Source organism: Lagopus leucura, unplaced genomic scaffold (genome assembly GCF_019238085.1).
Source record: "Lagopus leucura isolate 7727_CA_CO unplaced genomic scaffold, USGS_WTPT01 Super-Scaffold_100001, whole genome shotgun sequence".
Classification (NCBI taxonomy): domain Eukaryota; kingdom Metazoa; phylum Chordata; class Aves; order Galliformes; family Phasianidae; genus Lagopus; species Lagopus leucura.
The window spans coordinates 59,794,144-59,938,322 of record NW_024962262.1 but is presented as its reverse complement, the minus strand read 5'-3'; the positions used below and the strand labels follow the sequence as shown (position 1 = coordinate 59,938,322).

Sequence of the window (144,179 nt, the reverse complement as noted above, 5' to 3'; positions counted from 1 at the left end):
GAATCTTTCAGTCACCAGTGTGATATTATGAGCTTGCACTTAGACTTTTGATGAGTATTTCACAGTGACAATATAAGCCTTCTGTGATAAAACTAAGACTTACTGACACTCAGCTTCAAACTTTGGCAATAAAATTGGATGCCAGAGGCAATAATTAAATAGCTTGGAAAGCTTAATAAAGAACTATTAAACAACTCACAGAAGCTAACACGATAATTATTGAAAATGAACGTAGAAGAGCAACAAAAACTGCTGGAGTTTAATATGCAATATCAGAGTGTATATCCTGGCTCCAGGCCTAGTAATAAAAAAGCGATTTCCAAAAGAGGCAGAAATTATAAACCTTAAGACATAGCGAGCATTCAAATTGTATTCTAGAAGAAGAAACTCTTCATTCTTATCCATTCTTTTTGGTTGTTAAATTTATTCAGTCTTTCTAAACCAATACATTGTATATCTTTAAGTATTTTTAATCTTTAGATTATGGTAACTGTAATTTATGGAATAAATTAAATATTCAGGCACTTAGAAATTGCAGCTAGATTTTCTTTAAAAGTGGGGAATTAAATTTTGCTGATTTTAGAAATGGCTCAGATCAGTCTGTGTGTCTGTTAGAACTATAGACTGCCTTTCTTTGCTTGAATCAGTGTTAAAATGGAAGGAAACGGATGCTTTTCCAGTGGTTTTGCCAGGTATTTTCTGATATGATCCAGAAACCTTGGATTCCATCCCGCAGTCTGAAACAATATGAGTTGCAGTAGTTCTGCTTGTTGAACAAAAGCCTGGGATCTTTCACCATCTCCACATTCCCAGTTTACCCTTCCATTGCTTTCCCCACGTGGCCATTTCTCCCAGTGCTCGCTGCCCAGTCCCAGCCTCCACCGATGGGAGGGCCAGCTCATAATGATGGTGAGGAGAAGTGGCTGGTGCTGAGGATTCAACACAACTTTGCTGTTTTTTTCCGGACTAGTTCAGGTCTGGTCCCATTGACCGTCCAAACATCAATGGTTGGAATACGTGAGTTGATCACCTTTAGCATTTCTTTTGGGTAGTTCTTACTGAAAAGACTCTACATCATGTTCCCTGAAACTTTTCTCTGAGGAGAACCAGAGTACAGTCAGAGGAGATGGGCAAGGGAGAGTTTCACTGCAAAGTTCACTCCCAATTGAAACTAAAACAATCATTTTGATACACCGCAGAGCAGAACAAATGGCTCATTAAACAAAGTTGCTTCAACTGGAAGCCGATGAGGGAAGTGAAAAGGCAGGCTAACATCAGAGAAGGAGATAGTGGGAAGGAGCACTGAAACTGCTCAGGAAACATGGAGAAGCAAGGAGGAATTGCAGGACTCTGTGGCTAGATAAGATAACCAAGAAGGTGGTGGAAACAGACTACAATTGAAACCCCAGAGAGGAAACTGGGACTGGTTGGACAAGAAGAAAACAAAACAACAGAGCAGGAGCGCAGAGTGAGAGGGGAGAGAATAAATCAACTGGGTAAAGAAACTGAGCGTAGAGAAAAAGTGAATGCAGATGGTGGTTCAGGTAGTGAGCTCGGGAATAGGTTTCTTCAGTAAACCAAAGGTCATGCTTTTATCTGACCTGGAACCTAAACAACTGTTTTTTCCCTTCAGCAGGACATTTCAGCTGCCAAAGTAGAAAGATGCCATTTCATTTGTATGGATATTTTCTGTCTTAAAGTTCATTCTATGAAGTCATTTCAGGGAAAATCTGTATTCTCTGTATTTGTGAGTCTTAATGCTAAGCAGTGTATGATTATATCCAGCCTTTGAGTGAATGAGATTCACAGGCATTTTGAAGTGACTTCTTCTGTTACTAAATTTTAGAGACCGAAGAAACCACCACCTCCATCAGCTCCTGTCGTCAAACAAGGATTAGGTAAGTTATAGCTGATACTGTGCAGCTCATGCCAGTGAGGACATCTCAATCTAAGTAAATGTATTCAAATTTAGAAAGAATTCATCTGTATCCAAATTGATATGCGGGAAGTGTACAGACAACTAATAATCAGAATCAGATTGCAAAAGGATGAGGTAACCTCAAAAGACTGTGATATGCTTTTTAAATGTGTTGCAGGCAGCCATCTGCACCATTTAAAAATAATGTATTTTGTCCCTTGTTAATTGTTAGCAAGCATGATACTTTAGTTATTAGAAATGCTGTTCTATTCTGACTGGAGTTGATAGTGTGCTTGTCTGCAGTAGGGGCAAAAAGTGTTGGAGCCTAATACTGCATGCAGTAGGAAACCATCTTCCCTTTTACCTATAGACCTGGTCTATTCTAAGGAGATCTTTTCCATACGTAAGACAGTGTTAGAGAACCTGGCTGTAATTCAGTGATCCCATCAAAGTTGCAGTCTAGGTACTGCAGATCTGCATCAGTACTGGAGCCAGCTGTCTGTCTCCAGGTTCTATGCTATAGTTAGATTCTTGTTTTATAATACTTGATAAACAGAAAGGTGAAAGGAATTATCTTGAATCTGTCCATGTAGATAATAGTGTTACAAATGTATGAAGGTGCTGATTATGTTTTCCACATGTGTGAGTGTTAGTAAAGCTGTTTTTGAGATATGATAGGCTGAATTGTATCTAAATATTGAGAGTTGAAACCACTTTTATTTGTGGTTTAAAAATAACCTCTCAATACAAAAATCTGCACGATTTCTTAACTCTGCATGATTTTTTTTTCTGTGGAGCTCAGAAACAGTTGAAATATCTACACATTCGACAACTCTGGCCTCAGAAACTGCATTCCTATTCCCTTCATGTTAAATCACAAATCACGAGGCATGAGGCGCTCTCGGAGTTTTCATTGGTGTTGCAGTTGTGGTGGAAGCGCAACTATGGCTGGAATTCCCTAATCCCTTAACCCCAGTGCCTTAGAGTTCTGCAGTGGCTCCACCACTTTCCTCACTGTTGGTGCATGTTAGAAAAAACAAAACAAACACAATGGATCTTTTTTGCTGTCACGGTGGTCTGTTCCCACTCTCAGTGCTTTAAAAAGTACATTTCCTTCTCCTCCAGCTTTGATCCATTAATAGAATAAACAAGTTACACCAGAGTGTAATTTGCTGAGAACCTATAGGTTATAATTTAAATGATTTAATTTTGTCAAGTGGTTCTTTGACCAGAGAATCACAACAATAAATATTTGGTTTGCGTATTGGCAACGGTGGTTTGTTGCAAACATGGTCTGGAGACACCGAAAAACAGATTTGGTTTCAAGATCATTGATCTGATTGTGTTGAGGGAGAGCAGTGTAACTTTGCCATCTAGTGGTGGCTGCATACTGAAGATGTGTGAGAAACAAAAGTTACAGCCTGATGCCTGTTTCTGAAAAGCTCTGTAAATAGTTATATTTATTTCAATTTTTACTCTTGTCTCATGTTTCTGATGTAAAATTAGGGGGTATTCCTTTAAATTCATTGTACACATACAAACTTATTTAAATATTTAACTTAAAATTAAATATTTTACTTAATACAAAGTTTGATATTGATTTGAGTATTTAAATACTTATTTGAACCTACTTTTACACGCTGACATCTGACACATTAGCCACGCTACCATAATGTGCCTCTTTTCAGAAATAAAAATGGAGAGAGTAACCAAGGCTGCTGCTGTTGTTTGTTCTCATAGCCCACCTTTGGCTAGTCCTGACAGATTATGCACATGGCGTTCTTCTGACATGTATTGAGAGACGGAAATCATCCTCTGCTATCACTTTATCAGATAATCACTTTACCAAGATGATAGTGTTTTACCACATCCTCACATCAGGCTTTCCTGTTGATAATTTCCACTAGGGTTTCTGCATGGTAACCAGCCATAATATTTGACTGAACTGTCAGTTGCGATCTAAATAAGTAAATACAAATATATTCTGATGCAGAGGATAAAACTATTGCAGAGAAATAGAATTGGTCTTTCTAGTACAAGTGTAAAGGAACTTGTACCTAAACTGAAGGGTGTCCCTGGGAACTTGTGTGGAGCTTTCTAGAATTTCCTCTACATCACCATCTCTCGGCAGCTTAGTCAGGGTCATGGAGCCTGGGAGCTGATTAAAGCAGGGTCGCAACCCAAGCAGGGAGCACACCTGAGCCTGAGAGCCCATAAGTGCTTGTATAGCCATTATTTTAGATACTACTAGAGAATGTCCTTCTGTGCATTAATGATGAACATTAATCTTACTGTAATTAATAACTTTGGGCTTCTGACATTTTTTTCCTTGAACCCACTACTGTGTACAAGATTATCAAGAAGTTGACTCGTGCTTAGCTCATAACAATGCTTAGCACTTGGTTTAGAAATGCTTGAGTTGGTTTCTGTCAAGAGTTCTTCCTCTCAGGAGCGATGTAGTTTTATGGCACATCAGTGTTATTTTGGTTTCTTGATGTGATAGGTTGTACAAGTATTGCTCATCCAACAGTGCAGTTACATAAAGAAACAATGGCCTATAATCACCACTGATTGCAATTTGCACTGATGAGTACTGGTTTCTAGGAACCAGCTGCAGCAGAGAATTGTGACCGTACATTCAGAAAATGTCAATTTACTTGAGAACTACGTAGAACTGAACAGACTGAGGCAAAAAAAAACACGCCTTGTGTTCCCTGCCCTGCCTCCTCTACTTTTCTTGGATGTCGTTACTGCTATTTTTATTGAAATACTAAGAGTGTTACCTAAAGCGGTTTTCAACACCGCTAAGTTGAAATGGTATTAGCACCTAGTGGTTAGCCAACGCAGTGGAGCCAATATCCAATAAAATATTACTTATAATATGGGGACTGGAAGATTGCATCTTGTGTGTGCCAGGAAATTTTTGCAAAGTCTTCCCGTTGTTGCTGCCACTAGTTCTCATGCTCCTTATAGCAACAGAAGGCAGTGTGTCAGGGTCTCTAACACAGAGGCAGAAAAAGGCAGAGGCTTACACCTCTAGGCCAAAAGCTGTCACATAAAATAGTTATGCAGAATACTGTTGGTACTGTATTCCCATTCTTCTAATGTGTGGAAGTGAACAACTAGTGTTGGAGGTACAGTAGAACAGGCTTTTTTTTAACTTAATGTAAAATAAAGCTTTATATGCGTATTAAGCATTTTCTTGGCAGAAATGCCCAGTGAATTGGTTTAGTGATTTCTTAGTGATTTTCCTCACTGTTGAATTGCTCTTTGCTTCAGTATATTTACAAAGTTAAAAGACTGTTAAAATATTTGTCCACATTTAAAAATCTGTAATTGTGTCCTGTATGTGTAAGCAAATATATGAAATTAGATTTATGTTCAGTTTTAGCAAGAAATGTCTGAAGTAGGAGATTGTAAAAGGCCTTAGAAATTGCAAAATTGTATCTTGTGTGGCCTTATGTGGTGGCTTGTTGGCTTGGTCAGAATTCTGAATTCTCCATTCTTTGACAGGTACCACAGATCGAAAACAAGAAGTGAAAAAGGTGCCTCCTGAAAGACCAGAATGTCTTCCTAATCGAACAGAAGAAAAAGGTATGAAATGTGCTCTGCTGCTTACCCTCCTCAGACAGACAGGGCTAATGAGGCTGATGCACACCCTCGTTTCCTAGCCCCACAATACACAGTTTTCATGAACTATATTGTTAGTTTGTTTATTTCCACCCTGATAGATCTCTGATAATATGCATTTTGGAAAGGATCGCACTGGTATTTCTGAGCTAAATTCAGAGTTTTCAGTTGCACCAATCCAAAGGTGTTAAGTGATTGCAACCTCAGCTGAAGTCCAAGGGAGATATGCTCTCAATACAAAAAATACTTTCTAAAGCTACATGCTCAGTAAAACCCAGGTCCTCAATCAAGCATGATACCTCATATCAGTGCGTATTTTTTCTTAACTTTTGTATGCATTGGTTCTCTAGTTGAAAACTATCAACCCTGCTTTTATGCATCCCAGAGAGGAGTTGCAAAGATATTCTCATTAACGCTTATGAATCATTCCATTATCAGAGCCACAGATGTCATAGGCAAGCCTATGAAGAAGTAAAATAAAAGCCTTCAAAGCCAGGTTTAGAACTCTGCAAGACATGAGGTATAGTACCACACAGAGCAGTGACAAGTGAACGAAACCTTTTATAGTTTCAGTGTAAGTTCATGGTGTGTTCTGAGTAGTTTGGGAAAATAGTTATATTGATCGTCTAATTGAAGATGATCTCATTTCGTGTGTTTAAGTGGACTGTTTGATTGTACAGACAGGTTTAATTATGGGTTTCTTCAAAGTGTTTGAATTTGCAGTCAGGCTCATGCATGAGCATGACTAACTATATAACATGCAGTTATAATTTAGTGCCAGAACATTCAGACTTTGCACCAAGAGCTGTTTCTGTACAAATATTCTTAGCAGTCTGACAGATATTCTAGCACTTCTGTCTGCATAGCTTTACTTCTGGTTATATGCATTATTTCTTGTGGTTATCTTAGGAGAAAATCCCTTTGTTTTCCATTTTGGATTAACAAAGCCAAATGTCAAAAAAATGGTGGAGGTTTGAATATGTTGCTGTCCCAGGGCATAAATATCTGTATCTTTTCTAAGTGTTGAAGAGGCAGTGGGAATCATACCTACATTTCTGAAATGCCGGGGAGTGATGGGAATTGTTTCGTTTGAAAATATGAGCGAGCATGGGAAACTTCCTTTGCACTGAACACTGATGCACTGCTTAGCCCATCTCTAATACATAGTTTAGTACCTTAGACACCTACACAATATAAATAGTCATAGGAATAAATGTGTAAAAATTACACAGTATAATCATAAAGCTTCGCTGTTACAGAGGACCCAATAACTGTGTCAACAAAAAGTGTGCTGAAAAAAGGATTTGTGCCTGTGAATAACAATCACATACTGAACTGTTCCAAATCAAATCTGAATCCGTATTGGACACTGGAGATACCACATACTTTTATGTCTCCATAAGATTACATAGTAGTCCACTGTATATCTCTGCACCATTCATTCCTATGGTGGATAGCGTTTGGATCACTTAAAAAGCACAGCAATAAATTGATCCTTGGGTGTCCAAATGCTGTTTGTTTATCAGATAAACACACACTATTGCATTATGCTAAGACTTTATTTCAGTATTTCTACTAACATTTCCAGAAAAGAGAAGTTTCTGTTGATTTATGATCCCCTCAGACTGACACATAGAGCCCACCAAGAAACACACTTTTATATTCTTAATACCTCTCAGGTGTATACAAAGACTTAATATTTACAGCACATTATTGACACTGTTGTCAAGGGAAATAGGGTGTTGACATAGTAGGATACTGGGAGTGAAAGTTTTGCCTTATCCTCAAGAGGAATCAGATTTCCTATGCTGGCAAATACGTTCAGTTTCTTCTGTGTTTGTTTTGCATTGTGAACTTAGAGCATATTATTTTGAACAGTTATTAGTGTGTAATATGTTTGACATACTTTGTATGTTTGGCATTGAGTCTTAGTGCTGTGGCACCTCCTGATAATCTGTGCTGCATGTGATCTACGTTTGAACTGGGAAGCTGAAAAAGTCAGAATATGTCTGCTTAAAAGTCTAAATAAAACATCTGATTTTTCAGAGCGGTTTTACATCCTGCCCAACATGTCTGAATTTTAATGCTTGTTTTTTTATTTAACTGTGGTTAAATGGAACATTATTTTTTTTCCCTCTCAGAAATCCTATTTCTCTTCTTTGTTCAATAGAAAATCCAGAATTATTATCTTTCTAACCTTCTAACTTAATATTGGTTTTATAAGCATTTAATATGAGTTGCACTCAGGGGAAATTGTTGCACGTGATATGTAATTTCTTGTTGCTCTTATTTTTCACATACGCTCTGAAACCAATGAGTTACTAAAATAAAGATGCCATTCACATTCAGATACTGCGTACAAATTTCAGCCATGAGGTATTATGTTCAGAACATTCAGGCACTGCAGACTGGTTTATGGCAAACATTTTAAGTAGAGAATGATTTAGGACAGAAATGGAAAGGAAATAGGATTATTCCTTGTATATGATGTGTCTACACTTGAATTGTTACTGTTCAATTATAGATGTGTTGTGCAAATAAATTCCACTTAATAGCCTGTGTTTTTTTTTCTCTGGAAATAATTGATTTAAAGAAAGATCAGAGAGAGAGCAAAAACAGTTAGACTTGCAGAAGCCTTCAGTTCCTGCTATACCTCCGAAGAAACCACGGCCACCCAAAGCAAACCCTGTGAACAGACCTGGTACCTTGCCTCCAAGAAGGCCGGAAAGACCAGTTGTGCCTGCGACTCATGCAAGGTATTGTTCTTCCTCTGTCCAGCGCTTTTGGAATTAAAGGAAAAATCACCTGTATAGAATTTAGATTTTGCAGCTAATGCCACAGTTTGCAAAGAAAAATAATGCTAATAAATAATCTTTCTAATTATCTGGCTGCATCGTATCCATCTCCTAAAGAACAGCAGTTTTAGCCCAGTCATTACTAGTTCATCTCCACCGGTGAATGTAGTGAAAGAGAAATGTCATGGTTTCCACTGCAGAATATGTGAGAAACATCTACATCAGTGTGTTGTGCTGCTGTTGTTTTACTTAGTCTGCCTAAATTATTCCATCTTAGCCAGAGCATTAAATCATTGCCAAAGCTTGGATTGTACTGAGTGAGGAACGGTGTTAGACAGTGTACTTGTCAAGCACTGCCAGCTTGGTTTCAGTCTGTTTCCCTTGATCATTGTAGATCAATTTTTTGCATGCTACATGTGTCTTCTCAGAATGTCCTTTAAGTTGATGCTACTGCAGAATTCTTCTGTCAAGTGATTTAATCTCTGATGGTGGTTGTTATTCTGTAGTTACATGATGCTCCTTATCAGAGATGGTTACAGCCTTTAAGGAGCACTGGAAGTCTAGGCTTGTGAGCACATCTCTGCTCACACTGGGAGAAGCTGAGGTGGAACTTAAAGGCCCCACCTATAATCCTAATTGTGTCTACATGGCTACTTGATAGTCATTAGATTCTTGACTGTGCACTGCAGACCTTCTTTATGCAAAGTAGGTAGAAATAGGTGAAGACCAGAAAAAAAGCAATTTTATAAATTTGGCTAACTACATGCCTTGCAGAAATAGTACTGTAGACACAGAAATAATTTTACTATTGAACTGTTAGAATAATTTGCTGCCATGGAACTAGTGGAATTAGTGGAACATTGACATTACCAAAATGGAGTGGAGGGTAGAGTGGAATAAAATAAAAATCCTAGGCATCAATTCCCTTCATTCTTCCACATAGGCTTCATTAAACATGTGCTCTCAACATGAAATCTGAGACACATAAAATAAAGAGTTGATGCCTGCCTTGTGCTGCTGCTTTCATCTCATTGAAGTGCCTTGCTGTGTGTCTCTGAGAACATAAACTACTAGCCATGTACTGCTACCACAGCTTCTGTTGGACTCCTTGGCTCTGGACATGCTTGCCCAGGTTTTCCACAGTGTGGCCCAGACCTGCTGGCTTCTTGACCATGCTTGAAAAAGCAAGTGCTTGCTATGGCCTTTACATTCAGCTGTGATATGTTACTGGCAAGACCAGTACCAGTACATATTCTACCATACTTGTCACTGGCTAGATAATTAACAGGGTAGTTATTATTTTGCTCTGTCTTTTTCATGGAAGATTTTAAGCATTATTTTAGCTAGAGTTGTGGGTGGGTGATTTATTTCTCTTCTGTTTTCCCATTTTCTAACTACAAAATTGTTAGTAAACAAACTGTGTACTTTTAAAGATATTTCAGATTTCTGGTTAACCAAGTGAAACAGCAGATCTGAACTGCAATCCAGTTTTGTTAATTATCCAAACACTGCTATTTCTAGCATAGAGAAAAATACTTCATTCTCTTTATTTAAAAAATGTTTAAAGTTTTATATTTGAAAGAGTTCTGCTTTTTAAGGTAGTTAGATTAAAACAGTAGAAGAAAAATGATTTTTAGAGTGATGATGATGCTATTCCGATGGTCATAGTGCTAGTGTTTTCACTATGAATTGCTTTATCAGCTAATTCAAATTAATGAATGTATCTCATACAGCTGTTCTGCCTAGTAATCTTTAACTGACAAGGGTGTCTTGCAGAATGAGGACAGAAAGTTGACAGAACAAAAAAGAAATGCGAAACTCCAGATGAAAGGCATTTTAATAAAGGCATGTTAAGTCAATTCAGTTTAATAAGACAGTAAATGTTTTATGGCACTCTGGTATCTGTTTCCAGAATCTGAAAGACCTAAGGTGATTAGAATAAAAATAGAACCAGCAGAATTTTTGCTGAACCTAGTGGGGAGAGGTGCTGTATATTTATAAAATGATTCCCATGAGATTACCATTGCTGCAGGTTAGCAGAAGAGTGTTTTTTCTGTTCCAAGTGCCTTCAGTCTCATGCATCTCACTGGGTTTTTGTGGTAATAATTGTTTTTTCTTTTAAACGTTGTTTTCCTTCCTTCAAGGCAGATTAGGACTTCAAGGGCAATAGAGAGACAAAAACCATGTGAGACAGAGCATAGCTGTCAATTTGCTGCAAAGGCTTCACAGCTTATTTAGGTGTACATGCGATTACACCGTTTAGTGATGAATCAGTCAGTTCTCCTGAGAAGGCAAGCCCTGAAGACCTACACCAAGTGCATTTTCACTACTAGTCTAAACCAATCTTGAGTCTCTGCTGCTGAAAGGGGCAGGTTCCTTTTCCTGGCAGCGCATTCTTGTACCTCCCTTATGTTAGCACCAGCGTTTGTGCAGACATTCAGCCATATGGGTCAGGGAGTTGCTCCAGATGGCAATTAATCACTTTGCAAGGGGACTTCTATTAGCGTGGGCTTTCTTTCAAGGCTCATCAGCTGTCTCATCAAGCTGACAGCCTGTCTACATGGGCAGGAGCAGAGAGAGGGAGATGCTGTGTCCCAAAAGAAATGGCTTTTGTATTCATATGGGTGCAGATTAGCATAATAAACCTGTTGATTTTTTTTGTCAGTGGAGTGGATTTGGGTTGGGTTTTTTTTGATGATGTCATGTATCTTGCCATCATCAGTATTCAAATGGTAAATGCTGTGATTTTCAGCCCTGAGTCACAACATATTAAGAATCTACTCCAAAAGAGTGGTCGTCCATTTCCTAAAGTGCTTCTGACTCACATGTTGCTCTCAATTGGCTGGGAAATACATGTGTGCAAAACAGAACAGGCAGTCAGATGCTCATTGTTGTGTGAGCCAAGAAATTATGTTGTTTCTTACATATTTATATATACATATGCATTTTTTGATAGGTGAAAAACCAAAAGATAGGAAAAATAATTGAGCAGGTGGATCATGTTATTTATCATCTCAGCAATTAATTTGTGATTCCAGGAGTGTATTGCTTCCTCCCTGTTGCAGACAACCTGCCAAATTGATAGTTGTGTCGAACAAGGGTGGGGTTTTTTTCAGGTCATAAACTGTCTGTACCATCTATTTTGTTTAATTAGATTCACTTAATCTGTGACAAATGTTGAGACTCTTTATCTACCACTGCCTTCCTGGATTCTAAAATAAGGTTTCTAGATGCCTTCTGTTTCACTCATGTGCTGCCGTCACAAGTGGAGGTTCAGGCCTTCTGACTATTAGGCCATCAGACTATTAGGAGTTCACCTGTATTTTACTTTCAATTGGTGTTTATATGAATGCACGTCTGCCTGGGTTGTTCCAGGGATGGTCAGTATTTTTACCCATAATTCCGGTACATTACATTCATCTTAATCGTTTCACTGCTATGCTGGGAATAGTTATTGTGGAGAAAAAATGAGATACTTGTGACATTTTAATAATGTTAAATACAATTTACTGCATTAACAGAACCACTGTTATCATGGAAAATGCCTCAGGGACTTGTCCGTGAGACCTGTGCAATGCTGTGCTGCTCGCCTACTACTGGCCTTTTTTTTCTTAATTGTTTCAATAGTCAGATTATTTTTGTAGACTTAGTAGCTGTGAGGGGAGTAGAAAGAATAACCTTGTTGCTTATGTTTGATCTCCCATTTGATTTCAGAATTTCTATAAGGTTCATATCCATAAGGTATCACATCTCTCAACGCTTGTCTATTCCAAAGACGTTTTCAGGCACAGTAGGTGATCTTGTTTCATTGAATCTGTGAAAAACCATTTTCATAGTCTAGTCTCGTAAGTAATGTGCAAAAATAAATGACAGTCTCCTTTTGTTGGAGAAGCTGCATTTATGAGTAAGAGCTGTCAGGACACATAACACTTTGCGAAGGTTCACCCTGTCTGCAGTGCTCTGGATAGCCCATCGCTGTCATTTACTCCAGCTAATTAATTACAAACAGTTACAAATAAGATATTGAAGGCTGTCCCTTTGCCCTTAAATTTCCTTCACGTTGAGATGCTGTGAACATTTGGAGAATTATTTAGACACTGCAATGTCTAAAATAGGCTTTTTTGACAGGTGTTAAGGAGAAATGAGATAAGGTTAATCCATACGGTATGTTTGCTTACTGGAGATTGCTCTCTCTGACACATTGCTGCTACTCTGCTGCTACAAGGGAAGAATATTTCCCTCTCTCGGTAGTAATTGCAGGTTAGCTATCAATTTACTGTAACCTATGCACAAACTCCAATAAAATCTGTCCTCTTCTTGATCCAAATGTAGGAGTGATAGTCCAAAAGTGGAATTAGTGGGGAGTTTGGTGTCCAGTGCACTGGAGAAAGACTCCTCTGAAAGAAGCAATGACATCGGTAAGTTATAGAGCTTTTTATAGTTTACCTAAGAAATTTATGGTGCAAGTCTGCTTTTCAGAGACTTTGTTATGATCCAAAAAGCAGACTGAGAATTTGGCAATGAATGTAAGCGATTTATGTCAATTTTTGGTTGCAGAATTGTGGAATCATTTCTGATGTACTTTAAAAGGTTTTGTTTGGGTTTTTTTTCTGTTGAAGAACACAAATAGAAACATGAAACAGTGAGCTGTTTTGAGTAGAACTGCTGTTTTTGTTTAAAAGTGAAACAAGTGAAAAGGCCAACGATGTCATATTTGTTTAACAGATGTAATGTTAGTTTTGCCATGATTTTAATGCTGCAAAATGATGCTTTTAATGTAATCTTTGCATTTTCTAGTACAAAGGAATAGAGATCAAATTCATGCCGATCTGAATCAATTCTACTGAAAACGCTGATAAAGAGAAGTCTAAATTTCTGTTTAAAACAGTTACCACACAAACAGTTAAATCAAGAAATCACCTTGAAAGGAGTAAAGATAGGCTATTTTTCCATCTTCTCTCGCCCTCCTTCTTTCTGAAGTTTCTGTGCAGGAGATGTTTGCAGAGAAGAGTGCTGCAGTAAGTGGCACCCCGAAGCAAGGTGCTCTCCTCCTGTCCCAGGGCTGTAAGCAAAGCCCATGACAGCCATCTTCACCTCCACTGAGAAATCCAACAGTGACAGCTGCTGCTGTCGCTCTGCGCAGTCACAGCTGTGCTGTGAGAAAACCCATCCTGTAAAAGGCAGAAGCAGGGTACCTTGAATGCATAAGCATTGCTACCTTTCACTGGCAGCACTAAATGTTCTTTCGATGTGGAGGTTTATGCACAAACTGCTTTATTAGTGACCATTTCATAAAATAGGAACTTTTTAACTGCCAAACCTGCCTTCTCTTCATACTTGCAAGCGTAGCTCAAAGTTGTGACTTTTACTTGAAATGTAAAAATAAAATGCTAAATTAATTTCATATTTATGAGCATTCCAACATCCATATGTCTGCTTTTTCTTAACCTTCTGCTGTTGCTCCCTGGTTTATGATAGTAACATTATTCCATAGAACCAAGTAGTGTGTACTGTTGGGTTTTTCTTTGTAATAAACATGGAAAGATAGAAGCTTGAGATAAATTGCATTAATATTTTTAATTATAAATATAAATATGAAAGAACAGTGTGGAAATGCAGTCACGTTCTGCCATTTATAAACTAGCTCTGTTTATAAATTTGCTTCAAAGCCAGCAAGCCTTTGCGTTCTTGAAAGAGAGAGCTGATTGATAGCAAATAGCAAATAACTGTGTGATGAAAATAAACTCTTATAATTCTTGTGCGAGTTTCTTTGAAACTGATATCAGGATAAAAGCATGGAGTGCTTTGTTTTACTGTATGGTTTTGAACAACCTATAAAAGAGTAGGTGGAAAATGTCATTTGTTATGGTTTTTGTTCATTTCAGGAACTAAGTTGTTGTTTGTTTTTCAGTGGAGAGTAGGAGCCAATAGGAGTCCATAAACCAAACCACATATACAACATTTTGCAAAGGGCTCAGCTTGTGACCTCCTGTTACCACTTACAGGGGAAACCTATTGAGCCCAAGGATAGAATAGTGTGAATACTTAGATAGGTATAACTCGATAGGGGTCAAACCCGAGTGGCATTTGCAAGGGCAAGTCATGTCATCCTAGCCTGTTAGACAACTTATTAAAGGAGAAAAAGAAAAAAAGTGATGATTCTGGAATAGAAGTTGACCTGAAGGTCATAACTCATATGAATTTTCAGCAGGTTTTTGATGGCTCCTGTTAAAATATTGCTGAAGAAATAACCTTTTAAGAGAGGATAGGACGATAAATTAAAACTCGATAAGCCAAAACAATTTACAGTGTGTTAACATCTTTTACTTTGAGGAAAGGACAGTCTGCAGGCCACTGTAATTGCAAAGATTTATGATAAATATGCTAGATCTTTAATTTATTTACAAGAAAACAGAGGGTTGGTGCAGTCTTTTGGCTAAACGAGTAGTGAGTAAAAACAACAGATGACTGTATATGGTGTCCAATATTTTCCTAAGCAGCAGTGGAGAAGGCATTGTGAGTCCAGGTTATAGCTGGCTGTTGTATGTATTACTGGTTGCCCAGTCCCCACGCACTCACTTTGTGGGAAAGGCAGCCTGTTTCTCTCGGGTTCATCCTTCCAGTCAAATTGGATCTGGTTAAATCTAATGGTTGTATGTCTTTTCATTAATCCAGTTTCACACAATTAATTAGAGGGGACCTACGTGACAGACCTGGTCAGACTTAGCTGCAGCCTTTGCAGAAGACTGAAGTTAAATGGCCTTCACGGTAACTCAGATATATGCCCATTCTGGTGACAGGGATACTGCCTATATCTTCATGAACACAGATACAATTCCAGGATGCCTTCAGCTCTCGTAGAGAAAATGGATGAAAGCAGTGTTTAGCTGCAAGTTGCCTCATCCTGTATCATGCTTATGCTTGATATTAAGGGTGAGTCATGGTCTGCAGATAAAAACAGCTTTCCTGGCTTCTTTGTCACAGTGAGGTTGTTGGGCATTGGCTGTCACTTTCTCAACACTTACGTCCTACAGCTGCTTAAAAGCCCTCCTAAAGGAGGAAGGGTGAGAACATGTGGTGTCCTGCCAATATGTCATCTCTCAAAATCCAGTAAGTGAAGAGCAACAACAAAGATGATAATATAACCAGCAGCTGAGAAACAATATGCAGAGGGGAACTGAAGAATGTACGTTCAAAACTTGCCTACATCCCCCATTCCAGATCAGTGGCAAACACTGCCTGCTTTGGGAAAGTTACCTTACTGTTTTCTAAGAAATATCAAATCCCTAGAAGTTCTGCTGTCGGTGATCTAAATCACATTTAGATACATTCTCACTCAACTTTACTTGAGAAGGCCACAGTTGCTTGAGCAAGGCTAACGTGATGTGTAATACTGCACATAACATTCTGTCAGTTGCATTTATGAGAGGTTATTTTTATGCAGATGCTAGTGCATGGCTTGATTTCACTAGCATGTTTTGCTCAATTCTGACTTGACATTTGAATTTTTTTGATGATAATACAGCCTTGACTACAATTTTGCAAACTGTATTGACAAAGGCAAGACCTGTTTAGCAATGTCGCTGCTGATTGTAAACATAATTGCAGCTATTACTACTGTTGTTCATGCCTTTGCTTCTTTCTGCGTTCCTTACCAAAAGCCACTGGAAAACTAGCCCTCAGAATGTAATATTTAAGAGGAGCCATTCCCTATTCCTCCTCACTTCTTTTGTTTTCTTTCTCCCTGTTTTCAGTGATGCCTTTACTTTACTTTCCACACATATTTCATCCAGCTTTTCCTATTCACATCTCTTTGCCATGGGTAATTCTTCTTTATTTCAGGAGGGTAAGGCCTTTTATTTTCCATTTCCTTCCTGTCCTGTGTTTGCTTTAGTTGACCGTGTGTAACAAACATAAATACTTTGTTGAACGGCTGATGTGTACTTGGCAGTTACATATTTTTTTAATTCAAAGTAGAAATGGAATGTACTGTGACAGGAAGTCTTGCACTATAGCAGTGAAATGAGAAATCATTATAGTTCCTTTTATTTTCGGGTAAGAAATTTGAGTGATGTAAGTGAAGTGTACAGTATGCATACACTGTTTGTCAATGCTGTGATTTCATTAATATGCTCTTACAGGCAGATGATGTCATCACAAAGTTTAATGCTTGCATTCCATTATGATGCCCTTAAATGTCAGAAAATAAATGTTATTTAGCTACATGCTCTGATGGTTTTCTAGTCTGAAATGGGGAAAAAAATATATAGAAATTTGAGAAGCATTCAGTGACTTTCAGTGGATCTTGCACAGACGTGTCACCCAAAACTTGCCTCTGGTATTCCTGTGATTAAATCACAGCAGTTAGATCTGTTGTAAGTCTCATGTCCAGACTACTGTTCCAGAATTACAGAGGCTTTTGGAACTTACTTTGAAGTGCTTCTAAAGCAACAAAAGCCACATTGAAAGTAAATCCTTTTCTACTGACACAAGAGCAGTCTCTGAAGAATTGTGTTGATTTAGTTGGTTTAAATTCATGTCCTATTGCATAACTTGAATTTTAGATTATGCAATTGATTATTTAATCAATTAATAGAATAGATTATGCATTGAATATTTAGATTATTTCTTCTTATGTACACAAATAGCTGTTACTTCTGAGGACCATTGCAATGACAAAAAGAAACAGCTAACACATGCGCTAGTTTGCTGACCCAAGCACTAATGATTACTGAACAAAATACTGTAGCTTTGGTACCACCTCACATTTATAGCAACAGAGATTTAAACAAAGTGGTTACAAGAATAAGCCACAAAGAAATAAAAACAGTGTATCTGTTGTGGGAATGTTCAGGTAATCCACACATGAAGCAGTTTCTGCACTTTGCAAAAGACTGATCTGCACAGATACCTACCATGTAGAGCCAAATGGGCACAATCCTTCCAGTATTTTTCCTGGCTCTTTACATGTTTTGGATAGTATTTATGAAAGCGGTTAATAATCTTCAGCAGTACTAACAGAAGAATCATATGTACTCACTGATTCCTGCCAAAACATTCGGTGTCGGTATGAATTTTAAGAGTTTTCTTCAAGCCTGGTTGACATGAGTACATTTTTCAGCATTTCCTCAGACTTTATTGCTCAGAGCATTTGCTGAAGGATCATGGAGCACCAACTCAAGCCCTGTTATCAGCTGTTCTCTTTTCCTGTCCCTTCCCTAAGCCAGGTGCCAACATGCCTGGAAAGGTACTTAAAAATACCCTACTTGAAATTATCTAACAAACACAACTTCTTCAAAGTTTCTTTGAGCTGTATTTGCAAATGCTGCAGAACTCAACATGTTCTAACAAATAAGTGCTCGTATTTGCTAAGAGAGATGATCACTGTGCCTCTACTGGAATAAAGTGATCTAATAAGGCTTGGCCCACACCAGGGAAAAAAGCAAAGAATTTTTCCAGTAAAAAGTTATAGAATGGAGCAGCCCAAGCCATTCTGCGATTCTGTGATTTTTGTGCTTAAATCACAGGTCACTATATTGTAAGACAAAAGTACGTTGCCTGAAGACACGGAGTAAAAGTTGGAAAAAGGAAAATACTGCTGAATATAAAGGTTGGAGGACAAAATATGGTTTCTGTAGTGAAGACAGTAATCTGCCTAGAACAATTATTTCTTTCTGTGCTACTGTTCATGTTAATTTGAATATAGCAAAGCAAAGAAGCAGAACTCAAAAGTCACTGAATCCAAATTACCCATAAACCTAGGTGTGAATTATAAACATTGTGATCAGTGTTATGCTAATAGTCCATTACGTAAATTAATTAAGTCTTTTGCCCTGGCGGGTGCTGAAGAAAAAGCAGTCACACAGAAACTTGAATCATTCTCTATGTGTGTCAAATGGAGGCGCCTGAAAACAGCATATCCATTTCTTCTAGCTCAATTTCCTTGACCTTTTAGCTCTTTCTTGGCATCTTCTGAATTGTTAAAAATAAAATCCTGATGAGGACACTGGCAAGTGCTTTGCTAAGATCATTATGGCAGCTTTCTACATTCTGCTATTAAGCCAATAAAACTTGGGGCTGAAATGTGAAAATCAAATCATATGTTTTAGGAGAGGTGGCTGTCCAGTGGCTGTCCAAGGAAGCCAGGCCAGCATAGGTTTTTCCACCCAGAGCAAAGAGTCGTGGGCAGACTGACCAGACAGTCTTATGCAGAGCAACTCTGTGGCCAGGGAACCCTCCTGCTAGAAGTGAATTAGAAAAGAGTCAGCAGATTATCCTGGGTGTGATCCTGCTACCATGAACCTGACTGAAAGTGCAGCAGCGTTCCTTGAAGGGTGGAATGTTGCTCAGCAGGGAGAGATGAGCAGAACCTGAGTACTTGAAGTAGTTAAAACAATTCTGGGCTTGTGAAAATTCCCAGTAATATTCGTATTCTCTGTTGAGTTGCTTTTTAATTATCACTGTGTATTGAACTGACTTTAATGCAGAAGATCTCACTTGCCATATCTGTCTTATTTGATGCAGGATAGCTTTCAGGATTAATGTGTTTAAAGACAGTACATCATTTAACTAGCCTGTTGTCAATCCTTTAAATGTATTGAATATGATAATGAAATGAAATCTACCTCTGTGATTTTTTGTGACGTTGTCCTCTTCAAATGAATTGAATGCCACCTTGGCCTCATTTATTCCAGCCCTGCTGTATTTCTCTTCTCCGAAATCTTGCCATTAGCATTCTGAATATGTTGATTCTGAGATTATCCATCACTTTCCACTTCGTTTTTCCCAAGGTGAAATTTCTGTGCTAATTCAGAAAGCTTTCTATCTTCATTATGTAGAAATGACTTTGCCCAAAGACTGAAAAAAAAAGCCAGAGTGGGGCGTAGGCACAATTTCTGCTAGAATAGTAAATGAATGCCTGGAGGAGGGGAACAAGGAAGGAAGTGTAGCCATTTAATTCCTTCCTGGGAATTCTTCCGGAGGGATTGGAAGTTGTTTTCTGGGAAGGTACAAATCTGAAAAGCTCAGAACTTTTTCCTCGAATTTGTTTTTCTGAATCTGGATACTGTTTGAAAACACGGTGGCCATGTCTTCTAGCAAACACAAGAGTGGTGAAAAAAATCCTATTCTTAAGGGGACAGGAAATCCTATTCTTAAGGGTATGGAAAGATACCAGGGAATAATTTTTGCACAGTCAGTATTTCTCCAATTTATTCCTATAGCTGTGTTTGCTCAGTAAGCTGGGCGTTTTTTTGGGTGTACTACACCAGTACGCATAAATTGCCAGCTTGACCACCAAAGCAGTAAGAAAGCTCAGTGCATCTATTTATTTGTAGAACAACTATCACCTCTTTTTTTTTATTAGGATTTTTTTTTTTAATTACAGATTATCGCTGTTAATTGAAGGCTTTCTCCTGTCTTCTGTGTGTTTAAGAGAATCTTCTTTACTGGCTACTATTAACAGACACAGAAAGCTGGACCAAGGCACCCTTCAATTCTGTTGGATGCTGATGCTGCCTTACTGGCAATTAACATGCTTTGAATATGGTAGATCACATTTCAATGGCCTCTCATTTGGCCCTTCTCAGGAAAGTTTTACAGTTTGATTAGTCTGTAAATTTAAGCTTGCAGTGCCTGATGACTGGAGAAATACTCTCCAAAATGGATGGATGCATTTAATAACTTTGGTAAGTGTGGTCTAGTCACACCTATATAGCCTGGCTTTCTGCTAACAATAGAAAAATCAAATAACCTCTGTAAGTGAGTTAATTACTGAAGCTGCAATATAGATGACAGTAAGGCAGCGGTCTTTTTTGTGGTTTTGTTCCTCATTTTCTTCACTAGTATAGCAGGTGGGAATCTCTGTGAGTGCTCAGGGAAGGTGGTGATTATCTTCAATGCAGAAAGGATTTGGGAGTGAGAACCACATCTAAATAAGGAGAACAACCTGGGAGGAGACGATAAAAGAGCATGTGAAGTTACTGGAGATGGGTTTACTGTTTTAGCGTTGTACCAAGTGCTGTCCCTTACACTTAAATAGAGTCTCATTTGCAGTGTCAGCTGAACGGCTGTGATTTTACCAGTATGGCTGTAGATTTTACCAGCGGAACCTTTCCAACATCTGCTCTGCTCCACTCCTTTTCTAAAATTCAGCGTAGGAATGGGCTGCTTTAGTTTATTTTTCTGGCCATCAGGAATGCATTCAAAAGTAGAAGAAATGGAGACTTATCATCTTTCTTCCCATTATTTCTTCTTAGCAGAAGCTTTGCACAGGAATGTTTGTGTTTCTTGGTATTCATAAAATGTGCGGAGTACATTTCATCTGTGAGTGCCCATGGGTCTTCTGAACAAAAATATGTACCCTCGTCTGCTGTTACCAATACATTTTGCAATTGAAACATGATTTTTTTTTATTTTTTTATTTTTTACTTTTTAATCAGACATAGAAGTCTAGGTAACAGCTTACTTAGGCCAAAGAAACACACTGTGTTAATACTGTCACTGTTGGTTTTTTTTTTTTTCATTAATGTTTTCCATTTTTAGGATAGATATTTATCCTGTGTAAGAACAGAGAGAGAGTGGCACTTACAAAGGAAGTGGAAAACGAGAAATTGTGCACTAGAGCACTCACATGTATTCTCATGGAGATAACTGCAGTCAGTTTACTGCCCTCATAGCAGTAGCCTCCTTCTCCTCTCAGCTTTAGCAGCTGCTGATCCTTTCTTCAGCACAGGTATTTGTGCGGTTTGGCACACATTTTTGGAAGATAAGCTGAATTAAAACTAGGTCAGGAAAAAAACAGTGAAGATGGTTAGGTGGGGAAGAGCAGCTGGGGCAAGCAGAGTGCTGCTTCAAGTCACCATTTGTACTTGTGTATGTGAATTTCACGTGTTTATGGGAAGTCTGTTATTGATGGCAATATTTTCTTGCTTTCAACCTAACACACAGTAGCAAATACAAAGACAATGCATAAAAATACATTGCTGATTTGCCATGTGATCTTAAGAAGGCATTTAGCTATCTCACACATCAGCTTCAAGCTGGCAATTCTGGAAGCCAAACCCTATATTTAGGCTGATGTTTCTTCCAGAAAATAATTATTTTACTTCCACTTCTCCTCTCCTGTAACCCTGGAGGTCTGTGTGCTTTCTTGTAGTTTTGTGTAATCTGTTTGGGTTAGCTCATTTTTCTTTTCCAAGCATTGTAGCTTCACCTAATACTTGCATTCATTCAAAGCTTTGGACTACCAAATTGCTATTGACTGACTGTGTTGATACCTCATGGCAAAGGCTGCAACAGTCAATAAGGAAGCAGTGAGAGAAATACCTGGCAGACGACAGTGGTGTCACTGGTTATATATAGGAAGAGTTGCTCTAAATAAAGTTTAGAGGTGAATAACCTCTGACTATTTCAGGGCTATTGAAAGAGGTGTCTCTTTTTTTTTTTTTAAACCCTTTTCTAAATCTCCCTGGGATGGAAAAATGTTCCTGAATCAAGAACGTCTAATCCCACTTGTTTCCTAGCTGCCAATTCGCAAGTACTTGAATTCATTTAAGTGTCCTTCAGTGTGCATTGTTTATTGCACAAACACAGGTTTGTTTTTCTGTTATGTGATTTTGTACCATCTTTGTAACACAGCAGTAATGCTTGAACTTCAGAGACTCATTGTTCTGCAGCAGATTGGAAAATTAAGAGCACTGTTAAATTACAAGCTGTATTTCCTGCATGTATGCAGTGAAAAATGGTCTCTGAGTAATAAAATTCTAGCATTTGATTCATGCCTGAAAGTAATTCTTCAGAATTTGGATTTATCGTGCCTGGACTCTTGTATGTTTTCTCAATCATTTCTGTTTAACATACGCGATAGGGCGTTCTGAAATTGAGGTGACTGAAACTGATATCACCCATAAAAATAGATGAAAGGTGTTAAGCCGTTTGGTTCAGACACGTAATCATGAGCTGCAGTATTCCGTCAGCCTTCGCATCATTCTTTCACATAAACACGTGGCTGGATTCAGCAAGCACCTTCCCAGTGCATTTTATTAACCACAAAGACAGTCGTGGGCTTTTTACCTCTTCCGGAGCCTGCAGGAGTTTTTGCTTAACCTCTGAACTGCTGGAGATAATCTCCTCATCTTCAGCTTCTGGAAACTCTGCTGCCTCCAGCTGCAGGCATCCAGAAACCTGCAGCTCCATCCAGCTCCAGCACGCACATTCTCTGATCCTGTGAGCAATTGTGGTGCTGCTAGCAGCACTGGCTATACAGCATGTGAGACAACGTGTGTGCTGTATTCTATCTCCAGCTGTTTGGAAAAAAAATTACTAATCCTTCTAATAGCAAGATGGAAATTTTGAAACTGCTCATTACCATAGGATCTGTGTTGTCATTTCGCTCTCACTGTGCTGAACGTAAACAAAACCAGAGGCTCCTCTGCTCATTTCCCCTTTGTTGTGTTTGAGGTGGAAGGGCCCTTGTGCATAGCAAGAGCAACTGGACTGCAGCTGCCTCTGACTTCCAGGTTCTTTTAGTGACATCATGTTGTCTAAATGTGCTCAGGATGCTGTAATACAATGGAAAAAATGGGATTTGGTTTCTTCGAAATTAAAAGAAAAGAAAAAAGTGATTTTTTTCCCTTTCAGAATAGTTGCCAGAAAATCAAATCAATTCTGTTTTATTTTTAAGACTTGGAAGGTTTTGACTCTGTAGTACCAATTGCTGAGAAGCTTAATCATCCAACTACAACCAGACCAAAAGCTACTGGCAGGCGACCACCCTCCCAGTCTTTCACATCTGTAAGTGTAATTTGATTTTTAAAAGATTTTTCCTGAACTTTTTCTTCTCTGTCTTTCTGTTCCCTGATGCTTTTAATCCATTTACACAGCCATTCCTTCACATGTACAGTGAGGCAGAGAGATGCAGGAAAATTTGTGTCTAAAGGCTGCCAATGTTTTGAATGCTAATGTTTAAAACATTCCCTCCCTTGTGAGATTTGTACCCTCCCCTCCCCCCTTTGGGTGCTGCCAGGTATTCCTTGCCAACCATGGTTGAGGCCAGAATAAAGCTCTATAAAAAACCTTTGGAATAAATTAGTTTGTGCAAAATATCAAGGATTTTAAAAGCATTTCCCAAAGGAAGGATTTCCCTTTGGGCCAGTTAGCAGAGTTTGAGGACAGCAGACCGTTGATGGTCTTCAGCAACTCTCCTCATGCATCTCCATCAATCATTTCTTCTCCTTAAGCTGACACCTGCAAATAAAGGGGTGACTTAAATTTCTAGTATTTTTAGACCAGTTGGTCTCAGAAACCTTGCTTTGGAATCTGCAGCTCAGTTTTTCTGTCTTTTTTCTGTGGGGATTGGGGATTGTTTTTTCCACACTTCCTGCATTCTGGAATATGAGAATGAGAACAACTGCTGATGATACCCATGTTCACGTGGCTGAAGAAAAATGAAGTGGGGGAAGTGTAAAGGAGTGTTGTGAAACTAATAAAGAACAAACAAAAAGTCTTTCAAATTTGTCTATGAGCACAAATATACAGAAACCTAGAAGAAGTTCAGAGACTTTTCTTCCCCTGACAAATCCATGGGTAAATGGACAAGGGACAGAGAAAAACCTTCCTTGTTTCACCTTTGCAAAGAGGCCTATGGCAGGCCTGTACTGTGCCATCAGTGTGCATAGGCAGTAGTGAGACTCCTCAAAAGAGCAGCAAAGCAAGACCTGCACTATAGGCAAAGCAGTGGCAGGGCTGACACCCCACAGCATGCAGAATATCCTGGCCAAGTAAGGTAGACAGGAAGGTGCTTTAGTCTTAGAGTATAATGCAAGGCAAAGGTGGAAATTCACATTGAATCCAAATCTCTAAGAATTCCTCATTTCATCTAGCCCTGCAAGCAAAATAAAAGATGGAAGGAGGGAGAGTGCTGATTTTCAGGTTGTTACTTTGGAAATTATGACCAACAAATACCACCACCAAACCAAAACCACATTGATGCTTTTCTTATTCCTGTGTTCAATCCTTATACAGTGAAAATATCTGCTTTTTTTCTTCTCTCTACCTAGTCGTCCCTTTCAAGCCCAGATTTCTTTGACTCACCAAGTCCTGAGGAAGAGAAGGAAGAGCATGTTTCCATTACACACAAAACTATTGAAGCGTCGAAGAAATCAAGAACTGTTACAATATCACAGGTAAATTAATTGGAATTAATTGTTCATCCTTACTGTGTGGGTATTTTAATTTTTGAAAACATTATTCACATAGTTACTTTCAATAGTAATTCTTTTAATATTAACACAACAACCACTTTTGTAACCGGTCCTTTAAAGTAACGTAGAAGTGGTAAGGCCATTCTGTGTTTGAAAAGTCTGAAGTGAATTGCAGAGTTAAATGCCTCCATAAACATAGTATGAAAAAAAATCTTTCTAGTGTAATTGCTCTTCACAGATTCAGAGAAGCTGGGGAAATAAATGTTAGAAACAAAGGCCTTTTTTTGCAGCTGTAAATTGAGTTTACATGAGATGAGTCTTTGAGCAGAGCAAATAAGTACAACTCTTTGGGCCATTCTAACAGTATGTGAATTAAAATTTTCAAGTATAGTCACTTTTTATACTGGTATAACTGTATTTATCATATAGGCTTGTGCTATTCTTACTTTGTCTTGGTAGAAAACTGTGAAATTATCAAATACTATGGAAGGAATAAATAGATCAGGCCTTAGAGTTTGGTGCTATAGTACATAAGGATACCTTGGCTAATAAAAATACTACATTGTAATATTTATATTTTTAATACTATTTGTATTTCAAGACTTATTTGAAAGATGCAGTCACTTCTGTGATCAAATTATAATGTTTTGCTATATAGCTCCCTCTTCTGGGTGCGTTTGAATTAATGAATATTCTTGGGCCAACATTCGTAAATGATATGCTGGCATGGCAACAATGTAGATCTTGTTCCTCTAAAACACCAAGACTGCTATAAGAAAGTGTCTGGCTGAGGCTTTGATCCAGATGGATAGATGAGATGTGGCGTAACATGTTCAGTGTGCATGGCACCAGTTGTGCCTTGCTCACTTGCTGCCTGACATCCCCATTCAGTTCAAAGGAAACTTGCATCAGGTTGTTGAAGGATTATTATCCATGAAGAATCTGGTTGCAGGTACATACATTGCTTCTCAGACATTCATACACGTACGTAAAACGTTAAAGGGGCATCATTAAGATCACAACAGTCAAGCATTCAAGCCACCAGGATTATTCATCTCTCTTGTGATTTATAATGCCATTTTTCTATATCTGGTTGCACTGTTTGTTTCACAGAAGACTTTCTTCTATGCAGTGTTTGTCTGGGGCAGGTTCTGCACTCAATCACTCCCATGTAGTAGAGAAAACAGTTTTCTACAGAACTTGGTGGATCCTGCTTTTCTCTCCTCACCACTTTTTCTCTAGTTGTCATCTGATTGCTAATTTTTCTCTGAGTTACTTTGTTGAGTTAATGCCATTGCTCTAGTCCTCTAGTTTTCGCTCATCATGTATCTGTGTTTGCATACTATTTGTTCTCAGTATCTTATTTGCTATTCAGTTTCAGTATCTCTTTTCCAATGAGAGAATTCAAGGGGCTGTCTAGCACTTTCTCTTACTCTGGCCCAAAAATCAGAATTTAGTTAGTTCTGGTGCACATCATATAATGCCCACATTAGCATTACCAATAATATGATGAACAATTAAGACTTACCTTACTTGCCAGTGTGACAACTGTACTTTTACACTGTTCTGTGTGTGCAATGAAGTAACGGATCCTGTACGGTAGGTGTTGTCTATACCTTGTCTACTAAGTAGAGCACTGGATTGCAATTCAAGAAGCACGGGATGCTTTTGAGCTAAGCCAGAAATTTTCAAGGTAACCACACAAATGTTGCCTGTTTTTTTGGTTTTTTTTTTAATTTTAAGGCAATGACAGATATAGAAGAATCCATATCCAAGGTGCTTAATTGAAAACCATAAATGTAATCTGCAAAAAATGCAATTTGGATTTTTGGCCTTAATGTTGTGCTTTGCAGGAGACATCAGTAAATGCAGGCACATTCCTACAATCTTCTATGAGAAACAGTGGGTATCTGTCCTTGTTTCATTATACCGCGGGGTCTAAGATCTTGGAAATGGTTTTTGCTGGTTAGTTTTAGCAACTGTGGAAACTTCCACTGAAGCTGTCTGAAATAACAAGTCCCAGCTAGACCCCCTCTGATGTAGAAGTACAAAGATAATTTACCTACTTGTTGCATCTCTCATGCTTTGACTCTGGACTTTCAGCATTACTACAGAGCAGCAAAGTAAGTACTTAATGTTTGTTATAGGTCTGATTTTCATGAAGGTTTCTCCTGGCACTTTTTTTTTTTTTTTTTTTTTTTTGACAGGTATTTGATAATAAAACTCCATTGCCTCCGAAGCCAGGAGGTTTGGCTAGTGGCAGTAATGTACAACCATCTCTATCCCCTTCACCATCACCTGGATTTCATTCAATTGCTATGGGAACAACAGGCCACAGGTCAAATTCCCCATCCCTACTTGGTGCAGAAGGAAAGCCAAAGACTGAACACTTGAGCCAGGGTCAGACTGCCCTGGAGGAGCTGAGAACACAAGTTAAGGAGCTAAGAACTATCATTGAAACGATGAAAGACCAGCAAAAGTAAGTACTGTAAGTCATCCAGTAAGTGTGGCATCAGTGTCTTCTGGAGCTTGTCTTCATATACATCACTCTGCACTGATTGCAGATGTTTGTGGAGTGTTGAATAAGTTAAGTTAGAAGGAATTAGCACTGAATAATTTTTTTATTGTTTAATGTGCTAGTAACTATCTGGAACTCACCATGCACTGATCTTAACGAGAGTGCATTTGTACTGGTAGTAGTACAAATTTCACACAGGTTCCTAAAAAGTTAGATCAGTGCGTTGTTTCATTCTTAGTGCACGTTCAGAGGAAGCTTGTATTTCAAAAGGCATAACTAATTTGTAATTAGGACATTTGAAGACCTTTGGAATTATGACTCTGCATGTTATCTTAGGGCTGGACAACTTTCTTTAAGCTTCCTACTTCAGTAGGAGAAAGGTGCTCTGTCACATAGTTTTTTGCTATTCCTGTGGGAGAATGTTGATGTTTTGGAAACTGTAGCCCAAGTAGGAAAAAGAAAAGGGGAAAAAGAAAAGGGAAAGCAGACTGCAGAGACTGTAGCAGAACATGGGTGTGGATGGGTTTTGAGAAGAGCCATTGCAAGAGAGCACATCTCAAACTGGAAGTAGACACCAAGCCCCATGTCTTCACCCTGTAGCTTGGCTCCTGGTCCTCTAGTTTTCCCAGCCTTTCTTATATGGGCTGCTCCCACCCAGTGGCGTCTGTCACAAGGTGAGCTCATTTCAATGGGAATGTGGGAAGGTTACATTGTATTGTTGGCACAAGAAGCTCTTAACTGGCTTGAATATGTTACAGGATGGGGAGGTTTTGTGTTACCAGCCCTTATAACCTACCAACAGCCAGTCTATCTACATTCTATTTGAAAAAAAGGCAACTGGGTACTGATAAAATATTGATACAGCTAGCCAAGAGCAAAAGCTGTGGATGCAGGACTGTTAGAAGGAAAGATATTACTCATATTATTAATTAGCAGGAGGAGAGACTGCCCTTTTATAGATAGAGTTACTTCTTTATGGTATGTAATACACAAGAGTATACTTACTTTAATTAGTTCTTTGGGGATAAAAAAGAAATTAGTAGCGAAGAAGGGAAAATAAGTTTCCAGGAGGCGATCCTTTGTGTTTTTCTAGTTTCAATATTTGCATTCCAACTTTGTTATTGCATTCTTTTAACAGAAAAGAGATTAAGCAGTTGCTGTCTGAATTGGATGAAGAAAAAAAGATCCGTCTACGATTGCAGGTACGTAAATCATTTATAGTGCCATGGAAATATTGGCAGGTTTGATTTAGCCTCAGGTACAGGACATAAAGCTCTGATAAGATGCTTAGGTTCCAGCAAATCAAAAGCTTTTACCATTTCTGAAAGGAGGTACCAATTCCCTTCATCACCAGCCCAAGTAGACGAATACCAAGCAAAAGAACACAATAAAGGCTTCCAAGCATATTTCTTTAGTCTCAATTTTAATGGTCTGATTTTGTCACAAGTGGAATAGTGCATTTTTAAATGATTTACTCTCTCCCAAAGCTTTATATTTTGTATTTTATATTTCACGTTGCAAGATTTTTATGTCTGTTTTATAGGCTGAATTCAGGTTGCCTTCACTAAAGCATCATAAATAATATAAAAGATGGCGTTAGGATTAAGAGCCAGTTACTGCTATCATAGTTTGTATAGTACCTAAGTTGGCAAATTGATTTAGTGTTTCCAAGCAGTGTTCTGCCCTTCCTGCATAAGGGTAACGGAGCTGCACCTTTGGTAGGGTCACAGACAGTGCAGCTTCATCGTGGAATGACTTTGAATCTGCTTTTCCAGATTTTGAAGTGTAATGTACTTGATAAGAGCTTTAGTATTGATTATGTTTTATATTTCTATGGAATAGGTCAACTGTACTTTATCTTTGTACTAGGGATAGAAAATCGAACTGTAATTTCACTGGGCTGCTTAGAAGAGGACTTGGGAACATAACAAAGAGTGGCAGAACAGGGGATCATCAATGTCTGTGCTCCAGGGCTGTGTAAAGAACTTCATGCATGCAAACACATAAGCTTGTAGTAGCACACAATTCACGTTCAGCTCAAATTGAAGTAGGATCAGAGTTTATCTCAAGGTGGAAGGGACCTAAAAGGATCATTGAGCCCAACCTGTTCCCCGCCCAGCGCCCTGTGGTGCAGCCCCTTTCCCTGACCCCCAGCTGCCCTCCCCTGACGCAGCTCCACGCCGTTCCCTCGGGCCCTGTCGCTGTCACACAGAGCAGAGCTCAGCGCTGCCCCTCCGCTCCCTGGGAGGAGCTGCAGCCGCCGTCAGGCCTCCCCAGGTTTTCCTGATCAGCTATGGGTGTTTGCAGTCAGTGGCAGTTCAGTTGTGCTGGGTGTAAGTGCCTGGGCATGGGCACAGTTCAGTGAGTTATTTCCTGGCAGCAGGTTGCACAGGCTGTGGCAGTCATCACTGAGAATTGAGAGAGTTCAAGAGGTGTTGGGGCATGGTCAATGACTGTGCTTATCTAGCTCTGAAGGGAGGAAGCCATGACCAGTCACCTTGTGCAGCTGAGAAGGTCACCTCAGTTTGTGAAATCTTTGGAAATAAGGGTGATATAAAGGCTGTACTGACACCTGTGGACAGAATGAAATATGTGCTTTTCAGACTGCACCGACTGTGCCTTAGTTTGTTAAAACATCTGATTTCAACAAATTTACTTTTTTGTTTTTTCCTTTCAGATGGAAGTTAATGACATAAAGAAAGCTCTTCAATCAAAGTGAATACTTGATAGATGGAATGTTGCATTATTCTACATGACTGAGACTCAAATTTATGCCCCAGCCAAAATAACTTTGTGCCAAATGATTTAAGAATTGCCTCAACATCCCTTTCTCAAAGGATTAGCACAACCATTTTTGATAGCACAACAGAAATACCAACAGTGAGGAAAAATCTTCCACACAAAGCGGTGCAGTGTGGCACTGGTTGTGACTGAAATCGATCTTCTTGTGCTAAAGGCTCTCTACTTCAAGATCATAGGTGAAATGAAAACTCAGGCAGTTTAGTCCATAGTGGTACTATTTTGATGATATTTTTCCATAAATAAAGTGTATTTCAGATTATCTGTTTACAAGCTTTATGATTTTGATTATTTTTTGTTTTTGTTTTTGTTTTTTAATTGTCTTTTGTCACAGATTTTAAAATGTTTGTACTGCATATAGCCAGGAATGAATGTTAACGCTGGGGCTGGAGGGATTATTTTTGCTTCGAGATAGAACAGCCTACTTCTTGTTACAGTTTTAAGTTGTTAAATATGCAATTTCATGTCCCCCAACCCCCTACAATGAAACTTAACGTTGTGTACAGTAATGTATTTAGGAGAAGAAAACCATCAGAATAAGATTCCGGTCTTTGCAATGATTTGTGCCTTTCTTTGCCACACACCAACGGGAGCTGGTTGCAGGTCAGGTCTCCATCACGTAGCTACCCCCATCTCCCGTCACCGGTGTCCGGTAGAGGTCACACTCGCCGTGTACAGCTAGCTGCTCCACACAACCAGGTCCCTGCCAAGCGGTGGGACAGTGGCACAGTTGAGAGCATCTCTGTCTTCATCAGCTGTGGCTTTTTAGCTTTCCCGTTTTCAGTAGCCTCTCCTTTGGTTTTGAATGTTTATCTCCGCTTGGTTTTCAGTAGATGATTTCAGCGCCAGCCTCCGTCCCCAATTTTGCACAGAGTGAACAGAATATGCATTATTAAAGCAAAAATAAAGAAAAGTAAACTATAAAACGTGAATAAAAAGTTGTATTATTTCCTGCACAAGGTTCTCCATTGTGTGCCATTGTTTCATTTGCAATTTATGAAGTGCTGTTTGCTGCATAATGTTGTAAGCTTTCTGCCATTGAGTTATGTAGAGTGAGATACTTCAAGCCCTGCTTTGCAGTGAGCCTTTGTCTTCCTAATTTTGTGGAGCCTGGTGCTTGCTTTGTTTCTTCCAGTTTCTGTTTCCATTCATTCACAATAACTTCTGGTTTCCTGTTAGTGGTTTTGTGTGTTCTTTGCTAGCAGTGGAGCATCTCATACCTTGTCAGCAATCCCTGGTGAGTTTTTACAAAGCATTTAAGGTCATGGATATTTTTGCACAGCATGGAGTGAGTGGGTGAGTGGTGATGTTGATACTGCGGAGTGACGAAAACACAACAAAATACTTAAAGGCTCTGTTTGTCATCTCACCAAATGCTGGCGTTGGCTCTATCCAAGATGTCCGTTATCACAACTGACCAACCTGCCTGCTGGGAACTGGGTGAGAAGTAGCCCTCTGTTGGCCAGTCATGTTCTCACATGGCTGGCAGAGCTCCCGTAATCTTCTTGTATGCACAGCTATATAAAATACACACATTACCATATTCAGATCTTACCTTATGGAACTCAGCTGGCAATACTGAACCTCACTATTGGGATCATTTCTTCTACTGTGGAATGCACTTGTTTTGTATCTGTGGTATCTGAGATTAAAAGATCTGATGATGAAACTTGAGAATATTTCAAAAAGTCCCAATACTGTTGCTCAGTGTTCTTAAATAGAAGCACTAATAAAATATCACTCAAATGCTCTTATTTAACATTTCTAAATAATTACATCACTTTTTTATACAAAGAGTGATAATCCCAACATAACTTTCCAGCAGTAAAGGTTTGTGAGGTCGATAGCAGTGAGTAGAAGAGGAGGAAATAAAGAGTAAGAATTCTGTTTGGGTTTGTAGTGTTATATTTGCAACAAGTATCCACGCAACAGTTCTAGCTTCCTAGTTGCATTGCAGGAAGAAAATAAACTATTGTATCCATGGTAAATAAAGTTCTAATTCCTGAGTTGTATCTCAGACATGGAAGGGACTTCTCAGGAGCGTTCCATTTTTTGTAAATGCAAGTATGACGTTGGCGAGGAGTTTTCTGATAGCAAATCACATTGATTTTTCTCCCCTGTCGATGTTACCTTGAGATGATAACTTGTCACTTGATAAATCCAAGTGAAAAGTCCAGCGTATCAGTGAATGAAGATTGAATAAGATTTGGTGAAAATGCTTTGCTTTGCAAGTTTATTATTATGGGATAAGAAAGTTCAAAGCAACACAAGTTTTTCTGCATTTCATTATAACAGGAAGTATTTTACACAGTACGTGGATTTTTCCCTTTTCACAGGGGATCGCTTATGAATGAAAGCCATGGATGTAAGCTGCTGCTTTAAAAAATGTCTGGGTTTCTATTTAAAGAAAAACAGAAAATGCTGGTGAGCTGCAAAGTGCTTTTGATGTGACAATGATTAAATACTGCTGTTTAAAGTGTTGTGGGAAATGATTTTTGTTAATATGCACACAGTGGTCTTGAAGGAGACTTCTGTTTCCAAGCAGAAATATGTGCTGGTATGAAACACTGGGATCACGCCTTTGGATGATAATGTTACTCATCTCGATTTGGAAACGTGTCAGATCGATAAGAAAACAGTTGTGTTGTTCTTCTAATGTTTGTTTGTTTGTTTTTCAACTGTAAAAGGAACTGATATTCTTAACATGGGACCACAGTGCTCAGTTTTACTTGGAAATGTAAATATTCAAGGTGTTCCTTAAGTTTTACTAGTTAAATTTCATCTTCCGGCTACATTTTTGTTATTAAAGATCCATTCAGATCTTTAGAACTTCAGATCTTCAGAACTGAGCACAGGCAAAGGCTGCAGGTGGGTGTGGGCTCCCTGCCCACGCTTGGGACCTGGAAGGGAGTGTGAAGTCCAGTGTCTGGAGAAAGGCCTGGGGGCTGGGAAAAGGGAGAGGCACATGGAGGAGGGCAGTGTTGCCCTTTGTGGGTAGGGTGCATAGGGATAAGGGTGAAGCCGCTGGTTAGGCAGGCGAGCTGTGGTTCAAGAGCAAAGGGGAGGGCTGTTTAAAAGTGGAAGCAACTGCTCTGTGACTTCTGTTTAGGGGTGGCTGTGGTTCTCCTTTGGCAGAGGGTCTTCTCAGTGCTGACTCCTATTCAGAGCAGTTGGGGTGGATCTGAATTCTCTACCAAATACCAGCTACTTTGTCTCCATGGTTATTAATACCACTCAGTCAGAAATTAGATGTCATTTGGCACCTTTGGCCTCAGCTGACTCTCAAACCTGGCCCAGGAATGAGCAATCAATTGCTCGTGTCCCAGCACGTTCATTCCTGCCTCCTGCAGCTGCTTCCACCTCTACCCTCCAGCCACAGCCCCTCTGTTTGGGAAAATAACCAACTTCCTTAGATAGCAAGCCTGAAAGCATGGGGATGCCAGTACTTCCAGCCTGGAACAGATCAGCTGGGCAAACAAGACTTTTTGTTTCTTGTTGTGTTCCTCAATACAAGTTTTTTCTCTCCTGCTTCATCCCAGTCAGAGAAAGGTGAACATGCTTATGTGGAGGGACCCATCAAGCTGCTCTTCAGCTCCTCAGGATGAGGTCTGGTATTTTGTGAGATCACTCTGGGGGCTTTTCTTAGAGGATGTGAAAAAGAGGCCAGGAAGCCATCCCTGCTGCAGGATGATCCCTCACTGGGGTTTACCTCTGCAGGGGTTGCTGTTCTTTCTGAAGGGCATAACACCAGTGAACTGCAGGAGATAGAGCAGTGCAATAGCCTCTATGCCAGGTTCTTTCTCCTACCATCAGATAAGAAAGGATAAGTACAACAGAGCACCTGCATAGAAATTGCTGCTGTTGCATAATTTGGCTACTCCAGACTGAAAGAGCCAAATTAGTTGAGCTCTGCTGGAAGCACAGATGCAGCCATTTAGCAAATAATAGCACAAGGCACAAGAAACATGGCATACATTTTGAGACCCAGCAAAAACAGCATTGGCTGGAGGAAGCTGGTTCATTAATGGATGTCAAATCTCTCGCCAGGGGCTCAGGATGTTTGTGCTGTGATTGTGCAGCTGGCTTGGCATGTGTCACTGTGCTCAGGGAATGGAAAATTTCCTATGCCCTGACCTGAAGCACCTGTTTACGTCAGAAGCACAGCTCAGTAACCTGTGGGTGGGGAGTTCTCCCACAAAAAGGATATCACACTGCTGCCAGTGCTAGAAGCTTCGGTGTTGGACTTGGGTTAATCTGGTTATACTGAAGTCAACAAGGTTGATTCGGTCTCATGCCGACCCAGAGTTCCCAAGAGAGCAGGGCAGCAGGACATGGCAGGAATGCATCAGCATGAGCCTGTCCAGCTGGGCGCAGTCTGAGACAAGCCCACGTTCTCCCATTCATGTTTTCACTCTCCTCCCAGGCTTCATGTTTTCTCAGCCTTCTTCCACCTAATTATAAAAGGCAGCAACCTCAGGCAGCAAACCTTCTGCTACCTTGAACCTGGTGGTTTCCTCCTGTAGGAGTGTATGTCCCAGTGCTCCTGTGATGCACAGGAGGGAATCTGCCCCCTAAGCAATGCATCCTACTGCCTTTGCCCACCTGAAGCTGCTGATGCTGCAGCTCTGGTAGGATTGCTGCCTTTGGCAGGCTCTGGTTGCTGTCTCCTTTCAGGCAGGACTGGGCTGTCACTGTGTCTGTCTGGGACAGAAGGCAAATGGGGTGCTTTGCAGGCTGAGTTCAGGTTGGTTTCATGCTACAGAGGTGAGTGCATGCCATAATGGAATCCTGTGGGAAGTAAAGGTATGTGACATTTGTCCTACATGTGCGTGCATGCCAGAGCAATAACCCTATATTTTGCTTCTTTGTTGCTGTGTGGATAACTGAGTACAGAGCAATAGCAAAATCATTCAGTTTTCCAATTGGATTTGAACCTTGAGATAAAACAATGCTATCAGGAAGCACAAAGGATTTTACCCCTGCTTTGGGTAGTCCTACTGCTAGCACAGCCTCAGCACTCATTTCTTCAGAATATCAGCCACGATTTGGAATTTCCCAAACGAAAAAGAGTAGACATCTCTCTTACAAAATTATTAGTAAATCCTGGATCTGTTCTTGTGAAAAGGTCAGGAATGTTTTGTGCTTCTTCAGAGTCTTGGAGCTGACCAGAAAGCGAGTTACTGTTTAACTGGGTGCTGTGACCCTTCCTATTGCAAAGTGCAGGAGGAAACTCTTTGATACTTTGACAGGAATGTGATTTGACACAGTGATGGGCTGCAGGTCTCACTTGTACAGCATTTTAAAACTTTGCTGGAATGATTCCTATCATGCCAGCAGGTAGAGGTCTGAAAAAGGGCTGCGCTGGAGTGACAGTGTATCTGGCCGTAACACTTTCTAATTGTACAAGGCTGATGGGTGGTTTGGCGGTGGCTGTAATAGCCCTGAGCACATGACACTCTCCTAGCAAAGAACATATGTAATACAAGTTGACAAAGCAGAGAAGACAAAGTGTTTGGCCTCATATTTTGTCTTGCTGCAAAACCAATAGAGCTCCAGGAACAGCTGTAGGCTGATGTGCTGTAAATGTGTTCAGGTCTCATCATTAACAGCACAGAGAAGTGCCCAGAGCCAAGCCCCAGTATTAACAGCAGCCCCATGCTAACAAGTTCACACCTACCAAACAAAGTCACCATGTAGACAGAGAAAAGAGCTGCCAGGCGTTTTCAAGAGGACCACTGTTGCTCTCTTCCTCATTAGGGGCCTCAGCTGTGCTCTCAATGGTTATTGCCCACTTTTCTGCTGATCCCACACTGCTCCTTCATGGATAGAAATTACTCTTAGACTGAAAAAAGCCCCTGAAGTGGACAATGGCAGACTCTTTCATATGCCAAGCCAGCATTTAAGAAACATTGCCATCTCTTGGCTGCCTTAACAAGAGAAAATGCAAATACAGTTTAAAGGTTCCAGTTGAAGTTGTAGTATGTTTACTTAGAATCATAGAATCCTTAGAGTTGGAAAGAACCTTTAAAGGCTATCTAGCCCAGCTCCCCTGCAATGAACAGGGACACCACAGCTACATCAGGTTGCCCAGGGCCTGATCCAGCCTCTCCTTTAAACTCTCCAAGGATGGATATTTTATTCATAGAATCACAGAATGCCCACGGTTGGAAGGGACCTCAAGGATCATGAATCTCCAACCCCCTGCCACATACAGGGCCACCAACCTCCACATTTCATACTAGACCAGGCTGCCCAGGGCCCCATCCAATCTGGCCTTGAACACCTCCAGGGACGGGGCATCCACAACCTCTCTGGGCAGCCTGTTCCAGCACCTCACCACTCTCTCTGTAAAGAACTTCCCCCTGACATCCAACCTAAATCTCCCCTCCCTCAACTTAAAACCATTTTCCCTTGTCCTGCTGTTATCTACCCTTTCAAAAGAGTTGATTCCCCTCCTGTTTGTAGGCTCCCTTTAGGTACATAGCCTTCTTTTCTCCAGGCTGAACAAGTCCAGCTCCCTCAGCCTGTCTTCGCAGGGGAGGCACTGCAGTCCCCTGATCATCTCTGGGCAAGCTGTTCTAGAGCCTCACCACCATCACTGTAAAGGACTTTTTGCTTATATCCAACCTAAATTTATCCCCTTTAAGCTTGAAGTCATTTCCCCTTGTTCTATCACCACAGACTCTGCTAAAGAGTCTGTCCCCTTCTTTCCTGTAACTTCTCTTTAGATACTGAAAGGCCACATCTGAGCCTTCTCCAGGCTGAACAGCCCCAGCTCTCTCTGCCTGTCCTCATAGAAGAGGTGTTCCATCCCTTGGATCATTTTTGTGGCCTCCTCTGGATGGTCTCCAACAGGTCCATGTCCCTCTTATACTGAGGACTCCACATCTGAGAGCAGTACTCCAGGTGAGGCCTCACTAGCACAGAGTAGAGGGGCCAGATCACCCTCCTCACCGTGCTGGCCACACTTCTTTTGATGCAGCCTAGGATTTGATTGACTTTCTGGGCTGTGAGGGCACATTGCTGGCTCTTGTCCAGTTTGTCATCCACCAGTATCCCCAGGTCTTTTTTGGCAGGGCTTCACTCAATCCTTTCAACCCTAGTTTGTATTGGCAGTGGATGTTGCCTCAACCCAGCTGCAAGCTCTTGCATTTGGATTTGCTGAACCTCATGAGGTTCACCTGGGCTCACTGCTCAAGCCTGTCTAGGTTCCTCTGGACAACATCCCATCTCTCTGGTGTGTTGACTGCACCCCACAGATTGGTGTCATCAGCAAACTTGCTGAGAGTGCATTCAACCCCACTGTCAGTGTCACTGATAAGAGCATTGATCGCAGCACTGACCTCTGGGTCAGAGACACTGAGCCATTGACCACCACTCTCTTAACAATTCTGCATCCAATTCTTTGTCTATTGAACAGTCCAGCCATCAAATCCATATATTTCTAGTTTGGAGGAAAGGATGTTGCAGGTTACTGTGTCAAAGTCCTTAGATAGATGACATCAGTAGCTCTTCCCATGTCCACTGATGCTGTGACACCATCATAAAAGCCTACTACTTATCAGTCTAAATGTACAAAGTTTTCAGTGGTACCTACTGTAAAAGTGAGTACCAACAGAACAGATGAGGTTTTTGATTTGTCACTTCAGAGGGATTTTTGCCTCTTCAAGATCGCTTTTCTTCTCGCAGTACCAACTGATAACAACATAACCATTCTGATTATGGATGTTTAAAATGTTTTTAAGCAGCATGAATGTCTTGTCTTTTCCTAAGTTTGTATGTCTTATACAGCCTTTTGTACCTGGCATGTAGAGAAATGTAAGATTAGTCAAATCATGGAGTCTAGGTGTCTCCATGATGCTTTTAAGTGAATTCCCTGCTATAGTCACATTTTGCTGGGATTTCATTAATCAGCAGAAGGAATGAGCCCATTGGCCCAGGTGACCAAGTCATGGGTATTCTTTTAGTGACAAGTAACTTGGGAGAGGATGAAGGTAGGAACCTTGTCTTAGAACAGTCCAAAAGAACAACAACACAGAAAGTACTGAGCAATGACAGATAAAGAAGTTGAGGATACTTTGATCAGGATGAAGACAGGAAAAATAGTCAGACTCAGGATGAACATGTGATTTTCAGTGAGTTCACAAATGTTATACCAAGCTACTTGAAGTTCCCTCTTGTTCCTACAGGAAATGCATATTTCTGACCCCTCTGATCTGCTCAGTTGGAGAGAGACCCAACATGAGAAAAGACCTGTCAGGTTTAGGACTGCAAAATAGAAAACATTAATCGTGCGAGAGGGCCATATGAATGAAGAATTGTAGTGCTTACGTCTTCAAAGTATTAATGTCTACCAGCTGAGTACTGCATGCGGGCATGGCTTGCTTTTCTTCCCATCAGAAGTATAAACTTCAGAAAGGTTATGGGAAGTCGTGTGAAATGTATTGAAAAGAGATGATGAGTGGGTTTTTTTTTTTTCAGTTGGACTGATGATGGGCTGAATTAGCCCTGCACACAAGAGGAGATCTGAGCAGAAAGCTGCACTAAGAGACTGTGTCCTTGCACCAGCAGCTGTTTGCCCTCATTCTCTGTCAGCAGGTCAGATGAGCACATGAGGCCTTGTGCTTTCCAGTGAAAAAAACTAATGCTGATTCAGTGATTGTATGGTGTTTAGAGTTCATGCCAATTTGGGGCATCCTTGCAAAGCAAAACTGCCTGCATGTTAATGCTTTAAGCTTGTGGCATTTGTAGGCCTCTTTGTGAGGTTCCCTTGCAAGGCTCATCCATGCTGTTTAGCTGCCATTGCATATCTACAATATTTTGAATCTGAGATTTTGAACAAAACCAAGCAGCTTTGCTGGACTTCTTAAAGGGAATTCACAGGGTTTTATTTAGACTCTGGTAAAGCTTTTATTTGATGACCTTAAAAAAGAGAACAGCTTTTATATGAATGCATAATTAACAATAAATAAGTCTTGTTTTCTTGTTCAATAAATACAATAACAATTTCCTTCTCATTCCTGTAAGAGCAGTATCTATATGGTTACTTGGATACCTGCTCACTGTAAATGAAAGTAAGTGGACAGCAGAGTAGAAACGGTACTACCAACAAGTTAATTAACGAAGTGTTTACCATTACCACTGTTTAACATCTTTGTCGATAACATGGAGGGTAGGATTGAGTGCACCCTCAGGAAGTTTGTGGACAACACCAAGCTGAATGGTGCAGTCACAGAATCACAGAATCGCAAGGTTGGAAATGACCTGCAAGATCATCTAGTCCAACCACCCTCCCAGCCACTTGAGGGAAAGGGATGCCATCCGAAGGGCATTGACAGGCTTGAGAGGTGGGCCTGTGCAAACCTTATGAAATTCAAGAAGTCCAAGTGCAAGGTTCTGCATCTGGGTATGGGCAATCGCAAGCACAGCCACAGACTGGGCAGAGAACATATTGAGAGTAGCTCTGTGGAAAAGGATTTGGGAGTGTTGGTTAATGAGAAGCCCATCAGGAGCTTGTGTGAGCTCAACAGGACCAGTGTGAGCTTGCAGCCCAGAAAGCCACCTGCATCCTGGGTTGCATCAAAAGAGGGGTGGCAGCAGGGACAGGGAAGAGATTGTCCACCCCTGCTCTGCTCTCATGAGGACCCATCATCTGCAGTACTGAGTCCCAGTCTGGAACCTTTCCCCCCCTCCCCCAGCAGAAGAAGGATGTGGAGCTGTTGAAACAGGTCCAGAGGAGGCCACAGAGATGCTCAGAAGGCTGGAGCACCTCTCTTCACAAGAAAGATTGAGCAAGTTAGGGTTGTTAAGCCTGGAGAAGAAAAGGCTCTTAGGTAACGATTCAACTTTTTACTTGCAAAGATACACTACAACCCCCCCGCATCCCCTCCAAAGTGAATTTCCTATTTGTTCTCACTCGGGTAACTTGCAAGACCTGAAGATACTGGTATTCAGTTGAAATATCAGTCCTACATCAAAGGCTCAGTTGCAGTATACAAAATGAAGCTTCTTCCTTTAAAAATACTCCTTGTTCCCAGCTACAAGGAAAGTCTACAAGCACAACAAATGGCACCATGTTAAACTACTGAAAACGAATCTTCAGAATGTAGTAGCTTGTTAGAGAAAACGCCAGAGGAACAGTAAGGATGTTGCATGGAAGAAGAGTGAATATAATCAAGAGAAGAGGAAAAGACTCGTTGTACATTAAATATCTATGAAGAGAGACTGTCGCTCTGTTCCAAGATGAAGAGACAGACCTCTCAGCATGGAATGCAAAATGATGCCGAATGTTAATGTCTGCAGAATGAAACCCAAAGACACATCTTCTTTCTACAAGGAAATAGGATTGTGATAATCTCTAGAAGGCAGAAAAGGCTTTCTTATTATGTCTCAGCAGCATCCCCTTAAGTAATTCCAGCCCACATATTTGTTCCAAATTAACACTTCAACAACTTTCAAGATTACAGGGAGCACCACAGCACGCCTCCATTGTTCTGAACCCATTCAACTGCAATTTGTTTTTGCATGTTAGCTGCTGAGAGCCTAAGAACACACTTAAGTAAGATTTTCTGTATAAATAATCCTTTAAATTTTACAATTTTATTTTTTATTCCAGTACCAGCTCTTCAGCTAAGCTTTCTTATATTGCAAAAAATACAAAGTAGGGTTTGTGCTGGGGAGGACCATAGAAGTGCATACTAGCAATATTTGTCAGCTGAGGGCTGCCATATGCACACTGAGGTACTTCCACTCATGGATTTAGATTTTCCTTCTGTTGTATCAGAAAACTGTTGCCTTGCTGGTTCAAGGCTAATAGAGCTAAAGGTGTCAAATAGAAAGGCTTACTCATACCTAGAGAGGAAAACTTCCAGGAAGGGGTTGGAGCTCTGTCAGCCAAAGTAGATAATTTCTCCAATTCTCCATACTCGTGCTTTTGTAAAAAAAAAAACCAGGAATCTCAACCTCTGTAGCAAATATAACAGCTTACTTGCTCCAAACTCTCCAAAATGAGGGACAGATTTGCCTCTTATGTGTTGTTTCTGCATCCATGTTGAGCCACATTGCACAGTGCTATCCCCATCTTGGAGTGTCTCTCGGAACAACTGGCTACTGGAACCCCTCTTTTGGTCACAATGGTGCCAGACACCTACAGAACAAAATAGTGTGCAATAAGTTGCTTTTATTGTATTATGGCATATGGTAAAAATATAGATTTCAGATAGCAGTAGGGAGAAAGGCTGCATCAGAAGGTAAAGATGCTGTCCTCTTAAAACTTGTTTGTAGCCCTAAGTGAAAAGTGAGGTGAATAGGCTTTCCAGCCAGGCTTGCTACTTCCAATCCAAATTCATTCAAAGCCTCAAGGTTTCCACAGTTCCTTTGGTCCCTGACCGCCCTGATTTCAGTGCATGCCATGGTGCCCTTCTGACAGCTAAGATACAAAGCTGAGAGAAGGACTTGGCTGTCTCAGTGGACAGTAGGGTGATCATGAGCAGGCAGTGTGCCCTCATAGCCAAGAAGGCCAATGATATCCTGGGATCCTGGGATGCATTAAAAAAGCGTGGCCAGCAGGTTGAGGGAGATGATCCTCCCACTCTGCTCTGCCCTGGTGAGGCCACATCTGCAGTGCTGTGTCCAGTTCTGGGCTCCTTGGTTCAAGAAAGACAGAACTTCTGGAGCAAGCCAGGAGGAGGGCCGAAGAGATGATGGGGGGCCTGGATTATCTTCTGTATGAGGAAAGGCTGAGAGAACTGGGGCTGTTCAGCTTGGAGAAGTCTGAGAGGGGGTCTTATCCATGCTTACAAATACTTACAGGGAAGTTGTCAAGTGGATGGGGCCAGGTTCTTTTCACTGGTGCCATGAAGCTGGATCATGGAGCCACAGTCACGGGAGATTTGAAAGAAATAGGAGGAATTGAAGGATGCTTTGTTTCTCAAGCTTTTGGCACAGGTGGTCCATCTGGGGTCAAGACAATTTAAACGATAAGTGGAAAGATAAGATATTAGGGAAAGGGCGTAATACACTGGGCTGAGGGAAGAACGAGCAGCAACCAGTGGTCTTTGCCGCTTCGGGAACAGCCCGGAGATTTGGGCTGACAGCAGCAGACGGACTCCGGCTTTGCGCGGGCATAGGGCGCTGCTCAACCCCTCCGAACGCAGCCGAGCTGGGCCGCCTCTTCAAGTAACAGCAGTGACCGCGGGGAGCGGGCGGTGCGCGGAGGCGGATTGCCCCGCGAGGGGCGGGGAAGGAAAGCGAGGCGCGAGGCGCAGTCGCCCCGACGGTGCCGCCTCCCCTCAGTCCCGCTCTGGTGGCGGCGGGACGCGGTGCGCCCGGGGCTGTGCTTCCGCCGGCCCACAGGGCTGCCCCGTCCGGGAGGGCGGCGTAGAGTTCGGCCTTCGCCTCGGCGCCCGGGCGGGCGCGGCTGGAGTTCGCCCTCGGGCTGGCGATGGGGCGCGGCCCCGCCTGAGCACCTGCCGGCAGCCGTCATGGAGAGCCCCGCGGGCGGCGCGGCGGCGGAGCCCGCGCACCCCGGCGCGGATCCAGAGCCGCCGATCCCCGGCCCGGCCGAGGGCGGCGGGGAGACGGCGGAGGGCGGCCCGGCGGCCCCGCGGTCCCGCTGTCTGCGGGCCGTGTACGTGCTGAACGACCCGCCCAAGGCGGGGGCTGGGGCGCGCAGCCCCGAAGCCGGGGCGAGGCAGTGCCTGCTGCGGGCGTGCGAGGTGGAGGGTGCGCAGCTCGGCACGGTCAACTTCGGGGAGTTGGACTTCGGGGAGACGGCGGTGCTGGACGCCTTCTACGACGCGGGTGAGCCGGCGGGGCGGGGGGCTGCGGGGCGGGGGCTGTGGCTCATCTGCAGCGCGCACCAAGCCTCGGGACGGCGGCACTCTGGCTGGTGTAACTTGCTGGCAAGCGTTGCCCGGTTGTCGAACTGGCTGGGAGCTCAGAGCTGGAAGCTGCCACTCTGCTGGTCCTCCAGGTGCCTCCTGCTCCCACTTGTTGCTCTGAATAGCAGCAATGCAGCCAGCAGGACAGAGCGATCTGTACTTTGCTCTGATGAGTGCTGTGTTCGGTTTTGCACCCCTCAATACAAGAAGGACATCGAGGCCTTGGAGTGTGTCCAGAGAAGGGCAACGAAGCTGTGAGGGGTCTGGAGCACAAGTCTTATGGGGAACGGCTGAGGGAGCTGAGATTTTTTAGTTTGGAGAAGAGGAGGCTCAGGGGAGACCTTATTGCTCTCTATAACTACCTGAAGGGAGGTTGTGGTGAGGAGGGAGTCAGCCTCCCAGGTAGCAGCAATAGAATGAGAGGGAATGGACTCAAGTTGTGCCGTGGGGATTCAGGTTGGGTATTAGGAAACATCACTTCTCAGAAGGAGTGATGAGGCAGTGGCACAGGCTGCCCAGGGAGGTGTTGCAGTCACCACCCTTGGAGGTATTTGAGAACTGTGTGAATTTGGCATTGAGGGACGTGGTCAGTGGACATGGTGTGATGGGTTGGTGATTGGACAAGGTGATCTTAGTGTTTTGTTCCAACCTCAATGATTCTGTGATTCTAAGGAAGTGTAGAAGAAGTTGACCTGTTGGTGTTGCTTGCTGTCCAGGCTCCAGCTGATTACAGGTCTCTTTTGGTTCAAAAGGATCCTGCTCTCTCTTCTCCTGCCAAACCACTTGAATGGTTGGGCAGCATGAGAAAGAGTCATATCCTTCTGAGCAAGCAGAGAGAGGAAGTCCCTAAGTCAATAGATCTTATTTAAAGTAATTAAAATTAGTGTGTGCACAACTTCCAGACTGATTTTTCTCATAACCTTATGGGCAGACTTCAGGAAAATGGGGGAATCCTCTGAAGAGGAAAGTTCCTTGAAGTCCACATTTATGTCATCTTGCTCAAGAATACACTCTTGGGACAAGTTAAGGAAGACTTTTTAAGACTTTGTTCTCATTTTAAATGCTCATGTGATGAGTCCATTTCATCCTTCAATAAGTCATCCACATTGAGAAACAACACATCTTTTTGGCTGTTTACTAACTTCTCAGATGGGATTCCATTATGACTCTCTTAGCAGGGTTGGAAAGTGTTCTCTAATCATAACATATGCACTCTCTATGTCTCTTAGGACACAACCACAAGCAGCACCTTCTGTGTATCTCCCCTGTGTTTCTTTGTGTTATCCTCCTGAAGGGAAGTATGATACTGTACTGCTGGCCTCATCAATGCTAAATTTTTTTTGACAGTCCTACTTATGTATAGGCACATACTTCCTCTGCACTGCACTGAGAACTTATTATGAGACAGTTATTCATTTTCTTAAGTTCCTGCATTATTAAATAGGTGTTTCTTGCATGGGATTGTGCCTAACTTTGCCAACTTCTTCGGTATTCAGGGCATCTTGGAGAACTGAGATCACTTTATGCGTGATTAATGTAACTGTAATACTGAACTACCTTACCACTGGATACCACTGTGACATTGTTATCTCTGCACTTAGTTGGCAAATGTTTTACATCCCTTTTCTATCTAATTTTTTCATCCATTAAAAATCAAATAGTTCTAAACTGAGAACTGTTCCAAAGGAGACTGTTCAAAACAGGCCCTGCATTCATACCTTTTCAGTAGCAGTGTTTTAAGACCAGTCAGGGGAACAGCTCTGTAATCGATGCCCTAATTTAGCAAACTTTTAGGTCAAGGCATCTTGTCATATTGTTGCCTGTGTTAAGAGAATGAGTCACTGTTCTCAGCCAGCCCTGCAAGCTGTCCAAAAGCAGAGGGGTTTATTTGACCCTATGTACTTTTTTGGAAAACCATGCAGAATGTTACTGCTATGTTAGCATTTACGCCCTGTGGAGAATTCCAGATTAACTGCCATCAACTACAATGCAACCCTGAAAATGCGGGCGTCCTTAAATAAAAATGAATACATTTTTGAGTATGTATCAGCTGTTATCCAAAAATGTGGAAGCTGATAATTGTTTTTTTACTCATAACATTCTCGTTCAGCTATCCCACCATTTCCTTAGTCTCTGAAAAATCAGCCATTTTTAGTTCCTCTGTTTTCATATATACGATTTATTGCTGTCATATTCTTTTTGTAGAATGTGTGTTGGATTGGTGCTGTTGGCATCTATTCAGTTCTTAACAAAGACCATTATAAATGTCGCGTGGTTAACTTAGTGTTCAGAAACTGTCTTCATTAAAAACAAAGTCCAGAGAGATGTTAGCCATTGTGATACTGATGGGATGTAGTGCAATGCATGTTTACTTTCTGTACATCATGGGCAGAACTTGAAGAAGCAGTTCCTATTGCTCTGTTATGATAGTTGGGCTTTTTTAATAGTTGCTTGCTTGCCTTTTGCTTTGCTGGCTGGAATCCTGGCCAGCACGTATCTACTAACACTTAATGACTGAGCAGTGATGTCTTCACGTTCTGAATGATATCAGTAGGATCTTTGGTTGAAGCTCTGTCTGCTATCCTGCTTTTCCCACTCTGCCTGAAGTTGTGGCCATTTACTTTAGTCAGAAGACACCCTCCTGAAGCAAGATGATGTATTTTATTTAGTATGAATCTCTGATAGTGTGATTATTGGAGTTGGTGCCTTTTTGAGGATAAAACCAGAAATCTTTAAGGATGGAGTGCAAAGAGAAAGAACAACAGGAAACTCTTTTTCCTGTCTGCAGGCAGAATTTCTGGTAGATTATTTCTCAGTAGGCCATTGAGAAGAGTGCTCAAAAGCACTTATATGCTGTAATGAGAGTAGGATGTCCTTCTTTTCTTCTTGAGCTTACTCATTACTGACTTCCCACCATTTGAAATCTTATCATGAAGTGTGATTTATGTCTTAGGTATGTTAATGCAGACCAGCAGGTAATGCAAAATGACTCTCATCTTCAGAAATCACTAAACTTTCTACGGTGCTTTGATAAAAGGGAACTTGTAAGTTCTACAGCTCCTGTGAGAGCAAACTCGTGATAGATGGTAAAATTAGGGCTTGTTAACAAGATGATGAGCTCTCTTTGGTCAGGTTGTTCTAGAAACAAGCAATCAACAAAGTAATTTATGTCATACAGAAGTGAGTGTTGGTGTCTATGGAACAAAGAAGCAATCAGGGGGAGGCTTGGAATATTTCTTGGATCGTTTGGCCATGATGTTTTGAGATGATGGCAGTTATTGAAGTCAGCAGCATTAAATTTGTCTGAAAGGAAGACAGACCAGGCAGAGACTGAGCTACTGATGAATAAAGCTAGGATTTGCCTGAGAAAAAGGTTACTCCTGCAACAATCCAGGAAACAGTATGTCAGATAGTTTATCGGTGTAATGGAATATTTTGAAGTTCATTTCTGTTGTTTTGCTACATACGAACTTTTCTTAGCAGCATCCTGCCTGGTAAGGCAGCCCCAGATGCACTGTTGGATATGCTGACACCTGTCCAGCAGCCCTCTCCACTCAGAGCCAATGTTAGACTGGAGAGGGCTTCCAGACAGAGCCTGAAAGGTAGGTCCTCCTTACACTCTATCACAGTTGTAACGTTACCCTGATTTCATGTCCCTGAAACTATTTTTCTTCAAGCCATGAAAGGGAAAGGCAGCTTGTCTGTTCTGGGTCCTGATTTTCTGACTGGCACTGACTGAAGCCACGTTGTCACCCATAGCCAGCTGCTGCCCTGAAGCCCTCTTCCCTCTGAAGGCTGGCATCCTCACTGCAGAATTGGCAGGAGTGCTTCACACTTACAGTCAGAGGCAAGGATGTCAGGATAAAGTAAACATTTATCTTCAAGCTAATACACAGTGTGGTAACTGGTATAGCTGAGCTGGAGGCACATGTTTGCCTTGCTGACTCTGCTGCAGGAATTGTGATCTCTAACGGGAAGGTGAGGACAACAGGTGAGGGCAATAACCTTAAATAAACGTCAACAAACCTTGCTGCTGCAGTTTATCTTTGCTCTTAGGTGTGACAGTGAGTGGTGGGAAGGGGTTAAAGGTTGGCTGAGTGTCTGATGCTTACTTCAGCAGGCAGAGGTAGCAGTTTTATTGAGGAATACTTAGTATTTCTCTTTTCATTTCTTCTGCAACTGGCCATGTGGCTGAGGGTGTATTTTCTTTTTAAATCTGAGGAGATATGTGCACAGGGTGATATGGAAACATGAAGAGAAGCAGTAAACCCATCTTCAGAGCGGGAAGGTGGTAGCCAAGAGGCTGGGGCTGACTGGGTTAGGTGTTGTGCTGCTTTAATACAATAGCAGAGCTGTCAGGACCTGACCCTTTATCTCTGTGTGATACTGCATATGCAGAACAACTCTGGGAGACTTCAGCCAAGCACTTCATTGTGCCACCAAAGTAAAATATTTTGCTAACAAGACTGTAATGTAGTAGCAGTACAGCCCTTTTATATCCAAGGACGTGAGGTAAATTTTAAATGACAGTAGCAAGCTTGATGCAATCCATCAAGTGTTTATGTTATTGCATTCTGATACATCCAACGTGCCGTGATGTAACCTTTACATTCTGAATGTGTATTTTTCTTTAATGATATTGGGTTCAACTTCCAGTATGAAGTCATCTTGCAGGAATGCTTACTTGAATTCAGAGATTTATATGCTTCACTCAACATTATTTTCACTGTCAACAGTGAAACATAGCTGTATATCAGCCTTATTGCTCTTTTAACATGTAGCTTGAAGGGCTTCGCTTTGGTTCAGCTTGCCTATAGGATTATGAAATAGCTCTCTTGATGTCAGCTGGACAATATTAGAAACACATAAGCAAGTAACTATAAGTAGGTTGTGTTGAGTTCATTCATGTTCCTGTGCTGTAAATATCTGCAGGGTGGATGTCAGATGGATGGGGGCCAGGCTCTGCTCAGCAATGCTCAGTGACAGAGCAAGGGGCTGTGGGTACAAACTGGAACATAGGAAGTTCCATATGAGCATAAGGTATGTGAAGGCAACAGAGCCTTGGAGCAGACTATCCGGAGAAACAATAGAATCTCCTTCTCTGGAGATATTCAAATACTGTCTGGATGCTATCCTCTGTAAGCTGCTGTAGGGAATCTACTTCAGCAGGGGGTTGGACTCGATTGGACTTCCTTGGAGGGTTGGACTTGCTTGGGACTGGTGCTTTTAATATTTTTATCAGTGACATCAATGATGGCATTGAGTGTACCGTCAGCAAGTTTGCTGATGACACCAAGCTGAGTGGTGCAGTTGACACAGTGGAAGGAAGGGATGCCATTCAGAGGGACCTCAGCAGACTTGAAAGGTGGGCCTGGATGAACCTAATAAGGTTCAACACGGCAAAGTGCAAGGTTTTGCTCTTGGACCAGAGGAATCCCAGGCATATACCAGACTGGAAGGAGCAGTCCTTGAGAGCAGCCCTGCAGAGAAGGACCTGCGGGTCCTGGTGGATGAAAAACTGAACACGAGTAGCAGTGTGCTCTTGCAGCTTGGAAAGCAAATGGTATCCTGGGCTCCATCAGAAGAGGGGGGGGGGACAGGAAGGTGATTGTCCTTCTCTGCTCTCCCTTGTAAGGCCCCACTGGGAGTACTGTGTCCAGGTCTGGAGCCCCCAGTACAAGAAAGACAGCTGTTGGAGAGGGTCCAGAGGAGAGCCACAAAGATGATCAGGGGACTGGAGCACCTCCCCTACAGAGACTAGCTGAGGAAGCTGGGCTTGTTCAGCCTGGAGTAAAGAAGGCTGCGGGGTGACCTCGTTGCAGCCTTTCAGTACCTAAAGGGAGCCTACAAACAGGAGGGGAATCAACTCTTTGAAAGGGTAGATGACAGCAGGACAAGGGGAAATGGTTTTAAGTTGAAGGAGGAGAGATTTAGGTTGGATGTCAGGGGGAAGTTCTTTACAGAGAGAGTGGTGAGGTGCTGGAACAGGCTGCCCAGAGAGGTTGTGGATGCCCCGTCCCTGGAGGTGTTCAAGGCCAGGTTGGATGGGGCCCTGGGCAGCCTGGTCTAGTATCAAATGGGGAGGTTGGTGGCCCCGCATGTGGCAGGGGGGTTGGAGATTCATGATCTTTGAGGTCCCTTCCAACTGTGGGCATTCTGTGATGATCTTCAGCAATCTACTCCAACCTCACCTATGCTTTGTGTGTTCTGTCACGTAATGCTTTTATTACCTGCTTTTGTTTTATTTATATCTATATCTCACTTCTGTTTTATCATGGAATTACACATGGTTATTAAGCAAATCACAGGTGTTTATGTATCCCTAGTTAAAAAGAAATGATATTCCTGTTTTGCAGATGTAGAAGTTTGAGGTAAGGCTCTTCTAATAAGGAGTTGGTGCAGAACTGGGGGAAGAACTCCAGATTTTGGGGGTTCTTCTGCACTCTGCTCCAGTGGTGGCCCCTAGTTCTAACTCACTGGCTGTTCTGTGCTGGCTGCAAATCCACATCTAGCTAACCTGTGGGGCATGCTGCTGCTCTGGTGCAGGCAAAGGAGCAGCCCCTAGCACTGCCTGCTTGGGCTGCTGCCTTTCATGCTCCAGTGATATTACATGGCTGGAATTAGGCAGTCAGGTGTATAGGGTCACTTTTTTAGGAGAACTTCAAGTTGGTGTACAGCTTGCTGGTGAAACTTGTGAACATGGTAGGCTCTTTCCTTCATGCTTCAGTGTGTATGTGAGTTGCTTTAGCCTCATGCAACCTTTGAACTGCAGCGCGTGTGCTTGAGACCAAGCCAAGAGGGAGCACAGCTGTTTTATCCTGCTTCCAAGCACAGGCTTGCTGTAAACAGCATAGCTCCAGTCTCTGCTGAAGTCTGTGTGGTTCAGCTGGCAGCTGCTGGTGGGCCAAATATGTACAATTTCACCTAGCCTGTTATCTTTCAGAGATGCTGCAAATAGCTTCACTTTTTCCTTGGAGGGTGGGGTGGCTATGGAGGTGTGCCAGGAGCAAAAGCTGCATTGCTGTGGTCTGTGAGGAAGCAGCATGAATTTTGACTCTTAAAAGTTATGGATCACTGTACCATAATAAACCATGCTTGCTTTTCTACCCTTCATAATAAGTTAGCCTCACAGAAGTCAATCGCTCTGCTGTAGAGTAAATGCTGAAACTTTTCACTGGTACAAAACCCAGAGCTCTCCCTGCTCCATGGCTCAAGCCACAAGACTGCAGATCCTTACAGTCACTTGCTGTTGACTTTTTCTGCCAGTTTGAAGTTTTAAACTAATTTTCAGAGTAAGGAATACAAATATTAGTGAGGGTTTTTTTGTTTGTTTGGCTTCGGGCTTTTTTTCTGCTGAGTTTTGATCTGTGATCTGTACTCTGCTACACCACGATAAGTGTGACAGAGCAGCAATCCTAGGAAGAGCTGGCATGAACTTGGCGTAAAGCAGTTTGCCTTAGCACTGCAACTAAACTCTCATCCAGTCTACAGAAAGGGGCAATACATAGTTCAGAAATCGTTAAAAGATCTTTAAAAGGAGAAATTTACTTAGTAGAAAAATTTGCATGTGATAATGATGACCTTCATAGTATCTGCAGCCATTTTTTTTTTTTAATTAATAATTTTTATTTTTATTTACTCATCATCCCCACATCTGTAGAAACTAATGTCCTTCCACAACATACAAAGAAAAACGTGCTTCTGCAAGAAGTGCCAGAGACTTCATGAAATCTACTTGGCTGATTTCAATTAAGAAATTTGACAGCAGATTCAGATGTGTGATAAACAGAACAGTCCAACAAATCGTCATCAAAATGCAGTTAACAACAGTTGAACAATTGAATTCACAATGAAAAAGCAATTGTTTTGGGTTTTTATTAAATACTTGGTGCTTTTCTTCTTCTGTTAAGCAGAGATATTGTCAACATACACGCTGGGCTTCATTTTATGACAATTTATGTATATGTATATTTTGAGCCATCCTACAGTCTAATAAAAGATGGAGAACACATTTAAAGGCTTGTTATAAGATCACTGTTTTATGTAACTGTGTCTGAACTGCAGCATGGAAGTACTAATATTCCTCTGATAGAGATCCTGTGATAACTAGCTTGGAGTTACATTACTTATTTACTTTTAGTTATGCTCTATTTTGAAACAGGGAAATTTTGTATGGGTGCGCTGTGTTAATTAACAGGCAGTGTTCATGCTAATGTTCCAAATTTGCAAGCTGGAAGTAATAACTCATATTGTATTTATAGGATAGTTAAAGTACATAATGTTGGTAATTCGCTTTGGAAATGAGGCCCTCTACTGAAATCCTAGATTTTATTGATCAGTACCTGGAAATAGTGCTTCCTAATTTTTAATGGGCGTTGCACATTTCTGAAATTACAATAGTCAGTGGTGGATAAGGATTTTTACAGTAATGCATGCAGCGTTTAGGCGGGCACATAAAGCTTGTGCTGTGTACAGGCAAGGTAAAAATACCAGATTGGATCCACATCTGCCCAACATCCAGAATACTGATTCAAGAACTCTGTCTGTACATGAGTGGAAGCTTTTTGGCTCACAGAGAATGTTGTGGTTTTATGTAAACTTTATTTGCATTTCCACTTTAACAATGCTGCCTGTCTTCAATTAACAATTTATCCATTAATGTTGTACTTCCATGTGGGCCCTAAATGGAAGTCTGAGGCTCTATAAAGAGGAAATCTGTGATATAGTTTTGAGACCGATGCCACAGTTTGGTATGGACAAGTACAGATCTCTAGTGATGGAGGTGTTTCTTGATCTTTGTTTTTAAATAAATGATTTGGAAGAAAATAAGGGATTTAGAGCAGGTAAGTCTCATTTGTCTTTGTATGTTACATTTTTCATTCTTTAAAAAAAAAAAAATTAAAAAAAAAAAAAGCTCTTAAATAGCTTTACACAGACCTATAAACTTTGGCGTACCAAAGTATTTCTATTTCTTTCCATGGTAGAGCCTTGTACTTTGATCAGTCTTATCTCTAACGTTTCTTTGGACAGAAGATAAAATGCAGCATAATTTTGTTTTTTCACATGTTTTTGATATATGTCGTTGGCCAATTTGTGATGTGTTCGGGATGTGCAGATTGAGCAAGTATGTGCTGCTTCCCATCTAAGATATTCAACCTTATATGATGAGTGACTGAAGTCATTTAGGTTGGATAAGCGCTCAGAGGTTTGGAGCTTATGTGAACCTCATTGGCCTTGCAGTTAAGAAGAAAGGGAAAGCCATTCTTGTTGAATTTCATACTCTTCTTAGTTGTACTTAGGTCAGGTAATCCCATAAAGAATTTTTTTTTTTTTTTAAATTGTACTTCAATCCCTTTCATTGGCTCTTATGACTCCGTTGCCTCTCATGACTCAGTGTAGGAAGTGCCAAGGTGAATGAGAAGTTACATCAAGTTAAACTTTCTTATTTCCCCCCCCCCCTAAACTACAGGCAAAGTTCAAATCATGTTCAGGGCTGGGTGCCTTTTTCTGTATGCTCTCTTAACTGGCAAGCTCAGCTCTAGTAAACATTGCAGTGGAAACAATCTCATGTGACGCTTGGCACACAGCTAGTGCTAGCATGAAATGCCTGCTTTTAATTTATTCCACTGCTTCTCTCAGCTAAACAAGGTGGCAAAATGGCTGACTGTGCAGAAGTAGTGGGCTCTTTGACTTGCTAGGGAAATTTGGGAAATAATGTTATCCTCACCTCAGGCACTGAGGTTAGGGCACCACAATGTAAGAAGAATATAGCAAGCATCCAAAGAAGGGCTACAGAGATGGTGAAGGGTCCAGAATGTGACACGTCAGCAGCTGAGGCCCTGTGTTTGCTCAGCGCAGAGCAGAGGAGCTGAGGGGAGGCCTGACAGCGGCTGCAGCTCCTCACAGGGAGCGGAGGGGCAGCGCTGAGCTCTGCTCTGTGTGACAGCGACAGGGAACGGCGTGGAGCTGCGTCAGGGGAGGGCAGCTGGGGGTCAGGGAAAGGGGCTGCACCACAGGGCTGAGGGCGGGGAACACCATGAGGGGCAACCCAGAAGGCTGCCAGGGCAGTGGGCACTGCCCCAAGTGCCAGAGTTCAACGCTCTCAGACATTGGGTTTGGTTTTGGGTGGTGCTGTGTGGAGCCAGGGGTTGGACTCCATGATCCTTGTGAGTCCCTTCCAACTTGAGGCATTCTGTGGGTCTGTGAAAAGCATGTACAATATGAGATCTGCTCCTTATGGCTGTCTAGCACCTATATCAAAGCTTTTAATACACTAAGAGTATGTAAGCAGGGAAAAACTGAGCAGGTTTCTTTCTCAGGTAATCTGTGGTGGATAAATATTTTTGTAGTGTTCTGGATATGTCGATTTGAAATCCTTTATCAGCCACTGCTCAGGGCTTTGGGAAAAGTGAGAAATAAGTGACTTCTGGGAATTTCATTTGCTTAATGTCTGTGAATAACAAGAAGAGAAACTGATACTTGTTCTTTAAATACACTGTGACAATTTTTGAATGATGCTTTGTTAGTGTACATTTGGATATCAAGGTTGAACAAGCATGTGGGAAGTGTAAATAGCTGTCTCTTTCAATCTGCTTGGGCTGTTAAATTGCTCAAACACTAAGATCCAAATGATGAGATCTCTCCCTCAGTTTCGAATCCACGAGCCTGAAGGAAATTGTGTAAATAGTGATCTCTTGTGCACGTCACAACGTTCGTTTATTGGCAGCATGAAGACCTTGTCAGTACTCACTTGATTTGATTATGGTTGGTAACTAAAGATCTGTGGCTCAGATCAGGGTGAACTTTTGCAGGAAGGATGACCACTGAAGGGCTGTATGCTGTAAATTTTCCAGTGAATGTGTGTACACACTTTATTTTAACTGTGATTTCTCACACCACTGTGTTACCTGCCTCAAACTTGAGGTCATGTTGTTCTTAAAACACCAAAAACTGCAGTATGAAATCATAGAATGGCTTGGGTTGGAAAGGACTCCAAGGATTATAAAGTTCCAACCCCCTGCCACAGGCAGGGCCACCAACCTCCAGATCTGGTACTCGACCAGGTTGTCCAGGGCACCATCCAACCTGGTCTTGGACACCTCCAGGGACAGAGCATCCACAACCTCTCTGAGTTAAACACAGACTAATAAAACTAGTTTTAGTATGAATGCCGTTGGCTTTCAAGGAAATGTAATGCTTAGATTTGTCTTGAAAGGTAATGTTTAGTGAGAATTCAATGAATGTAAACTTCATCCATAGGCCAGGAATATGCAATTTCTGGGAAATTCAAGCAAGAGTTTGGTGTTCAGAGAAATCTTAGCAGTGGGTCTAATTTGTGACAGTCCTTCTGTTCCTCCTTCGGAGGCAGAGTAACTGCAGGTCTAGTGTTGATGATGAAGAACTGTAGTTTTTCTCTAGTGGCCAGTTCACTGATTAGCTGGTGGGAACATCTGCAGGGAAGTACCTGCTGAGATTTTATAATTCTTGACTGAAATGCATTAGAAGTTGAATGTGGTACTTCAGAGAAGGACTGCTAGGCTCTATAGAACACCTCATAGCACAAAGCACCTTACATGCCATTATTTCTGACTCCCTTCACAGCTAGTGGAGAGGAATGCGCACTTCTGAGCTACAGTTCTTTTCATATAATCATGAAATCCTTAGAGTTGGAAGGGACCTCTGAAGGCCATCTAGTCCAGCTCCCCTGCAATGAACAGGAACACCACAGCTACATCAGGTTGCCCAGGGTCTTATCTAGCCTGGCCTTGAAAGTCTCCAGGTACAGGGCACCCACCACATCTCTGGGCACTGGTTTCAGTGCCTCACTACCATTAATGTAAAGGACTTTTCTTTATAACTAACCCAAATCTACCCTCTTTGAGCTTGAAACCATTTCCCTTTTTCTATCACCACAGACTCTGCTAAAGAGTCTGTTCCCTTCTTACCTGTAGCTCCCGTTTAGATACCGAAAGACTGCTGTCAGATCACCTGAAGAGGAGCCACAGGAGGGAAGGGGACAGGCTAAAGTAGACTTCTGATGGATCAGACAAATGGTATTTTAAAAGTGCTTTATCTCTCTGCACTGACAATGAGGGGAGTGAAAATGATCTCATGAGACCAAACACCTGTCTTGTGACTGACCAAATGGCTGCTGAATCTTAGTTTTGGAATAAATAACATTAATTGAGACTAGCATGAGTATGTCCAGGGAGTCTGACTATTCAGACTCTGTTTTGGTACATGGGAGCACTAAGCCTTCTTAACTTGGCATGGGAGGATGCTTAATACTGCCAAAAGAACAAGTTCCCCAACATGGTTTCAGAAATGACTGGATTGTTTTTAATTAAACTGTTTGTAAGAAAAAAAAAAAAAAAACAGAAACACAAGCACACAACCTCAAGCAAATTGGCAAAGTTGGAAAAAAATAAGACTGAGAACAAAGGTTTGTTGCGGAAAACAGTGAGCAATTTCTAAGCTTAGACATACACAGTTTAGAGTAAATTACATATTTTCTAACTTCTGCAGTTCAATAATGCAAGAAAAGGTTGTCTAGGATCAGTTCTTTTCATGCTGTTAACATTTTAGGAAAAGAAGAAAAATAAATTTTTCTACCCCTTCTGATGATGGGTTCTTTTCAGGTGTTTTGCTATTCCAATATCTTCTAGTAAGGCAATGTTTTCATATTCATGCTTGTGCAGAGCTTTAAAAGTGCATTCTACTTTTGGATTTGCCATGTGTTCTATTAACTATATTAATTTTCTTCGTGCACCAGTTCTTGAAGTTGCACAGTTGTATTGTGTCTCGCAGAGTTTGAGAAACACTCTTGGAAGATCAGTTAAATATAAGCACAGACATTGGGCACAAGTTTTGCTTTTCTGGATCAGTAGAACTGCTTTCCTATTTTAGAATAACGCTTTGCCTTCTTTGAAACGTACGGTTTTACAGTGAATTTAGTTGTATTTAGGAAACATCTAATAATGTTTCATAAAGCTTTTGCTTTTCATTTCCAAGGACTTTGGGAGAACCTTTCCTTCCATTTAACAACACACAAAATCTTTAATATGCTATTGAGGGATTGCAAGATTGAGATGATGTATCTAATTAATAAGGAAGCCGCAGGACATAAAAGTAAATGAGAAAATGAATTTATTTTCTATATCAATCCCTAAAACTGGCAGTATTACTTACCTGCTGTAATTTGTTCTGCTGCTTTTAAATGAATTGTAGTTTCTTGTGTGTGATTTAATTTTTGTGGTGAGCGGGTTCTTTTGACAATAAGGAGTACATATCAGTTATAAATATGAATACTTCATCATGGTTTAGAAAAATTAATAGTTTTAAATACTCGTTTCTCCTGAATTGCAGTAAACACCACTGGATCACTAAAAATACGCTCTGTTTCTGTTTTTGATGTGTGTCCTCTGGTACAGATGAAAGAGGCAGTATCTGAGTACTGCTGTAAAGTAGCACCACAGTGCTGACAGGATTAATGGCTGTAATGTTTGGGTCTGAATGTAATCCTGTTCTGGATCAGTCTGGATGAAAAGGGTGCTTGTGCAGAAAGCTCGAGATGAATGTTGGCCTCTCAATCTGTCCATGCTGCATTTTGGGTGGTTGTCTGGTGTTCACTGTATCCCAAGGGATGGTTTTGCTGAATGAGAATTAGTGGTGCTGAGGCTATTTGAATTCCAAAGCATAAAAGGTTGCAGGTGAGAACTGAACTCAAGAAGAAGAAATTTCTGGTTGCGACTAAACAAGATATTTAAAACAAATACAGTTTTTGTGTTTTCTGCTTATGTTAAAATGCTTTCAGGCATTGCGAGCGTGTCGTGCTGGTTGATTTCATTACCAGTTTCCCTCCAACTACATGTGCCACTGTTTCTTCCAAGCCGACTGCTTCTGCTGACTTCTACTCTGAACTTCAGCTATTACCACCTACAGTCTGGCTATCCAAAAAGTCGGCATTAATTCTTGATTGACACTTATCTGTGAGGAAGGAAGCTGAACCTAAATTTGGAAAGAGAAGCCTGGAAAGCGTTTTGTTGAATTGGCCTTTCTGACACGGAGATGGGAGTAGAGGATGAAGAGCGATCAACTTGTTTCTGTTCATAAGTTGTGCTTTGCTAAGCAGGTGCTTGTGCTGTAATATTAATTTTATGTATCTCACAGATCTTATAAGTATGGAAATTCTTCTCTCTTTGTAACCATCCTATATATGTCGTTGTACTTCAGGATCCTTTATTTGTGTTTCAAGAACTGTAGAAACTGTAGATTTTAGCATCAATTGCAAGCAAAGCATAAGACAACTGAAAGAAAAGTATTTGTGATTCATTAGTTGATACACTACATCAACACTTGGTACACTAATAAAAGAGATGTAGCCCTGAAAACAGTAGTTCTGGGGAATGGTCACTATCACTGAGTGCTGTACTTGCAGTGCCCACTGCACTGAATGTGTCTCAGGGAGCTGCTTCTTTAATTAGCATTGATTATTCATCATTTGTTCTCCACTCGTGATCATTTCCTGACCTCACCAGACTCAAGATATGCTTCCCTAGCACCTGAGTAAAGCTGCTATGTAAATAGGTGCATACTCTCTCCTTCCTGCTCCCAGCACACTGCTGTTCCTGCTGGAGGGGTTGTGGAGACCACTCTGGGAACACAGGATCTTCTCACTGCTCTGCTCTGCTGCCACCAGCACTTCTGATGCTCTGCTTTAGTCAGATGGTGTTCGCTTCTGTTTCATCCCTTGGTTCCCACAGTCAGACTGGATCTATTTGGTCATCTTCCTGGGGCTGTTTTTTCCATGTACGTGTATATTTTTGTGATACCACCTTCATCTTCCCTGCTAGTCTTCTATTTATTTTACCTTATTCACACTTGTGTTCATGAGATGTGAATAAACAGGAAAAACTCATCCTCTTTTATCCTTTATCAGTGTTAACTGCTGAATAATACTCCTTTTTAATGTGGACATTTCTGTGGTTATGCCCATTTAATGTGGTTCTGACGCAACTGACAGTGTAACCGAGCAGCAGACAAGAGAAGGCAAATTTCAGATGTAGGCTTGCACAGCTATGGGCTGCGGGTAGCCTTGTTGCAGTAAACTGTTATGGGTCATTGCTCACATGATATTGGAAAATGCAGTATCTGTGTGCTGTGTGAACACATTGTCTAAATCTCCTCACCAGGAAGGAGATTTTGACTCCACAGCACAGTTCCACAAAATGAGTTTATACAGGCCCTAAAAGCAGTCCAGAACTCTTTGACTTCATCTTTTTCTTTGAGTTAATGTGATTCTAGGTCTGCTTGTTATTTTGTCTAAATGTTTATTTTATAGATCACTTATGTTTTCTCAATTGATTTTGGAGGTAATGTTGGAGGTGAGGATAATCTGGATGAGGATGTGTGGGTGAAGGTGGGATTTACTGCTTCAAGCCTGCTCAGTTTGTATGACCCTGTAGCATGAGATATGCTAGGATTAGCTCTGCTGTAGAAAGCTCATTGAGCAGGAATGGAAAGGTGATCAGTAGGTAGTGCAGAATTTGAGGTTGCTCAGGGATAAGGAGAATTTTCTCTCTTTACCATGATTTTATTTTATTAATTATTTTTCAAATTATCATGTTTTAAGTAGAGACATTTAGGTTTTTAGGCAGGTCATTTCTGCGGACTCAAAAGCCCGTCCTTGTGCTTTAACAGGTTAATGAGAAGTCTTTAAAATACCCAGGTGGAATTGTACAGGAATGTATATTCACTGCTGGATTTACCAAGAACTTGCATACTGAGTATGAGGCATTGATTCTTCTGGTAGGTAACCTCAGTGAAACCCAGGTGAACTGACTGCTTTGTTTGGATTTCACACAACAGGCCTGGCCCGCTCCTGGGTTTTTCGTTTATTAGTAGCTTCATTCTTCTCCGTCATTCCCTGTAGATACAGGAGCTGTCTGTTAGCAGCTTCAGAGGTGCAGGATTTACTGCCCTGCTGAACTGGGACTTTGGAATCTGTTTTGTACTTCAGACTGTCCTGTGGTTTGAAGGCCCAAGCTTTAGTCTTATGAATACTTTGGATGTACATTTAGCTGTCTGTCCCCCAGCAGTGAAAGCAGTCAGTCATGCAGACACAGACCTTCAAAAAGCTTTAGACCACAACTCTCTTACGTGGCACAGAATATACAAGGATCAAGGGAAAAACAGCTTAAAAAAAACAGTGTCTTTATTCCAGTTACTTCTTCTGTCTGTGCTGGTCTTTAGGCTCACATAAAAAACAGACAGTGAGTTCCAAATCTTTAGTCTGTATTTCAGCTGTTCTGCATAGTACAGGGTATTTCTATTTAGCTCTCTGTATTGGTCATCTTCACTGATGCAAAGTTTCTTACTTTCATTTCTGACTTGAGTGCTACCCAGGAGCACTATGAAGTCTTGCTCAAGCTGCTTGTAATTGAGTTCTGTATTTCACTCTGCCCTGCACCTCAAAATGTGTATAGCTTTTAAAAGTCAATTTCACAAATTATTTGTTTTTCTACTGTTTAGGAATTTCCTCTGTTGCAAGATTCAGTGAAATTAAACATGGTCTTGTGATTTTCCTTAATTTTCATCTGCCTTATTCTCCTCAGAGGTTTCACCTGGAGATTCCACATTTTCCATCTTAGTGGGTATTCAGACTGTCAGGCCTGGCTTGGGGAGCAAAAGTAGAACTCCTTCTTCACCTGCAGTACACCTGTTGCAATGATTTCAAAACTGTGAATTCACAGACCGTGCCTCACAGTTATGGTAATACTGTGATCATTTTCTGGATATAGTATCTCTCAAGTGCATGGTAATACTTGTACTATGAGAAAATGATCCTTAATTGAGTATGTTGATTTTGTACTTACAAATGTGTGTGTGATTTCGGAATTCATTTTAAATTCTTTGTAGTAATAAATTGGGTTTAAGAATTTTTTTTTTTTTTTTTTTTTTAGCACTTTCCCCCCTTCCTCTCTCATTTCAGATGTTGCAGTTGTGGATATGAGTGATATTTGCAAGCAACCATCACTGTTCTACCACCTTGGTGTGCGTGAAAGCTTTGACATGGCAAATAATGTTATACTCTACCATGGCACTGATGATGACACTGCCCAGTCTCTCAAAGTAAGGTTCTCTCTTCAAAATCTTGCTTCGTTTCAGAAATAACTTTAACTACCTGATTCTGCAAACATTTGTGGCAGAAATTTTCATTGAGTGAGTGTGATTTCCTAATGGCTATTCAGCAAAATCTTGTTAAGAATAACAGCTACTACCAAGAATAGCAGTGGTTAGAGTAAAGTAAAAGCTTGTTTATAAGAAAAGATCCATGCTGCAGTACTGGGTTTGCTTCAGATGGTTTGACTTGTACAAAATCTGCACTTTCACTTCTAGTAATGATGGTCAAAGAAGTAATGTATTGCAACCTACTCTGAACATTCAAGTATTTCTCTCAGCTGAAGTTAGTATCTCCTAGTTTCTGAGAAGCTAAGATTACAGGAATCTTCTTTTTATTTCTCTCTGATGAAGAAGGAAGGAATAAGGAAGAGATCCTAATCAAATCATTTTACAGGCCTGTTGTTCACTATTACAGTAGGGAAACATGCTGTACGCTGAAGTCTTTTAAGACTGTTCTGGCTGCAAATCCTATCATGGGATATTTCTTTCACAGCATAGGTTCTCTTTGGTTTCGCTCACATTTAGATTACTCTTTTGTACTACCACTTACTGATTCTTATAATATCATCCTTTTTCTTGCTACCTTCACTGAGAACAGTGTTGTTCATGCTGTGTGAGGTTTTTCTCTTCTTTTGATTTATTGCTTTTTATGGTTTTAACATTTTTTTCATGCTACTGATGTCCAAAAATCTATCTTGGAATTCTCCAACCTTTCCCAGTGAAATAAGAATATTTAGTTGAATGTTAACTGTGTTAAAAGCTGGGTCCTGTCACAGCTTCTTTTTCTTTCAGTGTCTTCAGTTTTACTCTGAATCTACTCCTTTCTGCAATTGTGTTCCACATATACATTCACATTTTGTGTAATCTGAAGTCACGAGACCTCTCACACCCTTTGCTCAAAGAGATACAACAAATATGTGTCAAGGCATACTTGCATCCCCTTTGTTGCTCTAATAATTTCTTAAGGGCAGGCATACAACCTTCCTCTTGCAGAGACAACATACCTGACTGCAGTTTTTATTTTTTATTAACTCATTTTTTTAAATCCTTGTCTTACGTTGTATCTCAGGAGTTATGATCATCTTGGTTCTCCTCAGCAGGTGCCTGAGTTTGGGGAGCCCAAACTAGTCATCTTTTACATATCTCCACCTAATGAGGTGAACGGCTTTGATTTCTGCACTTTGTGCCAAGCGCGGATGCAAGCATGTGCTCCGTAACTGGAGGGATGAATGACCTCCAGACTCGCATCTGTCTGTGGGCCAGGTCTTCAAACAGTTCACTGCCAGAGCTTGCAGACCTTGGAAGTGTCAGTTCTGGGTCTTTTTGTTGAAGAGTGTGAAGCTCAAGTACGAGGCTGGGGACCTCACAACACTGGAGTATGACTGCATCACATAGGGCTGGAAAAACTGTTCTCTCTCTTAATTTCTCTTCTCATGGGAGCTCTGCTAATGACACTGAGCCCTGCTGTATCTCTTATCTCATAGTCATTTGTATAATCACGTTGGTCAACAGTCCCCTGGCATACCTTACTGAGTGATCAAAATTACTTGATTAATTGATTTGAGTTGTTGGAAACAAGTTGAAGAGATCATCTGGTTGAACACCAGGGTAGTTTTAGCAGGATACTGGGGATATGGTTCTGTCCTATTCTGATGTTCTTGATACTTCTTTTGCAATCGAGCTCCAGTTTGCTGTTGAATACCATTCAAATATATAAATATACTTTTTGTTGTAGGAATACTTCAGAAGGTAGATAGGGATTATTCTTGGGATCCTTCAGGGAAGAACATTTCGTGATCTCTTGACACATTTCGTGGTTTAGATGCTAGATAGTTTTCAGAAGAGTTCATTTTTTTTTTCCTTAGAGAGAAGTTTTTATCAATAGAAGATAAAATTTTATTAGAGATATTTGCTTAGGTAAGGACCTGTTTACTTTTAGCTTTTCTTTCAGGTGTTTATTTCAGATGACTAAGCCTTCAATCTTTTTTTTTTTTTTTTTTAATATTTTATTGCCCTAAAGAGTTTGCATTAATCAGTAATTCCGTTAGGTATAGATACCTTGAAGTGAATAGTTGACTATCTGTTATTTCTGACTAATTTAGCCAGTTTTTTTCCCTTTGCTTTTAGGAATATATTACTCTACTTGGATTTGGGTTGCTTTACATGCCCAATAAGAGTGTCTAGCCTAGCTGTTATGAAGGCAGTATTCTTACTGTTACTCCTGCTGGAGTAGCTGTGAAGTTCAGGCAGCCTGACTATTTAGTTTACTTCATAGAACACATCCTTGAAATTCTCCCAAGAGTTGTATCTTCAATTTCTTCAGTGTTCTTTCCAAAACAACCTATTTCTAAGCACATAATAAAAAGGCTGGATTTCAGGAGGTTCATCATTGTGGAACTAAACCTTTTAGACTGTTAGTAATGCTCAGTCTGATGGTATATACATGAGCACCATCGTTTCTGTGCAAGTGGTTTTGAGGCTGTCGGATGTGTGAAGTTGCTGAGTAAGAATGATCTTAAATTGCCAGAGCACATACAGTTAAATTACTTCAGTAATTGACCTTGCTTAGAAACAAGTCTGCCTCTAACATTTGTAAAGTAGCTTATCTGGAGATCTCTTTATTTCACCAAGCAGTGTTTACAGGACATGCATGCCACCACAAGAAGGAGAAGGTTACTTACCAACAGCTGGAGATCTTTGAGGTTTGGTTTACATTAAATTGTCATCCTCCTCATGGTTTCAATCTCTCTCTTTAGATTTCAGGGTCAGAAAAACTAGGGTGCAGGAGTGTTTTGGGCTGTGCCCATCCAGGTAGGAAAGGAGCCTAGGTATCTTCAGGATATTCTTTGAGAGAAAAAGTGTCCAGCTTTAAATGCTTTTGATTCACAAGTGCCCAGTAGGCTTATGGAGTGCCCCGCTTGAGAAACTCCAGTTACTGGCAAGTACAAGTTTTCTTTATCTTCTGAGCACTAATTTAAATAGGTTTATTCTCTGAATCATTAATTCTTTCTGAAACTGAACTATGGAGATTTTTTTTGACATTGCCCTTTACTTGGAAGTTGATATGGCAGTAAAAGGAGGTTATGAGTTGAAGAACACATTTGTATGTGTGCACATTTAGTTGGTGCCTACCATTTAGTTTTATTGAACATAATTATTCTCAGTAAAAATGACTGTTTTTATTCTCTTTTTTTTTTCCAGGATATGGTATCTCAGAAAAATACAGTAAGTATTAAATCTACATTCATTTTAAAGCAGAAAATGAATGCTACAGTTGAAGCAACTCTAACAACAAAGTTACCAGGTTTATATATGCTCTTTATGGTACTAGGAAGTCTGTTTTCCTTGCACACGGTACCAGCTAATGAATCTTACTGATTTCCTTTCAAAAGAAAAGATAGATTAAAAAAATTACTTTTCGTTAGGAGCTCCTGTTCAATTTCTAGAGAAGTTCCAGCAGATATGTTATATGGGTACTTTCATAGATAAAAATGTAGACTTGGAATTTCAAAGTCCGTTTCTACCTCTACCACTTTCACTCATTTGTATGAATACGTATGTGTGTGTGATACCTTATTAAGGCTGTACATCAAGCAGATCTGACCACTCTGTACCCATCTTCTTCACAAATTCACAGGTTTTGCTGAGGAGTGCAAAACCTTCCTCAATTAAAAACATTTTTAACTTTAATGCAAGAAAAACCAAATAAGTAAGTAAACCTCAAGAAAGATACAATTCAGTAGTTATTTTAGGCTTACTGTAATATACCACAATGTCTTGCACACATGTATTTTTTGATATTTTCCATTAGTGGTTATTTTCATTAAACACTGCTATAGTGAGGGCTATTGAATTCATAAAAATCTTGAACCTTTATACGTTTCCTATATACTTTCATTCTTTTCTGAGGTAATCCTAAACAGGATGAAAACAGTAAAATGGCTTTTGATTTTGTTAAACTGATCTTTTAAAAGAGAACTAAAAGAGATAACTTATTAGTTACAGCTGCTTATTTTGAGTTACAGTTTATACTTGGCTGCAGCAAGTATATAGGCTAAAGATAGATCAGGTTGAGTAAGTCCAAGTCCTTTTCCTGTCTGTTGTGGTGATCTTTGATATCTTTGATCTGGTTTCACTGTGCAGTGGGAACTGCATTTCCTAGTCTGCAGCTCTGTGGAAAGAGGCCTCAGAACAGCTTGAAGTTTCCTTGTGAATAATGCTACTTCCATCTTCAGGCCATAATTGGTGGATGTCACAAGTGTATGCTTTCCCCTCCAGAGCCAGAGGGAGAATTGTGACAAGAACCATTTAGGTGGTGCAAAAGTGGAGTTCAACCTAGTGCCATGGAATAGCAGCCTGCAGTCTTTTTTTTTGTCTGATTCTCTCCCCACAAGGGAGTTAGGACCTCCTTCAGCTTCATGTGGAAGAGAAGAAAAAGTGGATTTGATAAAGTTTCCTGCATCAGACCTGGAAACACCAGGTTAGCAAAAAGCGCAAGGAGGGATTTTGAAACTGGCATCCTGATCACTCCTCTAAAAAGGTGGGAGGGGAGGAGTTGTGTAGCCTACTTCCTTCAAGTGCTTAGATTACAAAGACCATTGTGAGTGAAATACAGAAGAAAAAATAACTGACTTAAAATATCAAGTATGGATTCTTGACTTTTCATATTACTCAAAGTTATTTGTATTCTCTTAGATAGTAAATTTATTGTAATGTGCTCCCATGTTGCACTTTTTAATCTTTTTTTTTATCTGAAATAGCAGTAAACTGATTAACAAGCTAAATAATTAATAAGTTCAAACTTAATCCTTTTCTAAGTTGGAACTGGCTTCAAATAGACAGTTGCTCTCCTTGCAAGCCACAAGATGTGTCTGGAGAGGCATGTAGTTTGCTGCAGTCCAGAGTTGTGCTACTGGTTTAGTGCTTGATAAAATATATCACATAAGAATAGGAGAACTGGGAAGGTAGTTTCCTTCCACTGTCCAGGAATTAGGATTTCCAGGGTAGGAAAAGATGGGGAATGCCATTTAGATTGACTCCTGCAAACAAACAAAAGTTCTGTATCAGTTTTTTTGGAGGGCCATTGCTAATTAGGGTTACTGTGCTAGATAGGTAGTTACAGAATTGACATGAATTTACTACATCGGGTGAGGTAAATAGTCATGTAACCACTGCAGTTTCATTTCTAACCATTACATATAGCACTTAATGTACTCTGCTACGAGTCTGTACTTTCACATTTCCTGGTTGAACTGATCTTTCTATTGGTATGCCTCCGTCACAGCTGTGATGTAGCAGAAAGAGCTTACGTGCACTCTTCACTGGAGTGTGGAGATATGTTGGAAGAAGGATAGATACTTCATCTGCTAAGCCTTCCTCCAGTCCAAAGGTAGCCACAGGTATACCGTTACTGGTTTTATGAAGAGAAGTCCTCTTGCTGCTTCAGTACTCTGTGTCTGTGCTCATGTAATGAAAGAAGGTAATTGAGATTGCTACCAGACACATTGCACCATTTTTCCAGCAGCAAGAGTGAAACTTTCTGCATGCAGTTCTGCAGTTAGGATCTTTGTCTCAGGTTTTCTTGCCCTCACCTTTGCTACTTATCCTGCAAATCTCAAATCATGTACAAAATTGCAAAAGATAACAGCATAGAATGAATGTGGAACCACACTAAAGATGCAGAAAAGATGAATGTGTTGTGTGTCCTTAGTGGTGATTTTTTTTTTTTTAGCAGGTCTTGAAAAAAGTTGATATTTTCCTTGCAAGGAAAATATTACGCTAACTCTGCATCAGGAGTGATGCAAAAGTGAGGAAACTGGACATAAAGCTGAAAACAATGCATAGAAAAAGTTACAGCATTGATTTGAAAGTTGACTTGTGCACAGCTGATCTAACAGTGAAAATTATACAGTGGCAAGCTGTGGTGGTGTGTGCCTGAGATATTTAATTGCTTCACATCTGAAAAAAAAAAGTGTAGGAGTAGGAAAACTAGGATTATAGCTTCCTTCCACTGTCCAGGAACAAAGATTTCCAGGATAAAAAAAAGCTGAAGGATGTGATTCAGATCTACTTGACTCCCACAAACAATTAGTAAAAGTTCTGAATCAATAATTTATTGTTTATTTAGATTTTAGATTTATAAAAGAATTGTGGGCTGTGGGAGTTCAGTTCCCAAAACAGAACTGCACTTGTATGACATGCAAGGTCAATATTGCCTGTGCCCCATGAGTTTTCCTTCCGTAGAGCTCCTTGGAGGTTTGAGGACAACCTTCTGCTAATTTCGCTTACAGTTTGGGTACAGCTCCCTTTCTTCTGTCAAAATTATCAGTGATAACACAGATAGCAGATGTCCGTTTGGACAGAACAATGTGTTTCCTGCATTGTTATGGACAGCTTAAGGTCTGAGAGCACTACCAGATTGTAGGGTACAGGAAAATGCATTTCTCTCTGGAAAACTGGCTTGCGCGTTGGAGTTTCTTTAGATGTTAATGTTACTACAGATTTACTGAAAGAAATAAAATTCCAAGGATTTTCCAAAGCCTGAATTGCTTAGAAAATCTTCCCCCAATTTAGCATTACACAAAATCCATGGGAATATTATTATATTTTGGTACATAATATTGTTGATATCCTTGATTTGTTTGTTTTTGTTCTCAGTAGGGAAATTTTGTCTCCCTCTACAGAATTTTAAGGAATAATGTGTAAAGATGTCCAAGATGGAGAGAAGAAAAGGTGCACAAGTAGTGTTTTAAAAACTGCTGGAGTCATGAAGCAGAATGTTCAGACCTTCTTACAATAGTTCTAGCACTGAATGTTTTGATCCGTTTAGTTTATTTGAATGTGACACTGAGAACGTAAGCTAGAACTTCCCTTGTGGAAAAATTACTAGAGCAAGTTCAGAATATAAAGAAAATTTTTCATTAGTTGATAAGTTGATAGTAGATCTGAAGGAGTTTGAATAACTGTTAATTTGAAGGGTGGTGGGGAGGGAGAAGGTATTTAAAGGGAAGTTGGATAGCTATTAAACCAAAAAGTTTATTATTACTTAGGTCTGTTTACCTGAAGAAATATTTTGAGATTTAAATGTTTGGGTTTTTTTCTTTTTTCTTTAATTATAGAGGATAGTGATGCCTTGGCTATGGAGGAGCTGTTAGCAAATTTCTCCTTGATCCAAAGGAAACAAGATTGAAATTTATCCTCGCCAAAGAAATTTTTATGTTGAAAAATCAGTTTTTGTTGAGATTGGCCCCAAGTCTCTTCAGAGCTTCAATAGCTGTATAAATTACATATCTAATTCTTCAAGTCAGTGAACATATAAGAAATCTAAATAAAAAGATTTTGACTTTTGGATTCATTCTCCCCTTTAGTAGTCCCATGGATTGAATTAAGTATAACCACCCTGTATGAATTTGATAATGTGAAGAAGTAGTATTATAGAATGGCTTTATATATATATATATATATATGAATTATTTTTGCAGTTTATAAAAGATTGTATGGTGTTTGTCTATTAATTTATTACTAAAAAGTTGGAGGCAGCAGAAGTGGTAAGAGTTTCACAAGGGCACAGAATGAAAGAGAGAAGAGTAGCTTAGAGTTGATTGTTATTCCTTTTTGAGAAGAAATAGTAAAAAATATTTTTAATACTTCTGATCATTACATATAACACAGTTATTATTTGCATAATGAAAACTAAGGCTTTTAAAATTAATTTATGACAGTAATTATGGAAATGTTACTGTCTCAAGGGAGGTGCATTTGTAGCAATTGGCTTATAGATAACTAATCAGGTAATGAATCTGCCACTGTTAAGAAGTCAGACTTTTAAAGCAAGTTAATGGTGATACAAGGAGATGTGTAGAAAAATAAAGAAACCTTACATTCTACTTTCTTGCTGGCAACGTGCTCTGCTATTTTTCTTGTTTTTGTAAAAATGGATTTACTATAAATAGTCGTATTCCTTCTCCATTGTTTCTTTCTTTAATCGTTTCTCTATTCATGTCTGTTGTTTTGATTCTCATGCTGTTTTATGGTGGTATTTTCCTCTTTGTTGCTTTATTTCAATTTGGAGTAGGTTGCCAACCACAAAATTTTTCTTCGGGTTGAAGTACCTCCTGAATACCACAGTGGTAGCCTGATAGGCAAAGTATGCATCATTTTATGTCTGTTTTCTCTTAATAAACATGCCATCTTCTTACTGTGTTTATAGCATTTTTGTGTAAGGGTGCTATAAAAGTTATGCTTTCTTTCGCACCAATGGTAATCTCAGAGTACATGTTACTTGCAACCTAGATCTTGTGTGTGGATTGTTTGTTTTACAATAATCTTTCTTGCAATATTTATATAATGACACCACTTATGTTCAACTTGTGAACAGGAGGTGTTCTAAAAAGTTGATGATATTTTAGAGTCACCTATATTGTAAGGTAGATAGGGATGTGATGGCATAGAAATCTACTACTGTGGAAACTTAAATTCTTAAGGTATGAATGGATTCTTATGATGAATTCTTCAGATAAAAGTCCATTAGTCTCCCTGAATACTCAAAGCATGTGACTTCTTTGAGTCATTTTCTGTCATCTGGCATGTTGCTCTTCCAACTGCTTGGTAAGTGAGGGTGAGCACTCTTAATGCTCCTTGAGTGATTGACAAAAAGGACGACATGGCTGGAGTGGAATAGCTGAGCTGTTAGCTGTGAAGGCAAAATTCCCTCTCTGAAGATGCAGAGATTTTACTCCACATTCAGAATAATAGCCCTTAAATTCTAGTTTGGTATCTCTGTCACAAAGTGGCAGTTTGGCCAGAATAACTGTAGCAAGATGATTAAAAATCAACAACCCAACTGTTTCTGTTATCAAGGTCAAACGTTCACTTTTAACAGCCTTAAAATACTTAGAGGAGTATTTTAAGAAAAAAGCACTACATTTAGCCCATCATGCCAACATCTTAAAATGACTTCTGCAGGCCTAACTACTTCAGTAAAGGTGTGATTCTGTCCTTAGTTCCTTCCACCCTTTTCCTTTAAAAAGCAGGTTCCTTTCTCAACTTACTTGCAGCTATTTTCTGTAATTTTTTTAATGTTCCTACTTTGGGCTCTTTTTCTGGTGGCTGGAACTGTTGTGATTGAATACAAAAGTGTCACTGCTAGCTCATACATTATTTGCTGAGAGTTTTTCCTTTTTCTTCTTTTTTTTTTTTTCTTTTTTCAGTCTGTCTTTCTTTTATTTTTATACTTCTACATTTCTTAAACCTAAAAATTTCTCTGAATAAGATGATAAAAATGGCTAATAGTTCCGAAATAAACCAACTCAGTGTGTGATCTATATAAACTACAAAGATATAAACTTATCGCAATTAAATTATATGTATTTGTAGGTGGAATGGCTACAAATTGGAAAGTAGTTCTAAGGGGCATACAGTGTTTTGTTTCCTTCGTGCTTTATTCAGTGATATTTCTGCCAGGAGGCAGGGTATCTTTTGCTCTGCATGTAGTACCAAAGGCATCCATTGCCACCTGAATGAACTCCCAAACATGACAAACAAATCTTTGGAGCTACAGCTGTGGTGGTTGCTCTTCAAACACTGAAATATGTGTAGTTTTCCTGATTTCTGTGTGTAAAAATATTTATGGTGTGGAGAAAATGTATTTTCAAATGCACAGATTCTGCTATCCAGAAAGAGGCAAAAGCCTCAGTCAAATAGATGAACTTGAGAAATATAATGCCTCATCCATGCCATTTAGTATTTTCTGAAAATTGCTTTGCTATTTTGGGAGATAACTGCACTTCTCTTTGCATCACAAGCTGTATCTTGCTTTCAGCTTGTATTGATGCTGTTGTCCCCATTGCAGGAAGACCTAATTTGTTGTTATGGGCTTAAAAATAGAAATAATACTCAAGCAGCTTTTGCATTGCACATAACTTAGTGCATATTTGAATAAACTTTGGACTAAATAATTTTAACATACTGGTTGCTTAAATTGCAACTTTTTTTTCCATAGAAAGTAGAGGTAACATTGCAACAGGTAATGGTATTATTGCAACAGAGGTACAGTACTGCAAGGTTTGTGAAGAATGAACGTTGCTTGATCTTTATCCATTAGAAATCATTTAAAGTTCTAAATCCTTCCAAATCCAGATCAGCAACAGGCTTTTGCTGTCTATATTTTCAGTAGCTGAATACTCTGTTATTTTCTGTGAACAGTTTGTTTTTGTCTTGCAGTTTCTTAATGTACATAAAAACGTGCTGTCCTCATCTTCATTATTTCAGTCCTCTCAGCATTCTCCCAGTATCCCAGTGACTTTAAATGGCTGCTGCTTTACTGCAGTCTTAGATGATCTGAAGTAAAATGAAAGTTATATTTTTGTACACATTTGATACCGTGGTATCCCCAAGGTGACAACAGATAGATACTCAGTGGCAGCTGACTGCATTAGCTGTGTTATACTGCCCCATGCTTTGGGGCTTATAATGACTCTGAATGCATTGTTTGGCTGAGTTTTTACTTTTATTTTAACAATGGAGAACTGTTGTAGCTTGAAAGAGGATATCAGTCTTTCTAGTCTTAGTTAACTGCTTTTATGGTCTTACTCAGGAGCATAAGAATTGAATCTGAACTTAACTGTATTTTCTGAAAGGCATTTCCTATTTCCTCACCCACTTCAGGACCTTGATCACATTTGCACTGTCTATAGCCTATTAAGGATTTTTGGTTTGGGATTTTTTGTGTTAAAAATCTTAGATATTTCAAGGCATGGATTTTAATTTTAATTTTATATTTGATGCTTAATGGCAGCATGCGTTAGAGGCTATTCTGATGATCAGAGGCTTGGAGCACCTGTCCTGCAAAGAAAAGCTGAGACTGATGGGCTTGTTCAGCATGGAGAGGAAGAGGCTCTGGGGAGACCTTGTTGTGGCCTTCTAGTTCTTGAAAGTAGCTTATGAACAGGAAAGGGAGAGACTTTTTACCCAGTTTGATAATGATAGGACACAGGAGAATGTCTTTAAAGAGGGAAGATTTAGGTGAGATGTTAGGGGGAAATTCTTTAGAGGGCAGTGAGGCCCTGGCACAGATGCCCAGAGAAGCTGTGGTTGCCCCATCCCTGGGGTGAACAGTTTTATTGCACTAAACTACAGATCCAAACTCTTTTTTTATTACTTACTAATATTTCTAACTCTTCCATACAAAATTTGTTGATTTTAATGCTTGCAAATATTGTGTTAAATACTGCACTAAAACTTCCTTAGGTGCCAACCTAAATCTGTTTGTTTTTTTAGGTGCCAACCCAAAGCTGTTTTTTTCTGACTGTAAATAATTCCTGTGTTTACACAAATGTATTTCCACTTTAAATTGTTTTCTAAACTACATTTGTTTTTCTTTTAGGCTTCCAGTGGAAATTATTATTTCATTCCATACATTGTTAGCCCTTGTGCTGACTACTTCTGCTGTGAAAGTGATGCCCAGAGAAGAGCTTCTGAGTATATACATCCCAACTGGGACAATATCTTGGGGCCACTCTGTGTCCCCCTGGTGGACAGGTTTATCAGCCTTCTCAAGGATGTTCATGTTACATCATGGTAATTTTGTAATTCACTCACTTCCAGAACCTCTGATATTCTCTTTTTAATGCTGTGGGAAAAGATACAGAGTTCCTAGTAGCATTGATTTTGATTTTGATTTTTTTTTTTTCACTGCACTTAATGTAGTAATAAAAGAGGCTATCTTAAGTGCTTTCCAGATCACTGTCCCCTAGCTGTTGCAATTAACTAACCGTGTTATGCTAGGAAGTGATTTATAGTTACTTTCTAAAGTATCAGTAAGCACAGTGAGTCCACCAGTAAGTAGAGTGCTTAAGTTTGACTTACGGGGTATGAGGTTCTAACAGGAGATAAAGTCACTGCCTTTTCATAGAACTCAAAGCCACAGATCATCTTTTCGTGTCACTACAAAGATGTGTATATATATCTGTGGCAGCAATAGAAAGTAACTCTTCCTTTTTTTTTCAGTTGTTGTTTACTTGTTTGTTTTAATATTAGCCTTCTGATATCATCTGGTAAACATGATACTGTTCAGCTGCATGTACAGGGGACTGTTGGAGTTTTGAGGACTTGGGCTGGAGGCGGAAGTGTCTCCCTCTGGATGGTCCCTCCTGTACTTTGCAGTTGGTCTTTTTTTTTCTTTTTTTTTTTTTTTTTTTTTCTCCTGGGAGAGACTGACTTTCTAGGTTATCTTTTCCCCTGTGTCTTAAGCATGAGGTAGCAGTTATTGTTTTGTTTTCTCTTGCGTCATTGCCCATTCCACTGCTGGGACCCATAGATATACCTGCCCATACACACCCTCACCACTTTCACCACCATTCACAGCAGATCTGCCATTCTTTGGCACCTTGCTGGTCAGTGTCTGGGAAAGTGCTGGCCTGAAAAAACACAAGCTGCCTCCTGCTTCTCCAAAGAAGTGCTGGAGTGGAAGCTACAGATAGGCAACACAGGCCCACTTTAAGGAAAGGGACAAGAAGAGGAGTGGAATGTCAGTACAGCTTGTCAGCATAAGGGTAATATTTTATTAAAGCACTGCAGTCAAGCCAATTTTCTCCAGTTTTCAGGGTGTATAGAGCTTTTGGACTGATACAGAATTAAATGCTATTGTGGTAGATCTCAGTGAGGAGGAAGATGTAGCTTGATGACCCCACATTTTTGCCAAAAGCTTGAATGTTTGAAAAGTTCATGTGTAAAATCATTCTTAAGTGGTGCTTCCATTCCTAAGTCATGTGGATACTTTTAAAAAATATTTCAAATAAGATCACCACAATATCTGTCTTAGGTTTGGTTAACACAAGAGGGGCTAATTTTCATTAACCTGGAAGAAGATACAAACTTGACATTGGTACTGCATGATGAATTAGGCCTGACTTCCATTTGACAGTATTTTGAAAGCTTTTCAGTAGTGAATACGTGGCTTTGCTGTCTTGAGTATCTGTCAGGTATCTGCTAACTTCCCAGCTGTTAGCTTCATAAATTGCTGCAGATCGCCTTTACTCTAGGTAGTCTGTTCAGGTGGTTTATAACTGTGATATTGATAACAGGATACAGTTTTGTACTCTTCCAAATCTCTGGCATTACAATGTGCACTAAAATAAGTTGTGAAACTCCTATTGTTGGATTTTATGTTATGTATTATATTTATTTTAATACACATGATGCATTGTGTTCATCAAACAAACTACAAGTAGGTTAGCTTTTGGTGGCTTGTTTTGGTTTTTGTTTGAAAGTTTCTTTCCTCTTTTGATTATAACATCCTGTATCTCCTCTTTACGTCACAATGATGTCTCTATGTCACTCCAAGTACTGTCTTCTTAAGGAGAGAGATACAAAGTTCTGTGTCTGTAATTGTCAGTAATGGACCAAAAAAGGCACCAGTTCTACTGTGGCAAAAAAAATCATCTCAAAATCCTGGTAATGATACATAGCCCAGTAGACTGAGGTGAAGCAAGGTGGATGTATGAACTGGTGAAAAATTCAGGTTTAGATGAAACATTTGATGTAGTTTTCTCTCTGAGGAAATGGTACTTTTTATTAGAAATACAGCTATGTTTCATAGTTGCCCTCCCCTGCTCAGTGTGATGGTGGAGACCCCATCACTGTATTTAAGAGACGTGTGGCACCAAGGGGCCTGGGTTAGTGATAGGATTTAGTAGGTCACATTGGTGGTTGGACTTGGTGATCTTGAAGGTGTTTTCTAAGCTAAATGATTCTGTTTCATAAGAAATATCTAAAGTCTTCTTTCCATGTCTGTCTTCTTCAGTGCCTATTATAAAGAAACGCTGCTAAATGATATTAGGAAGGCTAGAGAGAAGTACCAAGGAGATGAACTGGCTAAGGAGCTGGCTAGAATTAAGCTTCGTATGGATAATACTGAAGTGCTGACTTCTGACATTGTCATAAACCTGCTTCTTTCTTACCGAGATATACAGGTATGTTTCTAAAGACTAAAGAAGGTGATTTTACTATGGGATTTTGCAACTTGCTTGTTAAAGAGTGATTCAAAGCTGACCCTAAATTTCTGCACTGTTTGACTTGACCACTAAGCTATAAGGGGCTGTAGACTCTTATTTATTTTACTTGTGAACAAGAGACGCTAATTAGGAGACTTTCTTGCTTATTTTCTGTCATTTTTAACCTCCTTAAAATATATAAATAATGAAAGCTGATCCAAGCAAAATGGATTTTTGCTCTTTTCTTCCCTGCCCCTTCTTGCTCTCTTCCAGTTTGGAAACTAATAAAATTGATTTCTTTCGACCAATGTATTGACCAGAAGTGTCCAAGTTGTTAACTGTAACTGAATGAAACACTAATTTCTTTTTAAAAAGTAGGCACACCTTTTTTGTGTGATTTTGTTTAAATGCAGTTTACACACTGTATTTCTGAGCTTCCAGGCTCTGTGTTTGATACCACTTTTAAAATGTACTTCCAACCATTCAACAGTTGTTGGTTTGTTTTTTTTTTTTCCCTTCAGGAGCTAAGTTGGTTATTGGCAAGTACAAATGAGACATGAGAGCGGTGGGTGACTGTATCACTCTGCATCACCCAACTTTTCATTCTGAGATTTATATTCCCTTGCTGCTTCTTATCCATATCATTTTTTGTCACCTCTGGTGAGCATTTGCACTCCTTTGAAATGTCTTCCTGGAGAAATGTAATCACACTTAAATATATATTGAACGCACAGATTAAGTAGTGTGAGACCATCCGTGATCTCAGTGAGCTGGCCAATTCAGCAGTGTACATGTTGTCAACCTCCTGAAAAAGTAAAATGAATTCACAGCCAGCTGAAGTTCTGCAAAACAAGCTATGCAAAATAGAATTTTGCAGTGACCTGATGAAGTGTAATTCATCAGAAGCACTCAATAAGGCTTGAAACAGCCAGACTCAACACTTCTGATTCATAGTGCTGGTAAATGGCTAAGGGTATTGTGGATTGCATGGAGGAATTGGCGCTGAATGGAGGAAAAGATAAGTATTGACCCACTTCTAAGGAAAGTCACCTGAGACACTGTCATGCAATCACAGAATCTTTTGAATTGGAAGTGACCTTTAAAGGCCATCTAGTCCAATTCCTCTGCAGTGAACAAGACACCTACAGCTACATCATGGTGCTCAGAGCCACATCCAGCCTGACCTGGACTGTCCCCAGGCATCCACCACCTCTCTGGGCAATCTGTGCTGGTGCCTCTCCCACTCTCATTGTAAAAAAAAATTCTTCCTTATATACAATCTAAACCACCCCTCTTTTAGTTTGAAACCATGTGCCCTTGTCCTGTTACGACAGACCCTGTTACAGAGTCTGTCTCCTTTCTTATAGCCCTCCTTTATATACTGAAAGGCCACTTTCAGGTCTGTACTGAGGACTCCACATCTGGATGCAGTACTCCAGGTGAAGTGTCACCAGTGCAAAGTAGAGGGGCAGAATCATTTCTTTTGGCCTGCTCACCCCACTTCTTTGGATGCAGCCCAAGATATAGTTGGCTTTCTGGGATATGAGGGCAAATTGCTGGCTAATCTAGCTTGCCATCCACCCGTACCCTCAGATCCTTTCCTGCAACGATGTGCTGCATCCTTTCATCCCCCACTTTGTACTGATAACAGAGGTTTCCGTGGCCCGGGTGCAACACCCTGCTCTTGGCTTTATGGAACCTCATGAGGTTCTCGTGGGCCCGCTGTTTCACCCTGTCTAGATCTCTCTGAATAACATCCTGTACTCAGGTGTGCCATCTGCATCACACAGCTTGTTGTCATCTGCAAATTTACTGAAATTACACTCAATCCCACTATTAATGTCTTTGATGAACGTATTAAAGAGAACTGGTCCCAGTACTACCTTTAAGGGACACCATTTGTCACTGTTCTCTAACTGGACTTTGAGCTATTGGCCACCACTCTCTGGACACAATCTCACAACCAGTTCCTTGTGGATTGAACAATCCACCCATCAAATCAGTGTCCTTCCAATTTGGAGAAAAGGATGTTGTGGGGTATACAGTGTCAAAGCCTTACTGGTGTCCAGATAGATGATATCAGTGGCTCTTCTCTTGCCACTGATGCAGTTATGCCATCATAAACAGCGGCAAGGCTTTTCAAGCAGCAGATTCCCTTGGTGAGGCCATGCTAGATCTCCCATTCTCCTCTGTCTTTCATGTCTTTATCATAGCTTCTGTGAAACTCCATGATCTTCCCAAGCACAGGGGTGAGGTTGACAGATTGGTACTTTCCTGGATCATCATTTCTACCCTTCTTAAAAATAAGTGTGACATTGTCTTTTTTCCAGTCACCAGGGACTTCATATGACTGTCACAACTTTTTTTCAAATATTGACAATGGCTTGGCAACTGTATCAGCTAATTTCCTCAGGACTCTGGGATGTGTTTCTTTGGGATCCATAGACTTACAGCTGTTCAGGTTCCTCTGGAGTCATGCACTTGATCTTTGCTTACAACAGGAGGGGCAATGCTCCCCTAGTTCCCACCTTATGAACTGTCCACTCAAGGGCTGTCTGTAAGGGAGTTGCTTGTGAAGACTGAGAAAAATGTTGTTGAGTATCTTAGCCTTTTCCTTGTTTGTTGTTACGAACCTTCTTGTATTGCTCAGTGGGGAGGGTACACCCTACTTGACTTTCAGTTTCTGGTACCTAGAGAAGCCTTTCTTATCCTTCTTTGTGCCCCTTGCCCAAGCCCGGTTCCAGTTGGGCCTTGGTTTTCCTGACCTTAAACAGCCTAGCAGTATCCCTATGTTCCTCCCAATTTTACAGTCCCTGCTTCCACTGCCAGTGCATTTTCTTCTTACTCTCCAGTTTAACCAGCTGGTCCCACTTCTGCCATATCTCTTTCCTTCCTTTCCTGACTTCATACACCTGTGGATGGAGAGCACGTGTGTCCTAAGATCTTCCTTTAAGATCTGCCAGCTCTGCTCTGCTCTCTTGTCCTTGAGGACAGATTCCCAGGGAGTTTTATTGATGAACTCTTCGAAGAGCTGGAAGTAGGTTTTTGTAAAACTAAGCTTCCTGAGTTTACTCTTTGCCTGTCTAATATTGCTAAAGAGTTTGAACTGTGCTGTTGCATGGTCACTACAGCCTAGGCAGCCTGCAATCCTGATGTCACCAATCAGTTCTCTCGTGTTGGTGAGGAAAAGGTGCAGCATTGTCATGACCTGTCTAGCTGTCATGATAAATTTTAGGTTACTGATACTTTCCTCTCCTGGAGGTGATCTCAAGCTTCTGTATTTCTGTCTTTTTTTTTAAAAAAAAATAAAAAATTAATTTTGTTTTATTCCTACTAGGACTATGATGCTATGGTGAAGCTGGTAGAAACACTAGAAATGCTTCCTACATGTGACCTGGCTGATCAACACAACATTAAGTTTCATTATGCATTTGCTTTGAACAGGTAAGGATTGCTGTTTGAGCATATTTCATTATATTGCTGTTGTTTCAAATAGGGTTATATATATTTATCTGTAGATAAGGATCTGTTACAAAGGCCACTGATGAAAGATTTCATTGATACTGGTGATGTTTTGGTCAGGCTGAAACTGTTCTGAGTCTGATTCTGAACATCTCACAAAGTTTAGCATAATAGATTTGGAAGTGATGCATAACAAGTGTTACTTGATCTGTGAGTACATGTTCATGAAGCAGCTTCCTTGAAAGGTTGAAAGGCAATCTGCACATACAGGCTATTTCCTGATTCATCTTTTCTAGATTAGGAAGCACAGAAATATGTGTTGAATTCTTCTAGATAGCTACACATTTCTACAGTTCATATGTATAATATTCGCTCTGTTTCTAAAGAAGATATATTAAGATTGTATCAGAAAGTAGATTTTATACACGCAAAATTAAATGCATTAATGGAAGTAACTGCTTAGATGAAATCCACATGTTATTTATAGTTGAGACCTGCCATTAAACTAAAAATTGGTACTGCACAGCATCAGGATGGCATATGAAGGGTCTTAAGAACTTAGTAACAGATTTAGAAAAGCAGTCATTGATGGGAAAATCTTACCAGAAAAAGGGGGTTTTCTGTCTGCATGTATGGTGTTTTACAGATAGTGGTGATAACTCCATTTCAAACCATTTGACAGTTTTGACAAACTTAGGAGTAAATATAAAATTGCTGCTCAGAAAAAAGAATCAGGTATCACTTCCTCATTGTCAAGAAGCAGTTTCTTACTGTTTTATATAATGTATTCCCTACAGATGAAGTTCATTCTCATGCAGCCAAATACAGGCTGTGTGCATAGGAACAAAGAATGCAGTACATGTCAGTTGGAAAGTTCATAGAAGACAGTGATTTTTGAAAAAGGTCTGGTGGTTTGTTAATAAGCTTAGTGATCATCTCAATGTGATGCAGTAGCAAGTAGCCTGAAGAGATATCAGGAAGAATAAAGTATTGATTATTACTGAATAGTATTCTCAGAGTACACAGCATGATTGACAATACACATAATTCTGATGTCTGTGCTTTTATGATAACTTGCCATTAGAGATTTTTTTTGAAGGCATAAACCCTGTATAAAATATATGTTTTCAATTTAAAAAGAAAAAAAAAAAAACAATTCTGAAACATGAATTGATTGCAATGGTAAGTGCCTTTATGTGAAGAAATTAATCCCCAAATTATTTCCAATTTCCAAACCCCTCAAGGAAAAAGTTAACTATTTTTTTAAACTATATTTGGAACTATAACATGAACTTGAATGACGACAAAATCTTTTTAGGAAAGAGAAGAATAAATAATTAATTTTGATGCATAATTTGGCTTACGTTGTTGTGGTGTGTGGTTTTGTTTTCTAAGAATGGAAATGAACGCAGTGTGTCCTGATTCTCCTCAGCTCTTCATATAATGAATTACTAAGTCTCAGCTGATGAACCTTTTATTTAGTCTTGTAACTTGTTCTGCTAAGGTATATCTCTCAGAAAATTTAGTTCTGAACACATGAAGGCAGAGAATTTTGCTGTTTGGTCTGGTATTTATCCCATCTGTTGAAATATGCTTATCACATTGTGTTTCTTAAAAATAAGAGAAAATGAGTTTTTAGTGTAAAATTTTTATGTACAATATAAACTTGCATTTTAAAGTAGTGGTTTACTGCTTCTTGGTGATGATATGCATTTTAAACCATGTTGTAGTTTGTTTCCTGACTGTACAGTGGTATGGTTTTCCACCTTATTTTTCCCCCAACCCCTAAAAATTGCAGACTTGATCTTTGAAAGCTTCTAAAATTCAAATCTCCTTAAGTTATCCTTATGATCTCTTGAGAAGTTGTTTCAACAAAGAGAATTTGGCATATTTTGACTCAAGACATTGCAGTCGTCATTAGATCATGTCTTGTCCTTAGGAAAACCTGATTTGATTGGACAACAGTTTTTAAAACCTTGCCATTTACCTGTGCATAATAAAACTAGTGCAGTTCTTTACCCTCTTTATCTTAAAAACTTTGTATATTGAGTAGTACATGGTCTTCGTGCCATTAAATCTTCAGTGTTGTTTTGAAAGTAGCAATAGACCCCTTGTCAAAGACTAAATGGATTTGCTCATGCACCTGCTTTCCCCATTGGCTGATTTCATTAAATTCAGCATTAGCCTTAACCAACATGACTTCACCTCTGTTCTGGGAACAATCTAAACGTTGCTATGGAATTTTTTAAAGAAATGAATGACCAAGTTTTCATCAAAAATAATGTGGAATTCAACCTTTACAGAAGGTGTTGTGTCTTGGAACAAAATGCTGGACCAAAGTCCAGAGTTTAGGACTGGAACACTCAGAACAAGTTCAGTTAAGTAAAAAATGACGCCTAGTGTTGCTTTTAGCATCTTCCGTGGGACTTTTGAACCACCTTTTTTCTTTCTGTCGGTTTTAACAATTATTTTAATGAAGGTTTATCAGAGTCTATTCATAAAAATACAGAACTGTGTTTTTACTTGAACTGTTTGGAATGCTAAAATCAATAGAATGGTAAATGTTGCACAGTATCACTAACTGAGCCTAGCAGGAACAAAGTACATTACAGAATCATAGGGTCTGGAAGGGACCTATGGAGATCATCTAGTCTAACTCCCTGCTTAAGCAATATTCCTACAGCAGATTATGCAGGAAAGTGTCAAAGCTGGATTTTGAATATCTCCAGAGGAGACTCCACAGCCTCTCATGGGTAGCCTGTTCCAGTGCTCTGTCACTCTCACAGTAGAGGAGTTCTTCCTCATGTTCAGATGGAACTTCCTGTGTTCCAGTTTGTGCCTGTTGCCCCTTGTTCTGTCACTGGGCACTGTGGAAGAGTGCCTGGCCCCATGTACTTGACTCCCTCATTGAGCACTGATAAGATCCTCTCTCAGTCTTGTCCAAGCCGAACAGCCCCAAATCTCTCAGCTTTTCCTCATGACAGAGGTGCTCCAGGCCCCCCATAATCTCTGTCACCCTCCTCTGGACTGCCTTACTTACATTTGAATAAATACTTTGGCCTTAGCAAAACTGGACCTACCAGACATTAAGTCAATTTCAAATTCTGGAAGCTTGCAAAGAGGCCAAAGGTTATGCCAATGTTTTTTTTCAAAACAGAGTAGATTCTGGCTACTGTAAGACAAAACTCAGACCAGGCATAAAGTCAGAGATGTGAAGACTTCAGTTTCTTTCCCAGGCAATTATATCGTTAATTGTTAAAGATGAGGACATTGCAGTCACTGTTACTAAACTCAGCATGCATATTTTAACAAGCAACATATGTAATACACACATAAAAAGCAATTAGCAAGGGAAGAGAGTAACAGGGTGCAAGTAGAAAATTGTTAGTAATTGTGAATAATGGTAGCCAAAGTAAATTATTCCCATTGAAAAGCACTGGGTTGTTTGAAATGTTCTGTTTTCTGATTACCTTTATATAGAAAAATCACATCATGAGGTTCCTCATTTTGTATTAGCGTTTTGCACAAAACATCCACAGCATGCACAAGGAAAAAAAGAAGCTAGGTTTTTTCCATTGTCATGGCTATCTAGAGGTCTGCAAATTTAGTTCTAGTCACAGTAACCAATTTGGGATTGTTTCCTCATCCACTATCGTGAACGTTGAAGGTTCTTCAGTTGAACTGCATTCTCAGTGAAGTGAGTCTTTACTCTCTAATTAATTAATTAGTGGGTTTTTTTTTTCAGGTGAGAGTTTATGTAGAAATAATTCTAATCAAATCAATTATTTCAATTCTCAAAAATTATGACTTTTTTGAAATCACTGTGTAGATTTCTGCGCAGTTAGGAGCAATTCAGCTCATCTGCTGTGAAGTCACTGAGACATTCTTAAGCCACTCAGCATCTTATTCTTATGCAAGAGGATGCATCTGCCAGCTTATGGTTCAGGGACTTCCTGAGACAGAGCAGTAAATTTTGTGTTTATCAAATAAATTTGAGAATGGAAAAGGAGGATAGATTTGCAAAGAGATGCTCTTTTCTGTAAAGGCTGGTCTATTGCTACTTTTGTAGTCTTTCTTCCTTAGCAGAGACTCAGAGAAAACTTGAACAAACCAAAGTAAACCCTAACAAATTATTTTTGAGCTTCATAAGGAAGAGGCCTAGAGAATTTTGGAGATGAGCAATGGGGCAGGACTGATATCCAGAGGGAATATTTCTGGTGCCCTTAGCTGTTTGTGAATTTTTAATCTGAAACTTTGTATCTTAGATCCCTTAAATACCAACAGATAAGAAGAGGCAAGGAGAGAGCAGGGGGTTGTCCCATTGCAGGTAGAAACTCTTCCATACCATTGATAATTATTCTTTCCCTACTTTGTGTTTCTTTCTAATCCTACAACTTTCTTTTTTAAATATTCATGTCCTCTTAATTCCTTGCTTTCATTTATGTGTGTCTGGTGGTATTATGGTAGTGTTTTATTGAATACGGGGACGTTTTCATACTGGGATTTGTAAGTATTTTGAAGTAACTCCAAGTTATTTCCCAACTGGCAGTGACTCTTGCATTTATCATGTTTCCAGGAGTTCAAAGGATCCTTGTGGGTCCTTTCCATCTTGGAATATTCTATGATTCTATAATTTAGCCTGATTATGCATTATTTATTTTCTATGCTAGTTTTAGCAAGGCAAAGTTTGTACTGAGAAAACTAAGATGGTGCTAATAAAGAAAAAAAAAATAGTATTGTTAACAGCTCTCCCATAGTGTGTGTTCTGTTTTAAGGTAGTGTCAGAAAATTGATTAATACTACAATTTATTCAAACTAATTTATCATTAAACTAAGTTTTGGAAGGGCAAACTTTATTTTGAAAGAATTCTCAGAATAAGTAATTTTAGGAATTGCTCAACCCCAGACCAACCAAAGCAATCAAGAAGACCAACTCATGTTTTCACTGTATGTACATGCAGAGTTGTTTAAGTCGCCAGCCATGAAAAGGCTAACAAATTCTACGTTGAAGACTGCCAATGAAAAGTACCTATTTCAAATTAGTATTTCTTCTCTAAAATGATTAGAGTGTGTCATACCATTAAGGAATGTACATATTTCAGTGCAAGCTGGCCTGTAACCAAGGAGCAGGTAAAATTCAGTGAATGGTCCTATCTGTAATTCATATTCTGGAGATTTGCTTTACAGAATCAGTCTCACTTAATGCACCGATTTACTGCAGTAAAGATAACGTTTTCTGCTTTCTATCCATGACTGCCCATTATAACATTCAGAGCTTCAGCTTTCCCTACTTGGAGAGGCTGTGGGGAGCATGGGGAAGCTCATGTCATTGATAGTGGGTAAGAAAAATAGAAGTCAGTGCCTTGAGGGTATATGGTAATCTCTTTTCTGGCATTGTACTGCAAGGCCAAACAGGCCTTCAAAGCGTCACAGGTCTGTTTGCAGACATGCAGATCCCAAACTGTGGGATATGGAACAAGTGTAAATACATCATAGTCCAGTGCAACGGGTACTGTACATAAGCAAACAGTGTATGTTCATGTTGACAAGAGAAGTTTGCTTGTAGCTTGAAGTATGAGTTTTTCCAATTATGTTTGTTTGTTTCCCCTCTCAGTTAGTCTTCTCTTTTTGGGATTGCTTTAGAAGGTGATAACTTTTCCTAAAATTGCATATTATTGTAATTGATATACTGGTTTATATTGCAGAATCATCAAATTATGTTAATAATGCTAAAAAAAAAACCCGTTTATACAAAGCTATCTAAGCTGATTTTAATAATACCTTGTGTTAGGTTAATATATAGTTGTTTAAGAAAATATTAGCACTGAACAATGTATCTTTAATGGAGAATTGTTTCTTACCTTCTATGAACTCAATAAATCACACATTTCCTGCCCGGAGACAGAAACCTTTACTTCTGTTTTGAGTGCTTTAGTACACTATTTCTTTAGTTCTTCTTGTTTTGAAATGCTCTGCGTACTTTCTTTTATGAGCACAGGTTTATCCTATGATATCCAGAAGAGTTAACTTTTGCACTTTTCTATTTTAACTAATCTTGCTTTATGCATTGTATTTTTTTTCTTTAAAGTGAGCCTGTTTCAATCAATATGTAACACACGTTAATGTTATCATTAACATTTAACCTGTTTTTACACAAGACAGAGGTGAGTCTGTTTGTCTTGGAAGCAGTTAATTTTTTCTTGCCATTTCACCATAAGATTGAATACATGCTGAATTCTACGACTATGTTACACACTTGTTTACTGGGAGCTACTGGACTTACAGCTTAGGGCCTAATTTAGTTCTGTTTACCCATCTTTCTTCTTTCATGTCTGTTTTTTGTCTATTTTTGTCATTCTTTTTTCATATGTACAAGATGTTGTCTCTTTGTCCTCTATGTTACTTCTAAAATAGCCAAGTTTAAGATCCCTACAAAATATAGTTTGATAGAACTGTTATTAAATAAATGAGTACAGTCACTTTACGTAGCCTCCACTTAAGGAGTTAGTTTGGGTATATCTGAGGAAACAAGACTTACACCATCACTGTATGTGGTCTTTCAGTACCTGTTCTCCAGAAAATTTTTAACGTGATTTAAAACCTCTACAACTCTTCAGAGGAGGTTGTGGCAAGGTGGCCTCTTCTTCCAGATAACAGTGATAGAATGAGAGGGAATGGCCTCAAGTTGCACCAGGGGAGCTTCAGATTGGATATTAGGGAAAATTTCTTCTCCAGTAGAATGGTGGGTCATTGACACAGGCTACCCAGGAGTCACCATCCCTGAAAGTGTTCAAGAACTGTGTGAATGCAGCACTGAGGGGCATGGTTAGTGGATGTGGTGGTGATGGGTTGGTGGTTGGACTAGGTAGTGTTAAAGGTTTTTTCCAATCTTAATGATTCTGTGATTCTCTTTGTTCACATTAACAACAGTGAAACTTGTCTCAGAGACTCTGGTTAGTTCAGAACAGGTTTGGTTAAAGCATGTTGACCAGTACCATAGATTTACACCCCACTTTTAAATTTCTTTTTATTTCCCATGAAACTGAATAAAGATATAAATTTTGTCCTTGAGTGCTCATTAGAGATGACCAGTGTTAATTTCAGAGCAACAGTCAATTTGAAGTAAAAATGTTTTAAAAATATACAAGTATTTGCTTTGAAAGTTTACTGTATGCCTGTATGGGAACTGCTGAATCATGGCCTGAACCTCTGATTGACCACCTGAGGTGAGCAATGAGTCAGCCCTGGGAGCACAGGTGAAGGCAATTCACCTACGATGCTGGAAGGGGGGAGCCTGGCTGCACCTCTCCTAGACCCCATTTAAGAGCTGACCATAGCGGTATGGTTCTCTTTTGGAGATCACTCCTCTTGCAGTCTTCTCAGTGAGCCCAGGACAAGGGTAAGCTTTCCATCCATTCTTCTTTAGCGTGGTAACTTGTTTAGCCTAACTTTCTTGTCTATTTTGTAATTATAACATCTGTATATTCATTGATTATACAATGCCACTGGCATTAGAGCTAGATAACTGCTGCACAGACAGCTACAAATCTGTTATTAGATATTCTTCATCGCCTAATGTGTATAGAAGCTTGAGGGATTTTTTGTTTGGTTGTTCTTTTTGCTGCAGTGTGTTTTTATTGGTTTTAATGCATTAGCTAGTTACCTAAGGAGCTGAGCCAGTTTACAAAAAATATTAATCCTTCCAGGGCACACAAATACTAAGTTTACTGGAAATTGTTATTGGTGGTATTTCTGACAAAGTAGGCATGGTACTTTTAAGCCTGTTCTTGGATACCTGGGTAAGGAGCAGAAAGTTGGAAACAGTTCTGAAAAGAAACTGGTGAACGTTTTAATTCTTCTGAATGATTAAAAAGAGGGGAAAAAAAAGGCTGCTTGCTTTATCCTTGCTGATAAATAGTTTTGTTTGTTCTAAGTAAATAGTGAGTTCTAAACTGAAAAATATAAAACAAAGAGAGACAAAGAATGGAATGTTCAGTTTAATGGCAGTAAAGAACTGAAATTATATTTGATCACTGATCAATTTTTTTTCTTACTGATACAATTGATACGTATTTGACAAAAAAGGTTTATGACAACCTAGTTGTTTTCCAAATTTTTCTTCAGTATGAAGAACATAAAGAGAGAAGTACAAGTCATTTTTAAACTTCTATTTTTCTTGTAGTTCAGTTACCATATTGAGCTCAATCACTCTTTTGGCTGAAGTAGTATTGACCTGACTTCTCCTGTACTCAGTCAGTATTGTCAAGTACTGGCTCTGGAGCCTCTGGATTCAAGAATAAAAATCATGACGACGGCTGAATGAGCTGTCAGACAGGCTGTTGCACATGGTCAGCTTTATATGAGTATTTTCAGGAATGATCACTAAGCAGGCATTTGTTTCTCACTGGAGTATCCGCAGAATCTGCCTGCTTACACAAGGAGAAATTGTGTGGGATGACAGATTTTCCTTCATTGAGGAATTCGGGGCTTAAATCAGTAGTTAGGTGAGCTATCTAAGATATATATCTTATCCATGATATAAGAATACAGATATGGAGAATTTGTTTTTTATCAACCAACCAATATGCAAATGTAATTGTAAATGAAGTCTGTACATAGTAATGATAGATGAGTTACAGGGTAAGCAGTGAAAAACACTATTCTACTATCTTGCAGTTACTGTTTGAGATCTGAAGTCATTAATTTTATTCTTTGTTTTTGATTTCAGAAGGAATAATGCAGGTGACAGGGAGAAGGCACTACAAGTCATGCTTCAGGTCCTGCAGACGTGTGATCACCCTGCTCCAGATATGTTTTGCTTATGTGGAAGGATATATAAGGATATGTTTCTTGACTCTGACTGTAAAGATATCAGCAGTCGAGATCATGCCATTGAATGGTAACTGAAGAAAGCCCAAAATCTTTCTTTAAAAACTTCTTCAGGCTTTTACAGTTATGAAAAGCAGAGCTGTATAATATAGAAAGTTCAGAAGTTCCTCTTTTCTACTTTTTTAATGGTTTGATTTGAGTAAGTGATTTACTGAGCACCAGGTATTTGGATATGTTTTCTTGCTTCTGTACAGAGTGAATACAATGAGTATAGGATGATTCACTTAACTTTTCAAAGCAAATCTGCTTTAGGGTCAAAATAAAAAGCAAGTGAGCTCATGGGACATATGTTGATCCTTTGTGCAAGGGTGGTGCCCACCTTGGAGCTCTACAACATAGAAAGGCCTAGTGTATTTAAGGAACAATATTGATAACTGCATTATCTCAGTATCTCAGTAAACTCTAATGAGAGTGAAGCTTTAAAACAAAGCACTTTGGAGATAATTTGTAAAACTTGCACTGAAGACTAATACTTTAATTGCTTTTCTCATATGAATAACACAATAAAATCATGTTCTATTATATGTATGAGTTTAGCAGTAACCGGTTTAAGTTTTATTTTCACAAAACTACAGAAAGTAGCAACTAACATACAACTAAACAAGTTTTTGTTTCTCAACATAAGACGAGTTCCTTCTTTCCAAGAGTTCTTTGCAATGCATCAGGGCGACTAACTAGCCATTTAGTCCTTCCAGTAAATTAATAGCTGAAAATGGCTACCAAAACTATGCAGTATTTGTTATTCAGTGAGACGTGAGCTCCTGACTCTTCTCTGCAGGTACCGCAAAGGCTTTGAACTCCAGTCAACACTGTATTCAGGAATTAACCTTGCAGTTTTACTACTTGTTGAAGGACAGCAGTTTGAAAGCTCAATGGAACTGAGAAAAATAGGTAAGCATCCACTCATAGAGCCATGGACGTGTTTTTTTGCCCCTCTCCCTGTGAAGGAAACAAAATGCTTATTGAGGTGGGCTGTGTGGATAGAAACATGGTTTAAACTTTTTAGAGACATGTCCCCAGTGGCAGTCTAAAACATGGGGATCTTGAAGTACCAATTCTTATTTTGTTGCCTTGGTGCAACTTTCTAGTAAGTAGGTCTACCTAAAGGGCTGCAGGTGAAGGAGGGGAACAAGGACTGACTTAAGCACTATCCATGAACTGCTTCTCCCGCACCACAGAGATTATCCCATTGTATAGCTAGCTAAGTCACGCTGTGTAGTTCATCTTTCCTTGGGGATGTCAGGGAAGAATCTACAGGATTTATGTTGTCCTGAACTGAGAGATCACATGGAAAGATCTATCAGGACAGTAACTAATTCTGTACACAACTTCCATGTAGGCCCATTTCTTTCAGTCAGTGAAGATCTCAAGGAAGCAGGTACACAGCTTACACTATGAATCAGGAGGCAAATATCACAAGATTTTTTTTTTTTTCAGCATCATATGTGATAGGAGTTCTGTCTGTTTCAACCATGTTGGGGATGTTTTCTGCCCTAGCCTCTGTATTAAGCACTCTTTGTATTTTTCTGAAGAACACTCGCTCTTATTTATTTTTCACTAATGCCAAATCATATCTTATTGGACTTTTATTGATAGACTTATTAATTTGTGTTTTACTGATAGAAAAATGTTTCAATTGAAATTTTACAGGTGTACGGTTAAACAGTTTACTGGGAAGAAAAGGGAGCCTAGAAAAAATGAACAGTTACTGGGACGTGGGACAGTTCTTCAGTGTGAGCATGTTGGCTAATGATGTTAGCAAAGCAGTTCAAGCAGCAGAGAAACTATTTAAGCTGAAACCTCCAGTATGGTATGTAGTAGAAGTCTGTAGCACAACTACCCAATTCTGGGAAATACACAAAGTAAAACAATCTTGTAGACTCTTGATTAATTTAACTGGATTTTTCCATCATAAATTGTTTGCAATGCTAATGTTATACTCTGTTCTTTCATTCTGGGAAAGAAAGGGCGAGGAAAGGAAATGGTAAGGAAGTAACTTACCATTATTGTTGGCTGTAAGTCTAATTGCAGAAAGGTTTATAAGAACTTAGAAAACAGTGACAATTCCTACGAAACAGTTCTTTTCAGAGTTTAGATAGCTGCTGCTCTGTCCAACTGCCATTTTCTACCTCATAATATCCTGTCCAACTGTCACTTAACTATATGTGTGACTACACCCTTTTGCAATAAGATGTTTATGAATGTCCAAGTGAGTTTGTGACTTAAGGTTTACACTAAGTAAGCTATTCTTTCAAAAATGCACAAAAATTGATCATTTCAATCATGGTAGCTTTTAATGTGAATTTGATTTTGCTTCACATTATATTTGCAGTTACTTTTTTGGATGTTTAAGTCAGTTAAGTGCTTTTAGGATCTGGTTAAATTCTGTTTTCTCTCTGTTAACTCACTAATTCTATACATTGTAGGTACTTGAAATCATTAGTTCAGAATCTGATGTTAATTCAGCGTTTCAAGAAATTCGCCATAGAACATTCTCCTAAACAAGAAAGATTGACTTTCTGGCTAGATATAATTTTTGAGGCAACGAAAGAAACAACTAATGGACTGAGATTTCCAGTAAGATGTTATGTCCAAACAAGTTTTGTTTTTCTTATGTTTCTGGATTAGCTATCACCAGAATTAGAAGACTTCTAAGCACAATACTTACATGTTTAAGTGCCTGTTATTTTATTGCATGAACCAAACCCCTGTATTCTGCAAACCTATACTTTTTAAAAAACATTTGACCCACTGCCCTAAAATCATTGTAAAGAAATGCTTCTAAGTCTCGTAATAGAAACCATTATCGTATCATTTGGTTGGCCACAGGAATGCAGCATCTTCCTGCCTTGTCTTGCCCTTCTTTTTCCCCTGGAAACTTCTTGGCCTTACTTTGTGGTTGCCTATTGCCTATTCCAGAGCATTAGGGTTTACTGAAGATGTTGTCATGCGCTACTTGCTGTTTTATTAAGGAAAAATATTCTCTCTCTTAGGTTTTGGTGATAGAACCAACTAAAGTCTACCAGCCTGCGTATGTTTCTATCAACAGTGAAGAAGATGAGAGATCTCTTTCCTTGTGGCATGTCTCTCCCACTGAAATGGTAAAACTGTCAGCAGATGCATCTCATGTATTCTGATCATCATGCTTACATTCACTTTTTCACGTGTAGATTTGGAGTGCTTTGCAATCATTTAAAGTTTACTACATTTATGCAAAGCACAAGTCTTGACGCCTGTCTTGTGAAGATGCAAAGATTGGCTCTTTACAATGAGAACTATTAGATAAAGTACTGGAGATTAGAAAAGAAATATGGATGGATAAAGTTCAAGAGATTAGCGAAGGCATATAGACAGTATAATCTTTTGAGTAAGAAATAACTTTAATTTCACTGGGATGTGTTGGACCAAAGTTTCCTGTTGGGATGGTGTAGGTGGAGGCTAAAACTGTAGAGAGGTAAAGTATGGGAAAGATGTATGTTAGAGCAAGACTACGTAGTCACCTGGATCTGTGAAGTTTTTTTCCAGTATGTGTGCTACTTCACTGCTTGGAGTGAATGTGCCTGACACACCACTCATTTACGGAACAAATTCTTGGTGCATATTTAGTGATGTGAAATGCCACTCAGCTACTGAAGGAAGGGGGTCTACGTTCCAATGCACAGGTTGCCCTTTTGTTTTGCCTCCACTGTGCTCCCTGAGCTAACCTTGTTGGCCCAATACTTCTTTAGGAAGAAACATGAAGTTTTCTTTCCCTTCTAGTCTGGCTAAAACTAGGGCATAGTTTTCTTTGTTTTATATGAAAAATTGATCATTTGGGCCAAAATATAGTGTTTGGTAAATTGTAATTAGTTTTTTTTTAATTTTATTTTATTTGAGGAAATATTCCCTTTTCTTCCATTCTGCGATGTTTGCATTCGTTTTTCTTCAAGGGAGTAAAACAGCAACAATTCTAAAAGGAAAGTTGGAGGATAAGGGCGGGGGGGGGGAAAGAAGGAAGGAGGAAGCAATGGAAGAGAGATTTTAGAAAAACTTCATTTTGCTTGCCATGCTGTAAGTTTGTTTCTGATAGTAAGGTTAAACAGTGTCTATATTAATCTGATATACTTCTGTTTTTCACAGAAACAGATTCATGAATGGAACTTTGCAGCTTCTTCCATAAGGGGAATAAGGTTGGTATGTCTGAAAAAGTGTTTTTTTTTTTTAATGCATGCTTCATATTTCCCTTGAGTGGGAAGTCTGGATTCTGCCTTAAATCTCTCCAGTGCATTGCCTCTCATAAAAGCTGCTTCAGTCCAACTTTTCTTGAGACGCTGAAAGGGAAAAATTTTCCATGCATAGGCAGAGCTGTATATTTCACACAGAAATACACATCTAAGATTTGTTTATGTATTCTCTTGTAGATTATCCTGTTTTCAATTGTGTAGATGCTTTTCTAAACTTGTGCTAAACTTCTGTGTATTTTCAAAGTTGGGATATTTTGCTGCTAGAAAGGCAAGCGATGGGTAGCCAGGAGAGAAGGCAAAATGAAGCTTACGTTTACATCCTGGTGGTGTCTATGGCATTCTTGCTCTCTGCCTGTGTTTTTCAGACTGTAATTTAGAACTGGAGCAAACATAAGTGCAGGCAACATCAGATGAGTCTTTCCTGTTTTACCCCAGTTTGTGAGTTACTGCACTGGTAGATTGGGCCTTTTTAGAGATGTAAGTGGCTCTTTCCTGGGACCACTTAGACAAATGCATAAACTTAAGTGCTTGTCAAACTTTACTTTCCTAAGGTGTTCTGCAGTTCTCAATGCGGAGGTTTTCAGGACCACAGTTATCTCTATACGCCTTTGAATGTTATGTCCCAATTTTGTCATCTATGAACGTGAATGATTATTTTTCTAAGTAAATAAGCTCAGTGAAATAGAAACAAAATTCTGAATAAGGTGAATTGTAATTGCTATGAAAGCCTGTAATTGTAAGTATGGACTTGGATCCTCTCATATCTTTGGAATATGTTTTCAAGAGCAATTTTTGGTTTTAATGAATCCAATGTGATGTGTTTTTTTTCTGTTACTCCAATGCAGTGTAAGTGGATGTGAAATTATCATTACCGCTGACTGAGCATAACTAAGCAAACAATTTCTAAAACACATTAATCACCTCTGGTCAACACATCACACAAATCAGTCGTGACTGAGAAAGATAACTTCTGATTAAATGGAGACAAGATATTCACTTGCTATGATTCTTAATCATGCTGGGGATTGCAAAGCTCAAGGGAACAGACCATTTATATTTAGAGGAACTGAATGTTTTCTAGGTATATGACAGCTTCAAATTGTAATACTTTTGAAATGGCTTTTATGCCACAAGTATAACACAGTTTAAAATTCTGTCTCACATTTGCTTGGGGAATGATCATCTTGCTTTGCCATTTAGTTCTTGTGCCAGGTATACATTTGCCTGTTTTGCTAGACTGGGAGTTGTTGTATCAGAGCCAAGGTATAGAATGGCAAAGCATATTTTCAGATATTTCTGAAAAAATCTTATGGCAGAATTTTAATATTTTGGAACATCTGTCACTACAACCCTAAATGATGCTACAGAAAGTTGGTTTTATAATGTTCTGCACCGTTACCATAATCTACTGTCATGTAATTTAACTAACGGGCTCAGCGGAGGCCAAGTATGATCTGAAAGATTTTGACTAGAGCAACCAGACAAAAACTAAAATGCGTTTTATTCATTTAATGCATAAAAATAATGTCTGTTCCTTAACAATTACAGCTTAGCACTTATGCAGATTGCTACTGAAGTGTGGAATGATAAGAGGTTCATTCCTGGGTTTACTTTCATATTTCAATTGTGTTTAATGGCCTCTTCACTTCTAGCTTCAATGCATTTAGATGAGCTATTTGTAACACTGGAAAAACACAATATGCAATAAATGATCACTTTTTCAGAATTATTGCTGCAGTTTGGAGTAAATATTGGTCATTCTAAAACTTGTTTATTAATATTAAAGCCATAAAAATATATACTGTGAAGGATCTGCTCACTGTATCTCCCTGCTCAGTTTTATTGTGAGTATAATGGAAGCATAAAAATATGAAATACTGGTCAAGCTTAAAAGAAAGACTTTCACGATATCTAGATTGTTGTCAAACCAATTCACTTCCATAGTGGTATCAAGAAATACCCTGAAATCTGATAGAACTACGTGAAGATGGAAGGGAAGAAGAGCAACAAACCTTAAAGCACTTGATAGAAGTTAGCATCTTACCAAAATAAGCAGTAGCTTAGACATTCATCAAACTGAGGGTAGGTTTTTAGTCTCAAGGATATAAATAAACTCAAAGCTTCTAGATGTAGTAAAGATTAATATAATTGCCTATAGCTTCTAAGAAGAACATATTTGTTAGAGATTTCAATTCAATTTAAAATTGCCTCCACTTGTTTCTGCTGCTTCTAATGGTGATGTCCAAAATAATCTTTTCTCAATGTTTCTTATTACAGTATTTCCAAGTTTGATGAACGATGTTGTTTTCTTTACGTGCATGATAACTCTGATGATTTTCAAATCTACTTTTCTACAGAAAACCAGTGCAGTAGGTAAGTTTGTTTTCTGTGGACATTACATGCAAAATATGTCCCAAATGTAATCAATTTAGTAAAAATTGAAAGCTAACAATTCTGCCTGAGAATTTTTTCTCTTACTTTCTTCACTTCTTTTTACTTGATTGAAAAGCAATGAGCTAAATTCTGTGGTATTTAACGAGAGGAGAGCAAAGTCTCATCACACATGTTGACTGATTCTGGTCAGTTTAAGTAGCTTATTCTAATGTATAGCTATTATTTTTTCTGTCTCTTGGCCTTGTCATGCATGGTAAAATAATGATTTAGATTCCCTTACATACCTGTACAGTTTAATTTACGTAAGAGCAACTGGATGCACTGAAAATTCTGACTTGGATTGCCACGGATACCTGATATGGTTTGCCGTAGAATTGTAGAATGGTTTGAGAAGGGACTCTTAAAGGCCATCTAGTCCAACTCCCTTGCAATGTGCAAGGACAATTGTGTTCAGATATTTTGTGATAACAATTATGTTGTCTCTTAACAGTAAACCTACTGACTAAGTTTCAGACCTAAATATAGACCAGATTCTTTCTGGGGACAGATACTGACATATAGGTCTTCTGAATGAAGTAGGAGTAATTTGTTAATATACACTATTTCAGGATGAACTGCATATTTTCTTGCAGTAATTATTAATTTATGTGTTACATAGAGTAAACTCATGCTAAAGAAAATTATTAGCTCTGTGGAGTGCAAAGCTTAGAAGAAAGGAAGCATCAAAATGGTTACCTGTGAAACATTAATTTGGCATTGCAGTTTATGTAATAAAGATAGATAGCTTTTCTTTAAAAATGATTTTTTTTTTTTTAATGCACAACCAGAGTGTGTTCCAGAAGAAAGTCCCTGTTAGTCAATGAAAGATGTGTTGTAAACATTTTATAATCATTTTTAATAAATTGTAACCATTTATTATGGAATTTTGAGGAGGAAAAAAAAATGTGGCTCACACAGAAGCCTACAGGAAAGCTTGGTCTTGTGCTTAATGTTCTCCATCTCAGAGGACTAGATGAAATCAGTTGAAATCCTTTTTTTTCAAGAATGTTACTTTTTCTATTTTGTTGTCTTTCTGGATGCCCAATTAGAAATGACAACTTTGGATTTTCAGAAATAGTGAGGAATGACGTTTGCAACCAAAATCTGTGGGAACATTTAACTTAAACTGAAAATAATAGAATTCTTATCACTGCACAGCAAGAGAACCACCAAACATAATGTTACAAATTTGTGCCACAGGACTGAACCTCTGAATATCAATACATAATTTTTGAACATCTTAACTTTTTCTCTAATTACACTTGTAAATATAAGGACTTAGTAAGCACCTCATATCAAACTATGCAGCAAAAATATTTGTGTTGGATCTACCAAAATTCAACATACAATTACAGACAAGTATTTAGTTTCACAGGAACAAATAAAATAATTTTATAAATTGTTAGTATTTTCAAAGTGTATTTATGTTATTCCTCCTTCAAGTAGGGATAAGCAAGTAAATAATGAAAGAAACCTATGTCTGAATGTGCTATTCCTTTTGTTTGCTTGGAAGCAAAGCCCATCCTGGGAAGAATGTATCTAATCTCTTGCTGAAAGGCTATTTTTCTTTGATCTTCTGCTATTTATTGCTCTCTTAGATTCTGTGGGTTGGTGAAAGAAATTTTGTCTGATGCAGTTGGCAGTACTTTGGAACTAGAAGGAGAAATAGATGGAGAAACATTGGAGGTATGTCAGTGTTAAAAGATGAAAGAATTCTGAATGATTTTCTCCATTTTCCTTGCACTTTCCTATCAGTACACTGGAAAGACAATAAATAAAGATTTTAATTACTTAATTATATATGAAGTTTCAACTCTTATTTGTGACCAGAGCTACATTCATTTGAAAAAAAAACAACTATTTTTAAATGAAATGATCCTGCTAGTACTGTAAACTGTATAAATCCCTAAAGAATTACATTGCTGATTTTATATTTACACTGCAAACAATCTACAGATAAGAATCATTTGATACCAGGTGGCTCAAGAGGGTAAAGAAAAGATATGGTTGATGTAACTGATGAGTGTGAAAACCCAATTGTGGTCTGTTTGATTTGAATGTCTTTCTGCTTCTGTCCCATTCTACCAATTATATAGTATACTATTCCATTATACTTAAAATTAAAGGCAACAACAGTGAGCCTTTGTAGTAACTGAGGCGTCAGAACAGGACAGAAAGAATAGATGAACCTTTACTGTACTGTTGCAAGTAATTTCATACTGTGGGGAGGAAGAATTTTTGCACTGAAATTTGCATGTATTGATGACAGATTTTTTTTTCCTCAAGTGAAAAGGACATGATAAGAACGCCTGTTAAGCCCAGCTTAATACATGCGTATGTAGTCTTGGCATTTATTATAGAATCAGCGTCTGCTTTGGCAAAGAAAGTGTATAATCTATAGCTGCAGCTATTACATTGCATATTTATGAACTTAGCTCATGGCAGGAAAATCTCAGAACGTCCCAGTCTATTCAGATGTGTAATAATCCCTTGTAGGAAGCGAGTTGACCATAGTTTAAGTCTTTTGAAAAAGGAGTTGGTAAAAGACTTTGAGAATGCGTGATGGGAAACAATCCTGCATCAGTCAATTAAGTATGAAGAAATGACCAAATTACTGTTAGATTTTTAAGCTACATCATTCTACGAGTATATATCCTGATGTCTTCAGAATCGTCACCTTGTACTTACTATCCTAGGTGAGGAAATTTAAAAAGAATTTGTGATACTAAGGAAAGATAATGGGACCACTTGGAAAAAGCACCTTTATATCTGCTTGACAAGCACAGAGAAATCAGAAATTCTTACAATCAATAAAGCAAATATTAGTACGTGGGAAAGGGGAAAAATAACCTTGGCATAATTTTGGGGAAAAAATAGGCATTTGAGTTAGAATTCCTGTGATAATGTTATTCTGAGATGATGTATATTTTGAATTGCAGTGTTGCTTGAAAGCAGCTACAGTTTAGATATCTGCAACTGACAGACTTGAAAGGAGAGTGTGTTTGGCAGTTCTTTCTTCCTTAGAGTATTTGTTTCTGGATATTGATATTGAAGAAGTTCCTATCATTTTTGAAGTTCCTACTGCGCTCCACATGGGCTATATTGGATGTCAGACATCCCTAACCCACATTTGTATAGAAGGTCAGCTGTAAGCACTTGTATACTCCTACATCATGGCTGAATTGCACATGCAGAGGATCACATATTCATATCTTCAGCAATGAGCAGTGATTGATTCAATGTTTCTTTGTGCCTGTTGGAAAGTAGCATTAAACATATATGGTCTCTTAGAACGTCTACCAACTAGTAGTGAACTATAAATCTCATCAATTCTCATGTTTCATGGCACGCAGACTGGAGAAATGCAGTGATTCTTGAGCTGCCTTCAGACTAGACAGTTGCAGATGGGATCAATCTTAATCTTGTCAATCTTAAATGTGACTGCTGTATTCTTTCAGTTTGATGTCATATGATAGCTGTGAAAGCTGGATGCGTTACTAGTGAAGAATTTGGCAAGTTTTACATATGGCATTTTGGGTCAGTTGTGCCTATCATTTAACAAGATTATGTTGTAATTGTAAAGTGCTGAAACATGGAAAATGAAATTCTGCTTGAGCCAAGCTAACTCAAGTTCAGCTCCACTGAAAAGAATATGCTGTTAAGATAAATTACAGACAGTTATTCTTTAGCGCCTTCCATATAGTGACAGGAAACATCTCATCTTTTCTGAGATGAGAGAGGGAGTTTCCACAACACATGGATAATGCAATACCAGAACTACAAAGAAAAGTCAGAAGACACTTCACAGGATGTCTGATGCTGGCACACACCTCTGTGTTCATCAGGTGCATCTCCTGCCCCAGCAGCACACTCAGAGCAGGTGCCAGGCCCATGGCCAGGTGGCTCTTGGAGATCTCCAATGAGGAGACTGCACAGCCTCTGGGCTGCTTGTGCCAGTGCTATGTCACCTGCACAGTAAAAAGGGTACTTCCTTCATTTCGAGGTAATAGATCTCAAGTCTATATTCTGTATAAGGTAATAGATGTAGCAGAAGTAGTAGTTATGAATAGAAACACCAGTAGTTGTGGCTTTAAAAAAAAAAAAAAAAGGAACTCACGTGAAGCAGCAGAGGACATTATGCAGTTTTCCTATATAGGAAATCTGTGTGGATTTGAGAAGACACATAGAGAGGTCTGTGCAAATCCTGATTATATTTGGAGCTATAAAATTTACCAGTTCCTTTCTCTTGTCTCTATGTTCCGTGACATATGTACTTGCAAAAATGCTTTTTTAATACCCTTTATCAACTTCATTTGAAATTGGAATCAACAGTGCTCTGTTTAACCCAGTTAACTTGGGTTAATTTAGTATCTGAGATGTTTTTTTGATTAAGTGTCACTCATCAATAGATTTTTCCACTGGCCTTTCTGTAGGAGTTCTCTCATTAAACCACCACAAGGGACAAGGCCACAAAGTAGTGTAAATTAGCATAGCTTTGGTGAAATTTGAACCAGCAGTGACTTACATAGGTGGTAGTATGCCCCACCGTGTTTCAATAACAGTGAATACAGCCATTTTATATATATTTAATAATCCTTGTGGAGGCTGAACTAATAATGAGGAGTGTCAGAAGTGAACTTTGCTGTCGCTAAGCTCAAATAAGGTATTAGAAAATTGTTTATCTGAACTGATATAATGAGACTGCCAATTTTACTTCTGAAATCTTCGGTTTCATAAGTATGGACCATATATGTACAATACGAAGTCTCTGTCAGCAAATCTCAATCATGCTATCTGAACTGTCTTTTGATAGCACTGTTTCACTGAGCTTAATTTATCATTGTGTTCCTTTCTTGGATGAATGCATTTGTAAGTTGGTTAGGGAAGATGTTTTGTAAAGCAAATAATGTGGACGTTTTGAAAGTTGCATAGTGCATGAGGCTGGTGGGTAGATACCATCTGCTCTGCAGTAGTTACTCTGCACTGTACTAATTTGGTACAGTGGTGCAGAACTGCTGTTAAACCTCTCTGTAATTTCAAATGCTATTAATCACAATTCATGTATTGCTTTGTTTGTCTTATTTGTTTGCAGTACGAATATGATTACGATGAGAAGGGTGACAGAGTAGTTCTAGGAAAAGGTACTTATGGGATAGTATATGCTGGAAGAGACCTTAGCAACCAGGTGCGAATAGCCATCAAAGAAATACCTGAGAGAGACAGCAGGTAAGAGCAAGCTTGTTGTTGTATGTATGCATTACTGACAGAACTGCAGTTGTTTGATGAAAACTTGACTCTTCTCAGCAAGTATTTCTACGTGATTGGCTTATAATGTCCCAGTATACTCACATTCAATTATTGTCTTCTAGTATTCCTCAGCAGCCTTTGGAGAATGAGGACTCTTAATTATTTGGGAATTTATATGCCTATGTATTTATGTGTATGTGTGTATGCATATATATGTGTGTGTATGTATAAATTTTATAAAAACAATGCCATTTGACAATGTATCTATCTTAAATCCTAGAAAAAGTAATTTGTTTTTAAAGTTGAAGCTGTACCTCATCTGTATTCCTTTGAAGGAGGAGAGAAAGGATAAAAAGAGTTTTCGAAGTGAAGGTACTACGCAGAACAAAGCAAATGCATAAATGTGTAAATACGTTATCAGAGGGCATGTTTCTCCTCCTCAGCTCTTCTGAAATCTACCTCTGCTTTTTCTCAGCAGGCAGCCAGTCACTTTCCATTTTGAAGGTCACAGGCAAGATGTTTACTGAGAGTTGGATCAATATCACTATAATCCATTCTGTTTGCAAAATATCATTTAAACATAGCCTAAAGCCTTTTCCCCCATCGTGTGCTACTCCTTGGTTTTTTGTGTGTTTGTTTTTAATAGATATTCTCAACCTCTTCATGAAGAGATAGCACTGCATAAATATTTAAAGCATCGGAATGTTGTCCAATATCTTGGATCCATTTCAGAGGATGGATACATTAAGATTTTTATGGAGCAGGTGCCAGGAGGTTTGTAATATTCTGAGCTTAATCTCTCAAAGAAACTAAAAGCAGTTGGGACCCTGAACTTAGTGAAAGCCAACGGATGTGCACTTAATGTGTTTGTGCACCGTATTTGGCTTTTCTGTTGAGACATTCATTACCAGTGGCATTCTTTGCTTGTGAAGAATGATTTGAAGTATACAGCTCCCAGTCTGCTCTTTCCTTCCGGTAATAATTATAAATGTAGAGAAAATCAGGGAAAAACTATGTAGTATTTGGTGTCGAGTCCTCACACGTTATAAATCAGTAGAGATAGAGCTCTGATCTCCTTTTAGCCTGAGCAGCTAAATAACTGGAGCTTTTAAGATAGCTTCTGTTGAGTGCTAATACAGTTTGAGCAAACTGAATATGAAAAACCTGCTGCTTTCAAACAGTGCTTTTCCTTGATGAATCAAAGACAGAATGGGTCTGCTTCTATTGCTCATAAATTACAGTTTTGTTCCTCTAACCTTTTCCATATTGAAGTCTCTCTCTTCACCTACTCTAGGTTACACTTCCGTCTCCCTTTTGTATATGGCAATAGAAGTCAGGATGAGCGTTGTCAGTTTTGTAACTTGTAAAACTAAAACAGAAAGAAGAAAAATCAGGCTTTCTATGGAAGATCCAGACACAAAAGTTCACAGATTAAATAAATGTATCTGGGGCATTAAAGATTGGGAAGATTTTTATTTTGAATTCTGGTGACCTTCTGATCAAAGAGCCTTAATTTTTACTTTTTTCTGTTGTTCTGTTTTTAGCTGAGACAATGATATGTGTGACGTGCTGATATAATGAATTTAAATCAACACTTCCACTTGTTTTCGTACACTTGTTAAAAGCATCAGCTGCTGCTGCTTACCTGCCTTTTTTTCCCCTATTTGCATTTGCACAGTGGAGTGTGCTATGATTAGTTGCTAATGCCAGGGTGTTATTGAACCAATTCTGTTATTTTTTAACTCTCCAACCAGTGTTAAAAAGAGACCAGCTGTTCAGATTATGCAAGATTCTTTGACCAAACTTTGTTTTGGAAGGCTGTTGATGTAGGCTACAAATCCCTTTAACTGAATTTGTCTGGCATTAAACAGAATGACTGCACCTTGTTTATTATGAACAGAAAAAGACTGTCTTTATTTTGGCTTGTGCTCAGAGAATTTGTATAATTTAAAAAAAAGATTAGACATATTGAAGGCAGGGAAATTGTGGATGACTAACCTCTTTCTCTGAACATCCATTAGTTCGTTTCTTTAAGATTTTTCCATCTTTTCCTTTGGAATTTCCAGGACTAAATCCCACATTTGCAAGGAAATAGTTTTTTGTTTCCTGTTTTTTTTCTTTTTCCTTTTTTTCTCTGAAGTAAATCAGCTTATTTGCCTGTGCATCTGGTTTACAAAGTATAGTATATTACATAATACAGTGTCATCTGTTGTGGTCTTTATGTCATGAAGGGCTAAATGTTGCTAGTCCTTATCTTAACTTGTTAGACTGTAGTGAGGGAGATACATATAGCCCTATTATAACATTTGTTCCTGTTGTGGAGATGGAAGCAAAGCTGGCAAAAAAGAAATGACCCGTCAGGAGCAGTGAGAAATGAGTTGCTTTGACTGAACTAGGAATAATTTGGTTTGATTATAAGTGCTGCATTTCTCCTGTGTTAGGATATTGTGCAAAAGATTAATCTGGCCTTAAATATTTAATATTAATCTTGGGATTTTGTTATCTTGATGTGCTTTCTTCTTAAATCACATAGGCAGCCTCTCGGCTCTTCTGAGGTCTAAGTGGGGGCCAATGAAAGAACCCACAATTAAATTTTACACCAAGCAGATTCTGGAAGGCCTTAAGTATCTCCATGAGAACCAGATTGTACACAGAGATATAAAGGTAAATTTTTCCTCTAGTGTTCTTGTGTCGTTTGCTTTTCATTTTATGTACTTCAGTTAGTTTTACTCTAACCTGAATTTTTAATAGAATTTCATGGAAGCTTAAAAATAAAGGAAGGAATACAACAATCCCTTGATGCTTCTGGAAAATTCGTTTGTAGAAATGTATTATACAAATTTGTGGTTATCTTTGTAATGTACAACTTGTATTGAGGCTGGGATTTAGCATCTGCACTTACCTGTGTTCTCCTTTCCATCCCATGCCTTCTCTCATCAAAACTACAGGGGGATAACGTGTTGGTGAACACCTATAGTGGCGTGGTAAAGATATCTGATTTTGGTACTTCCAAACGGCTGGCAGGAATCAATCCGTGCACTGAAACGTTTACGGGTAAGACCAAATGAGCAGACATTTTTAAGGGTATTGTTAATATAGATTTTTCGTTGTCATCTAGGGCTAGACCCATGATAGGTTTAGATGTAGAGCCAAGAGGCTCTTTAGATTGATGGGGAAAACAGGATTAGGTTTCTTTTATTCTCTGCAAAACTCTTGTAAGTTCCTTTCTAGCACAAAGTAGTAAAAACTTGCAGCATTTGGGGAAAACATTTAATGAACAACAGCTGAAACTTCAGACTGTAAAATGGCAATATGGTGGCATAATTACTCAATTATTTTATCAATGGAAAAAATAGGTATGTTTTCCTTTGTTGTTTGACCGTGTGCATAGACTGATCGCACAGATCGCAAGTCTCACATTGGCCTGCAATTTAAGTATGGAAAAGGGTCCATAGTCATCAGTCATGTGGAACACGGAAGACATAACCTATGTTTAAAGGTTTCCCATGACCTGGTGATGACTTTACATTTCCTCCTCTCTTAGAAAGGAGGCAGTGACCATAAAATCATGAAGATTCTGAAGTGATAAGTAAAAAAAAAAAAAAAAAAAAAAAAAATTTAGAAGAGTAAGTTGTTAAGAGAGGTTGTGAATTGGAAATTTGACCTCAAATTACGAACCAAATCTGAACAGAGCATTTGTTGTTTGACTCCTGAGATCAGCATCCCAGCAGGTGTAGGCATTTGAAATGAATCTGTTTTCTGCAAATCGTTTATGATTTTAATTAGAATCCAGTTATATTAGGAGTCTTTTTAAGAGAATAAAATATGTGTTTTTTTGTACAACTTGGAATCATAAGTGCAACATTTGAATGCTTATAATGAAGCACTGCAAGAAAAAATCTCTTTGGTTGCAGCAAATGAGCTTGTAAATGAAGGTATGTCTGAACAGAGCTGGTTGCATCCTGCCTTCTGAAGCATTCCTTTAGTGAGTTTCACTGTGTTTTTTAAAGTATTCAACAAATAAATTTTAATGAGTTATCTTCCTTAAGTAGCTGGATGAATGCCCTTCAAATGCATACAGATATCCAGAAAAGAGTATTTTCAGTTTTTGCCATCAACATCTGTCCTTGTCATTGTTGTTCGATGAGTTGTTATTAGAGATGGTTTAATGGAGAAATAGTATCTGAAGAAATGTCCCCATACAGTAATAAAAAAGGTAAATTTTTCCTTGTGCTCCTCTTCTTTGTTCTCTTGTGTGTTTGCTGTCCTGCTTGTGCCTTAGAGGTATAATTTACCATGACTAGGAATGTTTTACTGAAGCTCTCGGATTTAAAATCAGTAGGAAGGGAGCGATTGCCTGGAAGGGCTTAACAATTCTCTTGCTATTTGTTTTGCTTCTTAACTCAGTACATAAACTGCAGATTTTAGGCGTTATGCAATACAATCAGGTGATTCAAGGGTCAGGCTTCCAGTGGCTTAAACATTATATCCATCCATTCTAGACTCTCTGCCTGAGGGCAAAGCTGTGGCTTGAACTGTAGTTCCACAATAGTTTAATGAATGTACTAATATCCAATGCCTTTATCTTCACCAGATATCCTCTGTTTTATTTTTCATAGCTTTACCACAGTGCAGGTTCGTTACATTCTTAATCAGAAAAATGATTTAAAGATACTGTAAAAGACCTGGTAGAAATCTGTGTGGAAAAAGGTACTGTAGTGGTTGAAACACAGAGAATGTTTATAGATTTCCTTTGCTGACGTGGACTGACTTCTTGTAAAGCCCTCTTGTCAGTTGTCTGACATCATATCATTGGAGACCAGTGATTCCAGGTTGACCATCATTATTCCATTTTTGTACTGTATTTTTTTCTCAGTTTTATAGCTAGTTATTACACTCAGACTGTCTGCAAGCAAACTTCAGGGGCATCCAGTTTTATCTGTTAACAGCCAACTGCAGGGTCTTATTTTGTCGACGTTCTAACTTGAGAAGTTTTAGTAGGTTTTTCTTTTCATCTTTTTGGTAACTTTGGTTGTCAGAAATTTCAAACACATCAAGAAGACTTCATTGAATTACAGTGTATGCTGAGCTCCTTGATTTTTGTAGTCACAGTGCAATAATTTTATCTTGATTGCAGTCTCAATTGCCTTTATGTAAAACTTCAGATGAAAAAGAAAAAGAAAATTCTTTGTCAACTTACATTTACCAAACCACTTGTATAATCTAACTTTTTGAAATTCCCAGTCACTATAGTGTGCAGAACCAATACTTCTTTTTGGTTTTTCCTTGGTGGTACTGTTACAATTCCATTATTTTTACAGGACTTTATTCTTTGTTTAAAACAAAACAAAAACAAAACAAAACCAAACACCACTTTCACCTGCTTGCTAGGTTATTCTGTTGCCAAAAAAAAAAAAAGGGCAACAAAATACCTGAGCAGGATAATGGCTTTGATGCACTGTTCATAGAGTTTTTTTTTTATTTGAGATGTTACGTTATTTACCCTGTGTAATTTTCACACCTTCTCATCACCATTACAGGTGTTTCTTGCAGATGTTGGATTTCTTTTTAAGCTACTGTTAAGTCCTTGTTGGCTGATTCTTGATGGTTTAATCTTGTTAAATCTTGCTTTGATTTGGACTCCTGCTTTGAAATGGAGAAGTGTTCCCAGGAACAAACAATCTGAAAGGAAAAACAGTTTGCTCCCACATTGAAATGGAGATTTGAGAACTGTCAGTACGAAAAGAACGATTAAAGAAAAAATTTCTAATAGTTATTATCCTAAAAATATCTATCATTTAGTTTGTGTATTACAATGAATCTTAGTCTGCTAATGGTGAAGGACTGACGAAAATATGTTGTGAAAAACAAGTATGCTTGTCCCTTCTTGTTTGGTTCCCTCACTTCCCTTCTTGTAACACCTGTACCCACCGAACCATTTTGCTTTGCACTCTCAGCACTCCTCTTCTACTTTGTGGTCTAGAACTGTATTTTTTCCCCATGAGCTTCTTCTAGCTTTCTTCTCACTACCAGTAGACACCTTACCCTTTAGAATCTCATCTTCAGATCTTCTGTCTTTATCAGCAGAGGCATTTTGGCCTCTCCTTGAACTGTTCACTTCTTTGTTACAGGTGCTGTCTTTCACCCATGTTCTCATTATTCAAGTAAACATGAAAAATCGTTCTCATTAACAATAACTGTTACTGATGTTTTTCATGACCTCCTGTCTGCATAATCTTTACAATTTAGTGCCTGCAAAAAATATTTCATGTGATTTCATGTTCTAGGGAAGCATTTTGATTGTTGAGTATGTTTTTAGCAGTTTAAAGCCTTGTATAAGAAAAGGAAAAAGTTTATAGGAAAGATCCTGAAATGTAACTTTCTGTCTACTTCTCACTGCCAGTACTGGAAATCAAATCTTTCGGCTGTATGGGCTGCATTTGTCAATTTTTGTTGGATCGTTTAGTGGTGTGTTTATTCTATTTAGTAAAAATGAAGAATATGCACAAAACTTGACAAAACTTTTTGTCCTGACCAGGCACGTTGCAGTACATGGCTCCAGAAATCATTGACAAGGGACCACGAGGATATGGTGCACCAGCTGATATCTGGTCGCTAGGCTGTACCATGATTGAAATGGCAACAGGAAAGCCTCCATTTCATGAGCTAGGAGAGCCTCAAGCAGCAATGTTTAAAGTAAGTACATGGATTTTTACTATCTACTTGATGAATTTTCAAATTCTAATTTAATTTTTAAAATACGAATTCAGTTGGTAGTAACCTCTTGTTATATGGATTATTTTGTGCAAAGCCACAGTCCCATCTGTGTTCTTAATTCTGACTGAAGTACTCTCTTCTGCTCGAAGTTATACTGCTCTAGTGAGCAGTAATTTATTTTTGTGCTGGTAATAGATCATGACTCAGAGCAGCAACCTCAGAAATGAGTAAAAATATATGAAAACTAATATTCTCTGCCTTCTGTATTCTTCTGCTCTTGATTTCCCTATTGGCAACCACAGTCTCCATGATGACAGCTAATTTCTTAGTGCTCCTATAAGTCTTATTTTTTTTTTAAGCCTTCCTCCAAGAGGATGTTTGCCTTCTCTTTCAAAGGCTCAGTCTTTGCAAGATAATAAGAAGGTATTGTAGAGGAGGGAGTCCAGAGCTTCTGGTATGTACTGAGGGACCCCTGCATCCTAAATCCTCTTAATCAAAGCTACCTCCTTGGTGAATTGTTGTCTCTATTACTTTATTTATTTATTTTTTTTAAAGCATATCTGTATGATAGTGGTGGCTTGATGGTTGCACTTGAGGTTTTTTCCAAACTTAATGATTCTGTGATTTGACACCTACGTGAATAAACACTTGAAAATGCTCCAGAAAGTTTTGATAATAAATGTGCTTGAAAAACTCTAAAATGAATACTGTTAAATGGCTTCTTCTGGTATGTTGTTGAAAGTCACAATGTGAGCATTGGTGTAATTCTTACTGCAGCCATGTCAAAATAAAAAATAATTGTCAGTACATGTAGTGAAGTGAGCTGCAATTCACCGTGCTTCATACTAGGCCTGTGAGTTGTCCCATGCCCCACAGCTAAAAGGCAAAGAAAAAGGAGGCTATGGTTTTTGATATTGTTTCAACTGTACAATGGACTGTCCTGGCTTTTGTTTAGTGTTGAGGGGTATAACCCTGCACTATAGTGCCATCAGCTTGTGATGCTTTCCAAGTTAAGCCAGCTGGGTGAGCCTGTCTCCAAGAGCACTCCAAGGAGTGGGCTGACCATGAGTTGGGCATTCTGAGAGGAGTGGTCACAGCCCAGTGAGCTGTTGGCTGTCTTCTCTCTGCCTAAAGCAAAAGTGATTGGTGATATGGCATTGCCATATTGGTATTTATAAAGAACTGTCCAGGGTTACAAATCAGATAAAAATGCTTCAACAGAATAGGTTGGTGTTCTGATATTGTATCTCCCCAATGGGAGACAACATAAATACATTGTGATTACATGTTGATTTATTTATTAAATACATTGATGTAATTGCAGAGGTTAGCAAGTTGCATACACTAAAATAAAGTTGCCTTCGATTTTTTGCTCAATGCTGAGGTTTGAACGTGTTTAGCATACTGATTTGGAAGGCATAATGCATTATTAGCATTTTATCTTCTGCACTGTCATTCAAACACAGGCACCACTGCTCAGCACTTCTAGCTTCAGCTTTTTTGAAGACTTATTGCTGCTGTTAAGTGCGTAATGGTGCCAAAGTATGTTAATGCAGCTCTATAATGAGATTATTTAAATAACTATTCATTTTATCAAGCTGCTGGCACCTGCTTAGCTGCTGGGCTACCATCATCCCTTGTGTCACTGTCTTTCTGCTTGGTCACCAGAGCGTGTTGTGTATAGTGGTGCTGAGTCTGCAAGACAGACGCACATTACACAGCTCTGATGTCAAGATGTTTAATGCCAGATCAGCATTGAAGAGTAAGAGGGCAGTGAATTAGATGGAACAATCACAAGGGAGCAACTTGAAGTAGTGCATTTGTCATTACTTAAATTTTGGGGGGACCATCTCGGCAAACCTTTGGCCATCAGTTTTTCAGTTCCCTGACACTGAAAGGCTATGGAAGACATCTGACCCGAGTGCTGGGAGTGGTGAGAAAGTCAAGGTCCTGAGCATTGGTGCAAGGAAATTTGGCAGCAGTAGGAGCAGAACAGGTGCAGGCCCCAGGCAGTGAGGCAGTCATGTTGGAGGAGGAAGTCATTCCCGATACTGAGCACTAATGTGCTGCAGGATGTCAGCTGCTGAGAGAGATGGGGTGCACTGCCCCAGGAGGGATTTGTGGTAGTATGAGAAACAGCATTTGAAGCCCTTGGGATGATGTCCAGATCATGAGACTGTCTGAAGGTAGGTGTTTGGACACATCTTTACCTTGATGTCTGTGTAGCACAGTGGATATTCAGGCCACATTTGCAGTGCAGTAAAACAGGATCAGAACCTCACTGTCACTTCACTGCTTTGCATTGGCATCTAGCTTGCTGCTTTTCCACTTCGAAGATATCATCTGTGAGAGTGTGTCGGCTCAAGCTAAGAAAACTTTGGCCCATGCTCTCCTTGCCACCTGGTTAAAATAATTTGTGTTTGTGTTTTACTTGCAGGTTGGGATGTTTAAGATTCATCCTGAAATTCCAGAATCGCTGTCTGCTGAAGCAAAAGCCTTTATTTTGCTTTGTTTTGAACCTGATCCCTGTAAGCGTGCTACAGCGTCTGATTTGCTCAGAGATTCTTTCCTGAAACAAGTCAACAAGGGCAAGAAAAGCAGAATCGCATTCAAGCCTTCAGGTATCAGCCAAATGCAGGTCAACATCATTAGTAAGGGTTATGTAAAAGATTGTGGTCATTAAGCACTTCCTTTTACTTGTGCCAAGAAATCAGCAGGAACTCAATAGCTGAAAGTATGTCTTATTTGTAATTAGACATGTTTGAATTTAACAATTTCTTTAAAATATGATGTCTTGCTTATTTTGTATACTGCGTAATTACCTCCCAACCAAATTCTACCTTCTCCCACAAATAAATTACCAATTTATAAGAAGTTTAAATTAAAAAAATGATGTTCTGTAAAGACTCCAAAGCTGTTCTGCATTTTAGATTCATAGTTCTATACAGCTCAGAGATCTGGGCTTCATAGAGCTGGTCCTTGGCACCTGGAAATGGGTCTGTCAGTTATTTCTGTTGACATTTGGTCAGCATTGTCCAACCTGATACGGAACTTGAAAATTTGGCTCTGTTTGCTGAAGGGGGTTGTTTAGATTTATCCACCTAGCGTGCTTCCTCCTTCTTCCCCAGTGTATCAGCCGCATTCTCAGTGATAAGAGAAACAACTGTAAGTATAGACTTATCAAATAAATCAGTGTTTGAGGGAACTGTCCATTTAAAAAATAAGAAAAATCCAGTGATCTTACTTCCTGTGTCTGCACATAGACATGCTCAGGTTTCCAGTGCAAACTGAATTGCTTCTCTTTTTGATCATTTTTCCCCATGGCAGAGAACTTTTGAAAGAAGAGGAATGGAATTCTAAAGGGGGCATGAGGGAGAACTAGAAATTAATTTATTACATCTGGCTGAGCTGTTTTCAGAAAGGAAGTGGGCATCTCTGTCCTGAGAGGCAGTGGGAGAAAAGAACTGCAGTCCCTGAAGCCAGACTGGGTTAGCGGAGAGCTGAGCTCTGATGGTGGGGCTCTTTGGGATAACCCAAGGAGCTGCTGCTGCAGGAGAGCACTGGGAGCAGCAGGAAGCAAGCTCAGTGTTGGCCATGGCAATGAGCATAGCAGACAAATGATACAAACACTGCATCCTGTTTGAGAGGAGGAAAGGCAGCAGCTGCAACTGAATGTGTGCATGGCTGCCCTGGAGCCAGAGAGAGCTGTGTTGGCTGCAACAGCCATCTCTATGGGGAGATGTGGGCATGAAGCAGGCCACGGCCCTGCAGCTGCAACAGTTCATTTCATCTTCTCACCTTTTCCCTCAGTACCCATTTCCTGTCTTTTCCCACGTCTTTCCATCCTATCTGTCTTTTTTTTTTTTCCTTTTCTTTCTGATAATAGAAGTAGCTCACATCAGATCTCAGCCTTGTACCCCTGGGACAGCAACTTTCAATTTTCTGTGCTGCTGAGAAGCCTTGAGCTCATTCTCACAGTTTGACATACCTTGTTTCATCTCTGTGACTGTTTAACCTCAGCCATTTGAACATCTGTCATGCACTATGGAGGATATCAGAGCTGTCTGAAGAACTTCCAGCTTCTTTCCTCCCACTCTACCTCATTGCTTTCCTTCACCATCTGTAGTGACAAACATAACTTTTGTGATATTTTAGCTTTGTGCATGTGCAGACTCTGAGAGGCAGGACTTCTTTGGCTTTCCTATCACACAGATGCACAATAGCAATCAGGATTACAGCAAGCTCTTTGTAGGTTACTTTTTTTCTTCTTTCAAGATGAATTGGAATGGGACAAGAGCCTTCCTTTAGGTTGGACCTTAGAGAGGGAATCCTTACTGAGGGCAGAGGGAGATGCAGATGAGGATGATGCCGCGGGTGTTGGAGTGGGAGCAGAGAAATGGAGTCACAGGATCATTAAGGTTGAAAAAGACCTCTAAGATCATGCAGTCCAACCACAAACCCATCACCATGATGCCCACCACGTCCCTCAATGCCACAGAAATTTCTCAGTGAGGCAGGAGGGGCTGGGCCAGGGGGTGCTCCCCGCTGGGATCTGGCTGTGTTGGTGATTGGCCCTGTGCATCCAAGACAGGCTCCTCAAACAGCTGTATGTCACTGGTAGCCCTTTGTGAGAACAGCAACGCAGGGGAGCGTGCATCTGCATGCAAGTAAGAGTACCAAAATGGCATTCCTTTTTCTTCTTTTAAGCACTAAGAAGTTCTTCCTGCTTCTGTCTGCTTCATGTTCTGTGTTGTCTGCTCACAGATTACAATCGGAACGCATCCCTCCCTCTGCCAGTCCACGGAGAACAGGCTGGCAGCAGCAGCAGCGAGCACGGCTCTGTTTCTCCAGACTCTGATGTACAGCATGATGTGTTTTTTGAGAGGCCAAAGAGATCCATTTTGGAGATTCAGACAAGGCATCCCATTGCCCATTTATTGAGGTAAAATGGTTGCTTTTCATTTGACACTTGTGAGGGCTGTGTGGATTTAATTCATGTTTTATTCTATTTGGGGGCATTTATTTCACGTGATGACTAGTTAAGCAGGTGTGTTAAATAGTGAGGCAGTTTGCAGGCAAGATACCAGTTAATTTAAGCATTATTTAACTAATGAACAGTTATTCTTTCTCTTTAAAGATTCCGTTTATTTATGTATCTTTTTTCCCCAGTGAATAAATGTTGGTCTCCCATTGAGTGATTCAGCAGTAGATGAGCTGCCCCCTTCCAAGTACTCTCAAGAGAACATGAGAAAAGGGTAGCAGACAGCTTTGCTGATCAGAGAGCACAAACCAATGCTTTCAAATGAGTGTTCTACAGTACGGGACCAGAAGACATAAACAGCAATCTCAGCCCAAAATTCTCAGCTTTCCTCCCCAAAACTGAGCCAGTGCTGGCTGATGATGGTGTCATTTCTCAGTAGAGTGACATCAGTGTTGTGCCACCACTGAGGTTTTCATCAGCTGAGGATACGAGTCCTCTTCTCTCTCAATCAGTGTTTAGCAGTGTGATCAATGTCCTGCTATAGTTTAACTCACTTTTGCACCTACCAATTACCCCTGCTTCCTACTCACAGAGCTGCCATGTGGGCAATTCTGAAGTCTCTTTTTTGTGGCCCTGTTGCTGATGCAGTGTGCCTGATGAGGGCCTGGCCCTGGAGGACAGAAGTTTCTCTCCTTCCAGTGAGGATAAGGACTGTGGTCTGTTCCTGCTACGGAAGGACAGCGAACGCCGGGCAATTCTATATAAAATTCTCAAGGAAGAACAGAATAAAGTTGCTTCAAATTTGCAGGACTGTATTGCACAGGTAATTTCATTTCAGCTCTTCTGTTCCTGCTTCAAAAGGAGAGTGACAAGCCAAGTAGCCAGCATCACTCCTTTCCTAAAAACTCATAAATGAAGATGCCAACAGCAGTAAATTGATAGGACTTTACGTTTCTGTAGCCCAGATTTTTTTAGGACAAAATTATGAAATAGTTCACAGCCTTAACAGAGTCTAAAATGCGTATGTGACATCTCAATCAGAAGTAACAACAGTTTTAAATATTTTCCAGGATAAAGAAGGATTATTTAGTAAAGCACATCCTACCTCAGTCCCCAGCTGTTCTGTAGCATTACTTTAATCATCTTTCAATTATTTCTGTAATACTTGCCCTTTTCCTTTTAATTACACAGGTGGCTGTTCTTACATGTACTGAAATGGCTTTAACTGTAGGGGGTATGTTCTGCAAATCAGAGAATGAACATTTGTGAGCTGTTGCTGTGTAATCGTAGAGCTTTTTCTGACTTACAATAGGTGGGTGCATAAACATCATGATTATATAATGTTTACGCAATTGCTTGGAAGTCCAGAGTTATTGTAGGGACACATCTACGAACACTTGGGTCTCTTACCAGCTCACTCTGCTGCTTTTATGGAGGAAAGCTGCCCTCTACAGTATGTTGGACAAATGTGTAAATATTATCTTGAACCTCTCTTTGTGACAGCCACGATAGCAGCAGGTGTGATTCATTTTTGGAAAATAGGAATTACTGATTAGAAAAAACATAGACAAAGGGAGAAAATCAAGACTTTGCAGAATCAAAAGTTCTGTGGTGTCTGCTTGGGTGTGAAACATACAGGTGCAAACCTAGATGCTACAAAAAAATTGTAACCTAGACACAAATACTACTAATTAGATACGACATTGGGATTTACTCGATAGGCTTTCATTATCTTTTCCCCAGAGCTCTGAAGAACTGCAGCTTTCAATGGCCCACATCAAGCAAATTATTGGGATTTTAAGGGACTTCATACGCTCTCCTGAGCACAGAGTGATGGCTTCTACCATATCCAAATTGAAAATGGATCTGGACTTTGACAGCACTTCCATCAATCAGATTCATCTGGTGCTCTTTGGATTTCAGGATGCGGTGAGTTCCTTGCCTGGCTCAGAAGGAGAGGAATTCTTCTTGGACAGACCTCTCAGTGCAGGGGTTTGTTGCTCCCCACTCTTCCTCACCTCACCCCCTGTTCCTGTTCTTGCTGAACAGCCATCAGAAAAGCTGCAGAGGGGCACATGGAGCTGAAGCCCTAATGGATTGTAGCCTCAGCTTCAGTGACATGGGTGCTTCCATCCTGGCCATGAAGCTGAGCACGGCTGAAGGGCTGCCTATGGGCTACCAGCAAGCTCTAAAGTTTGTTCTGCATCCTGCATTTGCTTTCTATTCACCTCCCATTGTATGGTACAGGGACATGAATGTCATGGTCTGGTTTGAGAGCTCTAGACTAAAACTGTCAAATTGGTTGTTTAGCCTTTCAAAAGTTGGGAGGGCTTTGGTGATTCTTACACTGAAAACTTCAACTTATTACTGAAAAACAAGATTTTGTTTCCTAAGATGCAAGTAAATATTGTTTGTTGCAACTTAACTTACTTTTACTTGCTCATATATCTGCAGGTTAACAAAGTGTTAAGAAATCATTTAATAAGGCCCCACTGGATGTTTGCAATGGACAATATAATTCGCCGTGCAGTCCAAGCAGCGGTCACCATTCTTATTCCAGGTAAAACAATCCAGTTGTTAACAAACTAACAGGAAAAGCTGATTGTGCATTTGTGTAGCAAATAGAACAGGTTTCAGTGTACTCCATCAGCATGTCATTACCCACATCCCCTGTGCTACTACATCAAAGATATGGGATCAGAAAGAAGCATCGATTGTGAGGATTAATGCCACAGTTGCAGTACCAAAGCACACAATGGGTACCAGTGGTTCTACATCACCAGTCTGGTCCAAAGATGAAGCTTAGTCCAAGCTGGACCATTTGTAGTCGGAAAGAAAATGACTTCATACGTTTGAATAGACATTTAGATAATATCCAAATGGTTAATGTTGCTTGTCTGGTCTGGTTATGTGTTCTGGCAAATGACTGCTCAGCTCTGGAACTGATGCAGTGGCAGTGCATTTACATGAGGAGAAATAGTCTTGGTCTATAGATGGGTAGGTAGTGGGAACAAGCTCCACCATCACCAAAAGGGAGGAGGTTAAAAGATGGTGGCCTGTCCAGGAGTAAGGCTTAGCTGGAACTCTGAGCAGTTTTGTAACTCTGAAGTGCCAAACACCATTTCCAATATGAGAATGTTCTGAACTTACTGATAGTGAGCCCTTTCAGTCCAAATGTGCTGTGGCACTCCTTTTAGCACTGATGTTGTAACATCCATGGTCCAGCTAATAAGGCTTTCCCTAGTCCTCTGTGCATCATGAAACAAGGCCTCAGCCTGAGCTGAGGCTCCTTCACCTGCAGTAGCAAAGAGCAAACTGCACTACCCCATGGAGATAAACCAGTCCAAATAAAATCTTACGATGTTTTGTTTTATCAGAACTTCGTGCTCACTTTGAGCCAGCATCAGAAACTGAGGGTGGCGACAAAGATTGCGATGAAGTGGAAGAGAGTTTCCGGCCCTCTGAACAAAATGGGACAGAGGATGCTGCTGTCACATCAGGAGTTAGCACCCTCAGTTCCGTGGTGTCACACGAGGCTCAGCAGCAGCTTAGCCTGGAATTGGGCAGACTAAAACAAGAGACCATAAGGTAACCCGTACACAACCATACACAAACACTATGTGTTTATTTCTAGGGCCTTTAAAAAGCTCTCAGACATGCTTCCTGCACTGATGTGTACTTACCTGGTGACAAAGCACACCTGACAGCAACACAAATGGATTCAGAGGGCACTGGCAGCACCACTATGACAACTCAACAGCTATCAGTACAGCTTTCATTTCTGTCAATTCAATTTTTGTGTTGCAGTGTGTCCTGGTGGATTTCTGTTAAGTAATGATGCCTGTGTAACATCGTTTGTTTCTTTCCTACTGCCTTAGATGCCACCTCACCTAGTGACACAATCAGAGATGTTCTTGCAAGTTTTATGAAAATGGGGCAGTAGATACCAGAGGGACAATGTTCCTTCTTTCTCCTGCAGGGGATGGCCAGAATAGCTCATAAGATGTGGCAGGCTCATTAATGAGTGTACGCAGAGCTCATCGAAGCCCCTTTCCTACTATATGAGTTATATTTGTATGTTGCTGCTGATACACCTTCTGTACGGATGCAAAGTAAATCACCACAGTGTTACACTGCCTTGCAGTAAATTATAAAGAAAGATAGAAACTCTGCCCAGAGAAACTGCTGAACACCAGGAAAAGAATTTACATCATATTTACTAAATTCTGCTGTAAAGATGAGGGCCTTAAAGTGCTACCACCAAGCTGAGAGTCAGGCAACAAAAAAGGAATCTTAAGATTTTTAGGTCATAAAGATATGTTACTAAAGAGCATCAAGTATCCCTTGTGTCAAGTCCCGTGGCAGTTGTTAAAAAATGTGGGTTTTTTTCAGTTGGATTTATTCTCAGTATGGTGGCTGTTTATCTCTCTTGTATGCTAACAGGCTTTTGGAAAAACTCGTTCAAAAGGAGAAGGAGTATCAGACACTCTTACAACGATCTTTGGAGCAAAAAACACAGGAACTGCACTTGCTTCAATTAAGACTTAAACCCGGAGGTATGAGAAGATACTAAGTGAGTACTTTGACAGTATGTATGTCCAAGTTCATGGGTTTGGTTAAAGCGTGATTTGGATCTTGTATTTGAAGCTTAAATAGTTTCAAAACCACCACTTTTTTCCTAGTTTTGAGGTGTAATGACTTCTTATTATTTTTTCTGTTAAAGACTGGCAGTGGCCTGCATCAGCTTTAAAAGAGAATGCAGACCCAGAGCTCACAAACTGGCTGAAACAACAAGGGGCAGACCCGGATACCATTAGAAGGGTAAATATATATACATACCTTTTTTTTTTTTTTTTTTTTTTTTTTTTTTTTTTTAAAGTCAGCCCTTGTTAGCAGTTGGGTTTCAAAGGAGGAATACTTATTTACTTAAGAACAAATTTCCCTTTCAGTTTGCTGAAGAGGATTATACACTGAGTACTGTCCTTAATGACGTCACTAAGGATGATTTGCGATGCCTTCAACTGCGGTAAGGAACTACATCTTAGGTCACTGCTGAGAGCTTAATTAATAAGAAAGGGGGGGAAGGGTAGATGTTATGATATTCTTATAGGCCTATTAATTCACTCTGGTCTTCTGTTAACGTATGAACACTGACTGCCACACTATAACAACATAACATAAACTATACAGTAAGTTATAACATGCCCTCAAACTTTTTGTATTTACCATGACTGAGGACTGTTTCTCTGCCATTCAGCACCAAATGGTCTTATAGGCATGAGGAATTTACTTATTTTTTCTCCCTGTTTCATTGTCATTCTTAATCTCTGGCTGATATGGAAGAAATTGTTTGGCCATAAGCTTGAACAGCCCCAGTTCCTTCAGTCTCTCCTCCTATGGCACATTCTCCAAGCCCTTCATGAGCCTTGTTGCCCTTCTTTGGACCTGCTCCAGCACCTCCATGTTCCTTCTGTACTCAGGTGCCCAAAACCGAACACAGTGCTAGAGGTGAGGCCTCACCAGTGCAGAGTACAGGGACAGGATGACTTCCCTAGTGCTGCTCACCACACCACTCCTGATACCAGCCAGGATGCCATTGGCCTTCTTGGTCATCTGGGCACACTGCTGGCTCATATTCAGCTGACTGCCCGTCAGTACACCAAGGTCCCTTTCCATCAGGCAACTTTCCAGCCACTTTAGAGTTTACTTCTTGCACACTTTGAAGTAACGGAGATGATGGTTTTTCTCTAACCAGTTACTGCTGTCCCTAATTGTTCTCTATTCTTCTTGAGACAGTGGCGGACTTCTCTGCAGAATTTGGAATGCAATATTAACCCACCGACAAACGCCTGATAAGTCCATGGAGGCAGAAGGATAGCTCTTTGGAAACAGATGTGTAATGGGAGTAAGCAAATGAAAGATAGATACATTCCTAAATTATTGGATGTATATATGTACGTAGTCTCCCTGCTTTGCAGGTTTTGCACAATTACATAGCTCTTTGACCATCAGCATAATACACAGTAAGTAGTAACAGCTTATGGAAGAGTAGCACAGAAGACAAATGCCCTATCACTGTAAATATAAAGCCTTAGCTGAGACAGAGTTGATTTTCTTCATAGTGTCTGGTACGATGCTAAGGTTTGGCTCTAGGAGAAAAACAATGTTGATAACAGACCAATGTTTTAGTTGTATCTGAGCAGTGCTGCCTAGATCTGAGGACATTTTGGTTTTTTAGCTTCTTGTACTGTCCTAATAGAGAAGTGGCTGAGGGGAATACAGGGAGCTGGGAGAGGCAGAATGAAGACTTTACCAGGCACCTGAATTGGCTTTAGCATTGTGCACACTGAACTTAGAATGGGTGACAGGTGTGCTGGCTGATGGTTTAAGCAGGAAGGGGTTAAGCTGTAGTGTATGTCACTTCTTCCTCTACAACTGTACATAGCTTTGTGTATGAAAGCTACTCTCAGTGAGCAACTAAGCAAAGCCTGCATGATGGTTTTGATTTGTAATTTGGCTGCAGTAAAATCGTGGCAAACCTAAAAGGTCTTTATTTTCTTTATCAACTGCTTTAAAAAAAAAAAAGCAGGAAACCAGATTAAATGTTGTTAAAGTTTAATTTTATTTCTTTTTATTTTTACACTGTACATGACAAATACAGCAATCCAAAGAAAACATGTGAAGCAAATATATAGCAATTTAAATAAACTGCTGCTTTCTCATTGTTCAGCTCCTTCTGCAACAACATTCAGGCATGTTTAAAACAATCTGTACTGGGAGGGGACTGCCTTACTCAACACCTCTTCTTTTGAAAGAGGAGGTGTTAAATAAAGATTAAGGTTTCTGAGTCATTACAGTTCTTGTAAATGCACTCACTCTTACGAATGGCTGAGAGACTTATACTTAATCCACTGGTTGGGACCACGCACTTCAAAGGGCGGCTCATTGAAGTAAATGTGGTTACCAAGTTCTTCCAGTGGGGGCTCTGGGTCAGTGGTAGCAAACTGAGCAGCTTCCTCTATCTCTTTTCTCACTGCCACATCGATTTCCTAAACAAAGAAACGCTAATTAGAAGACATCTCAGAAAAAGCATCAATATACTGAATTTAAAAGTGATGATGAAACAGTGATCAGACCTAGTATTAAAGCTGCCTATAAAAAATTAGAGAACTGTAAGTTTCCTCCCTTCTAAAGCAAAGAACAGTACAGAGGAACAAGACCACAATGAGCATTTTCTTTTTTGCGTTCTCTTTCTGCAAAGCAATGCAAGTATACAGAGAAATGTGACTGAAACCCTGCAGGTCAGGCATGAACCCACCCAACTTCTGATGCACGGACCTTTACAAGCTCCAAGGAGATCTCAATAGCAGAATAATCAGGATATTTACATCACTTGCTTAGGGAGCTTCTGGCTCCTTCACTAAGATTCTTTACCACCACTGACCAGTGCCAATGTAAGACTCAAAGTTCAGAGGCTTACCTGCTTTCTAGCTCAGGTGGACAATTTTGTTTTCTTAGAAGCCAGCGTGAGAAGAGATGTATTTGAAACACTAACGCTCACAGAACCTGCACTGAGTTACACTCAGCACCCAAAAGCAAAAAGCAGTTCCTGCACAGCACAACTGCATTAGCTAGCGTGCAACAAAATTTTATTATCAATCACCAAAAAGTTACATTCTAATAAAAAAGCTCAAAGAACAAGCGAATAAATAGGAGATAAATAGTACATGAATGCAAAAGAGCTTGCTTAAACATTTACTAAAAGCCATACCTTTAATTCTTCAACGCTAGCAAGGTTATTGTTGATCATTCTGTCCTTCAGCAAAGTAATGGGATCACTTTTGCTTCTCACTTCTTGAATTTCTTCTCTAGTGCGATAGCTAGGAGGAACACAAGCAAACAGATGAACTTCAATAATTCTCTTGAATCAAAGTAATGACGCAGCTCGTTTTTGGAGAAAAGGTGTCAGGAATGCAATGAAAATACAGCAGTATTCATTATCCAAAGTACAGCATGGCTACATCCAGAAGACTTCTTGGATTTGAAAGTGGAAACTGAAATAGATCCAGACTTAAATATGATGTGGGCAGCAGAAGGAAAGCTGCTGTAGCTGAGATGGCTACTATGAAGCTGTATTTCTCCCTCCCTGTCTCTACTAATGGAAAGAGCAGTGGGAGCTCTATGAGTTGCTCTGTGCTATTAGCTTGGGTCACAGAACTTACAGAGGGATACGTTTAACGAACTCAATCAAAACTTCCAATGCACTACAGGTTTCCAATGAAGCATTAAGGTATATGACTACTTCATGTACATCGGTCTGAATTTGTTGCATGGCTCAAGGCCCTAGGCTTTTTGGCACCTGTATGCTTGTGCTTCTTAAGAAACAAAACGTTCCATTTGACTGGACACTCCAGCTGTTCCTTTACTTTCAGCTTATAGGATTTTTATGTACTCCAAAAACCCTGGAAAAGTGCACTGCTTTTCTTAGAATATGCCACAAAGTCATACAGAATGCAGAATTCATTAATAAAAGGTACAGAAATTGAGCAGATATTGCTTGTTCTGAAAACTCCATTTCTTAATACTGAAAATAAAACAAGGGCTGAGTGGTCAGACTTGTCACAGTGATTTTGTCATAACCTTCATGCATTTCACGCAGTGCCGGGATTTTGACCATCAATACTTCATTGTTTTCAGTGAATGCTAACACAGGGTTTCCATGGTACCTTATGCCAGGATCACTCATACTGTGGCCATGATAACGGTATGTCTGCAACTCCATCACAATAGGACCCTTAAAAAGAAAGAACATACAGAGAGCAGTAGCACCTTGAGCAATCCATTTGTGTTATAGCACTATTTGCTACAGGTGAATTGTTTGAATTGTACAACTGACAAATGTTTTTAATTCAACTTTCTCTCTTAGTTTAACCAATTCACCTATCATTATCACAAGCAGCAAAAGAAAACTCCTCTTAAATGAAGAAGTATGTTGATAACTACTAGCATTTACTTTCATGTCCTTATTGAGCACTGTTAAGCAATCTGGTCCCTTCCAATGCCTTTCCACCATTACCCAGAGTATTTCAAATTGCTCATAATTTCACTTCAAGACCGTAACTCCCAGCAGCTTGTTCTTCTGCGCAAACTTCCTTCTGTACATTCCAAGCACAAACATCATTTCACATAACATCAGATATGTCAGAACAGTTTTATTCTTGGGTGACAGGCACTGATGCTGAAAAACCATTAAGGTTCCATACAGTTTTGTACGTATTTCTAGGCAGGTACATAAAAATCTCTCTCGTTGCCATACATCTAGTCTCACAAAAAATCACTTTCCTTTTGTAGTAAATGTAGAATTATTTTTTGTGCCCCTTCCCCTCATAAATTTCTTCATAAAGAACAAAGCTGCCTAACAGTCAAAACGTTTTTCACAACAGAGTTTAAGAAGGGTTGCTAGGAAGGAGAAAGAAGTTAACAAGGTCTCAAGATTCTTTTTTTTCTTAAAGCTTGGCTGAATACCAACTGCATGTTAACAGCTCTAACAAAATTAAAGAACGACTTAATTAGTAGTAGATTCCTTACTCTGGAGAAACAGAGGAAATAAGGTCAAACAAACAATTCTACAGTAACTACAGAAAGCTAGGCTAACTTGGGGAATGTTTTATGCATCAATTATTGCTGAAAGTTTCACCTATGGTAAAGGAATGGCTACCGACTTACTTTTCCAGCTCTGCAGTACTCAGCTGCAAACTTGGCTGCTTCTCGAACACAGAGAACGTCCATGCCATCCACCTGATGCACAGCACAAGTCAAAAAGAGACCGGAAAACAAACTTTCAAATTCAGTACCTTCATATCACAAATGCAATAGGAACTCAATCTTAAATTTCCTATTTTTAAAAATATTTATAAATATATTTATAGATAGAAATACACAGGCATGTATGTATTGCACACACATGCCTCAAAGCACGCTGGAGCTGTACTCACTCTAAGCCCTGGGATGAAGTCTCCTCTTTTGTAGTAGTCAGTACTGGCTGCAGCTCTTTCAACTGAGGTTCCCATTCCATACCGATTGTTCTCACAGATGAAAATACAAGGCAGCTTCCACAAGGCTGCCATATTGTATGTTTCAAATATCTGGCCCTGAAAGAAAAGGAGCAAGTTCTGTCTGGACAGGGAGCTCACATTTCAAGCAGTAGGCTCTACTGAAAAATCATTCAGCTGCAGCTAGTAAAACTTTTGATAACCAGAAGTGATCTGAAACTAGACTCTTGCTGCAGCTCAGCAGCAATAAAAGAGAAGTTATATTATAAAAGTAACTTTTATCTCCACTCATAGTTCATAGAATTTCTTAAGTTTTAACCCATTTCAGTCTCTGTGTTAGAGCAGCACAAAACGCAGAATGATCTGAGTTGGAAGGGACCCTTGAATGCCATATGTTTTGAAGGTGGGAAGGTAAAAATCAACAGTGCACTCTACATCACTTCTTTCCATCTGGCTTTATTTCTCTGCCAGTAAAACGAAGATAATTGTCTCAAAATAAGAGGTTCAGCAAGATGCACTGGTATCAGCAGACTCATTTTTTCAAACCATCATTGCAACAGATTCAAAGCCAGATGCTGTCTGGGTTGCAGACACTAGACAGACAGGGGAAGGTGCTCCTCTACCCAGCAGAAAGGCAGAGCTCTCAGTTCACAGAAGGAAAACCAACTGCCCACACTCACAGAGCTACCTCAGACAGCTTGTTTACCTGGTTGGCTGCACCATCCCCATATAAAGTCAGGCAGACCTCATTTTTGCCAAAGTATTTGCAGGCCAGCGCAATCCCAGCTCCAAGAGGAACCTGTCACAGTACAGGACAGACCACAATTTTAGAACAACGCTGAGAGAATGCTGGAGACAAGTTGCTTGTGAAATGTGAAGGCACTTCTGATATCAGGGATGTGCTCAACAGATACAAGAGTGGTAACAAATGGAAATGGGTTGGTAACAATCTGTCTAGCAGCCAGAATAGTTTATAGCTATATTCTTGGCTTGATGCAGATTGCAAAGCTGTCAGCAGGCCAGAATAACAACAGATTTAGCAGCCACAAAGCAATAGTAGCTGCATACAAGTTCACATCATGAAAACTGAGAAGAAATGCTAGGATGGGACACCAGCCAAATTGAACTTGTGTTTTAAAGCAGAAGTCATGTATATACCTGAGCACCGACAATACCATTACCACCATAAAAGTTTTTGGTATACATATGCATTGATCCTCCTTTTCCCTTCACACATCCTCCTTTACGACCTGAAACATGAACAAGTGATTTCTTTTTTCAGAAGAAAAATGCTATACAAGTGGTAACAGTTAATTCAACTCCTAAAGGTAATAATACTGAGGCAATGTTACTGTTGTCATGAGATAGATCTCAAGAGAGTTGAGATGCTGATTCTCATCAGACATAAAGACCTCTCCACACAGAACTTATAGTTAATGTATCACCAAACAAATAAAAGAAGCCAGGGGGAAGAATGCTAATGAAAACATCACTTGAGAAGTACAGAATAAGATGTATTCATTAATTTTATTCCCTACTTTACTACAGAGTGCTTTCGTATTTTTCAGAACACTCATCTCAGGTGGCTGTCTATTTGAAATAGCCAGTATGGTCTACATTTCTCATGTATCTAATCCATGGCACTTCAACAAGAACTGCAAGAAGTATCTACAGTCCTTTTACTTTAGCTTCTGCAAGAAAAATATGAACACTGTTCCAAGTTAATTGCAGTAATCTACACTTGTCCTCCCCGTAACAACAGCCAGAAGCAGAAGTTACAGACAGGACAAAGAATCAAACACAATACCTCAACAAAAACCCACAACTCCCTCCCTGCCTCCAGATCAACCTTGCATACCTACCCCAGCATTGTTCAAGCTGTCGTTTGCCCTTTTCCTTCCTAACACAAGTACCTCCTCCCGCCCACACAGTCAAGCTATTCTTCGATCCTCTCCATCCACTCCACTCCCCCAAGTTAAACCTCCCAACTAGAAAGTTTGAGAAATGCCCATCTAGCCATCCCCTCCTCCAGTGCTGCATGAATCTGTATTTGGGCATTTGCATTTGTTAGCTGCCTAACCAGTTACCAAAAACCATAAGAATACTGTTCTCTGCTACAGCAGAGATCCTACAGATGCTAGGCACTGGGATTGTGCTCATACAATTATAATACATTTCAACATTGTTTTTTGAGATGTCAAAAAACAATCTCTCAAGCCCCTAGCTCTTTTTCTGCTCAAGTAATGCTCAGCCAATTGGTATTTCACCTAGCTTGCTCCCTATTTCTCAGGCCATTTCTCTAATTTTTCAGAATCACTTATCTAAGAGCACACAGCTCACCCCCAACACATACTATGCTGTCTTCCAGTCCAACATACACAATTCCTCCACGCCATTCCCCTAATTATGAATGGAACTATGCTGGCAGCAGAAAGCCTCTTTAACTTTTGGCAGAATACATCCTTTTGTTTGGCAACAATTTTGGCAATTACATCAATTATAGTTTTCTAGTTACATTTCAGTTAAATTGTGATTTAGTTATTTCTTATACAGGGTCACAGCTAATAGCATCAAAAGATTTAATAACAAGTCATTGAACTGATATCTGTTTTTTTCCTCTGCCTATTATCACAGAATCACAGAACGGCCTGGGTTGAAAAGGACCACAATGATTATTCAACCCCCCTGCATATTTGCAGGGTCACCAACCACCAGACCACGCTGCCCAGAGCCACATCCAGCCTTAGCCATGACACCTCTCCAAAAATTAGACAGAATTAACGTAATGTACTCTGCAAATTATCTCGGTTCCTACGTTTCATCTTTTAGGTACTAAAGGCATTCTCAGCATAGTTTGTCTTTCTACCACTCCAACCAAACTACAACCAACAGGTTTATTTCTCCCTGTATCTTCTCTCCACTCCCTTTCTTAAAATATAAACGTAAATACAATACTTTCAGATCCAACAGTAATTTTACATACATTCTACCTAAATCACATTTTGAGCTACAAGAAGTAGCAGCACTTAAACCTTGTTACTTTAATGATGCAGCTGCTTTTTATTACAGAACACAGACCATAAACAATGTTTATTCTGCCATGTTACTACATCACTTCTGGATCCCTGGTATGCTTTGTGCATCAACAACATTTTGAAGTTTAATAAAAATAATCCTGAGGCTAGTACATAGCCCAGGAACCCTCATTTCATTTAGCACAAACCTGTAAGTTCAGCGAGAATTTCTCGAACGGGGACGCCTCGGGCATAAGTAAATCCGTGAGCTCTGTATGCTGTTATCACGTGGTCTGTAGGCTTTATGGCAACTTCAAGCCCTACGCAGCAAGCCTCCTGTCACCAATGGAAAGCAAGTTCAGCAATGAAGAGGAAGCACACCATTTCCACAGGCTGCAGCGTGGCACGGTCTGTCTGTGGTCCCCCATACAAGAAATAAAGCAGGAAAGAGGAAAAGCACAGACAACAGCAGAGTGCCTTACATCCCAAGGAGGAATAGGCCTGTCTGCAGAATCTGGAGCTACGATAGCCTTGGGCTCCATATTCCAACCTGTCCTGTGTGCAACTAAGAAAATTAGGGAGGAAGAAAAAATGAGAAGGTAAAAAGACCTGCAGATTTATGCTCATCTCCCAGATGAAGTATCTAAGTAACTACAGTTCAATTCACCAACTTCATTAAGTTCCTTCTCCTGACTGTTGCTTTCTAGTGGATGTAGGATCTGTGAGACGCTGGAAGAAAACTTATCAGTGGGGCTTGATAATGAGGATGTGAGCTTCCAAATGCACTTAATTGAGTATGCTACAATAGCTTATTCCCCACATTCAGCTGAACTGCAGCTGCACCTTGCCTTCTCTCCCTCCCTATTGCTGTCCCAAGAAATCAGGGATCCCTTTGTGTGCTCAGACATTGCTCGTAAGGAGATAATGACCCAAATCGCAGACCTGCTATGACTTCAGACATCATGCATAGATACTGAGTTCTAGATTTACTACCTCATCTATTTCAGAAGCCTAAATTAAATAGGGCAAGACAGTATACAAATGTCTTGGGAGAAGAGTCTCACCTGACCATCATATAAGTGACAGAAGCCACGAATAATCTTCTGCTTGTAAAGCTGGTCAGACTTCAGCTCCATGCGCCGTATGGTCTGCATTGTCTTGTAGTAATGGAGCCCCTCCTCTCGTGTCAGCACTGCAGTGGTAGGAGGGCCTTCTTCCAGGCGATGGAGGTCACACGGCTGTGAAGTTGAACAAGCAGTTACTTCTTGACACTCATCAATCCTGTTTATCAGTTATCAGTTTCAAACTCAGGTACTAGTGTCATTTGAAAAAAGCAAACCCCAACATATACAACACAGCTTCTCTCTCAAACCGTGAGCTACGCCAAGTTGCAAGAAGGGCTGATTTTAAGTACCCCTACCAAAAAAATAAGTCTTACACATTCAGTGGAGCGAACCAAACACATTGCTCTGCCAGTGCACTAGATGGCCACAATTCTGCTTCATAGCCTACATGGCATCTCCTATTAGAGCAAGTCTCTCCACAGCAAATCTACTGATGCCCTAAGGAATTTGATACAACACACCTGCACGTGACTTCAGTTTGAATTAACACAGTAACATGACTACATGCATCCAAGCACACTATTTCCAACTCCATGTAGAAATCAGAGCAGATAGCAAGGGGTTTGGTTCTGAAAATCCACATAGCACTTTTGTAACTGAAATGGTAAGGGGTGAGCTCCATCATGTCAGGATCTACAGCGCTGCTTCCGCAGAATACGAGTATTAAGCATTCAGCTTCTTTACCTTAATTTCAAACGTAGCTTCATTTGCAAAGTCAGCATAGTTACGTGATGCTACCATCACTCGAGAGGCCTTAAAAAGAAAAATAAAATGTCAGCAATACTGACATATAATTACCAATAACTGATAAAGTCTCAAATCATTTCTAACAGCACGCTGACACTGAAATACTCCGTGACTGAAACTTTCCAGTGGCAGATCATTATAATATCAGAGAACTTGGATTTTGAACGCATCCACTACAACTCCTTCAAAACCCAGTATTTAAGATTAGAAAAAGAGAACAGAATTTTAATTTTTTAATACCCTTGATGAACTAAATAAAACAAGTAACTTGAGAAGACTATAAAAAGGATTAACATTGTAAAAAAAAATAAATTTTTTCCTTCACCTGATAGATCTCTTACACGAGGAGTGACACAGCCAATTAAGATGGCTCTTCACACTGACTGCAATTTCACCTTGACAAAAAACTTCCCTGGGAGAAAAAACACAACCCAACACAACAGACTTCTGGAATGTGAACTATCTCTTTCCTTTTAAGGGGAGAGAAGATGGAAGGATGCAAGTAATAATAATAAAGACAGAGTATTATTTAAGCAGGTAGCAACACAGCTACCCAAGGGTGCATGAAATACAGAGCTACAAAGCTGACACAGTAGGAGAGAGACAAGATGTTTGAAAATACATTACTGTTCTGTCTAAAAGAATGTGCACAGTCTATTAACTAACAGCTGGTACTCTTAAATAACTTCAGTATGTGGTAGTTGCCTGTCCATGCAACAGTGGCCACAGTGTGAGGAATCCACTTGATTTTCAGCAGCAAAGTTGTATTGCTAATTGTCACACATACATTTCAGAAGATTATTCAACCATGGAACTTGCATATGCTCAAAGTTTTTAAACTTTGAGGCTACCCAGTGCTGTCTCCAACAAAGCTATGATTGATGCATGTAACACTGCGACAAATGCAAGGAGAAATTTCTCAATGCTTGTTGGTTATCTCCTGTTGGCCATTTAGTTTGGCTGTCATGACCTCACAAGCCCCCATGTTATCAGATTAAATATTTGGAGTTCTTAATTTAAACCAGGTTTCTACACTGTTTACCACGATGCAACAGTATTACCAGTGATAAAAAGCTATTTTAGTTCTAGAGCTGGAAGTCAGTCATGAGTCTGGGATTCACAGAACCAGCAAATTGCTGAGGTTGGAAAGGACTTCTGCAGGTCAGCCTGGTCCAAGCTCCAGACCTGAATAGAAGCACTGCTGGAGAATTTCTACAGAAATTCTTAAATACATGGCCAGTACACAACAGAAGAAACAAATATGAAAACCCTTGACAAAACTGGTTCAGGTCTTACCTCACTAACAGCTCCCTAGGTTAGCAGCATTTGGAAGGAGAAAAAAAAAAAAAAACAAAGAAAGGAAAAAAAAAGAAGTGTGAGTAACTGCAACAAACAACTTGGGGAGGAGAATCAGCGAATTATTAGCTAACTGGAACACTGAGAAAAGTAGTTTCCCTTAAGGCAAGCTTTGAGTCATGGAAACCCATCTTTACGCTTTACAAAATGATCAGAGTAGTAATAATGCCTTATTGGTTAAAACTGCTTCAGTTTATTTGGTGATTTGTAAATGCGTAGGAATAGTTAATAATTGGCAGTCAATAGGATCCCAAAAGCCATACTAAGATATCCAAAATGGAGCTGGTTTGAACTTCTGGAAAACAATGTATGTCAGGAGCAGGCCAAGTACATGGAGAAAGGAACACATTTTTGGCACCCAAACCTGAAAATTTTAATACAGACATTTTACTTGTAAATTAGAAAATGCTTTTAGATCTATATTCCACATAGTCCCAATACACACAGCAAGGCCTCCTGGTGACCCTGCTCTCTGACTGCTAGGCAAGAGAGCTACCCCAGCACTGAAGCAGGGCAACAGGTTTGCTCTCAAGGACAGAAAGACAACTGGCCTTCAGCTGACAAAAGATACACTTTAATGCTGTCAGAAAACTCCCATTCTTCTCCAGTGTTTATATATTTTCCAGCTGGCATTTTTTTTTTCCTTGCAGAGAGTCATTACAATGGAATAAGGAGAATGAAAAGGGAAAATTCTAAAGATGTTTCATGTGAGAGAGAAAACACAACATATTAAACGTTGAGGTAATTTTTAAAACCCCACAACTTGAAAGAATACTCAGGAAAAGATTAAACGACTATTATTTGAGTGAGCAAAGGCAAAACACTCGTGGCAGGGAAGGTCTGGGTTAGATATTAGGAAAGACTTCTTTGAAAGAGCAGTGAGGCAGTGGCACAGGCTGCCCAGGGAGATGGTGGAGTCACCATCCCTGGAGGTGTTCAAGAACCGTGTGGATGTGGCACTGAGGGACGTGGTCGGTGGGCACGGCGTGATGGGTTGGGGGTTGGACTAGGTGATTTTAGAAGTCTTTTCCAGCCTTAATGATTCTGTGATTCACTTCAAAAAAAGTCAGATGAATGTAGAGGGAAATAAGATGACCAAGTTTACCCTGATTGTGTTGACACTCAGAATATACCAATATAAAAATAAATTCAAGGCAAAAAGCCTGGAAAAGGGTTTCAGAAATGGAACGATGTGTTTTAAACACGATAAATATGGATATCCGCACATTGTTTCCACTTCGAAAGCCATGGAGGAGGCACAGCCAGGCGTGGGCTGCAGCGCTGGTTGTGCACTTCCCGTACTCCAGCAGCAGGCACCACACCAAGGGGGCTGGGTATTACAGCGTGCTCTCGCACGCAGCGCTTCTTTTTTTTTTTTTTTTTTTTCTTTCTTTTTTAAACACAGCAGTTAAAATAACACGAGAAGAAAAACAAACAGAGATAACTCTTCAAGTACGATTTTTGCCACCAGCACCACGCGACGTTCTCGGCTGTGCGGGTGACGGAGCCCTGGTGCAGGCTTCCCAGAGAGGCCGTGGAGTCTCCTCCTTTGGAGATATTCCCGCCCGGCTCGGGAAAGGCAGGAAAGCCTCCGTTCAGCACGGGCTTGGGCTGGGTCACCTCCACGGGTCCCTCCCACCTTCCGGCTCCGTGATGCCGTTAACCCCTACACCTGGGCTGCCACTGAAGCACTGCAGCACCGCGCGTGCCCCGTGCGGCCCAAAGGCCGCGCTGCTAGCGGCCGCCCCCGCCGTCCCACTGAGGCGGCGCGCACCCCCCCCACCCTCCGCGCCCGCCGTCCCCAACCCCCTCCCAACCCCGGCAGCTGCCGGCCCCTCTCACCGTCCTGCCGGCGGCGGCGGCCGGACCCTGCAGCACGCGGGAGAGAGCGGCCAGCAGCATCTTGCGCATGGAGCGGGGAGGGGCGACGACTCTGGAGGGGGTCCCGTCCTCGAGTCTCCTTCAATCGCCCGCCGAACCCGCCCCGGCTGCCAACCGCACCGCCCGCCCTACGGCCAACCAAAGTGACGGAGCCGGCTGACGCACACTCCCAGCGCCGGGCCGACCGACGCCTCGCTCTGCGTTCCGCCTCCGCCATGCGCATGCTCGGGGGCTCGCGGGCGGTACCGTCGGGCTGGAGGCAGTGTCTTCTTGCTTGGAAGCTGTGAGCGCTGCCATTGGGGAGGTAGGCGGGTCTGGGGTGTGCTGTTAGAGATGGCCCAGCTCCCCGGCAGCGAGAGCCGTGCGTTTCTTCTGGTAGCAGTAAGAGGGCTGGAGCACCTCTCCTGTGAAGAAAGGTTGACGGAACTGGGATTGTTTAGCTTGGAGAAGAGTAGGCTTTAGGGAGACCACATTGCGACCTTCCTGTATTTGAAGGGACCGTATAAACAGGAGAGGGTGTGACTATTTACATGGGTGGATAGTAATAGGACAAGGGGGAACGGTCTTAAACTGAGACAGGGGAGGTTTAAGATAGATATTAGGAGGAAGTTTTTCACATAGAGGGTGGTGAGGCACTGGAACAGGTTGCCCAAGGAGGCTGTGGATGCCCCATCCCTGGAGGCATTCAAGGCCAGGCTGGATGTGGCTCTGGGCAGCCTGGTCTGTTGGTTGGCAACCCTGCACATAGCAGGAAGGTTGAAACTAGATGATCTTTGAGGTCGTCTTCAATCTAGGCCATTCTATGATTCTAGGCAGCAATACCTCTGTGTAAGCCATCCCCTTCACGCCCACCTTGCACCCCTACTGATGCATATTTCTTCAGCACCTCATTTGGAAAACTGGCCCCTGCTCACAGCTGGAGGGATGTGCCACATCCCTGCCATACATGATCAAATGAGGACTCACAACTTCTGTCTGTGGTTTTATTGTTCCTTAGATGAGGATCATCTATTTCTGCTAAAAAGAGCCAAGCGTACTGGTCTCTGTGTGCAAGATATAAAGCATGCAGTTATCTCACATGTTACAACTTCAAAAGGCAACCCTATGAAGTAAAGGTTTCAGGAGACCTGTGAACAGTTGTTAACTATAAGCATGGTCCTGATCAACAAAAAAAAATCCCACATTGTTATTATTAAAAACAATGCTGTCAAGCTTATTCCAAGTTCAGTGTTATCCACCTATTCACATGAAATAAAAAGTGTAACAGTTTTTATTCTTACGCACTTACAGACTGGTGTGTTATCAACATTTCTAATGATCATAAAAAGTGGTTATTTTTGATGGGAAAGGATCCATTTTTGTCTCCCCTTTATTATATTCTTGTGACATTTTTACTTTTCATGCTATTTCATCAACATTTGCGTGTTTTCTTCATTAAAAGCTATTACAGCATCCTGAAATAATTAAATCCTCCCCTCCCCAAAAAGCAACAGATAAAACGAATTCATGAATGAGGTAAACAATGAAAAGGAAAACATAATAAAATCATAAGCAGAGAATGCCAACAGAAAATTTATTTGATGAAGATGATTATGTAGTATTTCATAATGGAGCACCTTGCCATGTGTGACTCTATTGTTACCACACTGAGGGCGTGTTGTGTGACAGGAGGCCAAAACTCAGTCTTTTCTGTCATCCTGGGTGTGATCCTGAAATGTTATCATTCTTCTGGATTGCAGCTGCTGTTACAAATGTCTGCTGTCGTGTTAGAGATTTGGGGGAACATCCAGCACTTGGGCCTTATCCCAGCTCACCATGTGACTAAATCCAGCAGTAATCTCTGCTTCATTTAATGAGTCTGAGGTTCGCTGCCTGGTTTTTATTCTTCATGTGCCACCAGAGATCCAGCTCATGGAAGAAAGCAGAACAGGGGAGTGACCCGTGGCTGCCAGCATGGCTACTGCACTGAGACTACTTAAGGCTACTGTCATCTGGGAGGACATCTGCACTGCAATGCTTGCCCAGACCTCCAGTACGGCACCACCATATAGTGGTTTTTATAGTAATGATTCTTTGTGTTTATTTATTTTCTAGCTGTAGATAGCCCTGTTCACTGAGGGGAAGTTGGACTAGATGTCCTTCAAGGGTCCCTTCCAGCACAAACTGGGAAAGAAGGCAGCACAGCCTTATCCATGCTGCTCATGAGGAGCAGGCACCAAAGCTGTGCACTGGCTTCTTCCCAGGGGAAAGTGGCCAGGTAGCTCCAAAAGAGCACACAAATGGAGGAACATATTGAAATGTGAGCAACAGAGGACCAAGACCTGTGAACAAACTGAAGAATGAAGCCATCAAACAGAACAGATGTAGTCTTTGTTCATTTTCTCTCTTCAGAATCTGAATGGGCAGCTTTCACTCCATTTGCATCCTCTAGTTTAATTATAATTGTTTAAAATTGCTTAGCAGGAACCATCCTTCTTCAGTTACTATTCCTTCTTCTAAGTTTTCATTTCTGGTTGTTTTTTGTTTGTTTTTTTTTTTTTTTTTTATTGTTCCACTTTTCTTCATACCCTCCTCCATCTCATTTGATGCTTCTGCCCAGCATTTCTTTTGTTGCTGTTCCTCTCTTCCTCTTCTCAGGGCCACATTGCTTCACTGCATGCCTTACCAAATAAAAACTCTCTTTTTGTCTGTTTTGACTCCCACCCCTCTTGATTAATTCCCTTTCTGCTCTATGCTTTCTAGCAATTCCAGCATTAGACAGCAACACTGCTCCCAACTTTTAATACTGAGACGTGCAATCTGATGGGGAAAAAAGAAATTAATTACATTGTCAAAATCCTTCAGATGATTTGTTTAATTTGGAGTTGCTGGAGTTTGGAAGAACAGTAGTTTTCATGGATCTTCCAGATGTTTTGCTTCTGGCGATGACAGAAAAATGGATTAAGAAACTATGATTTCTGTTTGCTGTTCTGATTGCTTCACTGCATCATTATTAGGAAAACATAATATTTTCTTTCTCTTCTATGAGTTATTTATCCTTTCATGCCATTCCTCTCCATGCTTCCTACTGTTTTATGTATTCTTTTGAATCCCCAAATTAATCACTCTTAAAATACACTGAGAAGCACTGCTGTAGAAAAGGCTGTCTTCATTTGTACAGTAAACTCCTGGGAGAAAAGAAGATGGTATTTTATGTCAGTGAGCATGCCCAACTACTATAGAATTATTTGAACATAACCTTGGTCAATTTGAAAACTCTCAAAATATTATGTCCATGATGCAATTCAATTCTGCGTTTTAAAATCATACATGTCTAAGGTAAATATATTACAGAATCATAGAGTGAGGAAGGGACCTCAAAGCCCACCCATCCCAGCCCCTGCTGTGGGCAGGGTTGCCCCCCACGAGCTCAGGCTGACCAGGGCCCCATCCAACCTTGCCTGGAGCACCTTCAGGGATGTGAATCTAGGACTTTCTTCCTGCAAAGTTCAAACCTCTCTCGATGTTATTCCTCCCCAGAATTAAATGGGAGCATTGTTATTTCCTTATCTCTGCTAACAGCAAGAAAGTTGAAAAGTACTGGCATAAGGAAACGTGCTGTCAGAATCTTTTACCAGCAAAATTGTGGATGATTACTCTTTCAATACAATTTTTTTTAATTTATGTTTCTGACCTAAAACTAATATCTGAAGGCACAAACAAGAGTATCTGTAAATACGTTAAAAGTTCATTATTCTTCTCCCTTTATTCTTGGCTAAAACTTCTGCTGAAGCATCATACCCAGTTTTGAATGAAATAGACGCTTTGAATAAGGATATGAGCTCACTGGAGAAAACCTGGATGAGGAGAATGAAAATGAAATGGTTTTCTGAAAAAGATCACATCAATGATGACAGGCATCATTAAAGAATGGATACTGCATCATCCAAACTAAATTTTGAGAAGAATTGGTTCTTCAATTGTTATACAAAAGGAAAACACTGTGAAGAGGATGAGAATTGATGTCCAAATCTAACAACAAGCTGGCTGGAATATGCAACCTAACCAGAGGGCTCGTGAGGAGCTGGGCTTGGCCTTCTTGCCACTGTACATTTCTGGGAAATAAGCATCTGTCAGGAATGGTCTACCTACCTTAATTTTTAAGACATTAATTAGATAATATTTTTTCCCGGTTTGTTGTTTGTGACATGGCATAAAGAAGTGACTTTGTTAATCAAGCTGCAGCTCCCCACATCCTGGCTACTTTCTGCCTCACTGGCCTATCTGCACTGTAGCCTTCTAATTTGATTAAAACATGATGGATGAACATAAGGGAAAAAATGAAGGCATTTATAGAACAAGTGCCATAAGGTGGCACTGCAGTATAGGGTACAGGACAACCTGGCTCCCTATTTCCTACATCCAGTAGCTAACAAAAACATACAGAGCATCCCAACAGTGACTCCAACTATTTCAGCAGTAAGGCACCGGAGGTTGCCTAGTTACTTGAGGAAGTAATATTAGGCTAATATTAAGGGAACAAACTGAAAATAAGCTTCTTTCATTAGAAAGGATGTGACAGTTTTGGTACTTCTCCCCAGTTGCATCCGGGCTGTTTGCTTCCTCTCCCAGAGCACAAGAAGTGGTGTTTTAATACCCTGAGTCTCTTTCCACTGCCTAGTCTTCTTCAGGGGAAGGACTCCCTGGTTTAAAATTCTGGAGTTTGTTCAGTTTTAATGAAGTTCCTAAACTGGAACGGAGCTAAATTTATACAACCCTCCCCACAACAAAGAAACACGGCTGTACTGGTTGCAAAGTTTTCTAAATGCCTTCAAAATCCAAGCTGCTTCTGTAGTATACAGTAAGGGTCAGCTACCATAAAAATGTGTTATCACACTGGTACGATCTGAAGACAGTTTGCACGAAGCCTGTTGGATCTGGCAACACCCAGTTAATTCTGATTCATCCTTCTCTTACTCTAGCTGAGTAACAATACAGTGCCACTTGTTTTAGCATGCATGCGTTGGGATCCATCTACAGAAAACCTGGACATGCATATAATCATAGGAGAAAATGCTTCACTTAGGAAATCAGATCAAAGAAGTAGCAGAATTAAGGATGTTCTTTAATTTGGTTTCCTGAGCTTTGATAATAACATACACCTTTTGGGAAAGACTCAGGAATAAAGCCCATTCTCTCTAATCCCACATGTTCAGAAATCCTTTTTTTTTTTTTTTTTAATTCATCATGACTAAAGGCATTCAAAATTATCCTCTGTTATGCAATTAAGACTGCTCCAAGCATGTAGAAATGGAAAGGGAAATGGGGAGTGAATGAAGTAAAAGTACAGATTTTCTCAAGGGTGGTTGGAAAGCATTTGAATACAGTAATTTGTTAAGGGAACTTTGTCTTTCACCAAGCTGCTGAATCTATTCTGGTAATCTGCATGTGATTTTCTGCATAAGTAGACCAAATTCTGAATTATTACTTTGTTGGTACATGTTAAAATGAAGTACAGCTTTAGGCTGAATTAAGTGTCACCAATCTTGTTATTTCTTGGTAGCATTAAATGGGTTCTTCCATACAGCGCAGGCCTGAAAACTAAAAATATTTTGTCCTTACATTTGGAATTCAGATTTTGTTCGAGCTGCCATCTGGCGTGATGGTGCAGCCAGTGCAGCCCTGAACAAGTGGCCAAACACAGAGCTAGCTTGAGGCTTCTCGGCAGTTTTAACAAGACTGAGTTGTCTCAACACAATTTAGAGAAGTGTCTGGGCTAGGAGCAGGAAGGAGCAGAGTGCTTAGTGAAGCTGGGTTTGTGGCTAATGAGGGCTGGCTGGAGGTAGGAGTGTAGACATCATGTCTTGCCTGAGGAGCACTGCTGTCCTGTGGGCTCTGCTGCCAGCAGCAGCACCCAGCATGGCCTTCCAGGGTCCTGCACAGGGGAAGTAAGTGGTAGGGCATAAGAATTATGTTGCCTTTGGTAGTCAGCTGTCCTGGGCAAATCCCAGCTTTGCTTATGCTTCTGGTTGGTCCTGCACAAAGGCAGCTTTTTATTCCAGCTGTTTCCCTCCTCAGTGTGTTTCACTTGTGTTTACAAGCCATAGGAGTCTTTGCTTGAACAGACACGGGGTGCTGCAAACATCAATTTGTTTGCCATAATTTTCATTGTAAAGCTACAGGAGAGGGAGAAAGAGTGGAATACCTCTTTGGAAGGCAGCTGGTGGGATCTAGGGAGGATTATGTGGACATCTGCTATCTTGATGAGGACAAAATTTGTCATATTGGTTCTCACATTACAGGTCTTCTCCAAACTCAGCCAAAATCGATGAAAAGCTTCCCATTAATTGCTGTCAGCTGCATGTCAGCTTTCAAGTACGTATACGTGTATTTGCAGCCACACATACAAGCTTGTAACACTGATGCAGTGCAGACAAACCATTAAAAGGTTGTAAAAACCTGTGGAAGTCCTATGCTAAAACTCTAGAAGGCATAATTAACATTAGCTGTTCCTAAACAGCAAGCAAACATGAGGGTGTATTCATGCTTGAATATGGACAAACTGTTTTTAAGTGTTTGCTAATCTTACTGGCAAAGAAGACAGTATTTATTTATTCTAGTCTGAATGACTTCAGCTGCTTTAGAGTCCCAGGTACTTTATACAACAACTATTCCTTAGATCTTTCTACCATATGATGCCATGTCTATTTGCTCTTCTTTTCCCCAGCATCTGCTTCCTATTCAAAGACAAGAATTGTTCCCCCAGGTCCTTCAGTAGCTAGACTGCAGTGTGTCCAACTTGATTTACATGTTAGCCAAATAAAACAAACTTGTACAATTTTGCTAGCTCATTTACCTGAAGCAAGTGCATTTTGATGAGAGAAGGGACTGGCTGAGCGGGGCAGAGCGAGCACAGGCAAGGAGAGTTCTTGTGTTGTATTTTCTACAGCAGGCTAACAGTAATTTTCAGCAGGGCCAAGAGCAATTTTTCTTGTTCTCCTGTGAAATGGGTTCATTATCTCTTCCATTAATTTTTCATCATTTTTTTAGTTAGAGCAGACAGAGCACCTGGTTAAGTAAATTTCCACAAAGACTCTGCAGAACCGAGATACACATTTTTAAGATCGTAAGGGTTGATGGATGTATCTTGCTTGTTTTTCATGTACATTTTATGGTTGTTTTTTTCCCCACAGAATTTAACTTCTGAAAGCATCTTAAGCTATTCTAATCGCAACATATAGTCTGCTTTTCAGATATAGAGCACAATCAATGCTTTGACAGAATCTTGTGATTAATGTTCAAAAAAATGGTTGGGTAAGCCCATTTCAGCACACATTAAGACCACACATCACTTTCCAGTACTAAGAATCATCCTGAGAGAGTTCTAATAGAGAAAGTTCATTGACGGTAATCACGGTTATCTGTCAGAAAGAGCCATGAAAACAGAAGATACATAATTTATGAATATTATTTTTAGCCTTTTTTTTTTTTTTCTCTTGGGAACACTGCTGAAATGGAGAATGAAATGGCTAATGTACAAATTTGGGTACTTGGTGTCATGACTGCATGAACATCAACCATTTGAGAAGCTAATGAGAGAAGATGGACAAGTGGAGGTTGTGACAGAACACTTCTGAGTGGCTGGAGAAGTATCTGACAAGTGATCCAGCTGGCTTACTCCAACCAATGTAAATGCTGTAGATTTCCAGTGAGGATTTTTTATGGCTCATCTAGGAAAAGTTTAGCCAAAAGAACAGATCAGAAAACAGAAGCAAAGGAAATCTGAGCCAGTGTGAGTTTTCCTGTTATCTTTCCAAGCTTTTTGTACACATAAGTTTGGTCAGCTGAAGAGCTCCCTCATTTGTCCAGCACAGTTATTTCCATAGCAGAAGAAAGGCCAGAAGTGGAAATAAAAAGTGGTGGTGCTTCAGTATTCTATTTAGCTGATTTTCATTCTGTTTTGCCTTAATCTGGTGTTTGTCTTGGCCTACATAGAACTGACATATTTATGATGACTCAAGAAGTCTGAAGGATGCTTATTAGCTGTACATCAAAGGATATTCAGTTACTTCAGGAAGGGAACGGAATAAAATGCACAACAATTTGCCTCAAATTGACTTTCCCTGGACAGTGGATAGGAATAACTTCTTCAGTTCTCCCACCGCTTGTGGTTTTGATTCAGCCATGCCTCTTTTGCAAACTGACCGTGGCTGCGAAAGACATAACATTAGGAAGACAAAACATTTTGCAGAGCACAGGATGCCTTGGATCAGCCTGAAGGCTGGGCACCAAAGTTGCAGTCCTGTCCTCCTAAGTGTTGTCAATTTTCTTGTTAATTTGTTAGAATTAGTGTGAGCCCTACAGTGACACGAAAGAGTGCTTGAGGCTGTTACTATAGCATTTTCTATTAAAGGCTTGATTTTTTATTTTTAAATAGAGTGTAACAAAAACCAGGGTGAGACACTGTCCCTCTCGCCCCTGAGAGATTCATTATTGCTTAGATCAGGGCTACTGAAGTTTAGTGGGACATATGCCAGTTTGGGGCACATCTGCTGTCCATTTGTGCTGCTCTCTGAAGTCACTTAGATGAGATTATGCTCATCAAAGAAAGGTTCCAAGCATCTGCAATCACAGTAGGATGTCTGACCCATTAGAGGTCAAGCAAAGAGATCCCCCAAGGTGCCAGCTGCCTTCTGTGGTCTAGATAGTTACTCTCTGCTATGATTTCTTACCAGGTCTCTATTTCTAAAGGCCAATATCCTCCATAGCTGAATAACTACTGTAACTGAGTGGATGAACACTTCTCTTTAAAGGAATGATTTTCGTCAACAAGACTAACATGCGTGGATAGTGATAGAACAAGAGGGAATGGATTTAAACTAAGACGAAGGAAATTTAGGTTAGCTATTAGGAGGAAGTTTTTCACACAGAGGGTGGTGAGGCACTGGAACAGGTTGCCCAAGGAGGCTGTGGATGCCCCATCCCTGGAGGCATTCAAGGCCAGGCTGGATGTGGCTCTGGGCAGCCTGGTCTGGTGGTTGGTGACCCTGCACATAGCAGGGGGGTTGAAACTTGATGATCTTTGTGGTCCTTTTCAACCCAGACCATTCTATGATTTTGTGATTCTAGGATACTATGACTATCACTGAGCATCAAGAACGTCACAGTTAATTGTCACAATTTGTAATTCCAGATGACAAGTCTAGGAATATATTCTGCATCTTACAAACACAAGGAATCTGGCGTCAAAATGAGAGTTTCTGACTTCTTCTCAAGCTGTTGTTACAAGGACCTTAATTCTGAAAACAAAGGACTGAATCCTGTTCTTTCATGTCTTCAGTGAGATACTCATATATATATAAGAAAAGCAGTGAATCTTCTTGTTCTCATGGGATCTTGAAAAATCTCCAGAACACACAAAATCAGGAAAAGGAAGTGAGAACAGGGATGGGACCACACAGAGCATAAAGTCACAGCAAAGGCACAGAGAGAGCAAGTTTGTGATATGCATCTGTCATGGCAAACAAAGAGAAGGCTCAGGGGTGACCGGAAGCAGCCTTTCAGTACCTAAAGGGGAGCTACAGGAAAGAAGGAGAAAGACTCTTTTGCACTGTCTGTAGTGATAGAATAAGGGGAAATGGCTTCATGCATACAGAGAGTAGATTTAGGTTAGATATAAGAAAAAGTCTTTTATAGTGAAGGTGGTGAGGCACTGAAACAGTTTACCTAGTGATGTGGTTGATGCCCTGTCCCTGGAGACTTTCAAGGCAAGGATCAGGCCCTGGGCACCCTGATGTAGCTGTGGTGTCCTTGTTCATTGCAGGGGAGTTGGACTAGATGGCCTTTAAAGGTCCTTTCCAACTCTAAGGATTCTGTGATTCTATTATCTTACATTGTTTCATTTATGTGGAATTGAGGCATATTGTCTGCGCTCATTATTTAGCCCTTATAGTCCTTGAAGAGAGCTAAACAAACCTACATAATAGCTCACTTTACCCTAAAATAGGATAGAAATATAAATGATACTCTGGAAGAGAACATCTTAGAATACATACCTAAGTAGAAACAGATGTGCGTAGGTGAGAGGAACCACATGTAACTTGGTCATGATAGAAAAGAAAGATATGAGTTAAACATTAGTTTGTATTAAGTAGAATAAAACAGAAAACGTTAAAGGGCTCTCAACCATGAAAACAAATAGCATCAGTGTTACCACTTCAAAGCAATGCATGCTTGCTCTGCATCTTAGAGGCAAGTTTGGAGCAAAGTATGAAGGTTTCCTTGGTACATTTGTATTCACTGAAGTATGAGATGTTACATATTTTTTACTGTCTTTTTTTCCTTCTTTTTATTTAGGGAGAAATAGAACCACAAAAAGAATCTAGGAATTCTGTGATGCCATCTTTTGCCTCCTCCAGCTATTCCTCAAATAGCACTTTCATTTCCTTATTCATAGCTCCTGTTAAACAAGGAAAACCCACAGCAGTCTTTTAAACACAATCCCAGTGGATTTCAGAGTTGTTTTTTTTTTTTAGTTTATTCTGAATAGTACTGAAATAAATCAGATACCTTTAGTAGATTTTTTAAAAGTATACTAAAAAAGAAAGGAAATTTGCTTTCCTGTCACTCTGTGACTGCCAAATGCTACATAGGAGGAGTTTACAGAGGAGTTTGGCATAGCTGCTAGACATACGGAAATCTTGTTCTTTTTATTATGATTAAAGATATTATTGCAACTATCCTCCACCTCCAGCCACCAGTGTAAAAGAGATCTCTGGAAAGACTTTGCTGTGCTATCCTTAGTTCCCTGGACTTGTGTCTATTGCTTCCCAAACAGTCTCTTCTCCAAGCAGTCAAGGGCAAGAGTTTACACTTGCCTTCCAGCTATTACTCTCATTTTGCACACTGCAGTAGAGATTCTTGGAGCATGCTCTCCAACATGCAGGTCTTCCGTCTCTGAAACAAATGAGATTGCTGTGATTACAGTAACTTTAGTAGCTTTTTGGAATCTGGACTTGGTTTCTTAGGCTGGTGCTTTGCAAAATAAAGTCATTCCAGTCATGGAGGTATAATAAATGAGAGAGGGGGATATGTCTTATTAACAATTTCCCAATCCAACAGCCTTTTTTACCTGAAGATTACACTGTTTGTAAAAATCTTTGCATTTCCAGCCTGTAATGGAAATCAGAGTGAAGTTCTGTAGCTTGACAGCCAAATTAGCCCCAGTCCTGCAAATACTTTTACAGAATCTTATCTTTACAACGAGAAACAGATCCATTATGATTCTGCTCATTTTAGTAGATTCAAGCATGTGTCTTTTGATTGCACGGGGAAGAGAGAGGCAGGATGAAAGGAAATCCTAAATTGGTTAAATTTCCTCCATTGTGTAATTTACAAATTGGATTATAGGGAGCTTTCATGTGCCATATGGTCTAATTAAGATACTGGTACAGAATGGACCATCACCCCAGGCTATATTGAGCAGAACTTTTTGAACATCCATATTTGGAAGTTCTTAAGTTTTGAGTCTGTATCTTTTAGCCACTTCTTAATTCAAATAAATTTGAAAAATAAGGTCAAGAATCAGAAATACTGTTGATGTTATGGTGATACTACCCTCAGACTTCACCAGAGAATGACTAAAGTATATATCCAAGATGTGCAGACTGTGGTTCATACTCTAGTTACAAGACTTGGAATAGAAGTTTGACGCAAGTCTTCCATCTTCAAGGACAGTGTTGTAACTGCTAAGATATCACGTTTAAAGCACAACTTCACAGTGTAGGTGTCACACATTCACTGTATCAGTAAATATTTATATGTCCAAGAAGGAAGGAATACTCTTCAGTCCTGTGGCTTAGACGCAAAAGATATGTGAAAATGGAGGCTAATGTCTTCATTCTTTTGAAGATCCAGCAACTACCTTCATCGACCCCATTTAGTTTTATGTATGTTATTTCAATATATCTGCATATGTAAATATTAGCGGGAACTATTTTGGCCCATAAATACTAAAATTATTTCAGCAGTCTAAAATGATCTTAATTACAGTTTTAAGACATTTTTTTAATGTTATTGTTTGCTGTTTGTAAAGAACTGCTTACTTGGCCCTGAAGGACATAACTGATCTATGGTGGTGATATTAATACCCACACATTATCTGAGCTCTCCATGACCACAAGAAATAAGAAAGATCAAATATATCAGGGGAGCCAAAGCCCAGCTGGAGCTAAAGCCGTGTGACATATTAAGAGTTACAGGAACAGCAGTTGTAAGAGGAGGTTCAGGAGGAACATGCATTCTTTAATGCATGGGGGACACAGCCTCCTGATGGACAGAATGAAAAAGGCTCGAGTACTCAATTCCTTTTTTTGCTTCAGTTTTCACAAGCGAAGCCTCCACCCAGACTTTTGTCCTTTTGGGAAGAGGAGGAACCAGAAGTAAAAAGCAAAATGTTAAGAGAAGCTGGATGCTCTTCACCTTTAAATTTGGATTTAAATCCAAAGAACCAGATGGGATTCATCTGAAGGTGCTGGAGGAGCTGATGGATGTGTGAGACTGCTTTACCGTTTGTGAGATATTGACAACTAGGAATGCTCCTAGGGAAAAGACTGACATTACATCTGTAATTTAAAGAGGCAAGTAGTCACTCGTTGAACTACAGGGCTGTCAGCCTCAGCTCTGTCAGATGGAACATGACCTCTTGGCTCTCCCAAGCATGGGAAGGTATCAGGAACACGTGAAGGTATCAGGCTCTCCCAAGCACAGACAGGTATCAGGAACAGTCAGTGCATTCAAAAGGGGAAATCATGCATACTCAAAGTTCTTGACTTCTGCAGAGAAACGACTGCCTCTGTGGGATAGTGGGGAGTGTCAGTTGTAACATAACTTGACTTCATTATGGCTTTTGACACTACCTCCCTCAGCCCTCCCTTTTGGAAGCAAAGGAAAATGTGCCAATTGATGAATGGGACAGAAAACCATAGTGATGAAAGACTGAATGATTTGGAAGCATGGACTGAACTATCAGGCTCAGAGCGGCAGTTCAGTCCTTGGCTGGTGGGTATATTTCACCAGGAAGAAGAGTATTGCAGGAGGTCAGTATGGGGGTCCATGTTCAAAATTTCCATCAGTTGCAATTCTCAAGAAATTGCAGTTGATACCAAACTGGGGTAAGTGTCTGATAGAAGTGTCCAGAAGGACCTCAAGAAAGTTGTGGATTGGAATGGCAGAAACTTCAGTGCAAATACCCACACTTTGGGCAGAATAATTCCATGTACCAGAGCAGGAAGCACCTGGCTGGGTAACAGTCCTGCTGCCTGTGCTCAAGCCTTCTGGAAATGTAGGGCATTTGGGTTCTGTTGTTGTTATTGCATTGTTTTTATGAGAGCAAAATTGTTTCTCCTGCACATTCTGCTCTTTGGAGCAATAACCTTAAAAGTTTGGAAAATGTTTCATTCATTGCTGTGAGCATGTGGATGCAATTAGTGCCAGGAATACTTACTATAATCCATGCTTGTATATAATGGGAACTAGCATGAAGAATCAGGAAAATAATTTTTATCTTTGTTCACAGTAGTGATACAAGAGAACTGTGTACTGTTCTGAAACTCCTATGGAGATAGAAAGGAAAGTGAAAAACAAATTATAATGGTTATAATGCTTTACAGTTATTAGGGGCATGTCCTATTTATACACACAAAATAAGCATTTGATATGCTTATTTTGATTAAAGTATCATGCTTGATACTTCTATCATGGGCAATCCAATAGAGAAAAACATAACAAGAACCAATGGTCAGAAAATTTGGGCTACATTATTACAATGAAGAAAAAGCATGTCTTTAACAGAGTCAATAATTGCACCCGAATACAAATTATGTCCAAATAAGTACACTGAGAGAAGCATGGTTCTCCATCCTCAAAGTGGAACTGCCCAGGCTGCTTTCCAGAGACAAGCACAAGTTATTAGCTGTAGTATATGAGTTCCTCTATGACAGCCCTTGAATGACATTATGCAGGAAATCGTGTTGAAAGTATAACAACTTTACAAGATCTTCTTGGCCAAATTCTGCTGTCGATGTGGACATCCTTGCAGATTTCAATAACATTATTAACATTTATTAAAATAAGAGATAAACTGCAAGTTATTTTCTTCTCATCTTTACCCTTATACGTGGTCTCCATATGTTGCAACAGAAAAGACAAAGACATTATTTCATTTCCTTTCTGAAAAAAGTGTTTTACTCAAGAGAGTCAATGAATCACAGTTAGTTAGGGTGGTCCCTTCAAGTCCATTTGGAAACACTCATGAGATGACTGTGGTTGCAATTTGCCCATTAGGGGTTGGATAAAAATAAACTGCCCAGCTGTCAAGATTTATAAACTCACATGTGAGAATGATTATTTTTTATCAGAAAATGATATCAACAAGTTACTTTAAGCTGAGAATAAAATTAATACGTTTATCGACCAATCTATTTCTAACTCTGATATCTTTCATAAGCCTTTCAGTAAGCCTTCTCTAAATCTGACTACTAAGGAAGCAAATGTACTTTGTCATCTGGTTTTATTTTGAGGAAACTGTGGCTCAGTTTTAAGAAATTCATTATAAATGTCTTAGAGGAAATTCAGAGGGAAAGTAACATTAAATCACTTTCCAAACAGCAATTTGAAGACAACGTCTTTATTAAAATTTTGAATATTATTAATGCATTGGATTTATTAAGACAAATTTGAAATGTTACATTTGAGGTTACCAATCTGTGGCTGGAGCTGTAGATTTATTTTTGAAGTAGATGACATAACATCTGCAATGCAAAGCGAGCTCTCATTCTGTTTGCAGCACATTCATCCACAGCAGCTCTGACTGCATGGAGAATTACACTGGTGCAAAAATAATTTGCCCTGCAGTTACCTCTGGTTTCTGAATTATTAATTCAGGCATTGCAATGCTGCTTTAAAATATAAATCTAAAATTTATGCAGCTTATTCCACAGACTGGTAGCAGCAACTGTATCTCAATAAAAGCACTGTGTTAATGATTTACTTAATTAAAAACATTACTGCAAATTGCTGTTTGGAACACAACTTTATTTGACTTTTGCTCAAATGCCTTTATACTGACTCAAGAATGTGTCCTAATTCCCCACCACCAGCACCCACATGACAAAATATATTCTATCCTTTACTCATCAATGCCTAAAGCTTATCAAACAACACAAGCCAGATCATTTTGGACAGGGTTTCTGCCTTCAACATCTGCCCAGGGGATGTTCTCAGTGCTGTCAGTTTCTCCAGGCCAATGCTGGTCTTATGAGGGCAGGACGAGTCTCACTTCACACTGGTATCACTCCATTGTGTTTACAAATCAATTTCAACTTTTTTCGAGTTGTTGATGGTCATCAGTTTTCCAAGGGAAATTCAGATTCCTGGATACTACATTTAAATTATACTGCTTGGTTTTCATCATCCCATTCTGAAGCCCTTTTGGGAGCACTCAGCAAATCCCCAGGGGTCTGTGGGACATGGTGTGAAAGCCACCGTCCTGAAGGCTGCTCTAGAAGGAAGGACTGCCAGCCTATGCTGGGGCTGAGGAGATAGATCTCGGCACAAGGCAGAACAGCAGAACCACCAATCCACCGCCAGCACAGCACGACTGAAGAACATTTTACAGAGGAGGGGGGAATCTGATTCCAGACAATTCCTTATTTCCAGTCTCTGAGCAGAACACACCACTTCAGAGTCTATTTCCAGAACAGCATGCTTCCTCCTCAGCAGAGGCATTGACTCACACTAAGGAATGTATTCCATTACCTCCTTGCTGGCTTGCTGCAGCTGCATGTAGAACCAGTTAGTTGCTCTGGAGACAGTGGCCAACAAACAGAAAAAATCACCAACTCCTTCAGGACTGGTCAAAGCAGTTTAACGACTGCATGCACACTTAAAATTGTAAAACTTTCCTGTTCTGTTGTCTTCTAAGAGTGGGCTCAACTGTTCCCTAATAACAAATTGAACTGTGGTTAATCTTGGTGATGTTCCACTGACTGGCTGTTGGAGAAGAGAGGGGCAGAGCCTAAGCTTGTTGGTGTGGGTAATGCTCATCCAGTGTTGACAGCAGTATAATCCTGAAATCAACTGTAACAGCCAGTGGGAGTAT

General features: G+C 39.9%; 3 protein-coding genes across 7 annotated transcripts in view; 2 read left to right on the top strand and 1 right to left on the bottom strand.

Moving 5' to 3' along the window:
* Positions 1-30,825, top strand: part of SH3KBP1 (SH3 domain containing kinase binding protein 1) — a 217,383-nt gene extending 186,558 nt beyond the window's left edge. For all 4 annotated transcript variants that reach the window (XM_042866909.1, XM_042866910.1, XM_042866913.1 and 1 more), the window contains 9 exons: positions 1,847-1,898; positions 5,432-5,512; positions 8,142-8,304; positions 12,676-12,761; positions 23,027-23,136; positions 24,402-24,527; positions 26,753-27,024; positions 28,202-28,265; positions 29,741-30,825. In XM_042866909.1, coding sequence (XP_042722843.1) covers positions 1,847-1,898; positions 5,432-5,512; positions 8,142-8,304; positions 12,676-12,761; positions 23,027-23,136; positions 24,402-24,527; positions 26,753-27,024; positions 28,202-28,265; positions 29,741-29,782 — 996 coding nt within the window. In that variant the 3' untranslated portion in view covers positions 29,783-30,825. The remainder of the gene's footprint in view (positions 1-1,846; positions 1,899-5,431; positions 5,513-8,141; positions 8,305-12,675; positions 12,762-23,026; positions 23,137-24,401; positions 24,528-26,752; positions 27,025-28,201; positions 28,266-29,740) is intronic.
* Positions 30,826-42,344: 11,519 nt separating this feature from the next.
* MAP3K15 (mitogen-activated protein kinase kinase kinase 15) lies at positions 42,345-116,723 on the top strand. The gene is made up of 29 exons (XM_042868066.1): positions 42,345-42,663; positions 59,734-59,873; positions 63,126-63,149; positions 71,308-71,501; positions 73,726-73,894; positions 77,253-77,359; positions 86,106-86,276; positions 87,045-87,157; positions 87,917-88,076; positions 88,693-88,843; positions 89,260-89,367; positions 90,386-90,435; positions 92,767-92,862; positions 94,521-94,608; positions 98,015-98,148; positions 98,816-98,943; positions 100,703-100,833; positions 101,118-101,223; positions 104,708-104,865; positions 107,324-107,507; positions 109,651-109,828; positions 110,516-110,690; positions 111,611-111,796; positions 112,322-112,427; positions 113,245-113,455; positions 114,311-114,423; positions 114,591-114,688; positions 114,817-114,893; positions 115,664-116,723. The coding sequence occupies exons 1-29, from the start codon at positions 42,345-42,347 to the stop codon at positions 115,743-115,745; spliced, it is 3,957 nt and encodes a 1,318-aa protein (XP_042724000.1). The 3' UTR covers positions 115,746-116,723.
* PDHA1 (pyruvate dehydrogenase E1 subunit alpha 1) lies at positions 116,471-128,185 on the bottom strand. Of its 2 annotated transcripts, XM_042868067.1 has the most exons (12): positions 128,003-128,185; positions 126,101-126,115; positions 124,742-124,810; positions 123,998-124,171; positions 123,143-123,269; positions 121,078-121,169; positions 120,626-120,718; positions 119,863-120,018; positions 119,594-119,665; positions 118,594-118,661; positions 117,639-117,747; positions 116,471-116,916 (listed from the first exon to the last, which is right to left on the bottom strand). In XM_042868067.1, exons 1-12 carry the CDS (start codon positions 128,069-128,071, stop codon positions 116,746-116,748), a joined length of 1,215 nt encoding a protein of 404 aa, XP_042724001.1. In that variant the 5' UTR covers positions 128,072-128,185; the 3' UTR covers positions 116,471-116,745. The 2 variants fall into 2 exon arrangements, with proteins under 2 accessions (XP_042724001.1, XP_042724002.1); XM_042868068.1 differs by lacking the exon at positions 126,101-126,115 and having other exon boundaries at positions 128,003-128,184.
* Between the last annotated feature and the right edge of the window lie 15,994 nt (positions 128,186-144,179).

Coding starts and splice junctions, on each gene's coding strand:
- PDHA1 (XM_042868067.1), bottom strand. CDS start 128,071: ATGCGCAAGATGCTGCTGGCCGCTCTCTCCCGCGTGCTGCAGGGTCCG. Junction 120,719..121,077: donor ATGGTATTGTCGGTGCTCAG/GTATATACATGA, acceptor GTACTGTGACAG/GTTCCTCTTGGAGCTGGGAT. Junction 117,748..118,593: donor ATGAGTGATCCTGGCATAAG/GTACCATGGAAA, acceptor TGTTCCTCCTAG/CTATCGCACTAGAGAAGAAA.
- MAP3K15 (XM_042868066.1), top strand. CDS start 42,345: ATGGAGAGCCCCGCGGGCGGCGCGGCGGCGGAGCCCGCGCACCCCGGC. Junction 63,150..71,307: donor TGGTATCTCAGAAAAATACA/GTAAGTATTAAA, acceptor TTTTTCTTTTAG/GCTTCCAGTGGAAATTATTA. Junction 98,149..98,815: donor ATACCTGAGAGAGACAGCAG/GTAAGAGCAAGC, acceptor TGTTTTTAATAG/ATATTCTCAACCTCTTCATG.